This window comes from Eretmochelys imbricata, chromosome 5, assembly GCF_965152235.1.
Source record: "Eretmochelys imbricata isolate rEreImb1 chromosome 5, rEreImb1.hap1, whole genome shotgun sequence".
Lineage (NCBI taxonomy): Eukaryota > Metazoa > Chordata > Testudines > Cheloniidae > Eretmochelys > Eretmochelys imbricata.
The window spans coordinates 80,665,620-80,806,949 of NC_135576.1; the positions used below are offsets into that span (position 1 = coordinate 80,665,620).

At 39.9% G+C, this 141,330-nt stretch overlaps 1 protein-coding gene across 2 annotated transcripts; it reads left to right on the forward strand.

Annotated features, from left to right (window-relative positions):
• Window positions 1–13,924: 13,924 nt before the first annotated feature.
• MEGF10 (multiple EGF like domains 10) lies at window positions 13,925–111,810 on the forward strand. Of its 2 annotated transcripts, XM_077816362.1 has the most exons (24): window positions 13,925–14,052; window positions 19,111–19,212; window positions 20,372–20,472; window positions 30,757–30,849; window positions 51,962–52,208; window positions 53,488–53,608; window positions 54,983–55,119; window positions 63,122–63,334; window positions 69,527–69,701; window positions 70,627–70,747; window positions 73,896–74,059; window positions 78,155–78,257; window positions 90,177–90,323; window positions 94,489–94,623; window positions 95,054–95,182; window positions 98,684–98,812; window positions 100,556–100,684; window positions 103,219–103,347; window positions 103,916–104,152; window positions 105,599–105,726; window positions 105,957–106,080; window positions 106,678–106,722; window positions 109,259–109,465; window positions 111,650–111,810. In XM_077816362.1, the coding sequence occupies exons 1-24, from the start codon at window positions 13,940–13,942 to the stop codon at window positions 111,808–111,810; spliced, it is 3,390 nt and encodes a 1,129-aa protein (XP_077672488.1). In that variant the 5' UTR covers window positions 13,925–13,939. The 2 variants fall into 2 exon arrangements, with proteins under 2 accessions (XP_077672488.1, XP_077672487.1); XM_077816361.1 differs by lacking the exon at window positions 106,678–106,722 and having other exon boundaries at window positions 13,940–14,052.
• The last annotated feature ends 29,520 nt before the right edge of the window (window positions 111,811–141,330 follow it).

Sequence of the window (141,330 nt, forward strand, 5' to 3'; positions counted from 1 at the left end):
GCTGTGAATAGAACATTTTTGTAATGACAGAATGCTTTTGGTGCTGCTGCCCTTTTGCATCCAATAATGGAAAGAGGAGATGCAGATTTAAAGAATGCAACATGTGTCATATAAGGATCACGGTTTTGGGATTTAAGTCCTTCTGCTCATGTTAATAAAGATGCAGTCTCAATTCTTTTAGCTTCAAATTACGCTGCTTGCAGCAGGAATTAGCTTCAGACTTCACTTTTAGAAAGGTTTCAGATAACCTGAAACCAAAGTAAATTAACATATTTTAATAAGAGAAATTATCTAAAAAAATATTAATTACAACCAAAAGGGTCTTTCTTTGATTGTTACAGTTTCTAAGGCAAGTGCCTTCATTAGTTTCCTTTCATGATGAACCAGGCTCTGTTTTTAAAACAGAGTCGGGTTCATCATGAAAGGAAATGGATGTAAAGATTTAATGATTTGGGACATCTTTAAAAAAAATTTTTTTTGTAGTAAGAGAAAAACTGAAAGTGATGTAAATCACAACTGGAAACTTTGATATTAAATCACTCTTAACTATCAAAGCATTTTTATGCATAATATGTAACGTTGTTTACTTTGCCATTGATGGAATGGAAATCTTTTACTACTCCCAATCCCTAATATTAACAATATTATATTTTCCAGAGTTTAAGTTTATTCAGTAACATTTCTCTTTATTCTACAAAAAAGCAATATTTTACTTTAAGGAGGATTAAAAAAAAGCTCTGCGAGGCTCTGGATTTTCTAATGTTCAGCTGATTTTACAGCAAACCAGTTGTTAATGTTATTATTGGCCTGCAGGTGTTAAAGGCTCACAACTAGGAAAATTAGACCAATTTACGTTGCCACCCTATGTTAATGAGGCTTGAATGTGACCTTGCAAATCAAACAAGTTAGTAAGTAAATATGTAAAGGTCTAGGCTGATTTCAGGCAAGGATCATATAGGGATATATAGTTTTCAGTACTGAAGACTCATGCTATAGCTGTGTCTTTTTTCCAAAGAAGAGCACATAGAATAAAATTGAATCTTGCCTGTTACTCCACATGTAAACCAGGAGGGACAAAGATGCATGCAAGAGCAACCATCACATAAACAGAGGTTCATGAATGTGGTGCCTGATGGCAAGAGTGTGTAGACAAACATTGCAGTGAAAGGGGATGGGTATACAGGGAAAATGGGTATAACTAGCTCTGATCTAGGAAGTGCAAATGCTGTTCACTATAGCACTCTTCATTCAGCACAGTTAGCAGCAAGCACATTGCTTTTGCAAAGAGAAGCACTGAAAAGAACCTCAAGTGCTGGTGAGTCAGCCTAGTGTGTAACATCCTGCCTCTTAATCTTGGTCCCATTGAAATCTCTTGGCAAAATTCCCACTGATTTCAATGGGAACAGGATTTGGCCCTTTAATATTTAATGTTTTGTTAAGTAATTTTAAGGAGCAAAAAAGGATCTTTCAGTTTTGCATATTAGTCACTCTGATTCTGAGGCAAAAGAGATTGTTTCCCTTGGGGGGAAAAAGAAGGAATGGTGCCCATTTTAATCTTTGTGAATGAGTGCCTGATTGCACGTCATGCTCATTAATTTCTTCATACCTTTTCTCTTGGCAATGTGGGCAAACACATTTCTGGGTTACCCAGACTTCTATATCAGTGTACTGTGGTATAATGCTGACATGAGGGGGATCTTCTGTAATGAATCATAGATTGCTTTGAACTAGATTCCTAGAGGTATAAAGAAAGGCTTATAACAAATGCATTGAACTGCTCAAAAATTTCATAGATTCTTAGAATGAGATGGCGTTCATAGTTAATTAACATATTTTTTCGTTTTAAGTCACAGCATTTGAATGTTAAATTCTGTAACAAAGTACAGTGATATGCTTGTGGCAGCCATATTCTCAATATATGTAAAGAATGCAGAGTCAAAATAATAACACTCTCTTTTGTGTAGTGTCTTCTTGGATGATTTAACAAGTTAAATGCAGTGAAACAGTACTACAGTTAAATTTTTAAACATATGATAATAGGTAGAGTGAAATTAAGGGGCATAAGCAAATGAGGTGTCCATAGATGAGATTTTGAAAATATGTCACTGAAGGAGGAATGGAGAGTATAGAAGAAAGGCTCTTACAGCTGGTGAGAGCTGCAGAGAAGAAGGATCTTGCCTCAGCAATAATGAGATATGTAAAGGAAAGAGAGGAATCTAGTGATAGATGTGTGGATGAACCTAGAAGAAAGGGGGGAGAGAGAGAAAGTGTCTTAAAGAATGTTGGAGCAAGATAGCAGAGGTATTTTAAAAGTAAGGAGGACAAGTTTGAATTGGATCCTAAAATGAAGAGGGAGCTAGAGGAGTTGTCCGAGCAAAGTGGTTGTACTCTTTTATATATGGTGAGAAGGCTGCCAATGGCATATGCTGAAATCTGGAAAGTTAGGACCTGAGCAGGCCATAGAAAAGGGAGTCAGAATAGTCAAGATCAGAAGAAATGAAGGCACAAATAAGGATTTCGGCACAGCTGGAGTTGAGGAATGAGTGTACATGGTCAACCACAGGATTTTGTTGGGCAACTTTGTCAGCAACCGCAAGGTGTTCATAGTTCTATTCAGAAATTCAATACTCTTATCTCATATTTCTTTTTTGTGATGGTAATCCCAAAGCATCTGAGGTTAGATTTATCCTCAGCAATTATTCTGACAGAGAGTATGCTAAAGATGGGACACGTGGTCCTAGACCAGACTGAATTTTCCTTTATCTTGTTATTCCACGCTGTAACCACTAAATCACAATTCCTCACATACATGAATAACAAACTAAAAGCATGCATTTCTTTAAAAGCATAGATCTGGTCATTCCAGAACAATACCTCCACTCTTCAATCATTCCCAGTCACAGAACATATAACATTAAAATGTCAGTGGAGACAAGCCAGCATTTTGAAGAAAATTGATTACTTTCAGGGAATGGGGGAGAGGAAAAGTTGCATTTCTTTTTCCCTGAAAAATTTCAATCTCTATAGTGTGTGTGTATGCTCTTCCTATTGAGATTTTTCAGGGAAAAGGAAAGGCAACTTTCCCTCTCCTCCATCCCTGCAAGTAATCAGTTTTCTTCAAAATGCTGGCTTGTTTCCACTGTCATTTTAATGTTATATGTATAAACTGTACTTTGATTGTTTGACAAATATCCTTATTGTAATGTGTAGAAAAGAGAGAGGAAAAAATAGCATTCTGAATATTGAACTCTTACAATAAGATTTTTGCTAACATAACAAATGTACCTCAGAGAAGTTCCCTGTCAGTGTAATGGTTTAATTTTCTTTTTTATTGATCCTGGATCTCCATCTTTGTGTCAGACAAAGTAATCTGATGCTCCATTTTCTTAGGAAACAATGACATTTCCAGTCCTGCAACTGCATCTGTGCAGGAAAACCCCTGTACTATTGTGGAGTATCACTGAAGTCTGTGGAGATCTGCCTGTGTGGATGTTGCAGTAATATGGGCCCTAGTTCTCTCTGAAAATTATTTTGATCTCTGTGTTTACACAGAGACATCAACATTAGTTTTACTTGAAAACAGTTTTCTCTTCTCTTGTCCACCCTACATCATATCACACATTGCTTCTTTCTTCCTGACTATGCTCTTCTTTTAACATTTAGTTTGGTAAGATGGAAAGTTAAGAGTTTTGGAGGATTTTCCTGTTTTTGAAGTAATGAATGACATACCAGTAATACATAAATCAGAAACATACAATAGATACACAACATTTAATAAGTATATAGTTTTGTTTGACTCATGTAATGTTCTTGATATTAAAGAAGAGCTTTCAGGATTTCTATTCTAGTTGGTATTTAATCTTCTGAAAATTGTGATTTTTCAGATAATTTAGTTTGGATTCTAGAAAGTTTAGCAGTCTTTATTTGGTGCCTTTCATAAGGATAGAAACAAACTGAACAACACACTTGGACGAAAGGGGATTTGTGTCAGTTGTTTGAAAAATGTGTGTAAGAGCCCCATCCTGCAAACTTTCCTATGTGAGCAGTCCTTACACAAATATTTCCACTGACTTCAACTCCTCATGTGACTAAGGGTTTGCAGGATCAAGCCCTACATTTGCAACCTGCCTGAAAAACTAAGGCCTCTTTTCTCCATTATGTCTGAGCTGTGCTCAGATGTGGTGGATATTGGGCACGACTGGGAACAGATTCCGGTTCTCTGATCTTTGGCCACCTGACCCTGGTGGAAGGTAGAGGTCCACTCTAATTTCTGCTACTGATGCAAAGGATGCAGTGGAGTTTGGTACCACCCAGGGATGCTGGAACAATTTGTATAGTGCTGAGAGCCATTGAACCAAACTGTAAACCCTGTATATGATGGAAACCACTTCAACCTATGGTTCCACCACATTCCTTCTGCCCCTGATATAAACCTAACCTGCTCTTTCCTCCTTCTCTTTATACAAGCACATTGGTGCTAGGGGGAGCTGGTGAAGGAGGCAGCTCTGCCAGCTTTATGCCTGTGAAGACTCCCCCTACAGAGGGGTATTACTTGGCACAAAGTGAACTTGGAAGACTATAGAGTCGTACTTGAAATAAAAACATGAGATCTTGGGCTGTGCTTTCATCTGATTTTCTACAGGAAGCAGAATTAGTTCTGAACAAAATATGGATACGTGACTTTCAAGGCACTTCAGGGGAATGTGTTGGTGATTAAATAGTATTTTTCTTTGAGTCAGTAATCAACAGTAATACTGTGGCATGGTGCTAGGCGTCACTGTGCTACTCAAGCCACCTAGGTCATGCTGCAGCGCCGGATGACACACAGGGCAGTTTTTGAGAGGTTGGACATGTTAGCGTCCGAATTCCAGCCTGAGTAATTACATTTCATTCTGGCCATCTAAATTCCACCCCGCAAAAGAAGTTATTTTTTACTTCCTCTCTTAAAAAATTGTTCTGTAGTGTTGCTGGTGCATACTGGCTAACCACATTCCACCCCGGAAGTATCTGCAGCTAAGCAGGGGGTGAAGTGACTCCTTTGCATATTTTTTGCAGGGTGCTTTGGATTCTTTTGTTTGAAAATTTTCTATATAAATAAACTACGTTTCTACAAGAAACAGCACAAAATGTGGACTGTGAAATTAATTATTTACCCAGGTCATTCAGATGCCATACCTGTCACAGGAAAATAAAAACGATCTAAGATATTAAAGCTGGAAAAGAGATATTAGTTCATTATTTAATTTTTTCATCACCAAAATTAAGCATGGCACTTAAAAAAAACAAATTGTATCTGCCCAGTAATGGAGGTCTATTACAGTATAATCGTCTATTTGTCTGGTCTATTTTTAAGACATACACCACAGCTATTTTATTAATTTCCTGAATCAGCCCAAATTTTCCTGTGTTCTGTTTCAGGCTGATATCCCTTCTTATACGACCTAAGACCACTTTAAACATTTCCTTTCTCTTTTTGGGCTCAAAATATACCTTGGAGGTACTAATCCAAGTTGGTGCAATGTAAGGCCATACCTCCTTGGAGCAATTCTGGAAGAGATTGTGCCCATGCTTTCATGGGGAAGCTGCAGTCTGCACGCCTCTCCATGTTTGGCAAGAAGGGGAGACAGGAAAATGGACTTACTCCTTTTGGGATTACATGCTTCTGGGAAACCTAGGAAGGCACAGTCTCTGTGCTTGAGGGTTCTCAGTGACTGTGATCATGTCTGACTGCTGCATTGGGGCAATAGAGGGGAAGATTCTTGTAACTCTCTCTTCCCTCCTTATGCAACTGCCCAAGGCCCAGTCACATGCTGATCCTTTGCGTTTACACTCCTTAAATACTGGTAGATGCATATCACACCCTTTCTCCCCTCATCGTTTAACTAATTATGCTATTTAGTTCTCATAATCTTCACTCATGAATCCATCATTCGAGTCCTTGGATAATATTTTTGCTTCTTGAACTTCCTCCAGTTTGCCATCTTTCTGAAATGGAAGCTGCCCAAATTGTGCTCAGTATGGCAAGTACGCTGTCCCTAGAGCCATATACAGAGGGACTATTCTTTTCCTGTTTTGTGATATGATAGTTTGCCCATGCAGCCCAAAATCTCATTAGCTTTTTGGCTGCTGTAACACATCGCAAGTTCCTATCTAATTTGCAATCCAATATCACCCTAGGTCTTTTTCAGCATTATTGCCTTTCAAGTATTCTTATCCTATTGAACATCTCTGTTTTGGATTATCCCCCCCAGATATATATGTGTGCATTTTTCTAATATGACTCTCATTTTGTAATTTTTTGCCTGAATTTTTGACTTCTCTATTATTTGTCTGTCCTCACAGATGTTTGTAATATCTTTCAATTTAGTAGCATCTGTGAATTTAATTAATATGCCATTTACCTTTCCCCTCCAGATCATTAATAAAGATGTTAAATAAAACTGACCCTAACATTGATCCTAGTGGTGCCTCCCTAGAAACCTCTCTTAATAACAAGCTGCCATTTATTTATATTTGCCTTCGTTTACAGTTCTTCAGCCAGTTTACAGTCCATGTGACCATGATCATATGCAAATAAATTCATATTTGTTTTACAAGCAAGATTTTCTGAGTCACTGCATTAAACTCGCTTTTAAACTCCACATATAAAACATGTACTGCATTACATTCTCTTCATCCATTAATTTTGTAATGTAATCAATAAAAACAATTGGGTTTTTCATAGTCACAAGTTAGCATGAGACTAATCATTGCTGACAAGATGAGGTCAAATTCAAGTTTTGATAAGTTGTTTTGGTTTTATTGTTGTTTTAATTAAGGTTTGTGTCCCTGGCAAGGAAAGACTCTTTTTTAAAAAAGATGCCCTATGTCATGATGCTGCCTTACATTTATTTTGTGCCTTATCCCAAAGAGCTTTACAAACAAGTGGGGTATATAGCAGAAGAACTAACACCTCTAGGGTGAAATGATTTAACGTTACACTTAAACACTACACAATGAGTTAGGAAAGGAAGAAAAAAATACCTTACCCTAGTGGAATTGAAGTGGGTATTTAAGGACATAGATTACAGCTACCAACAGAATTTGGTGTTAACCTTGCTATTCTGGCAAAAAGTACCATGAGCTCTTTAGATGACACTCAAGTTCTGTCTCTCATCTGGGGACATTTACAGGAGCATGGTCTTGTATCACCTAATGGTATTCTGAGGCATTGGCTTAGTCCTAAACAATAGGGATTGAGAGAGAAGAGGGCCACCTCCTAAATCACCAACACCATACTCAATTTGATTGCACAATTTATAAACACAATGTGAAAATGAAAGTATGTTGAACAAGGGCTTATTTCTTTTTAAAATAACATCATCTGCTATCATATGAGCAGGATGGCTGTGTACAAATGTAATACAAGGGAATGCAATGTGTCACATTGTCTGCAGTGGCTCACAACTGTGAGTGCCAATTTCAGGTCTGACACCCCCAAACCGGTGGTATGTTCTATAATTAGATTTCACCAACCCAGTAACAAATGTGAACTCCTGAATCACTATATGAGTCTTACCGTAGAGTCACAGACAGTCCCCTTGGGAACTGCAGTCTATCTGGCAACCCAGGCAAGCTGGATTTAGTGATAAATGGTCACTTACACCAAAGATCACAAAATATTTAAGTTGCTTCCAGTCCCTAGAGACCAGGCACTTACCCCAGATGAATTTGTACCTTAGAACTCACACCAAGACAGCTCTTGTACACAGTCCTATGGTAAACTAACTAAGGAAAAAGATTAGGAAAAAGGAATTAGGGAGTTATTTACAGGTTAAAGCACGCAACATATACACACCAATGAGTTACAGTCTATGGTTCCGAAAGGTGACAGAGTTGTAGTAATCTCTCAGCACTGAATATCTTTTGAAGGCTAAACCAGGTTGACCTTAGTGATCTCTGCTTCTGTTTCCTAGCTTCAGCCCAGTGAGAGTCCAAACAGCAAAGACATGAAGAATTTTCACGTCAGCTATCTTTATTTTCTTCTTCCAGAATTCAAGTTGATGGGACAGGCTTCCTTGCACATAGCTGCTTTACAGGTGTGAGAAGGCAATTAGCCCAGGCTTCGTATTGTGATGCTTCACAATGACGCACTTAGTTTTGATAAAAACAACGAGGAGTCCTTGTGGCACCTTAAAGACTAACAAATTTATTTGGGCATGAGCTTTCATGGGCTATAACTCACTTCATCAGATGCCTGCGGTGAAAAGTACAGTAGGCAGGTATAAATATATAGCACATGAAAAGATGGGAGTTGCCTTACCAAAGGGGGTCAGTGCTAACGAGGCCAATTCAATCAGGGTGGATGTGGCCCATTCCCAAAAGTTGACAAGAAGGTGGGCCGGGGAACCACTCCTTCTCCTGGGTTTACAAGTTCAGAGCAGGCATTTTTACAGTTATAAAGCAAAACTTACATATTACCTTACAGCATGGGCTATAGATATTACAAGTAAGGTTAATGCATGCAGCAACTTACAAGCATTTTATAGAGTCTAAACATCCTTACAAGTCTAACACCTATCTTGAACAGGAGAGCTGGTCTGATTTCCAGCTATGGATTTGTCAGTGCTCAGTTTTGGCAAGAGCTGGCACCTAGTTTACCAGTTTCACAGAGTGCACAATAGATGGTTAGAAAGTTTCCAAAACAAATATACAATATCTGTACAAAAGGACAGAAATGAACAAAAAATATCTGACTGATTATAACAAAGCAGATATTCCTTTTCTGGAAGTTCCTTTCCCAATTCAATTATATGTTTCTGCTGCATGTTTTATGTTGCAGAGATAAAAGTACTTTTGCAACAGTAGTGGGAAAACTATATCAGCATTTTCCTTTCTCTTCAGTCCAGTGTGTCATGTTAGCAGTTGTATCATACTATAGCTCTGTTGCTTTGCAGTTCTAATACCGCTTAATTCACCAACAGCATTTGATTCTGCTGAACATAAAATACTTCTCCACTGCCTTGAGCAGCTTCTGCTGCTTTCATGTTTTTCATTATTTTAGCTTTTGTCCCCCACCTCTCCCAACATTTACATTTTGTTATGCAGCAGAGTATTTAGAGCAGAGAACCGTGAGTAGGGCCTCCATTTACCAATCTGTAAATGAGGAATGTTTGCTTTCCTTTCCTTTTTTCTACTTCTGATCCTGAATTTAATTTAAAAAAAGTTAACTGCTTGCCAGGTATAGTAATATTACCTACTACTGGGGTATTATGCGGTTTTCTTAATGAGGCCCAGATTATCAAAAGTGGGTGCAGTGGGCACATCTACAAACCCCAGATTTGTGTGCACAAATCAGGTATAGTAACAGTTAACTATCCCTATATAAAGTGCAATTACAGGACCTGCTCACCCGGTTACTAGACAGACTTTTTTAATTGCTTGGTAACTCATGTGAATACAAGTTTATAGGTTATTTATACCCCCATCTTAAGCTTTGCCCATTAATATTTATACAACTCTTTGGGATTATCAGATGAAAGTTTTCATAGAAGAATTATTAATTATTTTTGTTTGATTTAGCAAACACATACATCCAGATATATATTCCGTGATATCCTTGTTTAGGTGACGTAAGTGACAGAGGGAACAACCTATGGCAGTTTCAGGCATCAGCATCATATTCCTGTTATGGGTCTAGACCCTGGGCCTTATCCAAAGTCCACTGAAGTCCATGGGAATCTTTACACTGACATTAGTGAACTTTGGATCAGGGACCAGATTGCCAAGGAATTCCATCAGGTATCCTGCAAAATGAAAACAATGGTGCTTGTTTGCAAATCTGGGTTTTGCCTCCAGTACTAGTAACAGAAAATGAGGTGGGGCAATCAAATTTTAACACCTTCTGTTGTAAATTATTGGGTGGTCATTGTTCATCCTACCTATTCTTTTGAGGAAAAAATGTGGTTAGAAATACTTATTACTGTTGCTAGGTTGAATTTATTTTGGTTTCAGTCATGCCTTGATGAAGGATGGGAGGGTACTTCATTTATGCTGAAAGAGTTGCATTGATTGGTTACCAGTCAAATAAATTGCTTTTAAAGTTTACTCTGCAAACTTACACATGGCCTTGGTGGAGCCTTCACATCTTACTTCCTAGATTGTTTGTTAGTTTTGCAGTTTTAAATATGCAAACATATTGCTGGCAACAAGGGAGCATTCTGGAGGCTCTTCTTCACCTCTTTGGAACACTTTACCATGGATTTAAATGGAATTACTTATAGCTCTAGGCCTGGTAGCAGCTTTTTACAACATCAGTGTAATAAATTATACAAAAATCTGTATGAGGTCAGAAGATCTTTCTCTTCTTACATGAGTTGTTTACTTACACATACTTTTGCTAATCAGTAACATGTAGACAGAGAACATATTCCAACATGAATGTTTTCAGCTGTTAGATCATTTGTACTGTATATGGTAGACACTGCATATTGGGGGCACTGGAAAAATACTGAGAATATTACCTGTTGAGACTTTTGTTGCACTATATAGTAGCAAACAGGGATCTCTGAGCAGGACACATCAGTGCATAGTGTAGGCAGCAAGAGTTAAATGACTCATCTATGGGGTTTTTTTTAATTGCTAATGTAAACACTTTAGCAATGCTAATCAGTTGTACTGATTTTCTGTTTTGATTTTCCTTAATAATTAAGCAAAAGATCTGAATGCAATCAGGTTTTACACTAGGGGGCTCATGCAAATGATTTTTTTTAAATATATTTTAAAATTTGTTAAATGTATCCAAAAGCAAAGTTATTGAAGTTAAAAAAAAAGAAAAGAAAAGAAAAAAGAGAAATACAATATACAGTCTGCATATAAATAAAAGTGTCTATTTTAATGGAGGAAATCACCACTTTGTTGGTATTATTAACTTGAAAATGCAGCTGCTTTTATTTGTTTTTAAACTGAACTCCATACTAAATACCAGTTCCAGAGCATGAAATGTCTTCAGTCAGGCCTGGGTTTTGAAGGAAGGTTTTGCAAAACTGGGCAATCTCTGTGATCTCTACTTCACAATTTTTCCAAAAAAGCATGTTTCCTAGATTTTTTTTTTAAACATTATCTTAAACTGCTTGTATATTTATTTTGTATTCGTAAGGAGATACCATTAAGTATACCTCTGTCTATTTCATGTTGCTTCTGCCCTGCTCCAGTGCATTTTTTCCTCTTTTAAAATAATATGTCAGTAGGTTTTGTAGTGAAACACTCCATAGTGAAACAACTCAGAAACTTTTTGTTTCAGATACATTTATTTTACCAAAAATATTTTCATTACTTAAAAATTAACTCTTTGGTGGGAAAGCTACTTTATTCCTACATCATAAGTTAGCTTTAACAATCTTAGAATTGTTTTTTGCCCAGATTTCGGAAGCCATATGAGGATACAGGGCCAGATCCTCAGCTAAAGTAAAATGGTATAGCTCTATTGCTTACAACGGAAACATGCCAATTTAAACCAAATGAGGATCTGGCCCAGTATAGCAGATCTATAATAGGTCTTCCTTAAAGCATCTATAAAATCATTGTTTAGTCTAATTTCTACTTTTACACAAAAAAGCAAATTCCAATTTGTAAATGGATGATTTTTTGTTTGAATTGGTGACTCTGTATATCGTTTCTAATTTAAGGTAATTGTTTATGAATAAATGGCAAATTGCTGCTTACCAGCCTTCATTCTAGTCTTTTGTGGGAACAGTAAGAAGAGGCTGGGTCTTAAACATTAAAAGCATTTCAGTATGTATTTTAAAATTCAGTAGCTGAAAATTCAGCTACAACATATTCAAATCAATTGGGCAGCATTTCAGTTTATTTTTAAGATGAGTTTTTTGATGTGGGAGGGAATTGTACTAGCCTAGAACGTTATGACTTACAAAAGGGGATTTTATATCAGACATCAGTAAAAATGATTTTTACAGCAATTTGATGGTTAAATTTAGAAGTACACCAAAAATTTGGAACTACCTGTGAGAAAATCTTGAAAAAACTTAAAGCAAATTGGTTGAAAAAAACACCACATTGTCAACTTATGCACTTACATGGCAATTATGGGTCTGATTCTGCAAGGTATTGAGCAATTCCTGGGATGGTGAACATTCTATATTCTCATTGAGGGGTTTGTTCAGCATCTTGCAGGTTTGAATAATATGTGATTCATATATATATATAAAACCAAAAAAAAAAAAAAAGTGTAACGTTTATTTATTGTTACTTGTTTGTTTTTCTGACTTCCATCTTTTCCCTGTGATTTTGTTGTCAGTTTCACCATCCCAGACCGGGTAGACAATAATATTTATTAAAATATGTTAACTGTGATGATATGTGCATGTTAGTAGGATATTCCATGTGTTAAAGATACAGTCCTTTTCCAAATAAGTCTATGTTCATCTTTTGCTATCAGCATATGATCCAGTTCAACTCTCTGTGCACAAGCATCACCCTTGTATGCAGTGGGATATGTCTATTCTCACAGCCAAGATCAGAACATGCACCCTTTTTACAGTGCATTCAACCATCACTGGTCTAAGATCAGTCTTGATTTTGCCCTTATTCACATAATTTCTGTGCCAATCTTATCTGAAATATAGATCTTTCTCATTTGCCTAGCTCTCCTCTGCTGGTGTGCACACACCACTGTGTATCATGCTGACCAATATAATCTAATTGTTTTCTTGTACTCCCCATTCTTTCTGTATCCATTTCTTATCTCTTGTCTTATAGTTAGCTTGTGAACTACTTAGAGCAAGGACTGTCTTTTGTTTTGTGTTTGTACAGCTCCTTGCAAAGTGGGGTCCTAGTCCATAGTTAGGTCTGCTAGGTTCTACAGTAATACAAATAATAAACAATAAGAATATTGAATTCTGTCAATAGGAGGAAGTATGGTCTAGTGAAAAGGGCATTGGACTTGGACTCTGGAGACCTGGGCTCCATTCCTGATATAGACTTCCTGTGTGACCTTGTTTAATCTCTTATTCTAATCTGTGCCTTAGTTCCCCATCTGTAAAATGGGGGTGATATTTCACTACCTCAAAGGGATATTGTGAGGCTAAAATCCTCATTAATCATTAATGATTGTGTAGCACTCAGACATAGTAAGGGGAGCCATTAGAAATAGATAGATGTAGAATTCTGGGATATAGTTTTTATGAGAGATGCTGTGCAAAAGAAAGTTGTTTCACATTATACTCTATTGTGTTTTTTTTAAAGTGAAGTTGGGTCTTATTAAATTGTGGGACTCATCACTCTAAATACTTTGTCCCTAGAGCCGTTCTGTGAACAAGTGCTGTCTGCGCTTTTGGACAATACTCAACTAATTGCATCTTCATTCTGATTGGGAACATCCCTGCTCCTCCAGTCTTCAGTCTTTTCTGAGCTAAAGATGGCAGTTGTTTGAATTTGTGTGTCTGTTCTGTGATATAGACAGATAACCACTAGTATGTAAACTGAGCCCATCTAACACAATTTCACTTGTGACAACACAGGTCTAGGGTGAGCAGATAGCAAGTGTGAAAAATTGGGACAGGATGTGGGGGGTAGTAGGTGCCTATATAAGACAAAGCCTCAAATATCGGGGTTGCCCCTATAAACTCTGGTCACCCTACACAGGTCTCCAGAGGTGAAACTATAGTGCATTTGCTCACTCAGTGCCATCTAACCCATTCACATTTAATTTCTGATTTTGAATTCTATTAAGGAGAGCCTTATATTCCTACTACGAGGCTGTCACCATGTGTCTTGCTGTTAAATGCCTGCTATCCTATATAATCCGGTTTGGGGCCAGATTCTAACTTGGTGAAACCAATGGACTTTCACCAAGGAAGAATTTGTCTTCCTGTGTTTATAGTTTGAATATTACCTTGACCTAATATAAATCTTTTTTTTTACAGGTCATTTATTTGAAAAGATGGTTATTAATTTGAACTGGCTTGTGTGCTTCCCGGTTGTACTGTTACACTGGATGGGGACAACATTATCCTTGAATCTTGAAGATCCAAATGTGTGTAGCCACTGGGAGAGGTAATATTTCTATTAGCATCATAGACCTGATATATCCTTAGTTGCTTCTGATTATATTTATTATTTATTTTATACAGGGCATTTCACGTGCTTTAAAGTGTTTTATAAAATGATCAAAAATAATGAACTGTGGATCGGATCCTGCAGTTACTACAAGGGCAAAAATGCAAAATTGGGCCATGTATATGTAAAAGGTTTGGTAATTAAATATTCATGGTAAATAGGCCCAATGGCCTGTGATGGGATATTAGATGGGGTGGGATCCGAGTTACCCAGGAAAGAATTTTCTGTAGTATCTGGCTGATGAATCTTGCCCATATGCTCAGGGTTTAGCTGATCGCCATGTTTGGGGTCGGGAAGGAATTTTCCTCCAGGGCAGATTGGAAGAGGCCCTGGAGGTTTTTCGCCTTCCTCTGTAGCATGGGGCACGGGTCGCTTGCTGGAGGATTCTCTGCTCCTTGAAGTCTTTAAACTACGATTTGAGGACTTTAGTAGCACAGATATAGGTGTGAGGTTTTTTGCAGGAGTGGTGGGTGAAATTCTGTGGCCTGCATTGTGCAAGAGGTCAGACTAGATGATCGTAATGGTCCCTTCTGACCTAAATATCTATGAATCTATGAAAAAAAAAAAGGACCATCTTGCTTTATATTTAAATGCAGTCATCTCTGGGGTAGGATGCAGCATCCATTATAAGGACACCAAAAACACTACACAACCGTACAGGGACAGAAGTTAATAAGAATACCTTATCCAATTAACTCAGCAGGAGAATTTGCATATTCAGAATATAATTAGCCATACTGGAATTGGGCCAAGTATGATTAGGGTGTTTCTTTACTTTTCAGCTTTCCCTGAATCTAAATTAAGACTTGTTGGCTTAATTTTTTGATGAGATTCAGAAATTTAAAATGTACGGCTATAAATTCATTAATCTAGTTAGTCCGTTGCTTTCATAATTTCATGATAATTGCCAGTAGAATGTTCACATTGGGTAAGACAAGATTAAACAATATGCATTTGTTTTCCCTTCTTTTAAAATATGAAAATTATAATAGTGAAACCATGCCTCATGGTCTCATTATCATTAGGTTATTCTTCCGGCATCAGAAGTAAATTGTATTATATATTTAAGTGTTGAGAGTTTTGGCGAGCATTAGTAGAGACACATGCCTTATGGTGATATTTCTACACTTTATGGACTGTTTATCAAAAATGGCCTCTAAGGGCCTGATCCAACAAATGCTCTGAGATTCATGTGGAACATTTCAACTCTCTGGCCTTAAACTCTCACATGCAAGTTAGAATATGCAAAAACTTGTATTAGCTGATATATATCAAGTAGTTAGCTGAATCAATACCCTGTTTCTGAATGCCAAGCATAAAGCCAGAAGCTTGTCTGATAGTACTTTATGTCCGATATGGTGTGGGAGGAGGGGGTTGGGTGGTGCTGTCTTTAGCTCTAGGGATGATTTTGAAGGAAGCCACAAGAGAAATGTAAACAAAAAGAAAAGAATAATCTACTGCAACATTTCTTTAAGATAAATAATCAAAGACTGCAGAAAACAAAGATGTAACAAATCTGCCTAGTGTTTGTAAATCAACTTTCATTCATCCTTCCATTTTCTGGGGCTTAGAGAGTGGGTAGAATGTATAAAAGCACAAATTGAAAATTGCCATAGCATTTATATTCCCATTCAGAACAGACAGCAGGTACATAAGTATAAAAGAGTAACTACCAGCTACCAGTTTATTACTGCTTGTGTCATTGGCATTCCTATACACTTTAAGTAAGAGGCCCGCCCAATAATAAAATCTTCATTACATGTGAACTGAGATCATAGTAGGAATGAACAGAGCTGGCCCTGTGTAAAATAAGAAGTACAGAGCCCCAGGGAAGTTGAGGTAACCCCCATGACATGTGATTGGACAGGGTATGACAGCTGGATGGATTAGAGTTGTTTGTCTTTAGGAGGATGCAGGAATCAGCAGGGAGTGGGTTCTGGGCACTTGGAAAAGTTAGATTCCCAATGTCCCCTCTCAAGGTAAGTATCACAACAGGAAGGGGAGATTGTAGGTGCTGTCTGGGAATAGATACTGACTGATCAGAGACACCAAATGTATGGGGCCCTATTTGGCCGCACACTGGGCACATGTTTGTGGCCAACCTAGGGAATTAGCACCACAGAAGAAAATGTATCCTTCACTTTCATACATTATAATCCCATTACTCAGTGAAAAGTTGATTTATTGCCAGCACAAACAGTCTGGTTAAGAGTTTTCTAAGATTCAATTATTCTTTTCTCCTCTGAAATGTAGATGGATTCCACTTGCTCCAATGGCTTCTCTGCAGGCTTTGAGTCCCAAACCATGTATACTTTCCCACTGGGCTGTACCTTTAGTTTGGCAGGAAACAAAACTTTAAAACTGTATTTTTTGAAAGCCATTTTAAAAAAAATGTGCTTATCTTTAATGTCCTGTACTTTCTAAGCCTGGTTCAGAATACACTTTATCCCCTAAAACTGTTACATGAATTAATTGTTCTACACCCTGTCAGCAATTATCATCCAACATATTCTTAGGATTCCTGTCATTTTAGTATCTAAGCATACCATAACTATAAGTATTCTCTTTATCATCCCTCTAAGGCTTTCCATTCACAGTATTCAAAGTGGATTTCAGGTACAGTTTTTTCAGACATTTCTCTAAAAGTCCGAGCAGATTTTCTCTCTCTATTTTCTCTGGTTGGCCAAGAAACCGCATTTCATGGCTCCAGACTTGGCTCTCCAGCTGCTCAGTGAGATTGCTTAAAAGCTTATTTCTTTGATATATCCTCAGGAAAATGTATTACAAATTTCAGTCTCCTGCCTTTATTTCTCCAATTTGGTTCTCACTTGAGACAACTGATTTTTCAGATTTACATTACTTTCTTTAAACAATCTATTCTTAGTTCCATTTGGTCAGATATATTACCCAGCAGAGCAGTCACTGCCTGCATGCAGAACAATTTTCTTTTTTTAGTGAGGTCTGTGATTTTTTTTCAGTTCGTGTCTTCACTCTGTTCTTTAAAGATGGTTGGTCCACCTCTTAATCAAGCTTGCACTTCCTCATGAGCTTCAATTTTACATATAGTTGTCATTGTTTAACTTTAATATTCATCAGGAAATGTCTCAGTACAAGTGGATCTGTCCATTACACTACTGTGTCTTGTGCTGTATGTTTTTAATGTGGAAAATGCAACATGGTAGACATTTAGAAACTAAACAGAAATCAATTTTATGTTTGGCTATCTGTTAATATCTGCATAATATAGAATTTATTAGGTTGTTAAGATCCAGTCTATGGCAATTAGCTGTTTTTCATTTCATAAAATGATGGACAATGTTAGGATTGGGATTAAGAACATTAAAATATTATGACTGATGCAGATGTTACTCTTTAGTTAACTGTAAGATCTCTTATTACACTTTTCTCACAATCACCAACAATTCACAGCGTAATAGGGCTCAGTCATTTTGCAGAAACTTCTAAATGATTACATTGTTAGTTATCGTTGCCATCCACTTTGAATTATTAAAGTCTTCAATAAATCAGAGTCTAGCAATCACTTTCTTTGATAGACATAACTAATTTCAGGTACAGTTTTCTTGAAAAGAAATATGACCTCCCAAGTTCTGAAAATTTGGCACAAAATGAAAGGCTGTCTTTAAAAAAACAATGCAAACAACAATAACCCTTAGTGGTCTGTATCTTTAATAAACTTGCATGAAAATATTAAGGAAAAAAATAAATGTAGAGCAAAAGCTAAATTGTATGCACTGATATGCTTCTGTTAGGATGGTGATTATTTTATTTTATTTATGTGGTACCAAATTAAGGCCTTAGGACCCAATCCTCCAAGTTATTGAATGTCCATAATTTCCACTAAAATCAATCAAAATTGAGAGTGCTCAACACCTCTCAGGAGCTGGCCCTTTTTCTGCAGAGTGGGTGAATGGTCTTCTGGGGCACATAAGACTCATAATGCCTCATAAACTACTTGCTGCTATGAGCTGACCTGTTCATGGCCCCATGTGCAAAAGAGAAACCAAAATAAACCCTTCCATTTCACAGTTCTTAGTAGTGTAGCTACTCATGTCTAGCACTGTAAGAGCAAGATGGGCTGGAGATTGGGATAACCATCCATCTCCTCCCTCAGAGCCTGTTCCACAGGCCATGAAAATATCTACAGTATTAGAGTTGTAATTGGTGAATTCCTGCTGTGTTGTTCCCTCCTGGAGAGGAGAAGGCAGTGAGAAAGGAACCTAGATCTGAGGTTCTTTGTACAAAGTAACAAATCTGCAATTTTTGGTTAGGATGGGGACCTTGCCACACTGATAATCACTGCTGAGGGGGGTATTGGCTTGGGGTTGGACGTGTTCCACTTTCCTGGTTTAAGTACTTGAGATGCCTACTCCATAGTTCAGTGTAGTGAGGCAGGGCCCTCATCCTTCTTTTTCCTCCCTGTTCCAAAATACCATCATGATGAGAGAACCTTCCATTCAATGAATCCTGTCCTTTTTTAGCTGTGTTCCATTTTGTAGTTGTTATCCCTGATTATTAGGCACCCAGGGAAGAACTTGCCACTCCGTTTTACACCTACTTCTGGTAGCACAGTAGAGAAAGCATTGAGTGTGCTAAGTGCTTCCTTGATGCCATTTCCTAAATTTTCATACAGAGTAGTTTGAGCTTGACAGTCATAGACTCTACCCTTAGGAAGGAGACAGTCTTAGTTGATAGTGTAATGTGTAGAGCTGTTTCTTAGGGAGGCTCAAGGAACTTCTTTTCTGCAGGTCTGCATCTGTGAAGGCAAACTTGGATGGAAAAGGACAGCCAAGTTCATAGTCATATATTGTTAAATACTGATATAAATATTTCTAAGGATTATTGGCTCTCCCCCAAAGACCTGAGTATAGTTATCAATTCTAGCTACAGCTAATCTACTGGGATTGATCTTTCTTTGTAAAAAGATTAATACTATGAACATATACTTGCTCAGTAATCTGTTTTCTTTCTCTTCAGTTATTCAGTTACAGTTCAAGAATCATATCCACATCCTTTTGATCAAATTTACTACACCAGCTGTACTGACATACTGAACTGGTTTAAATGCACTCGACACAGGTAATTTATAATTATCAATACTTTCAAATTGTTCATTTGTTGTAGTAATGTATGAAAGGTATATATTTAGTGTGTTAAAAATTGACCGTCGTGTACAGTGTACATCAACAATAGTGAATAAACTGTCTAGCAGTTACAGTTCAGCTCATCTGGAAAATGTTTGTCTAAATCAGTCAATAGTGTATGTGTTTATATCATTTGTCCCTGTCAAGATCACAGGGTCTGTCAACCCATCATATATGTGGTGTGTATCTGATAAGTGGTGACCAGGTTAAAAAAGATTTGTGTGATATACCAAAAAAATGATACCCCTCCGCTCCTATAAGGAGTAACTGGAGGGAGGTGTAAAATGAGGCATATGACTTGCTGCCCTCTTTGAAGAAAGGGAACATTGCCTTCAGGGGAAAAAAAGGCTTGTTCAAGGAAATCCCTTTCTTATGCATAGTAAAAAAAATAAGGAAGGAATGAGTGACTCAGAACTGGCCTCAGCAGCTGTAAAGTATTCTTTTTCTTCTGCCCAATATGATACACCCATTAGTTATGGTGGTGTTGGGTAACTACTCCTTGAGCATACTGCATGAGATAGTTTAATATTGACAATACGAAATACAAGTGATACAGAGTTCATGGAGATGTTGTACTGACAACATGTGTCTTCTATGTTGCCATTTAGTTGTGCGCTGTTCATTGTTCAGTGTTCATATTAGATCAGGTGTTGTGAGGGTATGTGTACTGTTTCCTTAAATCTGTAGTCAGAAGCCAGGCAAGAGAGAGCTTGGGAAGGTTCTAGGCTGGAACTCTACAGTGAAGAGACAAAGTGCAGAGAGAAAGGCTTTAGGGATAAAGCTATATTCCTTATTCTAACAAAGTTGCTTGTTTAATGTTAAAAAAAAAAAAGCAACTCTTTCTGTGATTCTTTACCATGCTTAATCTATTTTACTGGCCGCTGAAAAAATAAGGTTTATGATGGTAATATTGGCAGATTTTCAGAATGGAACATTGATATTGTTAAATTTATCAACCAATAAAGCCAAATCTCTGTTTTTGTTTTTCTCTTGTATTATGTATCAACCCGAGATGTTCCTAAATATGCTAAAATAAACATTGTTTTATTTCAAAGCCATTATAATAAATGTAACATCCATTTATTTTTCATTAGAATCAGTTACCGTACTGCCTACAGGCATGGAGAAAAAACAATGTACAGACGGAAATCTCAGTGCTGTCCTGGATTTTATGAAAGCAGGGAAATGTGTGTCCGTAAGTTTAACTTTGTATTGCTTTGAAATTCTGTGTGTTTATCAAAATGCTAGGTTCACTCCCCTTTGGAGGTAGACTTGTGGAACTTGAATTACCAAGGGCTCAATTATCCCATCAGTTGTGCACATGCAACTCTCTTTGAAGTCAATTGATGTTGTGCATATGCAGATGACAAGATAATTGGACCTCAGATGTATAAGTAGATACATTTGACATGATTTTCACTAATGATCAGCTGGCATGTTGCACCTCATACAATACCAGTGTCTGTGTCCTTTCCAACACAATACATACATATTTAATACTAGACCAGTGTTTTTCAAACTGAGGGTTGCGGCCCAGTATTGGGTTGTAGAATGTAAGGCACTGGGTTGCAACGGCTCTGGTCAGCACCGCCAACCAGGCGGTTAAAAGTCCCATGGGTGGTGCTACCCGGCTAAGGCAGGCTAGTCCCTACCTGTTCTGACATCGCGCTGCGCCCTGGAAGTGGCCAGCAGCAGGTCCAGCTCCTTGGTGGGGGGGCCATGGGGTTCCGTGTGCTGCCCTGCCCTGAGCATCGGCTCACTGGCCAACACGTGAGAGCCGCACAGAGCTGCTTGCGCGCCTCCACCTAGAAGCCAGACCTGCTGCTGGCTGCTTCTGGGAGTTTTTCACAATTCTTACAGCATCTTATCTTCCATTGCTGTCCTGCTTTCAGGAGGAGCTTGGCACCTCACTATATATTGCCATAAAGTAGTAACAATTACAACATATGTCATTTCATGGCTGGCTTTTGAAGGATTATAGTTCTGAGTGAAACTTCCTCCCTTGGTAACATTTGGATTCTCAGGAGCATACTCTTTGTCCACTGTTGCCACCAAGAAATGGGATTTTGGAAATGGAAATGAGAGAAAGCATCTGTACTGTGTATGGTTCAGTTTTTCTAGCACAGATTTACTGTGCTGTTTGGTTAGGGATGTACCACATGAACACTCGCTAGTCCCGTAGTTGATTCTTACTTGGCAAATTACTATTGACTTTTACTACTAGGACCTTTTATTATTCAAATATAAAAATAACTTTGTATCTAACAACTATCTATCTGTCCTATATGAGAAATATTTTCCATAGGATTATCAGTCTGAAATCAACAAGATGAAATTCCATAAAGACAAGTGCAAATTACTACACTTAGGAAGGAAAAATCAAATGCACAACTACAAAATGGGGAATAACTGGCTAGGCAGTAGTGCTGCTGAAAAGGCACTGGGGGATATAATGGTTCACAAACTGCATGAGCCAACAATATGAAGCAGTTGTGAAAAAATTCATTCTGGGGTGTATTAACAGGAGTGACAGATGAAAGAAACGGGAGGTATTTGTTCTGCTCTACTCAGCACTGGTGAGGCCTCAGCTGGAGTTCTGTGTTCAGTTTTGGGTGCCACACTTTAAGAAAGATGTGGACAAATTGGAGAACGTCCAGAGGAGAGCAACAAAAATGATAAAAGGTTTAGGAAAACCTGACCTATTAGGAAAGGTTTAAAAAAACTGCGCATGTTTAATCTAGGGAAAGAGGCTGAGGGAGAACCTGATAACAGTCTTTAAATATGTTAAGGACTGTTATAAAGAGTATGGTGACGAAATGTTCTCCATGTCCACTGAAGGTAGGTCAAGAAGTAATCCAGGGGGGCATGGATCAGCATTCACGTCACACTCCCCTTTAGTACCTAGCCTGAGCAAGCTAATGATCCAACCAGATGACCAAATTTGGTGATAAATCCTGGTCATGTGTCACCTGAGGCACTTTGCACATATACTAACAAGAAGTAATCAACTTAATCTGCAGCAATGGAGATTTAGGTTGGATATTAGGGAAAATTCCTAACTGTAAGATAGTTAACCACTGAAATACGTTAATGTTGTAGGGTGTGGCTTCCCTGTAGCACCCCCAGCTTGCAAAGTGTGGCACTGCCTCAGTTTTCCTCCCTGAGGTGGATCTCCTCAGCTCTCTACATATAGGTCAGTGCTGGAGATGTGGCTTAGGTCCCTTTCAGCCCTACATTCTTCTGATTCTATGACCTGCTTTGAACACCATGTTCCATAAAATGACATGCTTCTTAAAATTAGATTCCAAACCCATTGCCATGGATGTATTTAGAAAAATCTGCCCAGCAAATATCTGTAGAGATTCTGCCTGTCAAATTGACATGCTTATTGTGCTTATGAAGGAAAACTTGCTAAATTCTTAAATTATTCTGTAACGCCATTGTCATCTCAATGAAATCGTGCCAACTTTTTGTTTCGGAATGTCTGGATAATGCCCTTACAAGTGAGAAACCTGATCATCAAAACTTAGGTGATCTAGCATAAACAACTGTTTACTCAATATGTTGTTTTTTTTTTTGGCTACAACAGCCAAAACATATTTCAATTTTTTAGAGGGAGACCAGAATCCATTGCTGTGGAGTGCAGATTCATCCCTGGAAACATACCAGTAAAGCACTGTGGAAAAGCCTTTGTTAGCATTGTTTGCTAGTGGTGGTTTTAGTTACCCGCAAATTAGATACTTGTGCTTTCAGAAATAAAAGCAGTTTTTACTTTAGACAGAGAATGAGAGAAGACCCCACTCATGACAGATGCCAATCATATTTCTTGATGCATAATTAGATGGCACTCACTGTGTTCTTTAAGATCAAATCACTCATTATCACTGCAGCAGTAGGACTAACTCAAAGTTATACATTCTGTCAAGCAGGTTGGGAGTGTAGATTATCTGAGTAAAGACATATTTTTGTCCTAGTTTAAAGGAGAAGTGAAATCTAAGTAACTCCCCCGCAAAAATTAGGGGGGAAAGAAAGAATCAATCCATTCATTTCAATGAGACCACTTGCAGAATAAGTAAGGATGGCAGAACTAGACTTTTAATTGTACTCAGGCTAAAGTACCAGTGGGCTAAATAGCAGAGGCCACTCACCTCCATTACTTCTGTGGAGATGAGCTTCATTTTGAATGTCCAATACCACAGGTAACAAGAAAATATAAAATCATCACTGATAAAGTTTGCAGATGACAAAAGAATGGGGGGAATGGTAAATAATGAAGAGGACAGGTCACTGATTGCTGGGACAGGTCACTAGATTGCTTGGTAAACTGGTCACAAGCAAACAATGTGCATTTTAATACAACTGAATGCAAATGTATACATCTAGGAACAAAGAATTTAGGCCATACTTATAGGATGGGGGGGGCTATGTCCTGAAAAGCAGTGGCTCTGAAAAAGATTTGGGAATCGAGGTGGATAATCATCTGAACATGAGCTTGTCAAGGTTCCTTCCCCACTCTGAACTCTAGGGTACAGATGTGGGGACCTGCATGAAAGACCCCCTAAGCATATTCTTACCAGCTTAGGTTAAAAACTTCCCCAAGGTACAAACTTTGCCTTGTCCTTGAACCCTATGCTTCACCACCAAGTGTGTTAAACAAAGAACAGGGAAAGAGCCCACTTGGAGATGTCTTCCCCCCAAAATATCCCCCGAAGCCCTACACCCCCTTTCATGGGGAAGGCTTGATAAAAATCCTCACCACTTTGCATAGGTGAACACAGACCCAAACCCTTAGATCTTAAGAACAATGAAAAAGCAATCAGGATCTTAAAAGAAGAATTTTAATTAAAGAAAAAGTAAAAGAATCACCTCTGTAAAATCAGGATGGTAAATACCTTACAGGGTAATCAGATTCAAAACATAGAGAATCCCTCTGGGCAAAACCTTAAGTTACAAAAAGACACAAGAACAGGAATATACATTCCATTCAGCACAGCTTATTTACCAGCCATTTAAACAAAAGGAAATCTAACTCATTTCTAGCTAGATTACTTACTAACAAGTTCTAATACTCCATTCCTGTTCTGTTCCCAGCAAAAGCATCACACAGATAGACAGACCCTTTGTCCCCCCACCCCCTCCAGCTTTGAAAGTATCTTGTCTCCTCATTGGTCATTTTGGTCAGGTGCCTGCGAGGTTATCTTAGCTTCTTAACTCTTTATAGGTGAAAGAGTTTTGCCTCTGGCCAGGAGGGATTTTATAGCACGGTATAGAGAAAGGTAGTTACCCTTCCCTTTATATTTATGACAGAGCTCCTAGTGCGACGCTGTGGCCAAAGGGGCTAATGTGATCCTTGGATGCATAAACGGGAATCTTGAATAGAGAGATTATTTTACCTCTGTAATTGACACTGATGCGACCACTGCTGGAATACTGTGTCCAGTTCTGGTGTCCACAATTCAGGAAGGATGTTGCTAAATTGAAGAGGGTTCAGAGAAGAGCCACAAAAATGATTAAAGGATTAGAAAACATGCCTTATAGTGATAGACAAATAGGTCAATCTATTTAGCTTAACAAAGAGAAGGTTTGGGGTGTTTGAATAGAGTCTATAAATACCTACATGGGGAACAAGTATTTGATAATGAGCTCTTCAGTCCAGCAGAGAAAAATATAACATGATCCAATGTCTGGAAGTTGAAGCTAGATAAATTTAGGCTGGAAATAAGGCATAAATTTTTAAAGAGTGAGAATAATTAATTATCAGAACAATTTACTAAGGGTTGTGGTGGATTCTCCATCACTGGCAATTTTTACATAAAGATTGGATATTTTTGTAAAAGATATGCTCTAGTCTAGGAATTATTTTGTGGACATTCTGTAGCCTATGTTATAAAGGAGGTCAGACTGGATGATCACAGTAGTCCCTTCTGGCCTTCAAACCTGTGAATCTATGAAAAACTGATCGCAGTTGAGCCCCACAGAACTTCAGAAGAGCTTTCCACCGTCTCTCTGCAGATCCCTCCTACTTCCTCTTCTCCTCACAGGGACTTCGGAGTCTTTCCCCTCAGTGACTACAGTAACTTCCAGGGAGCTGTCTGTGCAGATTCTGGGGATCAGAATTCTGTTTGCCTTCACTCCCACCAACACCACATGCTTTTGATAGTGGCTTAGAGAGGTTGTGAAGGATAAGCCCTTTCTCCTCCTCACTTCTTTTGCCTTAGAAGGGTCATTCTCAGTTGCAGTGTCCTTTCTGGGCTGATGGCTCCATTTGGCAGTTATCTGGTACTGTATCGCCTTGCTCCTGTTAGTTGTCAGTCAGCAAGGAGAACCTGTTTCCCCATTTCTCCCCATGCTGGGACATTAGGGAGGCATTGCCTTCCCCCCAACATCATTCCCCAGTGATCACATTGACATACACAGCAATGGAGGCAGGTTTATGAACTCTGCCTGTGAAAGAGGGGATGGGGACCTAGGATTTGTTCTGTGGCCACTACAGAGACACATGCAATATCCACTAACTGCTCTGTAGGCACAGAGTCTGGCCCAGTTGTAAAACTGGGCTATAGCTTGGATCAATGCCCGTAGGGCAGCAGAGTCATGACTTAGCCATTCAACTTCAAATGTATTTTTGCCAAGTACGGTCTTGGGGATTTGGCCCTTTAAAAATATGTTTCTGACTGGAGTTTTGCAAATAACCAATTTTTCAGTTCAGTGGCAGAACCAAAATATTGAAGAAAAGAAGTGGTTGTGGTTGTGGTTGTTTTGGGTTGACCCAAAATGAAAATTTTTTCAAAAATTTCAGCAAACTGTAAAAGTAAAAATAAAAATTCATTTCAGGATGAACAATGCATTTTATTTGACCTGAAATGAAACTTTTTGTTTTCAAGTGCTTTTTTACCTATAATTTTTTAAAAATTGAAGTAACATTCAAAATGAGAAGTCATTTTCAATTGAAAAATCTCAATGTTTCATTTCAAATATGTCAAAAACATACTTTGAGTTTTTCAAAATTTTATTTATTTATTTATTTATTTCCCAGCTGAAATAATTTGGCAGATTCACAATTTGGTCGATCCAAATCTGCAGTTTTCGTTGAAAAAAAATTTAATCTGAAAATTTTCACCCAGCCCTATTCCTGAGTAATATAGGTTTCATTCTTTTCCAAATATTTGACAAAGTTCTTCAAAAAATTGTGCATTCCTTGTATTAAAGATCAAACCCTCTTTCTTATTTCAAGATTTACTGCAGTGAATTCTTCAGCATCTTCTTTTGACATCCGATAACTCTATGCACAGCTGTTTAAACACAGTCCATAATGGCTTATGATTAAGAAATTTCATATCACTTTCTTAGTTACTATGCAGATGCATAAAATGCTTTTCAGAAATTTTGATTCACCTGATTATGTTTCACAGCTGACAGGCCTGGTGCACAAGTAAAGGTGTAAGGTTAATGAGACACATAAGTTCCAACACTCAAGTGTAATATTTTAAGTAGATGGTGGAATTGAAGAGAAGTCTAAATTTGCACCACAGGTGGTGTACTATAGCACATTAATATAAAAGGAGGTTTCTGGATTGCAATCTTCTCTCTAAATGTCATACTGTCTGTCTTTACCCCAGTGATAACAGACAAGTATCAATTAGAGAGCTTGTGGTAGGACTAATGTGGTTAGTGTCTGAAAATGTCAAGTTGATCTGTATTATATGCACTAAACATGATTTAATTCTCTTGGTATGATCTCCCCTCACCTTGGTATGATCCTGTGATATGTCTGAAAATGTGCATGGAGAGTTTGCCACCCACTAGTTGCAGCAGTATAATAGTAAAAATGGCCATGTTCTATGTGGCTAACACTTTTTACGTTTTAATACGCAGTACTGAGCTTACCCAGCAATGTGTTCTCATTTGAAAAATACTGTCATTTTTTTCGTATAAATGGTTGTTTTGGCATTGGTTGATTTGGCAGTGCTGAATGTGCTTTCTGCATGCTGCTTACCACTGTCAATGACTTTTTGGTGCTATTTGAACCAGACAGACTCAATGTTGAGTTACACCAATCCTTGTACATCAACATGTTAGCATCAGGTCTGTAGTAGCCGTAATGCAAACAGGACCTCTTTCCTTGATGTGATGCCTCGTTCAGCTTTTTCACTAGTACAAGTCATATCCCACCCACAGCCAAGTGCAAGTCTTCTTACTTCTTTTTCTGACACAATATAGACCTCCACAGATAATATGCCCCTATTTGCACTTCCTTCCACTGGAGCAGATGCTGTTGCTCTATTTGGTGCCAGCTCTGAATTTAGCTTAGAGTATTAAAATGCCAGAACTTGATGATGTGGTATTTTTTTTGCCTCACACAACATCTGTTAAGGATGCTGGTTTGAGTTCAGATGCTGTCAGTCCAACAGTAACCACAGAAGATATATGGGAAACAACTAATTATTTTTATGACTGTAAACAGTTTTGGATATATTAGTGTCCTGAGTATGTAAAGAAAAATTTCTTGAATTGGATATAATTTTGGATTTAAGAAGCTTAACTAAGAAATTTTTCATGTCCCTCCTTTCCCTTCTTTCTTAGGCACACATAGGATATGATCCTGCCTTTCTTATATTACTTAAATATTCCTCAAATTTAGTATAACCTCTTGAAAATAAAGAATTACATGTGGATCTCCTTTTGTGTAGAATTTTGTAAATATGGTATTTTCATTTGATGTTTTAAATTATCTTTATTAAAATATTTTGGAAGCAGTAATAATCATGTTATATAATATCCTTTATATCAATGGACTTCATCCTGCATTCCTTGTACATAAGGAATGGCCAGAAGAGTCAGCAGGAGTTTTGGATGTGAAAAATTAGTTTAAAGCCTATTTGAATTTCTTTCAAAATGGCAGTTGATCCATAGTCTCTGCTCATAGAGTAGGCAGTATGGTAGTCCTCAGCTGGTGGAGTGGACTAAGGTTGCTTTTATTCTATATTACACCAGGACCAGTGCTGGTTCTAGATTCAAGGAGCCACAACTGGCTCCTTTGTGCCCCTCTGCTGTTCCTATCAGGTATTGGGCACAACTGAGAATCTGGGTCAGAGTCTTTCTCCTCTAGGTCACCTGAATCAGTTCTGGACTTTAGTGACTCAAAGTCTTTGCCATCCAATGGTTAATCAGTAATCTATGTGAAATGAGGCAGTGGTTTTAATTCAGTTCCTGATGGGCATGTGTCCATTTACACCATCAAAGAGGGCTCTTAATGGCATCCTTGTTAACAGCTTTAGTGGATTGGCCAAAGAACTAATGGAGAGGGAAACTGAGCTATCCTCACTGTTAGGGGAGGTACTTTGAGATCAAGGACACATTGGTAGCTGTGTGGTGAAGCCTGAACTACATGATCGATAAAGGACTTCAATCTGCAGGATTGGCAACCTGGCATATTTCACCAGCACTAAATTCACTTTATTTTTAAAATAACAGTTACTTTTCATGGGGGCTGTAAATCTCAAGCTTTATAAGTTTAAAACAGTCTAGTAAGTAGACTTCTCTGCAGTTACTTATAAAGGTATTACGGAGGTATTAAGTTATAAAGATATTATATAGGTATTATTATTTAGGCTTGTGTTAACAAATACAAACTTTTGTATGTGTTATTTCTATGTATTTCACAGTGTGCATAATGGGATATAATGAAAGTGGGGCCAATGCAGAGCTATGTAGCCCCATTGCATAGAAATTTGGGTTTAGTATGTGAGTACTCACCTCTTTATCCACACATGCACATTTTCCACTCATTCAACAAAAGTCCAATTCATATTTAGCCTCCTTAAACCTCTTCCAAACACCAGCTGAGCCATTTATCTTTTTTCCTCCCCCAAAGATTCACTTCTCATTGGTATAAATGATCAGATTTCTGTTGTGGATGTTTCTTTCAAATGGCAGACTTTGGAGATGTTACAGAGAGAATCATCATCCCATGTGTATCTTTTGGAAATTACTGTTGTTTGAATTGCAAAATTCCCACAATATGTGTGTGTGTGTGTGTGTGTGTACATATATATACACAAAAATTAACTGACCTTCCTGGGGATGTACCTTCAGTGTATGTAGTTTTCCTTATTTGTTTTTCTTTGCTAGAGTGATTTCAAGCTCTGGGAGGTGTGGTCAGTCATCATTGTCTTAAATATTTACCACCCCTAACTCCTGTACCCCTACCTATGATGGGCAATTCTATGAGGCTTCTTTAGTTTCCTGGCCTAAGAATTAGACAACGTCACTGTTAGTTGGGAGGGCAGGATTAATTTACCTGTCTGCCATTGTGACTGACATAAGCCCTTCCCCTCAGTCAGTATGGTGATGTCTTTGTCTTGTTTGCAGTTTGGTCTTTTTGTCCAACAAAGATCTGCCTTCACCTCAATCCCTACTCTGGACATGTCTTCACAACAGCCCTGATTCCCTCCCTATTCCAGTCTTCTCTGTGCTGCTCCCTCTCTGCTCTGGGTTCCCATAGCTTCCTTCTTGCTCTAGGTTTCCCTCCCAGTATCCCATGCTAATGGTATGTAGCTTTTCATGCCCTTCTGGTGGCTAGACCACTGTTTCTGATTCTTCATCAATAGTAATTTACACTGTGCTTTGCATCTTCAAAGAGCTTTGTGAACATTAACATTAATTCACGTTCACCACATGATGTAGGTAAGCAAGTAACATGTATATCAAATTTATAGGTGAAGAAATTGAAGCAAAAAGATTGTGATTTGCCCAAGGTGACCTAGTGTAAGTCTTATGCCCAGGATTAGTACACTCTGGTTCCCACTTCTGTGCTCCAAACACTAGAGTACATCTCGCACAAAAGACTCAACATTAGGGCTGGTCAAAATGAAAAGTTTTCCCACAAATTTCCAATTTCAAAAAAGGCCCTCAATTGTTTAAAAAAAGTTTCAAATGAAAAATTTAATCCAGCTCTACTCAGCGCTGGCAATGATAATTGCAGGAGGAGTCAGCAAGTTTACATTTTGTATTTGTCTAGTGATCATGTTTGTTTCATCGTGCTGCTTCTGAGTCATACAGTCATTCATAAAGATAAATATTAAAGTACTGATGTGTTGTGATGTATTCTGTGTGGTGTAGAGAAAATCATGTTTTACTCACTGCTGCAGCAAAAACTGGCATGAGTTTTTCTCCAAAAGTTTTCTTCTCATAGCTTAGCATGAAATAGTATTTGAGCAGCCTTAATGGAATTTATTTTGAGATTTTGAACTTAGAGAATAAGTTGTATGGTTATAAAATACACGTTAAGTCTGAAAAATGACTCACAGGTGAGGCTACCAAACATGAATTTAAAAACAATTTTTCATGTTTTTAAAGGATATTTGAGACAAAAAATAAAACAGCTGGATTGGGGAAAAAGCTATTGTGTGGTGTTTTATTGTTTGTTTTTATTTTTGTGCAAGATGTTCTTATTTTTATTGATTTCTCTTTCTGACAGCTCACTGTGCTGATAAATGTGTCCATGGTCGTTGTATTGCTCCAAACACCTGTCAGTGTGAGCCTGGCTGGGGGGGTCCCAATTGCTCTAGTGGTAAGTTTACACCTGCTGCTGCCTGTCTTGTGTTGTTTTTACTGTATTGTCCTTCTTTGGGAAATTATCATAGATCCTATGCTTGATCTCCTGGTCTCTGTTGGAGGAGCTTGCTCTGATTTATCAGAATGTGTCAGAACTCTGTGTGTGGTCTGATTTCTCTCATTTATTCCAAAGGAGTAGCGGCAAGTGCCAATATTAAAAAAATGCTAATTTTGGCCCCATTGACAAGCGAGATTGGATAGGGCTCCATTGCTGGAGAAGGTAAATATATTTGCCCTGATCAAGGTTCCCTCTAACTTTTCTTGTCTGAGCGCAAAAAGAACGACTGCCTAAGCTCGAGTTTAAACCTGACTAGTCTCTTCCTCTGCCTATTCCCTACCCCTTTTACTCTATTCCCTCCCTCGTCCCATTTACCCCTTCATTCACTCATTCCCATTCCTTCCTCCTCCATTGACTCAGTATCCTTTTTTGTTCATTCCATATCCTACATTCATTATCACCGTCTCTTCACTTGGTTGATCTCTTTTCATTTCACTCTCCCTCACTGTTTTTCACTTACCAGCCACGTCTCTCCAACTTTCCTCTCCCTTTTGCTGTGTGTGTGAATAAGAAAGAGAGAGAGAGAGAGAGAGATTGAAGGTGCAGGCAGCACTGAAGTGCCCTTCCCCACCCAGCTCTTAAAGCTGCCATGGGAATTTGGAGACCTAGAGAACTTCCCTGCACTTCTCCAAGAGTTCTCCCTCCCTACCTGGGTGGTACCAGAGCAGGGGTGGCCAACCTGAGCCTGAGAAGGAGCCAGAATTTACCAATGAACATTGCAAAAGAGCCACAGTAATATGTCAGTAGCCCCACATCCGCTCCCCCCCTCCAGCCCCAAGCGCCTCCCGCCCATCGGCAGCCTCACCAATCAGCCCCTTCCCCACGCCTCCCGCCAGCTGCAATCAGCTGTTTTGCAGTGCGCAGGAGGCTCTGTGGGGGAGGAGCGAGGAGTGAGGGCATGGCAGGCTCAGGGGAAGGGGGAGGAGTCTTGGGGGAAGGGGTTGGAGTGGTGGCAGGACCTGGGGCAGAGCAGGGTGTTGAGCAGTGAGCACCCCACAGCGTATTGGAAAGTTAGCATCTGTAGCTCCAGCCTCAGAGTCATCGCCTATGCAAGGAGCCACATATTAATCCCTGAAGAGCCTCATGCAGCTCCGGAGCCACAGGTTGGCCACCCCTGTACCAGAGAGTTGAAACCCTGCCGGGAAGGTTCCCTGCGGTGCCCGGTGCCTGCCAGCACTGGGTGCAGCTCTACTATGACCACATGGCTTTGGTGGTAGGGGAACCCAGGGATTGACCTGTATGTCTTTTTTTTTTTAAATAGAAGTGTAGTGGAGTAATGAAATCAGGTTTTCCCAAGATTTATTATGGGCAAACTCACATTAAAGGTGTTCCTCCATATCTCCTTTTAAGGTTTATAGCTTTATTGAATAACAGCTTTTTTTCTGGGCTCACTAGAATCTGATTGTTGTATGTAAAAGCACACTCTGTATGTGATGATAGAATGAAGTTACTCTGCAAAAAACAGAAGTGGAGGTTCATTGCTGTATCATAAAAATTTTAATTAGTGCATTGAAGGTACTGAAACAACTTGGGACTTCAGTTGTTCTTCATTATAACTAGTTTCACTATATCTGGCCCGCCCCAGATATTCATGAACAACTATTGTTGAGCCTTATTCATTTTTGCTGGCATGGGGAATTGCTAATTACTCTTGCCTGGCCCCTTGCACGAAAGGAGGGATTCACCCTAGACAGGGTGGATTCCAGAAGAGCTCTGCCAGCCACTGCTGCTAATTGGATGCACTGTGTTTAGGGCATCTCAGCACCTTAGCCATGCCCCCTCCTCAACAAGCTACACCCACATTTTGGACAGCACTGCCAGACTATAGGCCTCCAGCTGATGCATGGTTGCAATTGCTTTCTCCTTTCACTGCTCTTTTCTCTTCTTGGGAGTCTTTCCTGTGGCCCTGTGACAATTGTTATGCAAATAATATTAACAATCCCCCAAAACCATGAATCAGACTCCAAAAAATCATGATATTGACTTAAAAATCATTAGATCTTAAAAATATTTTCGGGATTCCTTTTCTTTGCATTTTGGTTTCTGAGCCCTCAGGGTGCACTTGGGTCATGTTCTTCTCCACAACCACAACACCAAATATCAAGAGAATTGTGATAAAACTGTGCCAATGTTATCCTGATCTTTATCTAGCATGCTTAATTTAAAGTTGCACATGTGTAGTTCGCAAAAGAAAAGGAGTACTTGTGGTACCTTAGAGACTAACCAATTTATTTGAGCATAAGCTTTCGTGAGCTACAGCTCACTCCTTTTCTTTTTGCAAATACAGACTAACACGGCTGTTACTCTGAAACATGTGTAGTTGAATCCTTATGAAGTGTGTTCTGTATGAAGTGTGTACATCTACTTATATATATTAGATATAATTTATTTATCTCCATGGATAGCCAATGGGAATTAAATTAACACCTTGAGGATTCTGTTGATTTGTGATTGGAATAAATCCTCCCCATCAGCAGACTCTCCAGGATTACTTTCCCTTGACCCAAGCCTCTTCAGTTATAGTTTATTTTGAATGTATTTGTATCAAATCAACTCTCTTCTGCTGCTGCTGCTGCCTCTGCACATTGCCTCTGACCGCTGGTCATAGTAGCTTCAGCAGTGAAAATACTTTGTGCTGTCTGTATACAAAAGACCTAGTGTGAAAGAGCCTTTATTGTACCTTGAATAGAGTGATCTAATGGGATATTTGTGATGCTCTGTAAAAGTTTTTGCATACCAATACAGCTAAATTTAACTGCTAAAAATTTGTTTCAGATTGCTATTGTTCTTCAAGGGAGGATTAAAGAGGAAGAGGGTATTTTGTTCACATGCTGTTGAAGCAATGTTTGGGACATGGGGTTTGGCATATATCCAGCTTTTTTTATGAGCTGTTGCTTTCATTGGATTGTCCTGCTGAAGATTCAGTTGTTCATAGGCATTATAGGAACAAATAACATTATTATTGGCCAGCATAGTGGGGAGGGTAAGTGTTTAATTTGAGCAGTGCAGTTTGTTACAAGGTATAGTATGATAGAATTGTGCGGTCTCCTCATCTATGTTGACAGACAGTGCCTCTTAAAACAGACCCATAGTGGAAATCAGACCAAATAAATAATAGAGTGTAACACTATTACACTGGGAATACAATACAGCTACTGAACCTGATTTTCATCAGCGTTTGCGTAACATTAAAAAAACCCTCTTCACCCAATTTACTTTCAGCTATTATTATCCATGGAGTCCCAAGACTTGCATTTTCTTTAATATGAACAAAGGCACAATAAAATAATATAAAGAGATAGCAGATTATTTATTTTTTATAAACTTTTTGGGTTGTTATAAAATAACAAGATTATACTGTGGTGATGGGGGCCGCATATATGCCTAGATATCGAACTCAGTCAGACGAGCCAGAGATTCTCCATGAAGTCCAAATTTATTTTGCATGGCTGAAGCTCTGATTCAGAGGAGATGGGTGGCAGGATAAAATCCTAAAATAGAGAGGGAGACATTTTCCTAGGATTCTGAAATTTGTTGTAAATTATTGTTTGGTAAACTCTGATTTGGTGTTTAATTTATTTGCATGGTCATTCTACTCAAGAATAAAACCTGTTATGTAAGTGGTGCAGAAATGAACCTACTCTCCAAAAAATACAATTCTTTATTAAGGAGAAACAAACACTGCCCTTATATGGGAGCTGCACATATTTGTGTCTGAGGATAGAATTGGACCCATAATGGATCTCTCCACCTGTTCTTCCTCTTCAAACCCTACTTGCATTTTGACTGTTATTTACCAATTGTGTAACTGTCTTCTGTTAACAGAACTTTTATTTCAAAACGTCTTGGGCTGCTGTATTACTGTGACTGTTTGGCTTGCTGGGTGGTAATTGTAGACAAGGACTTCCTGAGTGTTATAATGTTCTCTCTAAAAATGACAAAGTGATTGCACTGACTGGATTCGGGTATCATGCAGGTAACAGCTGTGCAAGCAGCCTCCTCCCATACCCATTACTGACAATTCACCTCAGTGTGATATGAGCTCATGTCCGTTTGGGACTAGCATGGGACTCCAATTCACTTTTGATCTTTTGATGCAGATTTGAATCCACTCTCTCTAGAGATGCAGGGGGAAACCCACCGAAGGAAATTCGTCTGTTCTCCCAACCATATCCTGTGCACTTCTGAGCAGCTGGTTCCTCTCCATCCTTCCTGCAGAGTGGGGATCTTGGTTCTTCTTCGTTCCCTGCAAGAGGGAGGACAGGTTCATCAGCTTTCCCCCTCCCTGATTTATTGCAGAGATTGCAGGCAAAGGGTTCTCCCTCCCTAAGCAGGAGATTCTTTTCAGTCTCCCTTGTTCTTGACTTTTGGTCCCTACATGCTGCTGTGACAGACTCATGTGAGAGGCCAGGAACGGAGACGATTCAACTTCATTGAAACACCAATTCCTTAGATTGCTAGTTGGGCAACTGCAAACTTTTTATAATTAGGTCTGTTCTTGCTGCACATTGTAGTAGGAGTGAGTGAATTGGCTCTGTGTGTGTGTGTGCGTGCGTGTGCGCGTGTTTGTGTGTTAAACCTCCCTACATTACTTTAGGTGTCTTGCCAAGGAATTACTCTACTGTGACTATCAACTCTTGTACTGAGAGAGCTCTTTACTGCATGCCAGTATTTAGTCTATTTTCATAGGCAAAATCCTGACGTCCTTAATCAGGTAGAAATATCAGTGTTTTTTACCAGTCCCTGAGTAAAATATGAGCAGAGACTTCAGGCTTGCTATGTCTAAGATCTCCTTGATGAATTTGTCATATGTATAGGTGGGTTTTTTTCTTCAGACCTTAGACCTTATCTTTTTGGCAAACATATTATGATGCATTGGGTAATGTATTGCCTGCGGTATAGTTCAGTGAAGAGAGATGAATGAGATGATAATAATATAAATCTGAAAAGAAATACCACATTGATTAAAAGGGTGCACATTTACAAAACATTTTCATTCCAGTGCAAGAGCTGACATTCATGTGAAGTAAATTATTCTAATAAAGATTTATTGACTGGACACAATAGACAGATCAATGTCTTTTGAGTGGACAGAAGACATATTGAGCCTATCCCTTGGAGCTAGGAGCTAGTGAATCAGCACATCCATTTCACTGTCAGGATCACTTTGAAAAATTGTTCATGAAGCTGCAAGAGTATGAACTGATCAGTTTGCTTTGGTCAGAGTGAGGGCAGAATTTACGAGAGGAGAAGGGTTGATCACGATAGGAAGGGGTGAATTAAACAAGAAAATATTTTAATAGATTTGACAAAAAGAGCCTCTGATTTTCTTTTAATTAGCTTGATTTTTGTCAACAGTTGTAGTGAAGACTTGAATTACAGTAGTGTAAGTTTTAGTGGTTACAATATTAGAGGAAAATAAAAATAAGAGCCCATACATATGCAGTTTTTTTTCTTGTAAGAGTAGTTCTGCCACTAGCAGAGGTTTTACTTACGGGCGTGGGAACAAACTATATATCATCAGGTAGTGTGAGTTCTGATTCCTGTGGGTTAGTGTGCACTGCAAACACTAATTTTATTTCTGACAAGTAAAACAAATTCCTCATTTGCGAATTCCTCAATAGCAGAAGATAGAAACCACCAAGTGAAGATGTGTTGTGTTCATTTCTATACATCTAGACAAACAATTCTCTTAACTGGTAGTCAGTTTTATGTAAGACAGTATATTATATAAAACTGACAATCAGTTAAGAGAATTGTCTGTCTAGATGTAGAGAAATGAACACAACACATCTGCACTTGGTGGTTTCTACCTTTTGCTATTTTACCTTTTTTCATGATTGGGGGACACAGAGTGATATCCAGATGAAATAATACATAGCGTTATAGATCACACAAGTCTCACTGTGGGATATGTATGTGACTGAGGTATGCATATGGTGTAATAGTGATTCCTGATACGCAATTAGGAAATTCCTTTTCTTCACATTTTCTCAGACTGAATAGTTCTTAGTCCACAAATTGTTCCACTGAAATCAATAGGACAATTCATAAGGAAGCTTTTCCTCAATAAGAATAAGGATGACAGAATCCAGAGGATGATTCATTCATAGAGCTGAATTTGGGGTCATTTTAAAATTTATTTTAAGTGTGAGTGACAACTTTTAAATTATATATGTGTGTGATGTCAGCTAGTCAAGGAAGGATTTGGTCCTAGGCTTTGGTCTGCATTGAGAATGCTCAGTGAATCCCTCCACATCATTCCCATAACCTCATATGCAATATATGCCTTGGAGTGCCAGGGTCCAGGACTCTAGGGCAGTCTGATTGGCGGATTTGCCCTACAGCTGCAGACCAGGGTCCCCTGCAGCCTAACAGGAATCCAGGCAGGGTTCTGTGGGAACCCTGCTTGGTTTTGCTGAAAGTTTTTCAAATCCAGATATTTCCAGTGAAATGTTTTGGGCTTGACAAATCAGCATTTTCCAAAACTTTGTTTCATTGGAAAATTTCTGACCAGCTCTACTTATGGGATTCACCAAAACTTGTAATTTACTTGTAATGTCTAAAATTCCCCTAATTTAAATCCAACTTTGTCTGATTAATGTCTAACTTTTCCCTCTAGAAACAATGAGAATCTTCAGCTTAAGATGTAGGGTTTCTTTCCCCAACTAGTTAGATGGAGTGCTGGGGGTCAAAAATGGAAACTATCAACACCTTAACAGTGGACAGAGTCATTACTCTGGCTTCAGTAATAGGTAACTTAGCTGCAGAGCCAAAGTTTCTGATGCTACGTGGCTTTGGTACGTATCCAGGTCAGTCCTGGGTCCGGTTTTGTTCAATATCTTCATGAATGATCTGGAGGATGGCATGGATTGCACCCTCAGCAAGTTTGCAGATGACACTAAACTGGGAGGAGTGATAGATACGCTGGAGGGTTGGGATAGGATACAGAGGTACCTAGACAAATTAGGGGATTTGGCCAAAAGAAATCTGATGAGGATCAACAAGGACAAGTGCTGAGTCCTGCGCTTGGGACGGAAGAATCACATGCATCTCTACAGACTAGGGACCGAATGGCTAGGCAGCAGTTTTGCATAAAAGGACTGAGGGGTTACAGTGGACAAGAAGCTGGATATGAGTCAACAGTGTGCCCTTGTTGCCAAGAAGGCTAATGGCATTTGGGGCTGTATAAGTAGGTGCATTGCAGCAGATCAAGGACGTGATCGTTCCCCTCTATTCGACACTAGTGAGGCCTCATCTGGAGTACTGTGTCCAGTTTTGGGCCCCACACTGCAAGAAGGATGTGGAAAAATTGGAAAGTGTCCAGCGGAGGGCAACAAAAATGATTAGGGGACTGGAACACATGATTTATGAGGAGACGCTGAGGGAACTGGGATTGTTTAGTCTGCAGAAGAGAAGAATGAGGGGGGATTTGATAGCTGCTTTCAACTACCTGAAAGGGGGTTCCAAAAAGGATGGATCTAGACTATTCTCAGTGGTAACAGATGACAGAACAAGGAGTAATGGTCTCAAGTTGCAGTGGGGGAGGTTTAGGTTGGATATTAGGAAAAACTTTTTCACTAGGAGGGTAGTGAAGCACTGGAATGGGTTACCTAGGGAGGTGGTGGAATCTCCTTCCTTTGAGGTTTTTAAGGTCAGGCTTGACAAAGCCCTGGCTGGGATGATTTAGTTGCGCATTGGTCCTGCTTTGAGCAGGGCGTTGGACTAGATGATCTCCTGAGGTCCCTTCCAACCCTGATATTCTATGATTCTATCTGTTCCAGAGCAAGAAACAGAAAAACACATAAAAATGTGCAATGTGTAAAACCTTTGTATGTTCAGAACACATCACTTGTTTGCTCCCTTTCATTGAAGTAGTAGGCCATTGACTGCCACTTTCCTGTGTTTGTGCCTTTGATTTTGTTGCTGTTGCTATCTATTTTCATTGTCTAAACATAGCGTCAGTTAGAGCCTGACATTTGTATAGTTTGTAGCTTTTTTTTAAAAAAAATGTGTTTGATCATGGGGTCAGTTAGACCCCAACACAAGTACTATGTAGTGTGCTTCTGAATCTAGGAAAGTTTTAACTTGTTCATAGTTTTATAGTTCACTGATTCCAATAAAGTTAGTTTTAAATGCATGCCATGTGTTTTTTCCCCAATTTTGACATACTAGGAGTCTCCAAGACCCAAATATAGAAATCACTGGGTGAGTTTTGGTTCTATACAAGGTTTAAGCAGGTGCTTACATCCAGTGGGACTAAGTATATGGTTAAGCACCTTCCTGAATAATTATGCTTCCTGAATCAGGGCCATAATTTCTACTTTAATTTGCTTTAAAATATATTATATATTAACATTGTCTATTAAATATAATAAATGAACAATGAATCATTGGAAGTAATTTATTCCTGTTTTTAATTAGAGTTCATTTAGGTGTAAGTGATAGTCTCAATCAATCTTTCTTCTAAACATTTAACAGTAATTTAACAATTTCAATAACACACTTTATTTCACTTAGCAATACTAGCCTTAAAGATAAGCCTCTGGTTGTTGAAGGCATTGGGTTTTACCTTGTACTTTACATTTCCCTTGAAGCATATAATTTTTTTTAATATAACTACTTTTCTTATCAGCTGTTATGGTGTAGTTAATTACTAGAAATGCTAGTTTCTGTATTAAAATCAGTTAAAACAACTAATTGACTTATGACATACCTGGGTTAAAATATGTGGTTTTGTTTATTATGGTCACGAAAAGGCTTTCTTATGAGATCTATCCTTTTATTCATACCTCTTTTAATATACAAATGTTTCTTTGAGCCATGGTAGGACTGTATCTTTCTAGTCAACAGTTACCAAATTATCTTTAAAGCATATGTTTAGTGTGTCTGGAGGGATCTAGTGGTGTCTGGTAAGTAGGTGTTGGGAAGAGAAAAAATATGTTTAACTTTTAGGTTGCCATAAAAACAGTGTTTATCACTGTTATAATTTTACTTATAGAATGTTGTTGATATTAATACGGTCAGTGGTGAAGCTCTGCACATATTCAAGGGGCCACATTAAAACTTAACTTCTGGAAATGCTAAAGATTTTAAATAAAGATTAAAAATTGTTTTAAAAGGTCACTTAAAATAGCAAAAAAGGAATTTTAAAATATCAGAGAACGTAAGATTGGATTCATGGCCTACTTGCTAAAATTAATACAAAATTGGGTTCAATCCTGCAAACTCTTGCTCACAAGAATAAGTTGTGAGCAGATGACACTAAGCTGAGGGGAGAGGTAGATACCCTGGAAGGTAGGGACAGGGTCCAGAGTGACGTAGGCAAATTGGAGGATTGGTCCAAAAGAAATCTGATAAGGTTCAACAAGGACAAGTGCTGAGTCCTGCACTTAGGACGGAAGAATCCCATGTACCGCTACAGGCTGGGGACTGACTGGCTAAGCAGCAGTTCTGCAGAAAAGGACCTAGGGATTACAGTAGACAAGAAGCTGGATCTGAGTCAGCAGTGTGTCCTCATTGCCAAGAAGGCTAACGGCATTTTGGGCTGTATAAGTAGGGGCATTGCCAGGAGATTGAGGGACATGATCATTCCCCTCTGTTCAACATTGGTGAGGCCTCATCTGGAGTATTGCATCCAGTTTTGGGCCCCCCACTACAGAAAGGATGTGGACAAATTGGAGAGAGTCCAGCAGAGGGCAATGAAAATGATCAGGGGGCTGGGGCACATGACTTACGAGGAGAGGCTGAGGGAACTGGGCTTGTTTAGTCTGCAGAAGAGAAGAGTGAGGGGGGATTTGATAGCAGCCTTCAACTCCCTGAAGGGGGTTCCAAAGAGGGTGGAACTCGGCTGTTCTCAGTGATGACAGATGACAGAACAAGGAGCAATGGTCTCAAGTTGCAGTGGGGGAGGTCTAGGTTGGATATTAGGGAACACTGTTTCACTAGGAGGGAAGTGAAGCACTGGAATGGGTTACCTAGGGCGATGGTGGAACCTCCATCCTTAGAGGTTTTTAAGGCCCGGCTTGACAAAGTGCTGGCTGGGATGATTTAGTTGATGTTGGTCCTGCTTTGAGCAGGGGGTTGGACTAGATGACCTCCTGAGGTCTCTTTCAACCCTAATCTTCCATGATTCTATGAAATAGTCCCATTGACACCAAAATAAATGTATTGTCTTTAATCTAATTGACTTGAGTTGAACTACTCACATGAGTAAGGGTTCTTTGTGTGAGTAAGGGTTGTAGAATTGGGTGCTAAATATGAGTGAATCTCTTTGTATTCAATTTGGAGCAAAAACAGTTAGTTGTTCCAAAAGGAAAGTACCATTTCCATACCGGGGGGAATTGCTAGAACTGGTTAAATAATTCACTGCAAATACTGGCCACAATTTAAGACAGTACTGAATTATGTGCTTAAGTCCCATTGGAGTCTTAGTCATGCATAAGTGCTTTCCCGAATCAGGTCTATATTCATTGCAAATTTTGGCAATTTTTATCCAATAACTTTTGTTTGTTTAGGAATTTGATCAGTTCAATAGATGGTGAACAATTTGTGGTGAATTTTGGTGAACCATTATTTGCAAAAGCAATTTTTTCATTATTTGATTAGTTCTATTACAAGTGGACTGATACTGTCTTATTTACTCCTACAAAGCTTCCAATGGCTTCACTGGGAAGGACTACAGGATTAGTTACTGTATTAAAAATTAAGAACTTCAAAATACAGTGCAGAAAAAAATTAAGTCCCGGTCCTGCAATGAGGTGCATACAAGATCTGATTACATACTATACTCAAATTCATATGATTTTTTTAACCTTCTCTACAATAATGATTACTGTTAGTAGGGTTCATCTCAGTAGGACAGTAAAATTAACATAAAAGACTGTCTGTTTTTTTCCTTAACAGCTATCCACCATTGCGTTCTGAGGTCCAAAATATTTTAAAGAGTCTTGTGAAATGTATGGCATGTGAAAGGCATACGGTTCCAGTCCTCTACAGAGTCTAAAAAACACATTTTCATTGTTCTTCCACTTCACAGACCAAAAAGCTTTTACAAAGTTAAAAAAAAGTCTTGAATAAAAATCCTATCTTTTATACAGAAGAATAAGGAAGAATGAAAAATATGCCTCAGGGTAGAAAGTCTTCAATGTAACAAATGAAATCAGATAGAAACAAAAGATTCTAAAGGAAATCCAGATTTAATAGGAAGTGTTGTGTTCTACAAAATGCACTAAGTACTTCTGTGTCTGGGATGTAGGAAAAATAAGTCTTTTACTAAAAGGCATTAATACTTCATAATTATTAAGAATGTATTTGTCAAAAGAATGTAGTTCTTGCCGACTGAGGTAACCATACAGATCACAATAGCAAAAATGATACGGAGAATAAACTCTTGGTTTTATTAATTGAAGCCTTTTAAAAGATTCTCTGAGTGGAATATTCAGCATAGCTGGCCTTGATTTATAGCCCTTTAAATTGATTTCTGAGATTTCTGCTTCCAAATTTTACCATCTTGAAACCCTAGTAGCATGCAGGTTTGATGCCACTTGTAGGGATGGACTTACACTTTTTATCAAATTTTGAACCCACTTGAATGTTGTTGATTTGAAATTTAGGGTGAACTTGAATGTTATTTGGTTCAAGTTTAACTTAGGAGAGTAATTTTCACTCTCCTATCCTCAGAGGGTAGCCTAAAGGAAAGGAGTGACATTATTTTCAATATCCAACGAACCAAACCCTGGTATCAGAGTTGAGTAGTCACAAGATTGCACTCTGAGTTATGTAATAAGAATGGATTGGATAAGGTTGGTCATAGTGTCATTCTTGTCCTAGGTTTTGCCATGTAAATGCATGGATATTATTCCATTTACTGTTCTTGACACAATCTAGGTCATATAATAACATTTCAGAATCTGTGTCCAAAATACTGCATCAATGAGAATAGTTTGTACTCTATTGTACCTTTTTGGTACTTTGCATTTTACCTGACTGAGCATTCCCCATAGGCTAAAGACACTGTAATCAGAGAAATGTAGGATATAAAGCCATTCAAAATGCATTTTACAAGGTTTAAGTTGCATGATATATTACCATAGTATATGTTACTTAAAGGATATTAATATTCCTCTGCTACCTCCGTATGGACAAAGGAGAGGAAAAACCCAAAAGAATACCGATCCAGTTGTATGACAAAGCTTGTGATTTACCTAAAGCTTAGAAAATGTTGCAGACATAACTCACAGCCTGTCCAAGGCTTCATACTGTAATCTTAGAGTACCCTTTGGACAGTACATTGAATATATTTTAATATATGCAACATATAAGAGGATTTACATCTTGATTTTTAATTCACATGCAAATGATATGGTTCCTCACAAGGGTTCTGCTCCTTTGTGTTTGAGCTGGGCCTGAGTAACAAAGTTCAGACATGGATCTAGATTTAAACTCTAAACTTCAGGGTGTTTGGATTTGGGATTCTCATGCATACCTGCCACTAGTCAGCACCACTTGGATTTCAAACACATTAGTTCCAGAAATATAAAAAAGGACTTTTCTCACTGTCTGTGTTAAGGGAAGAGACCTTGGCCCAAATTCTAAGCTATGGCTAAGCTGTACTCAGCACAGCTCAGGAGACTGGAAGCACAGGTTGTTTTAAGTCTTCGTTCTTCGACTGAAGGTTAATAATGCTGGAGAATCTGAACAGCATTTAATTATAAAGCCAAGTAAGCCACATGCTTATAGTTTCGCTGAAAATTGTTGGCTCGCAGTTGCATCAACATCTTGAGACAAGAATTAGCAGAAGTCAGTTTGGTTTCCGCCCAGGAGTAGGCATGAGGGAGGCAGTCTTTGCCGAGGATCTTAAGTGAGCGTGTGAGAAGCACAAAGGGAAATGTATATGTTCTTTGTAAGTTATGAGAAGGTATTTGGTAAAATCAAACACAAGAAGGTGATACAAATTCTTGAAGAATCTAATATTGACTCTCAAGATATATAATTAATAGGAAGCCTGTATTGGGGACAGTCTGCAGCAGTCTGAATGAACTATGAACTATTGATTATTAGGAGTCCGGTGGCACCTTAAAGACTAACAGATTTATTTGAGCATAAGCTTTCGTCGGTGAAAACCCCACTTCTTCAGATGCATGGAGTGAAAATTACAGATGCAGACATAAAAATACTGGCACATACAAAAGCCAGTAGGAGAACACTTCAATCTTCCTGGACATTCTATAACAGATTTGAAAGTAGCTATACTTGAACAAAAAAACTTCAGAAACAGACTTCAAAGAGAAACAGCAGAACTAAAATTCATTTGCAAATTTAACACCATTAATTTGGGCTTGAAGAGGGACTGCGAGTGGCTGGCTCATTACAAAAGCAGCTTTGCCTCTCCTGGAATTGACACCTCATCTATTATTGGGAGTGGACTACATCCACCCTGATCGAATTGGCCCTGTTAACACTGGTTCTCCACTTGTGAGGTAACTTCCTTCTCTTCATGTGCTGGTATATTTATGTCTGCATCTGTAATTTTCACTCCATGCCTCTGAAGAAGTAGGGTTTTTACCCATGAAAGCTAATGCTCAAATAAATCTCTTTGTCTTTAAGGTGCCACCGGACTCCTCCTTGTTTTTGTGGATACAGACTAACACGGCTACCGCCTGATATCTGATTATTGTAACATGAAGAAAGGTGTAAGTCAAGATTGCATTCTATCTCCACAACTATTTGTAGAAAGTACAATGAGGCAAAGTTTAGAAAACACCATCAGGGCATGCAGGTCGATATAAGACATGCTGATGGTCTATTTTGTATCACTTCACCTAGGGAAGAAATTCAGAACTATTTTGTATCACTTCACCTAGGGAAGAAATTCAGAAATTCAGAACTTCACAGAAGCTGTGAACAATATCAGCAAGAAATATGGAATGACAATGTTAGAAAGACAGACTATTATAATGAGTAAATAATGTGATGCACAAGGTAGGCAATGCCTGTAACTTGATGGTCAAGTGCTAGAACAAGTGAATAATGAGTTCCCCTATTTACAGGGTCCAGTAACATCAGACAGAAGATGTGATGAAGAAACCAAGAAAAGTGTAGAGCTTGCAAAAATGTATTTAACCATTTCCACTTCTGTGTTTTCAAAGTAAAAACTGCACATCTGCACTAGATTGCTGAAGTAGTGCTACATATGATCAGCTCTCCTGTATGGATGTGAGAGCTGGACACTTAAAGGAATCCAGAGCATTCAAGTTTTGGTGTTATAGAAAAATGTTAAAACATACCAGGGTAAACAAAACTATGAATGAAGATGTGACAAGAAGGATGAATGTAGAAAGAGCACAATTACTTGAGACCCTAGGTAAAAGAATAACATATTTTTGTGGCCACATAATTCTCCAATTGCAGAGCAACCTTCTTCTAGCACTCACGCTATCAGGCAAGATTGCAGGAAAAACAGGAAGAGGAAGAAAGAGAGACGGTTACACAGGTAATATCATTAGATTGATTGGTAGCCAAAGGAGAGTGGAAATTTTACAACTCTGTCATGATCATAAAGATGGGAGGTCGCGATCGATAATTTTCATATCAGAGATGTCTCTTGAAGAAGAATTACCATAGCACCTAGGAGCCCGGGTAATGGACCAGGGCTCCATTGTGGTAGGTGCTTCTGAACAAAAGACAGACATTGCCCCTAAGAGCTCACAATCTAAGTATAAGACAAGAGACAACAGATAGACATAGACAGACAGATGGGGGAGTACAAGGAAACAGTGAGACAATATTGGTCTGCACATTAGGCAGTAGTCACAGCACACCAGCAGCCTAGTTGTTGTCAAGTTTTTGTAGGCATCACAGCAAAGGAGAGTTTTAAGGAGGGTTTAGAAGAAGGAAAGTGAAGTAGCTTTCTGTATATTTATGAGGAGCTCCTCCTAAGTGTGAGGAACAGCACGGGAAAAAGCACAAAGGTACTTGTTTGAAAATTTAACAAGTTGCCAATGGAGGCTAGCACTCTGGGCCACTTGGAGGCAAGAGCTGACACCTTGATAGTGAATGAGCCTTGAAAGCGAAGATACATAGTTTATGTGTGATGCAACAGAGACATGCAGTGGAGGGAGGCAAAGAGAGAAGTGACGTGGTCAGAGTGACAGCCTAGAGAAATTATATTTGCCGCAGCATTCTGAAGGGATATGTATTATCATGGACCTCACCGATTGCATTTGTCAAGATCAGAGAAAAAAGATGTTGCAGTAACTGAGACAAGAGACGATGAGAGCCTGGACAAAAGTTTTAGCTGTGTGGAATAATAGGAAATAACGTATCTTAGAGATGTTAGGCAGAAGGAATCAGCAAGATTGAGATGTAACCCGAATGTGAGGAGAGAGGTTCAAGTGTGAGTCAAAGATGTTGCCCAGGCTACAGGCTGGTTAAGTCAGTTATTGCACAGCTAGAGCGGTGCAAAGCAACCTTAATGTACCATTGACCTTGCCCTTTTGAACTCAGCTAAAGAAATTATGTTTGGTGGTTTAGAGGGACAGGGGATGAGATTTTGCACTTTTACAGTTGCTATTTATTTAAATTTTTGGCTGCCAAAATTACATTCCCAAATGAGTGAGCAGCTCACTCTGACCCAAAATTTGTGGTTGGAAAAAACACATTTTCATGCATGTGTTTTATGGTTAGACTTGTGCAATCACTTCAGGCATCACAGGAAAGGAGATTAAAATTATATTAGTCTAGTATTCTGATAAAGGTCTCTTCTGTTTTTGGCAGCAGTAAAAAGGGCACTTGTTTCCAGATACATACTATAATGTTTTGCCATACAATACCAGGAACAGTTATGGGCGAGAAGCAAATAGTATGTTATTATCTCAGTACCACCTATCTGATAGGAACAAAGAAAGATGCTAAGAAAAATAAATCTTAATTTTAATTTTAGTGTGATTCTTTACTTTAACATCCATGTTAGCATTAGCAAAAAAAAAAAAAAAAAAAAACCACAAGAAAGTCAGACCTTTAAATAACTTGCCATAAACATGTTGCATCCTGAATATCACATTGTAAAAGTAACTTTATAGCGTACGTGCAAGGTAGTTGTCTTTGTTGAGTTTCTAAGGGGAATTTTCTTCTGAAATGTTCTTTGATTTGATTTGATAGCCATATTTTGCTCTCATCATATGCCATTCTTTAGAGAAGCACAGAATTACATGTGATCAAGGTGGATTTGTCAGGAATAAACTTGGACTCATTCATGTTTCTCTTTTTTTTAACTTCTCAAAAGCAATCAACAGAGAGAGACAGAGATCACGTAATGTTAAAATTGGACTGACACATTGTTTTTGTTTATAAGGAATATAAGAATTATAAAACCAAACAGGTGTACTTCTAATGGTACAAATTCCTATCTTACACTGTAAAATATCAGGACACCTTGCCTCCTAATTTGCAAGCCACTACCAGTTTAGATAAGCCATGTGCATAAAAATGAGATCCGTCGAGCATAATAACAATGTGCATTAAAGTTATTATAATATGAAATACACAACTTTAAATCTTCAAGTATCATACAGAAGTCCCAAGAATAGAACCAATTTGCATCACACATTTTTTTCCTTTGCTTTTTCCTTGAAGAAGGTTCTTTGCAGCTGAAGCTCTGGGACCATTTCTGTTCATAAAGTTGTCATCTCACACTGTGCTTCAGAGAGCATTTATAATTTGTTTTTATGTTGGTAACTTTATATTGTCTTAGGGTTCCATATCATACTGATGCATTTTAAATGAGGGTTTATATAATATAATGCCCTTATTCCCAAAGGCATGCTTTCGCTTTTACGGAGAGCCTTCTGAGAGGAATATTTTCTGTCCTATATTTATAACATTGTGTGATGTACAGAGGATATACTGTAGGGGACTAAAAAGATATTATTCTCAGATGAAGAAACTGTATAAGTGGCACCAAATATTTTTCTGTGCTAAAAAGTCTACTATGCAGTTTCTGGCAAACGTTTCTCTGAGTTTCTTCCCACGATGTGAGATGTAGGATATAAGACCCCTATGACTCCCACAAAAGAGCTGACTTTGAACAGTAACTCTGAAAAACTGTGTTTTATTTAAAATCGAGAAAATTGAGGTTGCATATAGTGTGTGCAGGAATGGTGTTTGGTATTTTGAAGAGGCTGCGCCCATGAAACTGAGATCAGATCAACCAAATATATGCAATATGGATATAGTGGGGCAAATTTTCTGTTGGTGCAGATTGTGATTACTCCATTGAAGTCAATGGAACTATGACAGTGAAGATCTGTTCCAGTATATTTTGAAAAATATTGTTTCATTACTTATAAATCCAGGGATTAACTCCTGGCCCCACTGAAATCAGTGGGAGTTTTGCCATTGATTTCAGTGAAGCTAGGATTTCACCAGCTAAGGAATAAACATTCTCTAGCTACTAGGAATAATGATGAAAATACTTTGCAAATAGAACATCACTATTGTCAAAATCAGCAACTGATTGGTGAGGTCCATGATAATATATTAATATAATCACATTAAAGAAACGAGTTTTTACCATTAACATTACACATCTCACAACTTAGTTCTTGAGGCTAATGAACGTGATGACCCATTGAGACAGCAGCTATTGGTGCATAGATTCTGAGTTGCTTTGATATAGGACTCAAATCAGTTCCTTGAATTGTTAGTGCTGAGTCTTATTATTTTCTGCTGAAACAGTTCTGAATATGGGACTTTTATTTCTTTTTACTGTGTGGTTCTCTTCCCCCTCCCTTATGCCCTACACTGTGACAGATGACTTACTACCCTAATTTGGTTTGGTAGAAGTCTCTAGCTGGCACTTTCTTCTACCCCTGTGTGACCTTGAAGTAGTAAGGACAGTCATTATAGTAGCTATTCTGATTAAACTCTAGCTGACAGTCTGTAACCTGAGGATGCTCATTAATTCAAAGAGTTCTCTTTTTACCAGATTAACAGCTGTGTGACTTCCAGCCTGTCTTAGTTTTTGAGTATGAAGCAGAAGTAGAAATAGGCTGATGTAATATTTGGTAAGTTTAGCCTCCAAAGATGGTTAAAAATAAACAAATCTCTTTACAGGAAGAATTTCTACCCCTTCCCTTTGCCAATATTTGTTTTGTGTATTGTAATCTAAGTATCTGTTTCTGATAAATCATTTTAATTTCCTGTGAGGGACCTTATTGATTAGAGTGATATATAGAAGTAAAGTATGCAATGTATCTATCTTGTGCAAGAATATTATTTAATCCCATGAATCGTTCAACTTTCTCTGAAGTGGTGCCCATAACTCACAGTTAGAGAGTAGACTAGTGACAGACCTAGTGTAACAGACTACCTTACAACAGTAATTGTTCTGGTAAAATACTCTGGCATTATGCTATAGTGAAATAACTAGGTAGTCAATATTTTGTTTCCCACTCTCTCACCCTTCTCTACAGAGGGTGACCATGAGACAGGAAAACTAAACAGCGAGCACCTAGTGTTTTTGATTTTAATAGGCCCCGTGCAAACAGAATGAGAAAATCACACCAGTAAACCAATAAAATTTCATACAATGTGCAGCACATGTCTCTTACAATAAAATAGTCGAGAAAAGTTCAAGTTCAGAGACGCACTATGTTCATCGCTAACTCCAATAGATCTCTAAGGGACAGTAACAACCTAAGAGAACAGTCTGATGATGTAGCTGTTAAAATGTATTATAATGGGAGCAGAAGGCCTGCAGTGCTTCACAAATGATACAGTTTGTGGTACTCCTGCTGTTGTGCATATTGTCTGGTACTGTTACTGTGGCAGGTATACAGTAGCAAAGGCTGTCTGTATGTCTTTGAGACTCATTAAACTCTCTCTCCAAACCTCTGTATGAAAGTTGGCGGATTGCATCAAATATCCCACTTCCAGCCATTGGTAAAATAATACAAGCTGCAAACTGTAAGCTAAAAATAAATTTCCTTTTGCCTAGTGGTGCTTTTTATATATTAAGAGAGGTTGGGCCAAGTTCACCCTGATATAACTCCACCAGGGGGATGCACATGGCTCATTTTATTTTATTTGAAAGAGCTGCTGTGTGATGGTCATTTTAAATCCTTCAGTTCTTCACAAAGGGTTTTTCAGACATTCCAAAACGTTCAAGTTTATTTTTAATTTCGCTATTAGGAATGGCTGAAATTGTCCTTTTCATTTGGAAGCAGGAGCGGGACTGTAATATGAAATCCGTGATGGGGTGTGAAAGAAAATGAATTTGGTGGCCTCCATACAGTCCTGAGAGAACATCTGTCTGTCTCACAAATCCACTGCACATATACATACCTCTCAGAACAGTTGGTTTCCTGAGGCGAAGTTGAGGACTGATTCAGCCTGAGGATTACTTTTCCTCCATCTAGGCATTTTCAAAATATTGTATTGCCAGGACTGGGCTTATCTGTGAGCTATAATGAGGGAAGACATACATCTTGTGTGAAATACATTGTGGTGCATTGTACAGGTAGTCGAGCACATAAGAATGAACGTTTAAATAGATAAATGAGGAAGAGGGGGACAAGAATGAAGAAATGAAAGAGGTGCAGTTATTACACATTTCTTTTACTTCATTTTATATATATAAATTTTTAGCCACAGTATGTGTACATAAACAACAGTTACATTAAGGAATGCATGTTCCAGTGACCTTTTAGGAAAATACTGTTTGAGAGGAAACTGTCACTTCAAAGCATGCCATAGTTCTTAGGAATTAACCAGGACACAAGCCATACAGAAAAAAAACATTCCTTAGAGGACCCTAATCCTTTTTATTTGTGTAATCTGAGTGATCAGTTCCTATAGCAGAGCAATTCTTACCCCAAGGAGATGTCTTGAGTTCTTTTGTCTCGCTCTAAGAAAGTAGGTCTGTTCTCTGCTTGGCTGCTCTGCCCCAGGAGAAGACTGAGTGAACAATGGTGGTCAGTCATTAAGGAGAGAGTATGGGCATCCAGTGATTGCAATTGAGATTTCACCACTGCACTATTGTTATCAGCAGAACATAAAAATTAAAAGCAGATCCTTTGACCTTTATGATTAGCACATTTCTGGTGAACTGTAGATGACCTTTTATCTTCTGTTTTGTTATTGAAAACTTCTATTTCTCATTTTAAACAAATGATTCCTTACTGTTAAAAATTTCTTTTGAAGGTGAGAAAACAAAAGATTCTGAAAAGGGTTTACTATAATTACTACTGATGGAGTAGAATGTAGAAAACAAAAAATACATAGTAGAATGATTATAAAAACAAATTGGGTTAACTCAAAATATTAAACTGTAGCCTTACTGTCTGTGGTATATGTCACCATACTGTTTAACCAAATAACAATTAGTGTCTGTTGTTTGATGGAATGTTTATTACCTTGCGTACAGCACTGTCAATCAACAGTATTGTAAAACATGAAAGGAAATAGCTGTAAGTAAGTAAACTAGTTGGAAGTTTCACATTTAAAAAATTGGCATGCACTGTGATCCTCTTACAATGAATTCATCTTTACATAGAATAACTTCATTGTGGGATTCTGATGTATGTTTATGGCTCCAAAGTCAGATTATGGGCTAAATTTTGCTCTCGTTTATACTTCCACTGAAGTAAGTAGCCAGATGGAGAATATGACCCTTTGGCCCTGTAACTAATGATTCACTATCATCATAATTTCCGTTTCACATTGTAATGCATTGAAGGAGTTTGGAACTTACCTTTATTTCACTGTAGATGAAGTTTCAGATTATTTTAAGTGCAGGTTAAGGCATATAATTGTAAACAGGAAATTAAGTCCTATCTGGCTATCAAAACACTTAAAGACCCAGAAGAGCCGAGGGTGTCTCGACAAGGATACCACTACCATTTTTGTGTCAGAAAAAAAGCCATCTTGATATCTCTGAATCATCATGTCTTCTGCATTGCACGATGCATGCTTATAGAAGTGCTATGACATTTTTTTTCCACTTCCTCAGCATGTGATAGTGACCACTGGGGACCCCATTGCAGTAGTCGCTGCCAGTGCAAAAATGGAGCCTTATGTAACCCCATCACTGGAGCCTGCCACTGTGCTTCTGGTTTCAAGGGCTGGCGCTGTGAGGAACGCTGTGACCAGGGGACATATGGAAATGATTGCCACCAAAAATGTCAGTGTCAAAATGGAGCCACCTGTGATCATGTGACTGGAGAATGCAGATGCCCTCCCGGATATACTGGTGCTTTGTAAGCAGAGGGCATATTATTTATTGTGGGGAAGGTGGGTTTGGCATGGCACTAACCCCAGGGTAAACTATTTAGTATTTAGTAACCTGTGTGAACATTATGCTGAAAGTGCCTCTTTTAAAACTTACCAATACTTATATCTCATTATAAGTCCCTCTGTATACTTATAAATGAATGTTATTAAAATGCTACAGCAAAAGCTCTTGGTAAGGTACAGTTATTGCACTGTTAGCACCAGCAACTTTGTACAAAAGCATTCCTGAGGTTATGAATCTGCACTGATGAGTAGTATGGTTTACATTTAGGTTTTAGTTTAAGTTTGAGAATTGACTTCAGCTTTTAGATTTGTGTTTAAATTAACCACTTCATCTGCAGCCTACTTCTTGCAGTGGAACATCAGGACAGAGCTGATGCATCCAGAATTTGAGTGTTAATGCCCTGGCTGCTTTAGGTAGCAGTCAACAGTTTAAGATTTGGGGGTTGAATTTTAAGGATTAAGCCCAAATTTTCAAACCATTCTGTAGATATGCTCACATTTTGGGGGGCATATGAATGGGTATTTAAACACACGCAATAGATAGTTGGATGGACAGCACTCTGTTTGCATGCACAAACTTCTGGTAGAAAACTAGCTGGCACAGTCTATAAGGGAACAGGACTAGCCCAAGAGGAAGCAAGGCCATGCAAGACAACAGTGTCCTGATCCAGAGCTTTTCCTAAAGAGTCTCTGCTAGTGAAGTTCATGTCAAGTCTTGGCTGCTAAATAGAGCTGCTCTCTATGCCCAGCTTAGAAGGTGAACTCTGCTGCCAAAGCAGCTGCCTCTTGGAAGGCAAAAGGGACAATCCCTGTACCTGCAGGAATGAGTTTGGCTCATAAAACATGGTCCAAATTTTGTCCAAGTTTTATAAAATTCAGCCAACAGAGTTTGGCCCTGTAGTGGAAAATTAAGCACAGAAAAATGCACTCGATTGGGTTAATCCTTCTAGCAGAGAGTTTTAATCTTTGTCCATACTTATGAATCCAAGACCAAACTTGGTTTTTCTAGAAAGAAATATCTTTAAGGAAAGATACATACACTTACAATTTTTTAATTGCTAATTTTATTTCCATATGTCCATGCGATTGATCCTGTAAAGGTTATTTCCCTTTATTTCTGAGTGCTTGCCTTTTCATATTTATAAACTGAAGAATTATGTTTAAAAAAAAGTAAAAGAGAGGAGGAGAGACTGAACTTTGCATATAAATAACAATTATATTCATTATGCACCAATTGTTTAGCTGTGAGGATCTTTGTCCCCCCGGCAAGCATGGTCCACAGTGTGAAGAAAGATGTCCATGCCAGAATGGAGGAGTGTGTCACCATGTGACTGGGGAATGTGCCTGCCCACCTGGATGGATGGTAAAACTGCTTTCTAAAATAAATATAAACTGGGTAAATGTCCATGTTTGTGGATATCAGGCAACTTCAGGAGAAAGTTTAATTGGAAAAACAAAGACAGTCTGACTGAAGCCAGGAACAAAAGGAAATGTATTTTAGCACATGGTATCACCACAAGGGATCAAAATCAAATATAAATTCTGGACTGTCTTGTTAACCTTTTCAAAGAGTGGGAAAAGGAAAATGTGCTTTCTGCAGCATGCAAATAGCATCTTTTGGAACTTGATCAGAAGTCGTGTCTTTGTGGATATAATTTGATATAACTGTTACATTTTGAACCATTAAATACTCCTATGGTGGCCTTCATGTGTGTTTCCAAATATATGATGCTACCCTCTTAAAAGAAAAGTAGGTAATGGGCATGTTCTGGTGGCACCTTCATAGCCCAGGAATACAGTGACATCAGAACATCCGCTTCATAACTGATCAATGGACTTTCTATCCCTTTGCACCTCACACCAGCAAGGACCCATTCCTACCAAGTGGGCAAACATGAGGGGCTCTACTGGTTTCCCAGCCCCACATGAGGAAGAGAATTCTGTAGAAGGATGGGGGCCATTGTTTCAACAGTTTATATCCAACAACCAACAAATTTAATCATGCTAGATACCACGGTGGTTAGAGATTGTCTATATATAGTAAAGGGGCAAACAAACAAAACAAATAAATAATACGTACAATAATAGGCAGTGAGCCCTGGGTGACCATTTCTGGCAGGCAGTGGAAAGGGAGTTAAAATGATGTGACAAGGAATTTTTAAATAATTAAAAGGGAAACATTTAAAGTTTAGATTCCAAGCCATCCAACTGTACACATGTGCCTTGTGATCTTATTGCTGTTACCCTCAATCTTCTTTCCCTACTGATGTCTATTGCTCTTGCTGTGTTTTGTTTTTAGTTAAAGTTACTCAGAAAATGCTAATATATTTTCTGCGAAAAACTTCACACAAAATTAAAATTTTTGGCTTTCTTTGGAATATTTAATAGAATTTTACAATAATATGAAAATTGAAACTTTTTTTAGTTTTTGTCCCCTCCTCCACTTTTCTCCTCCCTGCTTTTCTACTTGAAAAGAGTGTATCTGATGGAAACCCAAATGAACTTTTTTTTGGTTCTCATTTTTTGACCAAAACAAAGATGTTGCATTACTTTTTTCATTTTGGCAAAACATACTCTGTGTTTAAGGCTAAAAACGAATCTGGCTTTTTCTAGAAAAGCATAAGCACCATGATACAAGATCCCATTAATCTCACTTCTTTCTAATCCCCTTCTCTTCTTTTTCTTCTCCACACAGCTGCAGTCCCAAGCCTAACATTTAGATTCTGTTTGTAAACAGGGCACAGTCTGTGGTCAGCCTTGTCCAGAGGGTCGTTATGGAAAGAACTGCTCCCAGGAGTGTCAATGCCACAATGGAGGGACATGTGACTCAGCAACAGGACAATGTCACTGCAGTCCAGGTTACACAGGGGAACGGTAAGTAAAACTCACTTCTACCAAATTGTACCAAGGATTTTACAGCAAAAGGAAAAACTAGGAAGCAGGTAAAAGCATATTATCAGTGATATAATGCAAAGTGTTTTATAGATTTGTCAGTTATGTCACCAAATGATAATGAATCAAAAGTAAAGGTGGCAGTTCAATTCTTGAAAGATGTTTTAGTCCCTGTGAGAAATGGTTTAGTTTAAGGACTCTCGTACTGTGGCCTGTGTACCCCCAGTAATGTACAGGCCCCTTACTGAGGGGTCTGCAGAATGAGATAGTTTGAGAACCAAGAATGGGGTGAGATGGATCAATGGTGGCTATAGGATGAGGTAGCTGAAGAAGCATTGATCCATTTGGTCTCTGAACTGGGCTACCAGCTGTCTTTTTTTCAAAGCAGTTTTATTCAAAAGAAGAAATTAATCTTTTTCTTTGCCTAGCTGCTGTTAAAATGTCCCTCAAATGTGTTTCATAGCAAAAGTGAACATAATAACATTCTTCCCTTATAGAGGGGTAGAAAGTGCTGAAAGAAGCACCTTCCTGCGTACCTTTTAAACAGTACACAACCCAGTTGCTGAAGTCCACAGTAACTTAATCACTGGGGTTAGTCCATAGCATTTCTGCCAACAATGATACGTACAATCACCACATTCCACATGCAATTCCAGTGCAGGCATCCACAGGATGTGGGGATAACTCAACCAACCATAAAAAACATAAACAACCCCAAAGAAGAAAAACAGCCAATCCAGAGCTATTAGTGTTGCCAAAATTAAATGTTTGCCTCTGTGAAAGAACACTGGAGATTGTGTTACATGCATTTAAACAGACACAGGCAAATCAGAATGAAAGCACAAACCGCCTTCATGAGAGACAGGATGATATACACGAGAATCTCCATGCTGCACACGTGTTTCTAAAGACAGCTGTGGCTTCTGTTTTTCTCAGTTGAGATTCAAATTTTGCTGTAATATTAAATACATTACAAATCAGAAGCAATTATAGGCCACACTGTGTCTATTCCTTGCAGAAGTTTGAGGTGCAAAGAGCCTTCCATCTTTTGCCCTCCTGCATAGGGTCCAGGCACAGCTGTAATCCCTGTGCTTACCAACATGCTGGGACTATTCCCTGCTAGGGTGCTACTTATCTCACCATGGTATGGATGAGTCAGAAGGCCATGGTCCCATTGGCTACTCCACAGCAGTTGACCAGCTATGGAGGGACTTGCTGTGTCCCCCCCCGGCCCCAAAGGGTGTGTGTGTGTGTGTGTAATGGCTGTGTTCCTACTCACAGGATGGTGTGAACAGGTGTTAGACTACTCCCTATTTCAATTTATAACTTCAAGAACCTTCTTCTGATTCTTTAGTGTGGTAGTTGCACTAACTTAGACTCCCTCACACTCACTTATACACCAGCAAATGTATGTTAGTATGTCTAATAGAGTCTAAGTGAGTGTAATGAGATCTAATTAAATTCAAGGAAGTCCAGTTTATGCCACCTTACCTGTCATTTATGAACACAGCCCACTGGGTATTCATTGATACCAGTCTTCATTAGAGGACAGAAGAGGTTTTTTCCTAAACAAATATCTTGATGAGAATGCAATTTTTAAAAATTGCAGTGTGAAATTTGGTCTAATATTGTTGGATTTCTTTATCACCATTTTGCAAAATTTCTCCTTTAACTTTTTTTGCACAACCCCAGTGAGTAAACATGTAGGTGGGATTTTCTCCCAGTATTGGCCTAATGACTCTTCTATTAATGTCAACAGAAGCATTAGATCAGCACTAAGCATTTTTGAAAATCCCACCATCAGTGCTCATGAAACTGAGGGACTAACAGCACTGGCTTGAGCCAGGCACAGGGTGGGCAGGAGCTGAACATGTTTCCCCCACTTAGCTCTGTTAAGAATCTCTCTTCTGCTCTGAAGTGCACCATTAGTAAGCGGAGTCTGCCAATCATAGAAAGATTGTGAGGTACACAAGAGGACCAGAATGAGACCTCCAAGAAGACTATTTTTTCATGTACTGGGGAAGAGAATTGGTTCCTTCTTCAATAGGCAGAAAAACAGTATTAACTCTTGGCCAAATCTTCAAGTTCTCAAGCTAAATCTCTCATTTAGCCAAATCCTGGAAGGTGCTGTGCATCTGGAACTCCCATGGGTACATAACACTTCTCATAACTTGAGTGTCAGTGTGGCCTGAGTAAGGATTTCAGGATTTGGCCCTATTTATCTATCTGTCTTTCTGTTTCTCTGTGTACATTTGTACGGACCAGTCAGTACATCGTGTAATTTGTATAGGGCCTGTATCAATAAATATTCTCTGATCTTCTCTGGAGTGTAAAGCTGTGAAACACTCCATATCCTGGCTCTGTGCATGGTAACCTGTTCAGTGGGAAGGTCAATCTGCTGTGAAATGCATCATAAAATCTTTAGGGCTTTTAATAAGGTGGTGGTGTCATTTTGCTTTTTAACAGTTCAGTCATAAAACACAGAGAAGCACAAACTGAAAACATGAAGCTGAGATCATATATTTTTTCTAAAAAACCCCAAGTGAAATGTCTATTAAAAAGTACATCAGGAAAATGGGTTATATGTTTTAGAATGATCAAACAGGAAACTGGCTTTTCAGTATTTGTGCTAGACAGCGAGATGTACAGACACATCTTCAAAACAAAGAAAGTCTTTTTACAAAACGTGTCAAAAATTCAACAGATTTTTACTCTTGGAAAAAGCTGTTAATTTTTCCTCAAGAGCTACATGAAAGAAAGTCTGATGGAGGCTTTAGAAAAGTAATCTCTTGATCAGAAATTGATTTTCTGTCTTTATCATGCTGCTACATAAATGAAGCAAAGGAAAAAAAGGCTCATAATTTTTTACTATCTTCTGTGGGATAATTTCAAACCTCCTCTGACATGTATGTGTGAAAAGGAGTAGGCAAGTGGGTTGTTGTTTTGTGCCCACTCCCAACTACCACTGAATCTGTGGATGTTCTCTGTACCACAGTTTTCTCTCTCTCCATTTGTCTGATCTGTTTAGACTGTAATCTCTTCAGGACAGGATCTGCCTCCCACTATAGGTCTGTACAGTCCCTTAGCAAAATGGGTCTTCTAGGCACTACTATAAAATGAATAACTGGAGCCATGAAAAAGGTTTGCATGTCAGAGTGGTTTCTGTGTTTTAGCACAAACCCCTTTGGTCCCTTCTGTAGTTTCCCTGCTGGGATTAATCCTAATTTTGATTTCATTTCGGAAGTCCATTCAGGGATACTTTTAACATTAGGGTTAATTAAAGACCAGTTTAATTATTTTCCCTCAGATGGAAAGTCAGGTTTGTCTTAATGACATAAAAAATGAATTGACCCAAACTGCTCTTTCTGAATTGGAATTGGAAGGAGTTTTGGTATTTACAGATTCCTTACTTTGGGGTCAGGGCTGTCTTTAAGGCACAGTCGTGAAGATGGAAATTATTCCTGGTGCAATTCCAAGAGGCATTGTGTTTGAAGCAGAGAACGTCCAGATTCAAGGCTACTGTGCCCAGGGGGCTCTCTCTTGTTCCAAACTGGGAAAGGCAAAGGACGTAGTTTTGGGGAGGCCAGAAGAGAAGTCTGAGGCTGTGGATCTAGTGACTGGAAACCTCTACATGTGGGCGCTACTGTTGCTATTCCAGCCCTCGGGCTGTAAAAATGGCCCAGGAGAGGATGCATTGCAATTTGAAACCCAACCTCCAATTTCGGGGGTACATGATGCCATGGCCTGACACGGAGAACACTTGAGGTGGGGGCTACTCTATCGCACAATACTTGTAGTTTTCTATTTCAAACTGAATTGAAATCATACCAAGTGCCATATTTTGTGCTGCTTGAATCCTTGAAAGGTAGGATTTTATTCACCCACCTTGTCTTTCATCTCGTAGAAGATTCCGAGCAATCAGCATTAGGTGCTGTATACCTGGAAGCCAGAAGGCAAAGAATAACGAAAGGCAAAGGATATATATGGGCAGACTCCACTCTACTACAACCTGTCAATATTCTTTGCCTACTCTCTTGCTTCCTGGCACAATTGTGATTGTCTGAAATCATCTGCAGGAAGGGAGGAGATGAGGGAGTCTGACAAACAGAATTACTGGTGATGAGTAATTTCCCCTGGTTTTAATGTGGGTTCAGTGTTGTACGTATCGGAAACCTAGAAAAGTTAATGTGACTGAATTACAGGGAACTGTTAGTGGTCTCCGTATATATATTTTATCATATGTTGGTAGAGCACTAGTGTTGTGTGGAAAACATCTGTAGCAGCTGGTCCTAACTCAGATTTTTTTCCCTAACCTTCAATTATCTCCTTACAACCAGCTTATGTTCTAAAGAGCAAACGCTGTTGGGCATAAACTTTTTGCTTTATTCTTATGTCAGCTGTCGCAGGAAAAATAACAACCTGTATGCAAGCCTTATTGACCTTTCAGGGCCTGATCCCGCAAGGGGTGCTGAATGCCTCTCATTCTCACTGAAGTCACTGCACAAGTTCAGCCCCTTTGTGTTCTTGTGGGAGTAAGTTGTTAAATCATGTCCAATTGCACTTCACAAATCCCAGTGGCTACAGAATTTATAAGAGAGCCTTTAGAAATCTGCCCTGTTTTGTTTTTAAAGAGTAAATTGCTTCATATTAAATGAAACACAACAGCAACGGGGGAACTAAGGGAGGGTCACAATGAATGCTGTGAAAGTGTGACTAAACCTTTTTCTATCCTCATATTTGCATAATGGATCATTTCAACTCCCAAACTGAGATGGCTCTGTTTGCTCACATCTTCAGAATCATAAAAAAACATGTAACACATCCAGTGCAAACCCATGTTAAAAAGAAGTTAACAGGTGTTTGGGTGACAAGTCCTACAGTGGTGGGACAACTCCATACAGATGGGTTTTTACAGCTTAATTGTTGATCTAAATAGAAACTGCAGCCTTCACCAATCTCTTTGCATTTATCCTAATCTATTATTAAACATTCTTTTGCATAGATTTACAGACCTTGTTGGGTTTTTTCTCTTGAATGTTTATTTTTAATACAATTGAATTTTTTATCTTTTTCCGCTAGGCTGACAATTTCCTTAAAATGAAACACTGACCCAGATCCCTAGCACTGTATTTTTTAATGACTTGACAGCATGAAAAATGCCTGCTACACTGACTTCCCATTTACATTACTTCACTTGAGTCCCTAGAGGAATGTTTCTGTCTCTCCAAATATTGCATACCATGCTCCAGGAAACTACATCTCTCTCCTCAGTATCTAGCTAAACCTTTCAGGAAGAAACTTAACCTGAGAGATTAGTTAGTATAAGTTCCTTCTTGGGAGAAATGATTAATTCTTCTCCTTCTCAGCCTTTCTCCACTGGAGAAAATAACATTTTTTGCAATTGCTTGCCATTTGGCAATCTCTTTCCTGCTAGGGGACAGTATCATCCCCTTCATCAACATCTTGAATTTGTGTAAAGCAGAATTAGGATTTCCAGTGACTGGCAACAGTTTCCACAGCTAAAACCCAAGGAGAAATACTATCTATTTAATAAAAGTTCACCGTGCTTTAGAAGCAATAAGTCTTAAGGCTTCTTTAGAGCTAGGAAGTCAAGCCTACTTCTAAAGACAGAGCCATACTCCCACATTTTGACACTATTGAATCATATTCACAATCACACCTATACAATTAATTCCAAATTGCTTTACTACTGTGTGTTTATTATTCATATTTAATACAAAAAACTATATTAAAAGTAGGTAGGAAAGTCAAGTGCTCAAAAATTCTGAAATTTTGTGAAACTTTAGTTTTACCCATTTGTACATTAATATAGTCTTGCCCGTCATCACATAGGAAACCTGGGACAGAGCAAAGGAGGGAATCCAGATCTCCAAAATCCCAGTCCAGAAGCATTAAACACAAGAGACCAGGCTTTCTCTTCTTGCAACTTACTGATTCATTCCTTGTCCATCCTGTGCACTGAATGAGGCAGGGGTTCTATAGAACAAATACTGTGTGACTGCGTAACTAAAGTCAGGTTTCAGAGTAGCAGCCGTGTTAGTCTGTATCCGTAAAAAGAAAAGGAGTACTTGTGGCACCTTAGAGACTAACCAATTTATTTGAGCATAAGCTTTTGTGAGCTACAGCTCACTTCATCAGATACATACAGTGGAAAATATAGTGGGGAGATTTTATATACACAGAGAACATGAAACAATGGGTGTTACTATACAGACTGTAACAAGAGTGATCAGGAAAGGTGAGCTATTACCAGCAGGAGAGTGTAGGGGGGGGAACCTTTTGTATATGCCATCATGTGCCAGCAATGCCCCTCTGCCATGTACATTGGCCAGACTGGACAGTTTCTACGTAAAAGAATAAATGGACACAAATCAGACATCAAGAATTCTAACATTCAAAAACCAGTCGGAGAACAATTCCATCTCTTTGGTCACTCGATTACAGACCTAAAAGTGGCAATTCTTCAACAAAAAAAACTTCAAAAACAGACTCCAATGAGAGACTGCTGAATTGGAATTAATTTGCAAACAATTAATTTAGGCTTGAATAAAGACTGGGAGTGGATGTGTCATTACACAAAGTAAAACTATTTCCCCTTGTTTATTTCCCCTCCTACTGTTCTTGTCAGCTGCTGGAAATGGCCCACCTTGATTATCACTACTAAAGGTCCCCCCAACGCCCCCCCGGGCGCTCTCCTGCTGGTAATAGCTCACCTTTCCTGATAACTCTTGTTACAGTCTGAATGGTAACACCCATTGTTTCATGTTCTCTGGGTATATAAAATCTCCCCACTATATTTTCCACTGTATGTGTCCAATGAAGTGAGCTGTAGCTCATGAAAGCTTATGCTCTAATAAATTTGTTAGTCTCTAAGGTGCCACAAGTACTCCTTTTCTTTTTAACTAAAGTCAGTATCATAATGCATATTCACACTGGGGATGAATTGACTTTTGCTTTACGTTTCTTAACTTTTGAGTGTTTGACATTGCAACCATAATGGGTGAGATCCTTGCTCTGGCCTCTTTATTCTGCAGAAAAGGGCCAGAGTGGCATAAAGGGGCCCCCAAAGACCCATATTCAGCTGGCTGTGGATTTCCCCTGATGCAAGCACTGTGGAAGACAGCTGTGTGGCTGCCTTCCAAGGACCCCTTCACAAGTCCTGGTGTAATGTGTGTGGGCAGAGTGCAGAGATACCAGGCAGCGCTGCAGTCCTTAGGGAAACCCAAGGATCATGTTGTAATTTAGACAGGCCTGCTGGGGGTCTCGCTACCCACTGGAGCAGCCCAGGATCCGTGGACACACAAAGGTGGCTTAAAGCTACCCTTTTCTCAGGCTGCTTGTTAGAGCACAGAATCCCACTCAATCTTCTTCTAACATACGTTTTTGAATGTCATTTCTAGGATTTTTAAAAAACAAACTGAAAAACCATGTGGAACTATATTTACATTCCTGGTCTGCAGCCCTCATGGGTCATCAGCTAGGTACAAAATCAGGAGCTTTAGATCACAGCACAGACAACTACTTGAGCTACAGAAGTAACTGGTAGTGTCAGTACGTTGTCACCCCCTGTGTGAACCAGCCATTAATGGAGGTGGGGTGTGTGTGTGTGTTTGTGTATGTGAGAGAGACATATTTAACATTGTAAAAACTATTTTCCCTAACTTTTGTACTCAGAAACAAACAACATGTTTTTGCTGAAACTTCCCAAAAAACATTTAGTCTGAGGCAGATGAGCATGTAAAAGTTAAAATTTGGCAAAGTTATAAGCCATTGAAAACAGGAGCTTATAGTGCAAAGTATTAGGCAACCTTAAATAGAGGCAAAATTACTAGCTCCACCTATAATGATTTTAAGAATTCTATCTAGAGAAAACTCTTCAGAAGCTAAGATACATTTTTATATTGATTCTCCAAAAATGTTTTAAATTTAAGGCAAGTAAACCTAATATTTCTGACTTTCACAGATGCCAGGATGAATGTCCAGTGGGGACTTATGGAGTGCAATGTGCAAAGACCTGTCAGTGCATGAATGGAGGGAAATGCTATCATATTAGTGGCGCGTGTCTCTGTGATCCAGGGTATACAGGAGAACACTGTGAAACAAGGCTTTGCTCTGAGGGAGTCTATGGTCTCAAGTGTGACAAAAAGTGCCCCTGTCACTTGCAGAACACGCACAGGTATGTTGTTATATCTTTTAGCACATTTTCTCCATGTGGAACATTTAACCAAGAAAGTAAATTATAAGGAAATAAGTTCCTTAGGTTTCCAGGAAAAGTGAATCAGCTAAGAGTCACAAAGCTCAGAGAGAGAGAGATTGTTTAATGTTTTTATAATCCTAGCAAGAAACACAATAACAAGCAGAGCAAGAACTGCAGATTTTTTTTGTTTTGTTTTGGCTTACAGCTTTATTTGATTTCTTTAAATAGCAATCGATAATCAGATTTTAAGATGAATATCAAGATTATTAACACAAGAGATAAATATTGACCTGGTCTTGGCCTTTGTCTATATTTACCACATATAAAAATAAATCTTTATATTTTTCACCATATGAGGTCAATAGATTTGCTTCTTCTTTCACTTACACTAGGGTACTATTTATTAAAAGTATCACCAATCAAGTAAATGGAAATACACCATCCCGTACACATAAAACTGATGGGAGCAGAGAATCAGGCCAAATATATATATATATATTGCGGGGAGAAAGCATGCTGATTGTTTTAATGAGATATATCTGGAATTCTCATCATTGTGACTGATTTACATTTCTCCATACCTGTGTGGCATTGGGTCAGAGGAGCTAAACAATAGAAACACACTAACTCATTGCGTGACTCTTTTCAGGCAATCATGAGCCAAATATTTTTGCATTGTATGTGTATTTACAGGACCCACAAAGCCTTAACATGTTGTAATAAAAATCTATAAACCAGAAATTCTGAGATAATCCCTGGGGATACTAGGAGAGGGATGGGAGTTAAAACAAGATAACATACAATCAAAATATAATTCTCATGACAAGGCTTTTCTTCTTATAAAGCACACCTGGCTTTATGAAATACTCCAATAATTCTGCATTCAGTCACTCATAATGCCATTAATAATACACAATATGTCAGATAAGTTTTCTGTACATATGCCAAATGTTTTTCTGTCACAGATTGCTGTGTTAAAACTATTTGCAGAAATGATGCACTCTTACACAGAGCAATGTTGTGTTTTGTATCTGAGATGCACATTTTTTATACATAAAAATAAAGCCTTTGTTCAGAATTTAGAAGTGACATTAAAGTGCACTTGGGCATTAATGAAAAAATCTCCTTTTGAATATCTCTGTTTGTGTAACCCTGTGAGAGGGCGGTGTGAGAAATAAATTCTTGGATTGCTTAAATTGTTCAGCATAACTTCTGTTGACAAGCCATGTAAGAGAGGGCTGCATTTCTCTCATATTTCACTTACGTATTTGAATGTTGGTGTACTTGTACTTCTGTTTATCCCATCTACTTGAAATGTGATTTGAAATAATACTGTTTGGACAGGATGTGAAATCCAGTAAATTATGGGTTGGGGAGAGAATTTAGGAGTAAGAAAAACCATAATCCCTCCCCATTTCCCTGCACCTTGTCTGGCACTCAAAACAGCAGTATTTGGCCCTAATAGCACTATGTGTATAAATTATGGTTAGCCAGTTTTCTGCAATTTTAACTGAAGACGACTGCAGAAGTTTAGCTTGACAGGAAAGTATTGCATTGTATAGCATTTCTGATATTTCAAGGATTACTTCTGATTTGTGTTCAACACAGCTGTTCCTTCATTTATACCTCTGGAAGACAGCTTGTGGTCAAATCAAATCACAAATGTTCAAACGTAAACAGCAGCATATGGCTGATCTTTTTTTGAGCATTTTCCCCTCTGTATGACAAATCAAATGGAACTTAGCACTGTTGTGGGTGTGGGAGCATGTGTGTCTGTAAGTGCATGTTACAGTTGAGTAGAGAAAAGTGAGGGGAGGGAAGCAAAAATTCACAGGCTTCACAAGACATTTTTATATATTTTTTCTTCCTTCGTGCCGGAGGGTGATTAAGACCACCAACTAGTAGCAATCAGATAACTTATGAATAATAATTGGAAAAACACAGGCTCCACTAAGGATACTTTCTTTCCACTTTTGATGATACAGTTGTTTCTGGCTATCTTCTGTGACTAAATGCCAGCCTGGTGGGAAAGAACTTACTCTCACATAAACACATCAGGGAATATCTATGTAGAACTGATTGGGACTTTTTCCATTAAATGTTTTTTGTCAAAACGGAAGCTTTTCATGGAAATGTGTCCAGTTCAGAGGGAAGATCTCTGAGGTCCAGGAGGGAATTTTGGAGAAAGAGAGAATAATTAATGCATCCCAGTATAACTAATAGTCCAGTGGTTAGGGCACTGAGCTGGGAAGTAGGAGACCTAGGTTCAAGTCTCTGCTTGGCTCTAACAATCATGCTACAGAGTCAGTCTCTTTCTCTGGCTCATAGGCTGGGGGAGGCTGTGCAGGGAGGCGGTTTGGTCCTGCCCATGCTCTGCCCGCAGAGTCCCCCCGCACTTTGTCCTGGCTCGAGGTGGCTGGCGCTGGGGTTGCACTGCCTGCCCTGGCACTTGGACCGTGCCACCCGGTGCTCGGGGTGGCTGCCCAGAACTGGGGCTGTTGGCCATGGTGAGGGTGCTCTGGGCTTGAGTGGTAGTGGAAGGCGAGGGGTGGGGCCTTGGGCAGAAGGGGTGGGGCCGGGGGCTAGCCTCCCCCAAAAACTGGGTCAGCAGCCGCCCATGCTCTGGCCCAATGAATATTTAACTATACAAAGTGGGACAGCTTAAACAGGAGAGAAAGAGTGACTGACTCTATTGCCCAGGGGTTACGGTGCTTGCTGTTGATGAACAAAGATCAAGCGTCCATGCTGATTCTTTTAGATACATCAGCTGCCTTGAATGCTACTTACCACATGATATTGTTGACATGCCTACTGACCCTGGTGGGGATGAAGTTGTATTTGAGTTACTTTGTTCTCTTCTGTCCTAGATGGCTCCAAGGGTAGTACTGGGAGACTGCCCGTCTACTCCAAGGGCTCTCTCATGGAATGTTTTATTCTACTCCCTCTCAATATGTCTGTGAAGTAGTTTGGGCCGCAGTGTCAGCCATATGCAGATGGTGTGCAGCACGTCTCTCTGGTCTTAGACCAAATGATGCTACTGATCAGTTTTCCAGTAACTAGGCATGAATGAGAGCTAGCTGGCTGAGGCTAAACTCAGATAAGACAGAAATAAAACTAGAAGGTTACGGGAACAAGCTGAAGAATTGGTGAATGTAATATCTAGCCCTTTTAATGAGGGGGTTTGCCTGCCCTTGCTACTCAGGTTCACGAACTATGGGTCTTTTAGATCTTCAGTTGCTTCTGGAGGTTCAAATGGCAGGAGTCAGCAAATAGTGACTTTCCATCTGCCTTTGGCAAGACAGAACTGCCTTTGGCAAGTTCTTTTGGATATGGACCTGCGCTGTGTCACTTTGAGGAAGGATTACAGCAGTCCCTCTACTTGGGTGGCATCTGATGATCATTTGGAAACTTTAGAAGGTACAGAATGGAGCTCCTCACTTACCTAGTAGTAATTCTTACAGGGAGAAAGCTACACCTACTCTCCAGAGAGTGCCCTGTTTTCCGGTTCATTTCTGAATGCAGTTCAAGTTGTATTATTTTTTATGTGATAAGCTTGTCAGGGCTTTCTGTTTCATCATTGTTTCATCCTGGCAGTTGAGATCAGCTGCGACACTCAACCTGGCATGCCAAGGTCATTCTTAATAGTGGGACCTTGACTCAGGACTTATTCATTATCCTAGGTTTAATACAGCCCCAGTATGTTGCTCTTCAGGGCATATCTATTTTCTCATGCTTTTTCTGAGGCAAGAGTGGATGAGATGATGAGGGGTGGATTCAGTTTATGTGTGCTGACAGTGTTTTTAATGTTGACATTAGGTCATTTTGTATTTCTGGATGGGTTTTTTAGGGTGGAATTGTACATATAAATTGCCTAGGGAGGTTATGGAATCTCCATCATTGGAGATTTTTAAGAGCAGGTTAGACAAACACCTGTCAGGGATGGTCTAGATAATACTTAGTCCTGCCGTGAGTGCAGGGGGCCAGACTAGATAACCTCTCGAGGTCCCTTCTAGTCCTATGATTCTATGATATACATAGATTTTTCATCAGACCATTTTATAAATTGAAATAAATATATGGCATAAAGTGTGCCAGAAAACTGCAGGCTTAAATTACTTTATATTATTACCAAATATACTAAAATTGATTTTAGTGCTTATATAGGAAATATACATATATGTCCATAAATTGTGAACAAAAATGAACAGGAAAAAAAGCAGAAATACTTGCAGCATCTCTCAACGTCTATTCTACCTCCCTATCTTAACACACAAATCTTATTGCCAATTAAGCTAACTGCATGAGAACCATCAAAAAACTTCAAAAGTGCTCCAGCTTCCTACATCTAATTACAAATTACAGAATACTAATTTTGGTGTCAATCAATATATGTGCGAGTATGCCTTACTAATACTCACTGGGGGGCACAGAATATCAATGCCTCTGTCTGCCTCATATGCTACACTCTTTAAAAAAGAAAAAAAGGCAGCTCAGAGGATTTATTTCCTGAAATCACTGCACCACTAATTTTCATTTTTTATATATTTATCTTATTTCTTCATGCTATGCTGCCTATTGTTGGGTGGGTTGAGAATGCTTTCCATATCGCTGAATACCTCCTGTAGTGATAAGAAATATGGGGATTATATCCAAAATGCCTCTGGAGGCATACAGAAAAGCAATTAGGTATAGGGAACTTGTTTCTCAGGGAACACATTTCTGCTTCTCTTTCTACATCATGTGTTTCCTGAGGTTAACATGTATTTCATTTGAGAATATTTCCATTCCAGCCCCAATTACCTGCAGGTGTTCTAATATTTTAATATACAGACTATTCTCAGCAAACACCACATAGCCTGTTGGTGTGGCTTGATCTGTTTCCATACACACTAAATAGACCACTCTAAACTTCTCAGTTACTATTCAGTTGAAAAGATCAGGGGCCAGATTTTCCTCTCATTTACAGCAGTTTTACACAAACTAGTCATGCCTTGTTAAAAAGAGACGTATACGTTTATTGCCACATTCCCTATTTTCACTTGCGACTATTTTAAGGATGATGATTATTAATTTTTCAACACCCAAAAGTGTCACACACACACACACACACACACACACAGCAAATGAAGGAAGTCTCGAGGCATGTAAAACTTCCTTGATGTCATGGGTCATTTAATGTGTCTGGACTTAGACACATTTTTTCCAGCACACTTCAGGGGACTTTACTTCAATCAGTGCCAGAAGACTATCTTTAAACAGCCTTCCTATTGTAAATATATTTGATTTGGACATTGAGACTTTCCTTTGGTGAGAATTAAGCAAGTGCTTTGTCTGCCAGAGTGCCACAGAGTACTCCATTGTGTCCACTTTTCCAGCACATATATCTTAGCACAGCTGATGATGTCCATTTGTTATGAGGCAACAGCTGTCCAACTAGCCATTCAATAGAACTGCTGTTTCAGGTAGAGACAGCTGGTCTATCACCAGGTATGTACAGTGTAGACTAGACACTTTCTAAAAGGTCACTGAGTTTGACAGTGCCTCTGACTTCTCCCTGTGAAAGTGATTTGGTATCATTTCTTGGAAAGAAGCCAGTTGTACACTTCTCAACCACAGCTTTAAAGAGAGGAGCATTCATATTACTCCTTGAATGTTGCTTTATTAAAGAAACTCATCATCTTTCTCAGACAAAAGGATTATATTTCTAAATGGGCTTTGTAAGAAAATAAGATGCTGATTTTAACCATTATTCGAAAAATAATGATGTTTTAGTTACAGCTGAATTACCAAGAAGCATAGATGGAAGCTTGAATTTTTCACCATTTAAATATTTTTAATGTCGTGAAATTTATGGTCATGAAGGCTAACTGTAGTGTACTTAGGTTTTTTTTTGACACAGAAATAGAAAAGATAGATCTTTTATTTTCAAACTAAATAAACACATAGATTTGTAAGTATGTGTCTTTATGTTGTATTATGTTACATTATACTAATTGTGTGTGTGTTGTGTATGTTTAGTTTGGGGAAAATATATATCTTTATACACAGTATATGAGATCCTTTAAACAACATATCTGTAACAGCATGTCGTTCTCTGAAAAAAAAATACATTGGGATCTTGGTGTCATATTTAGTCCCAAATTATTTATTCCTTTCATCTTCTTCTGCCAGCTGCCACCCTATGTCTGGAGAATGCTCCTGCAAGCCAGGCTGGTCTGGCCTCTACTGTAATGAGACATGTTCTCCTGGATTCTATGGTGAATCTTGTCAACAGATCTGCAGCTGCCAAAATGGTGCTGACTGTGATAGTGTGACTGGAAAATGCATCTGTGCCCCTGGATTTAAGGTAAATAATTCTGAAGTTCACAGTTTATTTTTTTCTTTTCCTGCCTTCAGTTAGGGCCCGATTCAGTGAAATGCTGAGTGTACTCCTTCCTGTGAGGTTAATGGGAGGTCAAGACATTCAGCTTGTCACTTGTTGGGAGTCGCTTAGCTCCTTGTGGGACAGGCTCGTAAAGGAAAAAATTTGCATTTGGATCTCTTAAAAATAATGTAGTAATGAGAATGGAAAAGTGCTAATAAGGTATACATAGCTACTACAACAGAAAGGAATTGGGGGAACTGTGACTGTTGCAGCACTAATCTGTTGATTTAAGTAACTATTTTATAGTAAAAATCTACAGTAAATACAGTTATTTCTACAAATCATGATACCTGATTTCAGTGGTTCTCACAGATGTTTGTTCTTATACAGAAATTTGATGATACTAAAAATGTAACCTTGAAGACGTATTATGGTACTTCTTTTCTTCTATCAGTAATACTGTGTATAGTAGAAAAAGCACTTTAATCAAATATTTTTTGGAATATTGTATATGTCCAAATTGTTTTCTATTACATTACCATTTTACATTACACTTTGCTTTTGTAAATTGCTTCTTTGTACAGTAGTACTGAATATTGGGTTACCCAAGTGCTGGCAGGTATGTGACATGCTCTCCCACATCAACTAATGTAAAACAAATACTTATTGTAGATTTAAAGAGTATTAAGAGCCTTGCTTAATGCTTTCCTGTAAACCCAGGCTGACCTGATGACAGCCTAGAATGTGACACGGTCTGCACATTTTCTTGTACAACAGTCAGTCTCACAGAAAGGGGTTGACAGTCAGTTAAATCTAGGATTAGAGAAAGTGCTGGTGATATTTTATTGTTTGAACTGTCATTGATGTTTTGTCAAATAATTTTTTAATATATTTGTGTATGTTTTAGGATTCTGATTGTGCTACTCCTTGTCCTCCGGGAACCTATGGAGTAAACTGTTCTGCTGTGTGCAACTGCAAAAATCAAGCCGTCTGTTCTCCGGTGGATGGTTCTTGTACCTGCAAAGCAGGTCAGAGTGCCTAACAAATTAGTCTCCCATCTCTGTAATCAATCATCAGTATACGTTATTTATACACATCAAAATGAGCTTCTGAAATAGAGAAGAAGAAATAAACACAAACTTAAACTAAAAAAGAGCCAGGCACTAACTCCATAACAATGCTGGCTCCCTCCACTGCTCAGAAAGGTGACAAATGGAAAAATTATCTTCTCAGAGACAATTGTGGGCAGCTTGCCTTTGCCACCACTATTCTGCTTTGTATCCACATACCCTTCACATTGCTCTCTGTGCAGGTCACACTGGAGTTGTGGATGGGGGGGGGGGGCGGGAATCACTAGTACCCACCCCAAGATAGGATGCTGCTCTCTTCTCTGGAGCTGCTGAACATAAGTTGCTGCAGGTTTCCTTGTGAGTGTGTTACTTGTCAGCAACCCTACTTGACTGTATACTTGACAAGTGTGTTACTTGACAAGTGTGTTACTTGTCAAGCAACCCTACTTGACTGTCAACCCTACTTGACTTGACTTGACTCTACTTCCACTCCAAATCAGCATGAATCTGAACAAGCTCCAGGTCACTGCAGCCTCCATCCCACCATGGACACCTGATATTCTTCCTGCCCGTTCAACACCACTATCTATACCCCCAAAATCATCACTTCCCCTTTGGCTCCCCCACACCTTTCCAGCTCAATCCTGTGTTCTCCAATCATTCTCTGACCCAGTCCCAACACTTACCCTACTCCCCTTCTCAGCGTCACCATCATTAGTGCGAGGTACTGCTCCTTCATTCCTCGGCACCCCCACTTTATCCCCACTCAGCTGGCTCTGCCTCCATCAGTATCACCCATCCCACTTCCTTTCATAACCCTCTACTTTGCTTGGCACTTTCTCCCTGTCAAATCTTCCATGTACCACCTGCGCCCCAGCTCACCTTCTCCCACAGCAGATGTTGGAGTGAACTTGCCTATATACGGCAGGGATTCAGACTGTTTGCAAATTCTCCAGCCATGTGTTCTGCAGATAGAAAGGAGCATGATAAGAACTTCATTTCCCATCTCCCATACAAGGTTCTGCAGCCCTGCCTCATGTCTCCATGTAGTTCCTGTCCAAAGGAATATTCAAGGTGAAGGCACATGTAAGGATATTTTCTTACACACAGAGAGCCTGAGGTTGTCCCCCATCATCTGCAGGTGGGGAAAACCTTAAAAGCAGGATAACCATCTTGGCTGTGCTCCTGGATTGGTCAGGGGAAATAGACAGGCCACAGAATGCTGAGCAGGGGGATCCTGCGCCTTGTATGTGCCATGGAGCTCTCCTCTAAAGTGCTTCTCTTCTTAGAAGCACAGGAAAGGGTCTTGGAGGTGTGGCAGAATCAGCAGGGAAGTGACTAGTTGATTTGCCGCTCCAGGGATTCGTAGCCCTAAATCCTCCATGTAGCAGGTGTGCTGGCATCCAAGCTACTATTGTAATCTATGTGCTATAATAGTGGCAGTGGGCAGATTTGGACTTGCAGCTGCTCTTTGCCAAATGGCTGGATTGGGAGAAGTATTGCTTTCCTCAGATCCCTGCCCGAAGGTCATTTGCTTGGGCCTTGTGAGAATTGAACAGAAGGTAGAATTTTACCCAACATAATTAATACTAAGATGAAAAAATAACTGATTTAATTGTTTTACTAAGTATTAAACAGATACTTGTCACAGCAAAAATAGTGTTTGACACAACTGCTAAATAAAGTGAGGATCATATCTACCCCTCTTGCAATGTGTTAGCCCTTTATGGTATTTCTGAAGAGCTCTGGGTGAAATCCCATTGATTTCAGTGGGACCAGGATTTTACCCTCCATTTTCAAATATTCCATGTAATTACACATATTATTTCCCCCAAATTCCTCTACATTTTTTCATTAACAACCATGTTCTTGCCCAGCCCTGGTGATGGAGCAGGGAGCAAGACAGTGAGTCTGAGAAGGGGGGAGTGGGACAGATTTGTGGAGGGTGGGTCAGAGAGAGTTTGGGGAATATGACGTACTAGAAACATTCCAAATTTTATATGATTCTTCATGGAATTGTTTACTTTAATGATTCTTGCATTATAGGAGGCAATGTAGGGAGTGAAGGGATAGAACACAAATCCTGAGAAGAGTATTGTGGGAAAATGTGTTTCCATATTTTAATTATTACAATGCAATATTTGCAACAAATATTTTTTCCTGAATGAAGCCCTTAGTTCTGCAGTAAGAAATCCAGAGCACAAGGGAGATTCATGACAACACGTGTTGTGAATAGCTTATTGATTAAATTCAGTACAGTTATTTTTACCCTCACTTACTGTAAACAGAGTATAGAAATAGAAATGTAACTTGTGTCACTGTCGATGATAGCATATGACTACTTGGCTGCTATATCCAATAGATGTACAGTAGCATGTTTTTAAAAGCTTTCTGCTTTTCTGCTTACTTCAGTGTTTACTTCCTGAGTCATTTTTCTGACTTAATCACGTAATGAAGCGTCATTTTATAGGCATCTTCTAATTTATACTGGGGTTATTTTTAAATATTCAGAAGGAAGTGGGGAATCTCCTGAAGCATCTCATATCTGTCTTTGGAAAAACCCACCTTACATAATGACTCTTTCACTGATCTATTTTTTTTAACCTTTGTTTTTTTTCTGCCAAGGCCACTGTTATGCCTGCACCATAGCTCTGTCTGCACTGAATGTAGTCTGCAAAGAGCCCATCAGAAAGACTACTAAAGAAGTAGCTATATGAGTAACTTTGTTTTTAAGAAGAACTGACCCTATTTTCTAAGGGACCCTATTTTCTTTTTTTATGCTGTCCCTTGCAAAATTCAAAATAGTTTAGTGCATTTCAGTGAGCATTCTCAAGGTGTCCTATTTTCCCTTCAGATGTACTATTAATTGCTTTCATATGTTGACACCCATCTATAATGTGTGCTGTGCACAGCTGTTACAGGTGCACAAGGACACCTCTGTTTGAACTTGAGCAAGGCCTCAGCTGGGAGGACTAATACTCTCTCATAGGCTACATGGTCATCCTTGCTGCTGTGCATCACTGAGAGATTCCAGAAGAGGAACCTCCCAGCAACGGAAGAGAAACATGTTCTTGTTTAATATGACACTTCATTTTTGTTGTGGCAGGTTGGCATGGTGTGGATTGTTCAATAAACTGTCCCAGTGGCACATGGGGTCTTGGCTGTAATTTAACTTGCCAGTGCCTTAACGGAGGGGCTTGCAATGCTCTGGATGGAACCTGTACCTGTGCTCCAGGTTGGAGAGGGGAAAAATGTGAACTCACTTGCCAGGTAATTAAAATTCACTCAATGATGAGCTATAGGGGTTCTGTTATAAGTGGTCTAATCCTGCAAAACTTCCAACTGAGAGTATTTCTACTGAGTACTGTGGGGCTCCTCAGCTGCATATATGAATGTACAATACTTTTTTGTGCCTTCATATTGAAAATTTTACTCCAGATGTTTCACTGACTGTTTCAGAACTTGTTTAAAAGCTTAGTTAGAGACAAATTCTGCTCTTAGTTACAATAAATCAGGAGTCACCCAAACTATTTCAATGACGATATTTCAAAATGAGCATGTAAACAAAAAATATAACCTCTAATTAACAAAAATTACTCTGAATATAAGAATGTGTTTATCTAGGTTAGTTTGTCTTCCAGCATGAAAATAAAACCAAAATGAAAATCTTTCTCTCTCCTTCTTCAACCAGATGTACATAATCTTTTGTTGTAGTAACTTGTCTTCCTCTGCTTCAGGGCTTTGTCTGCTACTTCCAATATTTAAGCAATCTCTCAGGGAACCACAAAAAAATCCGGGTTTTAACTTTAAAACTTTATAATTAAGATAGAACAAAGTTTTACTCAAGATCTTTGGGGGTACTGTGAGTCAGACACTTCAGACAGGAGAATGCCTAGTAAAGGTGGTGGTCTCTTCATTAAGCTTTACTGCATCTAATTTCTTCCAGCCTGTTGACCCACACCCTTATGCTTCCCCAATTCTATCTCCATCTCTTCTTTATTTGCTTCCAGAGACCTGCAAATCTGTTTGTCTCTTCTCTCTTTTTCTTCTACAGACTCTCCCTCTGGTACAATTGTTTTTCTAGAGTGGGCTAGAAAACTGAGATTTTCCCCAGGAACATTTTAGTAGGAAAATCCCCTTTTGAAATTTTCCCATTGGGAAATTTCAGTTTTCTCGCAGGCAATGTATAAAATGTGGGAAAGTAGTTCCCTATTGACCTTTCTCACTGTTCCCCAGTTTTTTCAGCTGGGAAAGAGCAAAAAAATGGGAGCTAAATAAATTATGTTTCACTTTTAGAAGTAACACTTTCAATTTTAAGGGTTAAGAGTTAAAAATGCAAGTGTTACTTTGTCTTTGAAAGTGTTAATTTCAGAGGGAAAGTAACACTTTCACATTTGACATTAAGTGCTAAGATGTTACTACTGGCAAATGGGAAACCATCAGATATTGACGTGGTGGGGGAAATTCACAATTTCAGAATGAAAACATTGGAATCTTTTTTAAAGAATTGTTTTTTCTCTGCTTTTTTTTTTGTTTCAAATACATTTCAGAATGAAAAAAATTCATCCAAAAGTTGTTTCCAATGAAATCTTGTCTTCCAATGAAAATAAAATGTTTTGTGAAGACGACTCTCTTCTGGAGTTATGGATAAAGAGAAGCTTTGGGTTAATTCAGTTACAGATGAATTATTTGAATTTCACATGACCCCTGTAAATTCCCCACCCCGCCACTTCCACATCTATGTGTTTTGCTTAGTTCCATTATTTTCAATGAGATGGCAGTGTGAGCAGCTGGATTACAACATGTCTGACAGCCGAACCTATGCTACTTCATTGGGTCCGGATTATGCAGCTCTCGGAGCAATCAGGAGTTAAATATTGGGGAGACTGTTTTGCTTTTAATTAATTTTCTCCACAAAGTAACAATATAATATAACTTATACTAAAATGAAAACACATTCTGTACAAACAGAAAACTGATAGGGTACTAACAATATAAGCACATACAATGCTTCCAACAAAAATATGAATTAAGCTCCTAGAAAACAGGTTCAGATTTCTTTAAAACAACCTTGTCTATTTGATTTTGCAAGATGCTGAATGCCCTCAACTTGCATTGGCTTGCATTAGCACCTTCCAATATTGTCTCCTTAAGAGAAAGCTGCTCTTTCGAGGCTGCTAATCCACAGCAGTCCACTATTTTCAGCAAAATGACACCTACAAATACTAACCTTTATCAAATGCTTTTTCCATCTCAAAATTCCATAACATGAGAATAAAAAAAAAAAAACTAATTTGAATGTAAGTCTCTACATATGTCCTATCTCTAAGCATAGAGAGATAAAGTGTGTGAGGTAATATCTTTTATTGGACTTCTGTTGAAGAGAGAGACAAGGTTTTGCACTTACACTTAGATCATCTTCTCTAAGCCTTCTGTTTAAATTATAAAATCTTCAAAACAGGGACTGTGTTGAGTACAACGTTGAAAATTAACAAACTAATATTATGAAATACACATCATTTATCCATTAGAGTTTCCATCCATAAATATTTCCCCTCTACTTTTATTATGTGAGAGATGTTTTTGCCAACAAGAAAGTAAATTAGTTATTTGGATCCACTTTAATGTACACATTCATTATTAAATTGATCCTCCTGACTAATACTTTCTCCCAAAAACCACAGATCAGAGGAAGTGCATATGACATAATGTTGTTTTTTTGCCCATATCTCCAACAGTTATTAAACTTGAATCTAGACCCCATTAGTTTTCCTGTGTCCAGTGTGATCTGGGGAAAAAAATATTTTATTATTTCAGCCACCATTTCAGGCTGTATACTTAGGCTGGTCATTCCAGTGAGCATAGGACACATCTTTTTACTAAAATTACAGCTCATATTAGTACTCAAAAGTAAGTGAGTTTGCAGTCTTATTTCTGCTATGTCTTATTACAAATTACCCCCTTTCCAGAATATATTTGAGGATTTTCTTTCTTCACAAATCTGATTATATGCAAAGGAAGTACTTTCCTTAATCTCTTCTTCTCCCTTACATTAAAATGGATTATTGAGATAAGTAAGACACTGCTTATTCTTGAGTCGTGTGCAGGGCAGTGTTGTTCTGTTTTGGAATTGAAAGACTGGTAGTTAAATGGCCAAATCCTGTGGAACTCTTTTCAAATGTAGGCATGAGTATCAGGAAACAGCAGATGAAACTTGATTTAGGCTACATTTCAAGTTCTAATGTTATTATGACAATATGTTTAGCCTTGGTATTTAAATTATCCCACTGTACTAGCTTTTTAAATGGTGCTGTGTGTATTTCTTTTCTTGTTTTCTTTCATGCAGGTGGTGCCAGGCACATAAGTGTGATTATACTACCTATTCTGCCTTATATTTCATTTTGGTTCCAACCCCTTTTTCTGTAGTTGCATATTACTGCTAAACTTTTCTTTCTTCTGGGAGGTTGAACCTAGTGGTTTTCCTTGGTGCAGTTTCTTGAGTTGGCTTGATGGGGAATTGTCTCTAAAATCAGTTTACCTTCTCCTACTTAACAGAAACTAAATGCAGTTAGAATTGGGATTCCAAAATCCAATGGAAGTCATCTGAATTGCATTGGGGAAACTTAGAGGAGAATTTGACCCCTTATGTCAAATCCATCATATACCAGCTTTCCATCAGTCCACAGAAATGCTACCACACTAAAAAATAATATTACATAATTGTCCCATTTCCTTTTGTGAACAGTAAGCATCCTTCTCCTTGTCAGGTTGCATTTACTGTAATGCAAAAGAAGGGAATTTTAATAAAAAGAAAGTGAGGCTGTTTGTGCTTGTTTATAAAACATGTATATGTAAAATTCAGTCCTAGTGTCACAGCACGCTAAAAGTTGTACTTCCATACTTCTACTTTCTACTGAGTTCATTATAAAACTGCCACTAAGTGGCATCCTTCTTGGCAATCTTAATAGAGAGGTCAAAGACTGAGTCAGGATGGAAACTGAATTACTCCCTCCTTCAAGGTCTCTCCAGGTTTCAGGTCAGGTTTGAGGGCCATTAGAGGGACATTGCAAGGAAGCTGCAGTGCCGCTGTTAACCTTGCAATAACTGTTTTGCAAAAAGAGTTGTCTGTCTGGGATCTGTCAAAAGCATTTAATTAACTTTTTTTTTCTTACCCCTGGCAATAAAAGAATAAAACCACAGACTTTGATTTATTGAAAGCCAGAAAGGTGTTTTACCTTAATTAAGCTGATTAAAGTATAAAAAGGGAAGATTGTTGCTGCTTGAGAGAGAACTGATCAGAACTTGTTCTCCTCTAGCTCTCTTTTTTAGCTCTCATGGTTTCAGCTATGTTTTTTGTTCTGACAGGATGGCACATATGGAATGGACTGTGCTGAACGCTGTGACTGCAGCCATGCAGATGGCTGTCATCCAACCACTGGTTACTGTCGCTGTCTCCCTGGATGGTCAGGTAAAGTAAAGATTAGTATGAGGGTTAAAAAAATTATGACAACCTAAATAAGGTGGGACCCAATCATTCCTTTTGCTCTGGTGGGCAGAGAAGATCCAGACTGGTAGTTTCTAGGATGGGAAGTACAGGAAGATGGGAATGCCACCTCCATGGCATGTGTTCCCTTTCATGTGATCCTTGGAATGTGGAGCTCCCTGGGATCTGGGCTCTGCATACATTTGAGAGTGGAAGGGGGAAGTCACAAAATGCAGCCAACCTCCACACCATGGTCCCTTCAAGAGATGGTCAGTAATTGTGTGGATATCTAAGATAATACTGACAGAAAAAGCCTTGATTTCAGACCCACACCTGCACCATCCCCAAGGAGACTTTCTAACATGCAAGCACCAGGCAGCCAGCCAGTGGGATCATGGCTTCTGCAGAAGCTGTGTTGTCAGTAGAACTGGCTGAAATTTTTTGCACGCAAAGTTTTTCTGATGAAAAATAAGCTTTAAAAAAGCTGAAATTTTGGTAACATTTCTGCAACATTTGTACTGATTTTTTATTTAATTTTTTTGTCAAAATTGTATTTTAAATTGTTACTGAACACTTATTTGCAGAAAAATATTTTCAGTAAATGAAAATGTTCATTATTTTTAACATGATTTTGATTTTAAAAAATTGATGATAAAAATGTTATGGAAACTTGCAAAAAACAAACAACTGGGTCCATTTCAAACACTGTGAAACAGAAGAGGTTTAGAAATTTATTATGAGACTCTTGTTCCATTTTTTCTACCAGCTGTGCAGTAACGCCTCACTTAATGTCATCCTGGTTAATGTTGTTTCGTTGTTACGGCCCTGATCTATTAGAGAACATACTCATTTATAGTTGTGCAATGTTTCCTTATAATGTTGTTTGGCCATGCAGGCTTGGAACCAGGGTTGGGCTGGCAACCCCCATCAGCTCCCCTCCACCACCATCCCCAGTGCCTCCCGCCCCCCGGCGGCCTTGTGGAACAGCAACTCCCCGCTTCCTCCCGCGCCTCTTGCCCGTAGCAACCATCTGTTTTGCGGGTGTTCGGGAGGCTCTGGGGGGAGTGGGGAGCAGTGAGGATGCAGCACTTGACAAGATATATCATATTTTCCTGCTCACAGAAAGTTTGCAAAAAGACTGATTTCCTCAAACATAAGCACTATTTGAATTTACTTGGTTTATTTTGTAAGTTTGTTTTTTAGCTCTGTAGATAGATCACAGACATTTCAATGTAGGTATTTGATACTCAATATTTGCAATTCATGTTTTGGTTAGCTGTTGAAATTGGTTATAACTTGCATTATATCGTTTCTGTTCTCTGATCGGTTACATTTAGTTCTTACAGTCAGGAGAGGCACTGACAAAACCAGTGAGGCTTTGATTCTTGTAGAGAGAGAGAAGGGAACGAGCAAGGATTCATAGACCTTGCCTGAACGATCATTCCAATGTGTGTGATAGTGCCGGGGCGGGGGGGAAGGGGACAAAAAATAGGATACTGTACGATTTATTGACTGGCTGAAGAGCTTAAATTAATTTTCACTTGTCACGTTCATACAAAATAACTTTTTGCACAAAAATTCTCATATTGTGTGTGCGGTTCCTGATTGTGAGCATGAGTGTTCAGGGTTGGTGCATGTAATCGGATGTCTTCACAAATTGTGCAGGCATAAGTAGGAAGACCAACTGAAAATTTGTCCATTAGTCTCTTAATCTGGAGGCAAATAGTCATAAAGGCCAACATCATTTTATAAAACTTAAAAGGAAACTTAAAAAATATAACACATTTGTTGTAATGACTTTAGTAGAATCATGACAAGCTTTTTTGTAACGGGTCTTCCCATAAAAATATATTAGAGACTTGAGAATTATAAACAGATTATTCTAAACTAGGTTGTGGCCAAAACTCTTAAACATAGCACAAGTCTCCAGTCCTATTTGAAGCCAGTTACTGAAAAGAGGGCAGTGACTATGCATTTTTGCTTCTTTCAGAGTTAATTTGCTTTTTATACTTAAGGATGAGAAACGTTTACCCAAAAAAAAAAAAAGCCTCACACGTGATTATGAGTGAAATTGAGTCTCCCTGACAATGTCATCTTGGCAGTGTGTGTAAGAGAGACTAGTTTCAACATGTCAAGGTGTCTAGACATACAGTATCTTATAAACAAGATAGTTTTCTTATACTGTCTGAAAAAATCCTCCACCCACACACCATGGGTCAGACTGACAGCCATGAGGCAGCCACACTTATTTATGAATGTACTTATATTTAGAATGGGAAAAAAAAGAATACTTTAGAAAGGGGTTCTAAAATAGCTGTGCCATAGATTCACATTTTAGTGATGACATTTTGACTGTTGGGAGTAAACAGACTAATAGTGGTGAAGATAGCTTTTGTTATAACAGCAATTTAAACAGATTGGTCGTGTATGAAAAATTAATGGAGATACTGAAACTCAACAACATAAGAAGATTAGATTTTTAAAATGTGTCCCAAATGTATTTGGAGATCATTGAGCTGGTATATGCTAGAATTAAAAACTCCAAATTCTGTAGTTTACAGAGATATCAGACCTGATCCTTCTTCCATTGAGGTCAAGGAGAAATGTACAAGTGGAAGGGACCCCAAGAGGTCATCAAGTCCAGCTGCTTGAAGTGAGGCAGGACCTAGTAACCTAGACCATCCCTGGCAGATGTTTGTCCAAGCTGTTCTTAAAAACCTTCAATGATGGAGATTCCACAACCTCCCTTAGAAGCCTGTTACAGAGCTTAATTACCCTTAGAGTTAAAAAGGTTTTCTGAATATCTAACCCAGAGATCCCCAATCAGTGGGGCATGCCCCCGGTAGGGTGGCGCAGAGGACATTTGGAGGGGCACGGGGGGCAAGAAGGGGGTGCCATCCAGCTCCACTCCTGGCCCCAGCCCCTACCCTGGCTGCCGGCCCCATGCCTGGGGTCTTGGGTGCCAGCCCTGCTTCTGGGGCTCCGCTCCTGGCCATGGCTGCCAGCCCCGTGCCCAGGGATTTGGCTGCCGGCCCCATCACCAGGGTTGGTTTGGCATGATTTGTTCTTGATAAATCTATGCTAGCTATTTCTTATAACCCTATTATCCTCTAGGTGCTTACAAATTGATTAATAATTTGTTCCAGTATCTTGCCCGGTATTGAAGTTAGGCTGACTGGTCTGTAATTCACTGGGCCCTCTTAGGGTACGTCTACACTGCAATTAAACATCTGTGCCTGGCCCATGTCAGCCAACTCAGGCTCATGGAGCTCAGGCTACAGAACTGTAAAATAGCAGTGTCGATGTCAGGGCTTGGCCTGGGACCCGGGCTCTGGGACCCTTCCCTCTTGCAGGGTTCCAGAGCATGGGCTCCAGCCCAAGCCGAGACATCTATGCTGCGGTTTTATAGCCCAGCAGTCTGAGCCCTGTGAGCCTGAGTGAGGCTACTACGGGTGTTTAATGGAAGTGTAGACATGCCCCTAGTTCCCCTTTTTAAAGACAGGTATTATGTTTTCTCTTCTCCAGTCCTCTGGGACCTCACCCACACTCCATGAGATCTCAAAGATCATTGCTAACAGTTCCTAGATTGATTCAGATAGTTCCTTAAGTACCCTAGGATGAATTTCTTCAGGTCTTACTGTCTTGAATACATCTAACTTATCTAAATATTCTTTAACCTGTTCTTTCCCAATTTTGGCTTGTGTTCTTTTCCCCTTGTTGTTAATATTAAAAAAGAATATTGCTATCAACTTTATTGCCAATATGATCAGTTCTTTGAAAATACTGTGTCTGTGTCTTCCCTTTTAAAAGAAAAGCAGATATTAGGCATTTTCATATGGCAGTTTTGTACATCAGGGGAATATTATGCAATGGATTGATTTTGAGGCATAAAGTATGATCTTAAGAGGGTGCTAAGCAATTGTTAAAGTCAGGAGCAGTTGTAGTATTTATGGGGGAACAGGTACACAGCAAATACATGTAACATTTGGTAGTTAGCATTTTTCCTCAGTTTTCATTATTCCTCCTAAGGGTCATTTGTGTGCCTCGCATCATGGGTAGCATGGTGGGGAAGTAGGGCTACTATGTGTCCTCTTCAGACAGGTGGTTCGGAGAGGGCAGAACAGGGCAGGGTTGGGTGGGGTACTTGGCTTCACCTCCTCCCAAAACACACTGGGCTGGGGAGCTGCACTAGCATGCTGGGGAATGGTCACTGCACCAGACATCGACCAGGTACAAGTTACTTGTTCTCAGGAGCAGTGAGGAAACTGGCTTCTCCTGAGGCAGTGCAACAATACATTGTCATATACTCTGGTCTTATGGCAAAGTCACAGTTGAGCAGAATGTCAACAAATTAAGATAGTATTTAATTTATTTTTATAAATAAGTTTGCCTTTAATATGAACAATGCCCCCAAAATATTGTTTTGCTTCTAGAAGTCTTTATACTTTTAAGAACAAAATTGTAAACTCACTATTGGATATAACATTGTCATGAGCTACCACAAAGCTCAAGGAGTAATCAGAATAATTTTTTAAAAATCTATTTTATTCCTACAGTATCTTCTGCAGTTACACACTGAGAGGTTTATGTTAAGAATGTTCATCCTAAAGGAAACCCCACCCTATTTAGAGAATTCAACTAAGAATGCTCACCCTATAAGAACCCAGCCCTGTTTAGAACTTAAACTAAGAATGTTCACCATATAGAAGCCCCTCCCTGCTTAGAACAGCTAGAATTAATGGAGTGGCTTATTTTCGGGTTCTCACTATTCTGATGCATTCCAGGAGCCGGTTGAATTATTATGGTATAAAAGGGAAGCACCCACACACATTTCAGATGACCTCTGTGCACAGACCCACCCTCTGTACCTTGCCATCTTTCACTCTGATGTTTTTTTTAATGCCTTCATTTGGATGGAGAAGAAGAAATAGGACAATGGAAAAGAGTAATGTGCTTTAAAATAAGAGAGCCTTAAAACGGAGAGACTTACACACACACACAAACACCTTATTGTTAAATAGTGACTATTAAATTTGGTACAATGTGTCCATGCACATTAATTTACATATGTATATATTTTTGGCATTTCTAGTTCCCACCTTAAGCACTGGGTACTCTATATCTAATTAAAATAAACAATAAACTACCATTTTAAACCTAATGTACTTAGGACTATGCGCTGTTCCTCTCAGTAATCATTATCCAGCAACTTCAGTAACATAACAAAGCTATTATCCTTATCCCCTAATTTCACCTCTTCCACAAACAGCCGTAAAAAAAGTGGAGTTTGGAGCAGGCCCGTAAAATTAGCAAATTCAGGCAGTAGCAGGCCAAGTCGATCCATTGAAACAGTGTAAAAAGCACAAGGTTTTATTTCAGACAAGTTAAAATATGCCTTATTTCTTAGTGATAACACATTATTCTTTTGCTGTGTTGCACACTATTTTGTTAGATGTTTGGAGATCCTGAAGTAATACCATGTCACACTGATACTGCACATGCAATTTTAAAAATCAATTTAAGGCTTATATGGCACTGGGGATTATGAAATATGCTATGTATATCAAAACAATAGCACTGGCTTATGGAAAAGACAGATGCAATAATTCCTGTCTATGTTATGCCAGCAACATGTACAGTATTCAACCATATGTTATGCCAGACAGGATGTTGGTGGCTTTTCCCTAACATGGACACCTGCTGATACTAGTCAGATTGTCCGTCACCATATGTGTCTGCTGTAATGAGGAAGTGTTGTGTTTTTACCATGTGATCCTGACATAACTTTGGAAGCCACACTTGTTACTGAATAGAAAAGTGAATTGCCATAATTATCAAAACCTGCCTCACGGATGTAAATAAGCAGGTCCTCTGGGACGCCTGAACTAGAACACACACACTCTCTCTCTCTCTCTCTCTTTTAGTCAGTTTGCTTTTTTGCATACCGTGGGCTTGTCTCCACTTACCGGTGGGTCGACCCTGTGGCGATTGATCCACCAGGAGTCGATTTAGTGGGTTTACTGAAGACCCACTAAATCGACTGCAGCTCACTCTCCCGTCGACTCCGGTACTCCACCAGAACGACAAGTGTAAGGGGAGTCAACAGGAGAGCATCTCCCATCGACACAGCGTAGCGTGGACCCCATGGGAAGTAGATCTAAGCTATGTTGCTTGAGTTATGCTACTAACGTAACTCAAATTGTATAGCTTAGATCAATTTTCCACCCGTAGTGTGTGCTATCTTTTGTGTCTTTTTTTCTGTGACTTTCCCTCCCCACATTAACAGCAAAAAATGATCCACTTCAGCGTAGATGAAAAGAGGATCACTGACTCTTTAAAAAGATTACTTGTAAGAAATGGTGTGTATAGCACTAGTACCCTGATGGAATCATAATGCTCAGCTGTGTCTCATAGGCACTATACTGCTGACAGCTGAAGGAGAGTCTTGTTTTGCTCAATTGACTGGTGTCTGTAATTTTGGAGCATAAGGACCTGAGTCCTATCCCCGTAATCTCAGTGAGTGCTATAGCATACTGACAGCCATCACCATAATCGTATATTGCCACACATTTGTGATAATTCTGTACTATGATAAAGAGCACATTTACTTTCCAAAACACATGGTTTGATAAACTCTTTGTTAATAAATAACACTTTGTTTTGGCCCATAATGTTTTACAGTGGGTTCATTGTGTCCCCAGACCTGTTGGGGTTGTGCACTCTGACTCCTTCTATATACAGAGGCAATAGTGCTTTCTTTTTAAGAACAAACTTTCAATAGATTAACATAAGAAAAGGAGACAAGTTATTTTATTTCTTTTTCCTGTGGCTGTTCAGAATGTGGTAACTGAAAAGTAAAGTACCATTGGACACGGTGGCAGTGTGTGGAAACAATAGAGCCTTGAAAAGAAAAGATCACCCACTAAAAAACTGGGAAATCTTAGACGTGACTGGGCTCTTCCTTTAATAAAATAAACAAGATGTGTGCTACCAGCTTCTGTTTCAGCAGGAATTTTGTAGAGAGGTTGTTGGTGGCTTGCTCCCTACAAAAGTGGCTGGAGACTTATTCCTTCCCCATATACAACATGTCATTAAATCAGTATATGTACCTGTGTGCTTATATGTGCCCCTTCTCCTCCCCAAACCCCAATAGAGTGGAACTGCCTCGCTTATACTGAACTTAGATATAATGAAATTCCATTTATAATAAACTTGATGGAAAGTTCAGAATTCTTTCAATGCATTACGTTGTGCAAATCGAAATTCCAAATGGTCTGAACTGATATGAAAAATTCTGTGATCCTGTATTTTCTCCAGTGGGATACACTGAAGTTCTAGCTATTCCCCCAACTTCCCCTAAATGAAGACCAAGAGCTCCCCCTCTTCTCAGCTGGAGACAATGAAGGCATCCCCAACAACAATATCCCCCTTTGAGACTGTCCACCTCTGCACCCTGTGCTCTTCCCATCAAGCACTCACCCCAACCTGATTCCCTTCTCAGTGTTCACTCACTCATCTAGTAAAGAATTAGGGAAGCTTTCCTTGGTTTTCTCTATTATAGGCTGCACCTGCTTTCCCTCTCACAAGTCTGAGCTTTCTTTTGAACTGAAGTATTGTAAGTTTAAGGAAAAGTATTTCTCATGTGAATAAGAACAAGGCGTGAAATCCTGCTCCCCATTGAAATCAATGGAAGGCCAAGATTTTATGGAACAGTTTGATGGCCTGATCCTGCTCTCAGATGCAGTGTTCTGTGACAGAATTAACTCCAGTGTATAGGAGTGATAGTTGGTTAAAAACAGGTCTTGATTCTGTTCCTTAAGGATATAATGGGAGACTCCATATGCCACACAGGGTATAAATACACTGGCATAGTAGTGTGGTATTTATCTTATTTTGTGTTGGACTATTTTCCTCAGTCAAATGGAGGATGAGTAAGCTAGAGAGCATGCTCAGTGTCTGGGAACAATAGTTTTGCCTCTGTCACTTCAGATCAGAAATAATTATTTATGGAATTTTCCTCTTAAAGGACAAAAATAAATAAGCCATGAGCTTTCAATGTGGGTTGATTTGGATGAATCACTTACTCTGAAAATATTAAAAGTACAGTGTATGGAGTATGTAAACATTCTGCTAGTATGGCTGAAAACACTGATACCCCTGAAGAATTATTTACTTCAGTCATGCAATTCGGATGCTGAGGGAATGCTGATTTAGATGTGAGGCCCTTGGCATAAAGCACTGGGCATTAAATGCATGAGCATTTCTTCAGAGCTGCTTAGCTGAAGTTTATCATCACCATTCAGCTATTGCCTAGCAACTTGTGGAAGCTATCAAAGAGCTCTTTGTCCGCAGCCCTGGCAAAAACATTTCTTCACAGATCTCCTTATCAGGATCAAAAGCAACACACAAACTTATCAAAAATACTTTTATTGCATAAGAAAGAAAATTCACATTTTTAAATCAAATTGTTCATCATCAGGTGTATTATTGGCACCCCTGTTAAGGTTATGTCAAAACATCTCTTGCAAACCCCACTAAAATCTTGTTTTCCTCAGTTCATAGCTTTGCTATAAAGCTTAGCTCTCTTTTCTGAAATGTAGTATACAAAATCAGAGCTTGGAGAATTCTTTATCTTTTTTGTTTAATCTTTTTGAAATTTCTACCCTTCTCTCAAAAATAAATTAGTTTTTAATTTAAACAGATGTAAAAATTAAAACTATATTTTCCTGTGAATTTCTTTTTTGTGTTCCTCTAAATAACAACTAATAGATGAGATATTTTAAAATATGTAGATAGAGATACAATATGTCATTAAATCAGTATATGTACCTCTATGCTTATACATGCCTTTACCTCTCAGTACAGTGGAACCTGCCTTCCTTATACTGAACTTAGATATAATGAAATTCCATTTATAATGAAGTGGAAGGAAAGTTCAGAATTGTTTCAATGCATTATATTGTGCAAATTGCAATTCCAAATACATCAGTCACCATTAAAAATGCAACATTTGCCCACAGTTATGGCACAGTAGTATCTGAGATGCCATGTTTTTTCCTTTGCTAAGTAGCCTGAAATAATTCTCCACCTGATCACCTTCACCCATCAGAAAACACATGGGAAGAGGATAAAGAAAAGGAAATCTTTGAGGTTTTCTGCACAGAAGTTTCTCCATGACCACTATAGGGGGACAGGGCTTGTCTTTTTTTCTTTCAGAGTAGCAGCCATGTTAGTCTGTATTCACAAAAAGAAAAGGAGTACTTGTGGCACCTTAAAGACTAGCAAATTTATTTGAGCATAATAAAGCATAATTATTTGAGCTGGCCGCTTCCAGGGTGCAGCACAGTATTGGAGCAGGTAGGCACTAGCCTGCCTTAGCTGGGCAGCACCGCCATCGGGACTTTTAATGTCCCGATCAGCAATGCTGACCAGAGCCGCTGGGTCACCTAGGTGACCCAGTGCCTTACATGCCATGACCCAGAACTGGGTCACAACCTGAACTTTGAAAAACGCTGTCATAGAGGTTTCTCTGTGGGCAGATCACAGGAGCCGTGTTGTAATAACTCATAACTCATGGACTACATAAGCTCAGAAACACTCTGTGGTAGCTGTTGGTAAATGATGACTTGCCGCTAGTGACCACTGTATACTGAAACTCAACTTGCCCTCATTGAAACTCTGAAAAAATGTGTTCGCTATGACTGTGTGAAGCAGTGTATGATATGAAGGATAATGCACAAACAAAATGAGTTAAGGCGGACAATGTACAATTTAATTCTGAAATTGGTTGTATTTGACAGGTGGTGTTACAAACTCATAAACCCAAGCCAGAGTTTTAAAATTTGGGTACCTAAATAACTCCATATTTAAGCACCTAACTAAGTGGTCTGGTTTTCAGACATGCTAAAATCCCACAGTTCCCATTGATTTCAAATGGGGGTCCTTAACATGTCTCAATATCAGGCCACTTAGGTGCCTAACTATGGGCTTATTTTTCTAATGTTAATTTCTAATGTTAATTTCTAAATTTGAAAATATTGGCCCAAGTTATTGAGAAGCTGGTTGTTTTGGGTCTTAACTGTAGATAAAAGCAGGACAATCAAGATCCCTATGGAGGCAAAAAATCAAATGTGATGGTGGTATTGTTAAGATACAGTAACTCTTTCACCTCATGACAATAAAAATTCTTTTCAGGTCAATATTAATGGAAGGGTTGTTATTATCTTATGGCTGTTAGGTGACCTGTATCTGGATTCTAATAGACAGAAGTTTTCTCTACTGTTGGCACTATTTTGGCCCCTTTTTTGACAGTCTTAACAGAGAGGCCAAAGATTTAAGAATCTGGAGATTCACCTTTCCTCTAACCAGAGCGGTGCTCATTCCTTAATTAGATTCAGGCAGTTTGCAGGGCACTTGTTGCAGGGCTGGGAGGGGGTGGGGATGGGGGGGTTTACACTGTGCCTGTATGGATGAATAGGGTAATTTATTTTCAAGGATTTTCAGCATTTCACTAACACTAGATATTCACTTTTCAGTGTTTTTAGAAGATTTTTCTCAAATATCACATGTGAAACTATTTTTCCTTTTTTGAAAAGTGTGACAGTAAGTGACCAGAACCATATTTTGCTGGAAATACTTCTAAAGCAAGTCGTACTTGTGACTGGATTTAGTCCATTTTTTCTTTAGCCAAATGATTCATTCAATAGAGGCACTACAATAATCGTCAGTTGCTAATGCAAAGTTCTGTAGACACAATAAGGTCTGAGTACCACAGTGGTTGCTTACTGGCATTTAACATGCGGGGGAACTTTTCAGAAATGGGTAGAAAAGAAAGAAAATCAGGAAAGTTAGATTTAGTGTTGCTGGTTTGCAAAGAAAAAAATGTCTATGATTCTAATTACTAGTTCATATTATGATTTGTGCCTGTTTCTGTATTGGGGTTCAAGTCATGGCAATTTCATATTCAGTTTTGTGCCAAAAAGAGACAAAACACTGAATGACGGATGTCCTTAGTACTGTGTTGCAGCTAAGCATTTTGGAATGCTCACATGGTGTGTTTTGAAACCTTTTGTGTGCTCTACATTTTTGCATTTGGTATGAGGCTTAGTGGTAATCAGCTCACCACTAATTAGAAGTCATTCCCTGTCCCGATCACTATTGTTACATGAAATTACCTCAGGCCTTAAGAATTTTTACATTCAGAAGAGGAGTTTCTGAAGTAGCTTGCTTTGTCTTGTATATTTTTCTCACAAAGCAGTGACAATGATCTTCTGCTATCTCGAATGATCATTACAGCGGAACCAAAAGCCATTTATGCCGCATTTGAATTATTTTGCACTTTTCCATTTCATTTCTCTTTGCAGCTGGTACACAGAACATACCCATGGTGAAAATGAGGAGTGCACAAGGCCTGGTTTTATAAAGGTCATGGGAGACACCAAAAACTTTTGTAATACTGGAGGCTTGGCTAATTGGGGGCTTCAGCCCTGTAGAAGTCTTAAGCTTTGCTAAGCTGAAGCTAAGCACCTGAAGAGTTCCTAAATCATTGTGGCTTAACTTCAGTTTTACTGATCTTAAAAGCTCAGAAGGAATGAAGCTTGAAGGTAGGATCTTCTGTTGCTCATATGTTCTGTGGAAGCAGAACTGCAGAGATGCTTTCCTGCTGTAGAGCTTAGGATCAAGTCCTGCACACAAATAATCAAAGTGGGAATATAAAGGGATCCAGTGTTGTGGAGTCCAGGAAAGGCAGAGGGGATGAAAGCCCTGACCCTATTAAAGTCTATGGAAGTTTTGCCCTTGACTTCCATGGGGCCAGGATTTCACCCCCTTGTTTGTTATCTGTGGTCTATAGAATCTGACTACTGGTGTTGCTGGTGACATCTCTGTGTATTTAATGGCTTGCAGGTATACACTGTGACAGTGTGTGCACTGAGGGCCAATGGGGTCCAAACTGTTCATTGTCCTGTTACTGCAAAAATGGAGCTTCGTGCTCTCCAGATGATGGAATCTGTGAATGTGCACCAGGATACAGAGGCACCACTTGTCAAAGAAGTAAGGACAATACTTTAAAATTTTCATCCCTTCTTCCTTTTTAAAATATGTGTATCATATAACACTATGTGGTTTTGGTAATGTTTGATGTAACAGGCCCACATTCTGCATTTTAACTGTGCTAATGTACAGGTGTACCGAAACGTGCTTTATGTACAGTTATCAAATAGTTCCCAACAGTAATCATCTTCTTTTTGTTACTATCGTTTTATGTTTTTATTTATTATTTATATACTGCTATTGTAAAGGGTCTTACAATCAAAGTCCAAAATTTTCAAATCCAAGTTCCTAATATCAGGGTCCTAAATCCATATTTAGGCAACTAAATAAAAGAAGCCTGATTTTCAGAAGCGCTGAACATCTGCATTTCCCACTGCGTTCAATGGCAGTTGCTAGTCTAATTATTGCTATTATTTAACTATTATGTTGCAGGAGCAACTAGATACCGGCCAGATCAGGGTCTCATTGTGCGAGGCACTAACACAGTATACAGCATACAAATGGACTATATGTACAGACATATAAATATGAAAGGTTTTGCAATCTAAAAGACTGCATAACAGAGGAGACAAACAAATGGGCTGAGGTGGGGTGGCAAAAAACAGGATCACAAAAATAATAGGGTGTGCACAATTCTTAACCATCCAAGAGTACTAATCACTATTCACCACCTTCATGGCTTTTTCAGACTTTATTTTTCTGTTTGTACCATAGAAGAGGTGAGGGAGAGAGATCCAGAATAGAGGTAGATTTGTGAGTCATAAGCATAGAGATGGTAGTCTTTTTTCTGAAGGAGATCATACACTGGTAGGGTTTTGAGTGAGAAGAGTAAGGGACAAGGATGGAGACCTGAGAAATCCCCATTGAAAGAGGAAAGGAGAAAGGCCCATCCAATGACAATCAAAAGATAAGAGCATAACCAGGAGTAGATGGAGTCACAAAGCCCAGGAATGACAGGATTTCAAGAAGAAAAAGATGATGAATATGGTTGACCCTAATATTAAATGCCTGACATTACTGTGGCATTAGTATTCTCTAAGCATTTCTAGTTAAGTGGTGTAATTGTTCTTTACTATCACTTGCATGGCTCTCAAACGACTTTTTCAATAAATCAGAAAAGGGGTACTTGTGGCACCTTAGAGACTAACCAATTTATCTGATGAAGTGAGCTGTAGCTCACGAAAGCTCATGCTCAAATAAATTGGTTAGTCTCTAAGGTGCCACAAGTACTCCTTTTCTTTTTGCGAATACAGACTAACACGGCTGTTACTCTGAAACCTGTCAATAAATCAGTTAACCCAAAAGAAGACTAAGAACCTAGGAACACAAGAAAGGCCATACTGAGTCAGATCAATAGTCCACTGAGCCCACAATCCTGTCTTCTGATAGTGGCCAATTCCAAGTGCTTCAGAGGGAATGAACAGAACAGACAGTCTTTGAATGATCCATCCCGTGTTGTCCACACCCAGCTTCTGGCAGTCTGAGGCCAGGGATACCCACAGCATGGGGTTGCACCCCAACCATCTTGGCTACTAGATATTGATGGGCCTATCCTCCATTAACTTATCTAATTCTTTTTAAACCTTGTTGTAGTTTGGCTTTCACAACATCCCTGGAAATGAGTTTCACAGGTTGACTGTGAGTTGTGTGAAGAAATAGTTCCTTCTGTTTGTTTTAAACCTGCTGCTTATTAATTTCACTGGGTTCTTGTGTTATGTGAAGGAGTAAATAACACTTCCTTATTCACTTTCTCTACTTCATTTATGATTTTATAAACCTCTATCATATCCCCCCTTAATCGTCTCTTTTCCAAGCTGAAAAGTCCCAGTCTTTTTAATCTCTCCTCATATGGAAGCTGTTTCATACCCCTAATCATTTTTGTTGCCCTTTTCTGTACGTGTTTGAATTCTAATACACTGGACCCTCGCTAGAAGGCGCATCTATATTGCGCGAATTCGCATATAACACGGTCGCAGCCATAGATCCCAAATTTAATTACTCTAATTGCAATTCATTTTAACGCGGTCCCCATGTTAACACGGTGCCATGCATGGATCCCAAATCCTGCATTCTAGTGAGGGTCTGGTGTATATTTTTTTTTGAGATGGGGTGACCAAATCTGCATGCAGTATTCAAGATGTGGGCATACCCTGGATTTATATAGTGGCATTATGAAATTTACTGTCTTATTATCTATCCCTTTCCTAATGGTCCCTAACATTCTGTTAGCTTTTTTTTTTTTTTGACTGCTGCTGCACATTGAGTGGATGTTTTCAGAGAACTATCCACAATGACTCCAAGATCTCTCTCTTGTGGTAACAGCTATATCATTTTATATATATAGTTGGGATTATGTTTTCCAATGTGTATTACTTTGCATTTATCAATATTGAATTGCATCTGCCATTTTGTTGCCTAGTCAACTGGTTTTGTGAGATCCCTTTGTAGCTATTCACAGTCTGCTTTGGGCTTACCTATTTTGAGTAGTTTTGTATTCTCTGCAAATTTTGCCACCTCACTATTTACCCCTTTTTCCAGATCAATGAAGAACAGCACTGCTCCCAGTACAAATCCTTGCGGGACACCACTGTTACTTCTCTCCATCCTCAAAACTGACCATTTAATCCTACCCTTTTTCTCCTGTCTTTTTACCAGTTACTGATCCATGAGAGGACTTTCTCTCTTATCCCATTAAATAAATGTAAACCTTCCTAGTGACTTGGAACTATGGGTATAACAAAGTGTAGTGGCTTCCACAGTTTAGCACTCAAATGGCTCTCAGAACCAATAGCTCCTGCACAGTCTAGAGACCAAGGAGACAAAAGGTCATACAAATACAGGGCCTAATGATCAAATGCTTTTTTCTGTAAAAAGTCAAATCTTATGACTGACACAGTGCTTTACTTGAAAATGGTGAAGCACTCCAGAGGGATTTGACCAAGTCAACTGTCTCGAGTGTACATTTAAGAGACTGAATTTTGAACTAAATTAAAATAATGAAAATATACCAGGTTACTCTGGTAAATAGTAATTGCTGCTGTACAACAGACACTAAACTTGAAGCATTACCTAATATATGCTAATTTATCAGGAAATAAGGGATTAGAGAAACAAAGAAAGAAATTCCATGCAACAGGCCTTTTTTCTTTCAGTCTCTTTATGTGGTTAGTGATACAGCTCTGCTGAAGAAGGGACTAGTACCATTGGCCTCAAAATGAACTGGAGGCCTCAGTGTTTCTGGTCTGAGGTGGTGTGTAGCTCTCTGCACTGTTAGTGAATGGCTAATCTAAAGAATCGATGGAAAACACGCTGCACCTGGGCCTTTCTGCCAATACACCAGTGGGCTGAAGTAATTTAGATTTGTCCAACAAGTGAGAAAAAAAATGAGACGTCAATAATAGCAAAGCCTTATTGAAAGTCTTTCCTTTTAAGGATACAACTCTCTTACTCCATTGTCCTGTGTATTGTGTTTTAATGTTTTTTCCAACTACTTATCCTTTAATTTTCAAATCTACATATTTTTCATACATAATTCATGAAAGTTATTCCTCTCATCCTCTGCTTTAAGGGAAATAGGTTTGATCTGAGTCATATTCTTGTTTGTATTTGTTTGGCTGGTGCGAAATATAGCCTGACTACATGGCTAGGCCAAATTCTGCCACTGAATTACAACTTGTGCAACCCCACTGACATGAATGGGATTGCTCGGGGTGTGAGTCAGGCCAGAATTTGAGTCACTGTCATTATAGGCTTTAACACATTCAGTGCTGTTCTTCAGTGCCACTACAGTATGGTAGTCCATTGTGCCAACATCCTTTCAAGTGCCTGAATGTCACCAGTTACTAACCAGACTGTAGTAAGCTCCTCAGGGTAGGGACTTTTATCTTCTTAGATATCTTCAAGGATTAAGCACTAATTGGAACTAGATAAAAAACAATAACCACTAGTTCAACAAGTATGCACCTAGTAAATGGAGGTTTCAGAGTAACAGCCGTGTTAGTCTGTATTTGCAAAAAGAAAAGGAGTAAATGGAGCAGTACTGGAAGTGACAGGAAGGCAGCTCTGAACTGGTTAACTGTTAACCCATTTAGTGGTTGAAGAGGAATAGAACATGGTGGGGTAGAAAATGCAAGAGGAAATGACAGTATATTCTTTCTGATTTCAGTTTGCTCTCCTGGGTTTTATGGACATCGTTGTAGTCAGGCATGCCCCCAGTGTGTGCACAGCAGTGGTCCCTGCCATCATGTAACTGGACTTTGCGACTGCTTACCTGGTTTCACAGGAGCCCTCTGTAATGAAGGTAAATGCTGTAATAAAAACCCTTGCAATGGATACAGTGACCAAGTGTGGCAATTTTTTTCATTCCATGCGTTCTAGACTTATCAGATCACATTATTCCAAAGTGGTTTCTGGTTTTGTACGTGCAATTTGTAAATGTAGAAACTGAAGGCAGGTTGAAGTTGGTTGAAAAGATAGCCCCTAACATATGAAAAATACCTTTCTTCTAATTATGGAGATATCATGCTCATTATCAAAAGGACCCTCTAGGTAAAGGAAATAGCTGTACAATAAATAATATAAATGTGCTTGACTGAATTTATAGCAGCATTTATTTTGGCATCATCATAAATAGGAATTTTCTTGATCCAAGACATCAGATTTCAGTTACAAGTATTAGGGAAACAATACAAATATAAATTATGGAAAAATTCACTAAAATGTTTTAACAGTGTGTCCTAGTGGGAGATTTGGCAAGAATTGTGCTGGAATTTGCACATGCACCAACAATGGAACATGCAATCCTATTGACAGATCTTGTCAATGTTACCCTGGGTGGATTGGCAGTGACTGCTCTCAGCGTAAGTACCAGTTTTTTTCTTTCTTGAGATATCTTGTTAAAACGAGTAGACTAAGTTCAGTTCCTTTTAATTTTCTTCTTGTTGTTGAGGAAATGCTTTGTAACTGACTGATAAATGACGAGGACTTGTATTGGCACCTAGAATTTGTTTGGTTTGTTATAAGAAAAAGAGATGGACAAGATTAAATAAATAAAATAAATATATACAGACTCCTATGTAATATGGTTAAGAGATATTTACCTACTTTACATTTTAAATCCCATATAAAAAATCCATTTGAACATTTTCATAGTAGTTTCATTATCATAACATTCAAACTTCATGATTAAACAGTCATGCACCTTCCTTCTCTGTCTAGCTACGTCCATTGCCCCCATCACTCTAGTATTGTGAACACCCCAAAAACATTAACAAATGTATCCTCAGGACACACTTTTAAATTATGGGAGTATTATTGTCATTATTATCATCCCTATTTTACAGCTGGGGAACTGAGACATATAAATGGTAGGTGATTTTCTCATGATCACACAGGAAGACTGTGGCAGGGCTGAAAACACAACTCAGATCTCCTGTGTTCAGTGCCTTTACCCGCAAGACCATCCTTCCTCTTCTTAAACATTCTGAATTTTCAAAGCATTTTCTTGGTTTGATTTTTGCAGTCTGGCTTCTTATTTAGCATCATTTTTACAGATTTCTCTCTGTTCCTTATTGATGTAGCTTTCATTGATGCATATTTTTTCCAATGGCAGTCTATTCCTTGTTGTTCAGTCTGTAGATTAGTCTGATCATGCACCAATGAAGTCAATGAGAAATGTTATCAACATTTTACTTTTCTTATGATTTGTACAATCTGTTATTATATTAAATATGGGCTTCCTACTGACACCGATGCTGGGTCTATCTGAATCAGTAATCACCGGCATTAGATTTCTGACACATGCATTTTCATAGGTAGCAAGGCCTAGTACAAAAGCAACTTGATGGCCCAATCCTGTAGCCTGTACATACATAGCTTCACCGGGACAGTCTCAGACACAGAGATGTCAGAATTCAGAAATGTTTGCTGCAGGTGTGGGAAAGCTGTTCAGTTTCCAAGGAGATGCATCTCCTAATAACCTCAATTTACATTACGTACGGCTTGACTAGCACAGGTTAACTGGCTGTGTCCCAGTGCAATGCAAAGTCTCATCGATTTGGGAAAAAAAACATTAATTGGCTAAATTCTCAGAGGCACTGAACACCCACAACTCCCACTGCTGTTATTACTGGTCAAAATAAAACTTAGGACCTAATGAAGTCAATGGCAAAATTCTTCATTGGATGCAGACTCTCTTATTCTGTTCTTTTCAACTCCTTACCTCCTTTTTGGGGTATGAGTGTTTGAGAGGAGGCTGTACTTACAGAAGCAATGCAAGAAAATGATGCCAACAGCATGAATGGGGGCATCTATTAAGGCTGTGCTTGTGACCACAAGAGAGGAAGTTTATTTGATTTGTGCAAAGGCCATCAGTTCTCATGGAAAATAATGGTTCCATTAATTTCTATCTGAACTGGTGGCTTTTATGAAGCCCCTTAGCCTTTTTCTACACGTGACCTGCCATTCCTTTTTGGCTGATCACTAACTTCATGCAGAAATTTTAAAAAATCATCATTATTGTTCACAGCTAAAATGGAAACCTCAGAAAAAGAATGGATTGAGATTTAAGGAAGAAGATACTTCTTGCAAATGTTTTTTTATTTCCTTAATAAAATGAAATTTGGATTGTGGCAATACTTCCCAAAAATACAGGTTATACATATATAAAGCATTTTGCAAATGCAAACATCTAGTAAAATATACAACTACTGACTTGCCTTGAAGAAGCTAATTAGGTCTCTGGACAGCCAAATCAGTATATGATCATGGGGAAAACACTATCTTACCCTTAACATAGTCAAAATCAGGGGTCAAGCCCCACTGCCTAATTTGTTTCTTCTCTCCTGTAAAATATTAATTTTTGTTTCCACAAGACTGTATTTAAATTCAGAAATGTAACTTAAAGCTAATGATTTCACAGTGAAAAATGACAAAAGTCTTTACTTACGCTAAAAATAGAAATTTGGAAGAGTAATTAATCAAAAAATAAGAGGTAATTTTTATAGCACTCACTACTCTCAATGGGATCTGATTTATTCATATATACTTTTAACTTTTCTTTTGCTATAGTGCTGTTTACATATCATATTTAGCATTTGGGGAGACATTTTACCATTCTTTCTATTATTACCATTCAGTACCAAATTCATTCAATGTACTATTTTCAAAGCAGTCTCTAAACCTGCACCAATAATATTTGCAACTGTGGTTGTGTGTGCAAAAACCTTCACTTTATTGTTTATAATTAGGGCCCTACGAATTCATGGTCATGAAAAATGCGTCATGGACTGTAAAACCTGGTCTCCCCCCGTGAAATCTGGTGTTTTGTGTACTTTTACCCTATATTAAACAGATTCCACGGGGGGAGACCAGCATTTCTAAAACTTGGGGTCCTGACCCAAAAGGGAGTTGAAGGGGGGTTGCAAGGTTATTTTAGGGGGATTGTGGTATTTCCACCCTTACTTCTGTGCTGCCTTCAGAGCTGGGCGGCTGGAGAGCGGCGGCTGCTGCCCAGGCACCCAGCTCTGAAGACAGCACCACCGCCAGCAGCAACGCAGAAGTAAGGGCAGCAGTACCACGACGCCCCCATACAATAGCCTTGCGACCTTTGGAGGTCAGGACCCCTACAATTACAATACCAGGAAATTTCAGATTTAAGTTGCTGAAATCATGACATTTATGATTTTTAAAATCCTGTGACCACGAAATTGACCAAAATGGACCGTGAATTTGGTAGGGCCCTATTTATAATGATTTGTTTGTTGGAAGGATTATATTGATTCATGGTCTGATGGGGACCAGTGAGTAACTCAGAGGCCTCAAATCAAGAAACTAAAGCTAAGCCATGGAATCTCTGATTCATCCCGCTTCAGCCATAAAATTACATTTTGGGAGAGGAATGCAGGGATTTAATTGATAACTGGGCCAGGGTGCAAATATTGTTCCTCTCTCCCTGTTTATTCTCCTCCTGTGCTAGGATTAGAATGCACAACCTCTCCATCTAGTTCAGTGGAATTCAGGAGGGGTGAAAATGTTCAGTCACTGGAAAACAGTGAAGAATCAATCAAAAAACCTGATTTATATGACTCCCTCTTTTGAACTATGAGAAACCAGTGATACTGGCCACATAGTACTGTACTGAGATCAGGATCTCACACATTGATTCCTGTTTCCTGTTTGTGTTTTTCATTTGTTCTTTTCTAGGGTAAAACACTAGTTAGTTTCAAGAAAAAACTAGGAAAAGATTTGGTTGAAATTGGTCAGACTGAAGACGGTAGAAAAGAACAATTTAAACATTTGTATGTAGTGCTGCTTTGTGTCTTTACCAGATGAAATTAATTAATTGATTTGGGATATTTTAGCTTGCCCACCTGCCCATTGGGGTCCAAACTGTATTCACACCTGCAATTGCCATAATGGAGCTTACTGCAGTGCCTATGATGGGGAGTGCAAATGTACTCCAGGATGGACTGGCCTCTATTGTACCCAGAGTAAGTGACTCTTATGATCTACTTACCTTGTTGTGTGACTACCAATTAATAACAATATTTTCCTCCATTTCTTTTAATACTCCCTCTTTGTTCACTTATTTTCCAACACTGTTATGCCATTCTAATCCAGAGGGTTCTAATCCAGAGGGTTCTAATCCAGTCACCTCTGCTGGTACAAGTGATGAAAATAGTAGCCACCTATATTAGTCGGGACTGCTGCTGCATCTGAGGGGGAATTCACCCTTGGAGGAGGATAGGCTATCTTCACACCACTGCCTTCCCTTTGGGTTTCCTCCAGAGGAAGGCAATATTCAGTTACAACCAGGAGTCCACAGGAGTCTCAGCAGCAGAAGCTGGCATGTGCCTGTGCTGAATGAATGAATGCTTTCCCAGGTGCCCAGACATGGTCTCCCAACCTGGCCAGAGCTATACACTTCTGGGCAGCACTTGCTAGGTGTGCGTCCCTGACAAAAAGACAGTTTGCAGTTACCTTGTACCCCTTCCCCACTCAGAACCTCCTCTGGGAAGAATACTGCCACTGGGCACTCTGCACCCAAGATTACATCAGCATTACCCAGGGCTGAATCAAATCCTATGAAGTGAATAGCTTCAAGTTTGCTAATGGCAATGATTCATAGAGACACATTCGTCTCCTCAGCAGCATTGTAAAGTGATTTTAATACAGGTCTCCTATCTCTCTGGTCATTAGATTACAGGGAACGAGCTTTACCAACACATAATTTAGGTACTTGCATGACTATTTATATTATCTGGAACCAGAACCAGAACTTCATCAGGTCACTATTCTATACTCCACTCTGGAATTGTTTTTGAGTGACTAATACATTTAATACCTGAGATCTCTCTCCAAGAACTTGACATTAATGAATTAGATATTGGAAGTGTTGTGACTGGAAATCTGCATATGAGTTCTGAGCAATAGTTCACACAAAGTCTGAGATAATTTTTTTGTTGATTGAAGGAATGTTGTCTCATTTTCCTCATTACAGGTATCATATGATTACATTTATAGCTATTATTTGGCTTATGCTCAAGTCAGGTGTACTCATCATATTCGATCTCAGAAAAGTACCACTGAAATCTGCTTTGCATGCAGTGCTTTTTAAAGTCACAACACTCCTTTTTCAATAGCACAATGTCAGAGCGGCAGGAGATAACACATATTATGGGGCCATATGGATAATGCTGTGGAAGACATTCACTGAATTGGTTCAGCTGTCAGCTATCATGGTTCTTTTGCTTACTGCTGGTGAATAATGATCTGTTTGCAGTGATATGTCTTCTTCATAGTGACATGGCACCTTTGTGAGGAGCTGAGATACAATATTTTTACTCGTTAATGTTTCAACATCAACTGTGCAGCAAATATGTCCAAAGATTCATTCATCATTCAACAGTTTTCCTGGGCTCTTGCATGAAGTCCCCCCTCCCTCCTCCTTCAAATGTCTCCTTAAAACGTCTTCCAGCAATCTTTCCTGCCTACCTTCTTCTCATCATCAGCAATCCCCGCATCCTCCCTTACTTGTTACTTTGTCTTGTCTGTTTGTCTCATTTAGACAGTAAACTTTTCAGAGCAGAGAAGCTCTTCATCTATTATGTTTATAAAGTCCTGTATAAATTAATGGCACTATAGAAATGATTTTTAATAAGTAATAATAATACTTTTATATTCCTCATTGAAGATTCTCTTCTCTTCCCCCCCTCCTCCCCTTTGCACTGCAGGGTGTCCCTTGGGATTTTATGGGAAAGACTGTGCATTAATATGCCAGTGTCAGAATGGAGCTGATTGTGACCACATATTGGGGCAGTGTACCTGCCGCACAGGATTCATGGGAAAACACTGTGAACAGAGTGAGTAGGAAGCAGAAATTATTCATGCATGGTAGGAACAAATGCAAAACTCCCTAAACCGAATACTGTGATTGTGAGTCCTTACTCAGACAAAACAATACTGACTTCAAACGGAGTTTTGCCTGAGTAATGACCACAGGATTTGGACCTAACTCTATCCTGTGTGATGTTAAGGTTGTTTCTCCATCTTTTGAAAGCCTGAGAGATTAGTAAGTAAGACTTATAGTCTTTCTTTAAATCTTTTTGATTGTTTATTTACATTTATATCTATGTTTAAAAAGCTGCTGTCCTGGGCTACCTATAGTTAACTGCCTTTGACATAATATTAGAAAAATGTACATAACAGTACAAAAATAACAAATTAATCCAAATAACTATTACCATCATAACACCCTGATGAAAACTAATAGCTGGAAGACTGAGAGCCAAATTCATCCCTGGAATAGCTCTATGTAAGTCAAAAGAGTTACCAAAGGGAAGCATATAAGGCACATTATATTTGCTATACATAGGGCCTGATTCTCCTTTCACACATATTAGTTCTATCCTGGTTTAACTTCATTGGTTTCAGTGAAGTTACATGAGAGAGAAGGACGAGGCCCAAAGGCTCACAATTGTGCTGGCCTAGTTTTTGTCAGGAGAGTGGTGCTTCTATGCCTAATACATCATACTACCCCAGAAATTGGCTCCTGTTCAGAAGATCAACACAAGGCCTTGTTCTAAGTGTTTAATTAGGACTTGAGTGGTACATAAGCCTTTGGTAGGCCCTCTGCACAGGGCTCAATTTCATCTGTGTAGGCTTTCCATTAGGTATAACAGATGTTGGTTTTGTAAAATTAACTAACATTTTTTGTAGAGCTAGTCAAAAAATGTTTGACAGAACAGTTTTCTCTCAGAAAATGCAGTTTTATCGAAATCTTAATGTTTTGCAGGAATGTTTTGATTTTGATGGAATTTTCAACAGCAAAATCTCAAACCAAACCATTCTGACTTTCTTGTTTCATTTTGACCATGTCAAACATTTCATTTTGATAAGCTGAAAATGTTTTGTTTTGACTTTAGCATATTGATTCATTTTGTTTTGAGTTTTATATTAAATTAAAACATTGATTTTTAATATAGCTTATTTGTACAAATTATATTTAATATTTTATATTATAAAATGTTGACATTATTGAAACAAAATGTTTTGATGTTAATGCATAGAATTGTTTCCGAATATCAGTCCTATGGAAAATTTCAAAATTTTGGCTTTTTGTTTTGATTTGGAACAAAACCAAGTATTTAAATGTTGGAATTTTCCATGTCATAGATATTCCCTTTTCTGATCAGCTCTAATTTGGGGGGAAATAAAACATGGACTTAAATTGCAATAAATAAATAAATAAAAATTAAGAAAGCAAACTAGTTTTCCACCTTCCCCTTCCCAAAAAGTCTGAGAACTTCACAAAATTTAAGCTCCACTGTGTCCACAAGTAAGTCTGCAGTGCTTTGGCACTATGTGGGCACATTAATGGGATACCACATACCCTTCGGAAAATATTTATTTCACCACTTGAAAATTAAGTTGCAACAATGGCCAGTTCCTTTTTATTATTTAGCCTACAGCCAAGAAGCTGTAACTGGTCTTTTCATATATCCACCTTTGCAACTGTTGTGCATGTCTTTGCCACCCACATCAGGATTGTGCAACTGTAATGTTCTCCACATTGGTGGGCAGTGATCAATCCAGCAGGGGGCAATTTATCGTGTCTAGTATAGACACGATAAATTGACCACTGAGCGCTCTCCCATCGACTCCGATACTCCACCAGAACAAGGAGCGCAAGCGGAGTCGACGGGAGAGTGTCAGCTGTTGACTTACCGCAGTGAAGACACCACGGTGAGTAGGTCTAAGCACGCTATTCACGTAGCTGACGTTGTGTATCTTAGATTGACCCCGCGTGGTAGTGTAGACAAGCTCTCAGATTCCCAAGCAGAGAGAGGCCGCTCCCTGCAGCCTAGACATGTGTCAATCTCTGAGAAAGGGGTGGGACTTATTACCCACCCCTTGGTTTAGCATTTCCCAGGCTTTGTGAATCACAGTAATTTTCTAAGTCCCTAAAAGTTAGGCATAGCAATGCTTAGGATCACCATGCCTAAGTTCCTTTGTATATCTAGCCCACAGTGCCTTATTCTCTACTGCCTTTTAAACCTGTGCCATTATGATTAGGAGACAATTTACATTCATTTCGCATAGATGTAAACAAGGAGCTGGGCAGTGGAGAATCAGGCCCGGGTATTCACGTGTGAACATAATATTTTGCTTGTTTTCCCAGTTAGGGAAGCTATTTTTTTCCTCCTAGAGCTCCAGCATCAATAACACATTGCCACCTGCTGGTCACTTATAAAAATGTACCTGCTTTACAATGGCAAATCTTTAGGGTGCTTAATACTGTGTATCTGTACATTCAGTAGCATTTACTACACACAGAGTTCATATTCATAGGTTCAAATATAAAGATGTGCATTTGATTTTTTATTATTTTGCACAGAGTGTCCCCCAGGTACATACGGTTATGGCTGCCGGCAAATATGTGACTGTCTGAACAACTCAACTTGTGACCACATCACAGGAACTTGTTATTGCAGCCCTGGCTGGAAAGGAGCAAGGTGTGATCAAGGTAGTGACATAGAATAAAATGATTGTGAAAGTACTGTAAAATATTGATGGATTAAATTCTCTTAGATATCATATGTACATAAGTAATGAATTCCCTCTGGGATGTGTATTTAAATGACTTGCTTGTTTATTAATAATATTTATACTTATTAGTCTTAATCATCAGATGACTTATTGATAGTTTACTGGAGGAAGGAAGGACCGTGAGCTAGGACAGTATCCTTGGTTTTAACACAGCACTTGATGATATCTTTTGAAGAGTTGTACAGAGATAATGCCATACAAAGCTGCCGTTGGGTCAAGTACTTTGTACACTGTGTATTTCTTGGCCAGAGGGCAGAGTGCTATTTTTTCAGCCACATGAAATAGACATATAAAAGTAGAGTATTGGCCAGGTAAGGCTTGGGCTGTCACTCCTAAGGCTTTCGGCATAACTCTAGCTATATTTAAAATATTTAGACATGAACACAGTAAGAGAGTTTTAACAATAGAAGTCAGATCTCTACTCTTCATTTTAGAATTCTTGTATGAATTTATGCCATGTGTTTTCATTTCTGTTTGTTTTCCAGCTGGTGTGATCATAGTAGGAAACTTGAACAGTTTAAGCCGTACCAGTACTGCTATCCCTGCTGATTCCTACCAGATTGGGGCTATCGCAGGAATCATTATTCTTGTCCTGGTTGTCCTCTTCTTGCTAGCACTATTCATTATTTATAGACACAAGAAGAAGGAGAAAGAAACACATATGCCAGCAGTTACCTATACACCCGCTATGAGGGTCATCAATGCGGATTACACCATTTCAGGTAGGAGTAGAGCGGTGTGAGGCACATGACTAAGTAAATCCCAGTTGGAGAAACAAAATTGCAAGTTTTGTTCCTCACTTAACTTTCACAACTATTCGTCCTCTCTTAATCAAGCTCATATACTGGCTACATAAATCTCCCCACAGGCTTGAGGAGGTGCAGATGGCACCTTTCTGCATCAGTAACTGCTACTATGAGCAGGGAAGTTTATGCTTTCAGGGAGGGTAATTTGGGTTTCTAGTGCCACCCTTCCTTGGGCATTCCACCAGAGGGAGCAGTTTTAATCTCCCTGGGGATGAAGCTTCAAAGATGCCCCATATCAAAGAGGGAGATTCTCAAGGATCCACTGAATTTGTATATCCCCAGTTGCTGTAGGCTGTCCCTCCTGTCTAGTCAGCAGCTCAGCTTTTCAGGACACACTGGACAGCAACAGCCCCCCCCTCACCGGCAGCCCCTTTCAGCTGTCAGGAGCACATAGTCATAGTTCTGAGTGAATCTTTCCAAGTGTCTATAGCTGTGAACTGTTGCGTGTGGTGCAATATAGCCTTTTTAATCTACGCATTTAATATATAAAGCCCATCTATGCTAGTAGAAATGTGTATTGTTGAACAAAGGAAAATGCTGACCACATACCATGCAGTACAACTTTATTCTCTAGCATCTTTCATGCAAATTGTATCTCAAAACATGTTTCAGAGTTAAGTAATCCAGTGCCGGGGTTAATTTTTCGGTTCCTCTGCTAACTACACCGGACCCTCGCTAGAACGCAGGTTCGGGATCCATGCACAGTGTTGCGTTAACGTGGGGACTGTATTGCCATGGATCCCAATTTATATATTTAAATTTGGGATCCATCGCCGCGACCACGCTATATGCCAACCCGCGCTACAGCAACACGTGCTCTAGCGAGGGTCCGCTGTATATTTAAGGGGTTTAAGAAGGGGTGAAAGGATATGGTTTCCACTGAGATTTGAGGTGAAATAGAGTAGTGTGAGACAAGTAAAGGGAGCGGGGAGAAGAGAGGAGGCAGGAGTCATGGGTTAGGCTGGAGCAAGGCCATGAAGGGTTTTAAAACAAGGAGGGCAGTTTTTAGTTAGACCCTGAAATCAACATGGAGTTGTTTTAGAGTTGGGTTGATATTGTCACATTTTTTTGTATTCGCAAAACTTCAGGAGTTAGAGAAGCTGGGGCTTTGGGAGGCAGGAGTTGCAGTAGTTAGAGCAGATGAAGGTATGTTTGAAAAATGCAGCCAAGGGGCAGTCACAGTAGTAACAACACACACAACGTTGTGGAGCTGGTGGCTGGCAATTTTGCAAACTGGTTAATGCCAAGGTTGCAGACAATGGAGGGAAAAAAGAGTGAAGGGACTGAGTATCAGGGAAGTATCTTCAAAAGGCGACAGCACGTTCCTTTAAATTGTTCATTTTCTTCTCCCTTTCTTTTCAGAAACCATTCCTCATACTAATGGTGGGAATGCTAACAGCCACTACTTCTCCAACCCTAGCTATCACACCCTAACACAGTGTGCAACCCCACCTCATGTCAACAACATGGACAGGATGACCCTTGCTAAGGTAAAACAAGAAAACGGTGGTGACCATTATGCAGATCAACAAACAGTATTAGCTCAATGTTTTCTTTTACATGGTACATCTCTCAACAAGTCATTTTCATAAAGGATTTGATTTCTTAAACTGCCTTATTGGACTTAGTTTTGTTTTCCCCGATTATTATCTTGTGCAAACATTAGTGATCTATAATCAGCTGCAGTCTACATTATCTTTTGTTTGTCTGTTTGAAATAGTCAAAAAACAATCAGCTATTTGTGAATCTTAAGAATGTGGATCCTGGAAAACGGGGTGCAGTTCTGGACTATACGGGAACACTGCCTGCAGACTGGAAACATGGAGGCTACCTCAATGAGCTCGGTAAAAATATAAAGAGAAAGGGTGCTGTATGTTACCCTGTGTGGATCGAAGGGATGGCAGAGCAGACATTTCCTATGTGAGGTATAGGCACAGTCTGGTTCTTCTGTGAAGCTAGCTAACGTTGCCACTGGTGTTAGCCTTGCCAAATTGAGAGTAGAGGGGTCAAGGCCATGTGGACCGGTGGAGCACTACCCATAGAGAGAGGAATATAATTAAAGACAATCTAGTTGGTTTTATGGAAAATAGGTCTGGTTGATAAAGGAAATTGTGTAAATGTAATATACTTAGACTTTTATTTAACTTAGGCCTGGTCTACACTAGGTGACATTTAATGACCTATGATATACAGAAGATCAGATTAAACGATTAATGGTTCCTTCTGGCCCTAAACTCTATGAATCTAGGCATTGTTAGTCAGTATATAGGTGCACAATCACGCTGCTTCTGCAGTGAATCTGTGCTCTCATTGTAGGGGTATTTCTCCTGTGAGGCACAAATTAGCCATGAAACAATTCTGTAGAGATTTTGAATGGTTTCCCAGAGAATTGCAATTGGATTTACAAAATGTTCTGTTTTTGTTACTCTCCTTTTTCATAGGTGCGTTTGGGCTTGACAGAGGATATATGGGAAAATCCCTGAAAGGTGAATTTTTATTTTCTGACACATTTTAATAAAAATACACAGCTATTTCATGTCCTATTTAAAATTATTCTTGGTTTCTGTGGAAAGAGAATATATGAAGTGCAGTGACTCTTTGTAAGCTGATAGGTTATCTCATGAGCCCAGGAAGAAACCAGTGCAATACCCAAATCTTTTGGACCTTTGCCTCCTGGCACAATTTATTGTTAAACAGAAAACTCATGAGTAACACCAAAATAAAGCAACTCCCCTGCTAATGCGGGCTGCAGTCCCCAGAGACTTTTTCTTTGCCTCTCTTCCTTTCTGGAAGGAGGATACATCATTCCCTTAAATCCCCTGCTGGATCCTGTGACAAGCAGGTAGCCCATTACCCTTTCTTAGCTGTTTCCCCATATCATACTCCAGTTACCACTGCGAGGATAATATAGTTTTGCATGAGGCTGTGCCTTTCGGGCACAACTGAGCTCGCATGAGTGAACTGAAGACTTTTGTCAGACCTGTGTTCTGCTTTGGTAGTAATAAGACAAAGAAAATAACTCCTTTATATGTCAGTAAGCTGTTAAAAGGTCAAGAAGACAGCAACATGTTAATACTGCAATGAAAATTAAATGTTATAATGCTGCAGTGTTTCAGATTACAGAGCATCTGTGGTTCCCACTGTGTCCACAAGTGAGCCTGCAGTGCTTGGCATTACGTGGGCACATTAACGGGATACCACATACCCTTCAGAAAATATTTATTCCACCACTTGAAGATTAAGTTGCAGCAATGGCCATGCCCTTTTTATTATTTAATCTACAGCCAAGAAGCTGTAAATGGTCTTTTCAGATGTCCACCTTTGCAACTATCGTGCATGTCTTTGCCACCAACATCAAGATTACGCAACTGTAATGTTTTCTACATAGGGCTGTATCTTAGATCCATCTGGATAATAAAGATGGTGAAGAATGTGATGGCCCACCTGGTAAATTTAACCTGTGTTCCATGCTCTGCCCTGGCTGGCTGTGAGCTTCCAGATGAAATCTAAGGTTCTGGTTTTGACCTTTAAAGCTGTAAATGGCTTAGTACCTGAAAGACCATCTCTCTCCCCATGCTATACCACCACAGCTGAGATTAGCAGAGGTAGAGTCCCATTGGTATAAATGAGAGGGGTAGCTGGCAGGGTATAGTCTGTCAGGGCACTACAGCAATGGAATTTGCTCCCCACCTTGGTCTGAAATAGCCCAATTCTGATCACCCTTCAAGTCTCACTGGAAGGCTCATTTTTTCCCAGGCGTCTGAAAATGGGAGAGTTAAGTATATAGACGAGAGCAGCTATTTTGTAGAGCATTTCTATAATACAATATAATTTAATTGAAGGAATCAATTATAATGTTTCAATATGTGATATTGTCTGGCAGTGAAGGATTCTCTTGATGTTCTTGAAAGATTTTGGGGTGCTTCATTTGAGACTCCTTAAAAGGGCCTGGTTGTTGAAAAGCTCTGACCATCCACTCTCTGAAAGTCAGATACCTATAAGGCGTCTCAAGTTGCATACCCAAAATCAAGGTGTATCTACACTATGGAGCCCATACCAATACAGCTAGGTGCCGTAGCTATGCCAGAATAATCCCATAGTGTAAACGCGGCCTACACCAATGGAGGAAGTTTTCCATCAGTGTCGGAATACACCCAAATGACAGTAGCTAGGTCAAAAGAAACATTCTTCCATTGACATAGCTGCATCCACACTGGGGGTTAGGTTGACATAGCTACGGTGCTCAGGGATGTGGTTTTGTCAACTTAACTTTTAAATGTAGACCAGGCCTCAGTAGTAAGCTCTGAAAGTCTTAGATGCAAATCTGCAAAGACAGAAGAAACTCTCACAATGTCTTCCCAGCCCAAGAAAACACATGTCTCCCTTAGCCACAGCCCAAACTGACTAACCAACTGACCCCTGCTCATTCTTTCCTCCTCCATCCCTACCATTAGGGAAATCGAGGAAAAACAGCTGAATCTTTTAGCATGTCTTGATGGTTGTCAGTGAAGGCACTGGCAGAACAAAATGGCCCCTCACTAAAAGCACCCTGCCTTCAGTTCTCTCAGAATTATTACAGGAATCATCTGTTAGCTCATCCCCTTCAGTAATTGTAATGTTATTTATGTGTCATGAGTTCAGCACCTGCAAAGGCAAATGTGTTCTAAAATTGTCAGGTGCAGCCTGATCCTGAAAATTACCTTTAATTAGTGCCGGACCCAACTTTAATGAGAGTTGAACTGTGCAGCAGGAACGCCCCAGGCAAAATCAGGCCCATAAAAAGCAGAGCAGTTGAGGTAACTCTATTAATCACTGTGTAAAACAAATCTGAGGAAGTATTATGACAAGTTTCTATATAGTTATTGATTTATGAGAAACTGTGCAGAACTCAAAGAAGCCAATCTATTTGGTGGCAAACGTTTTCTGGAACAGAAGTTTTTGCTTTACTTAGTCACAATATTTATGCTTACACATTACGCAGCACATTCAAAAGATTTACAGTGCTATTTTTTCTATTGTCAGATTTAATGAAGAACTCAGAATACAATTTAAGCAACTGCTCTTTAAGTAGCTCTGAAAATCCATATGCTACTATTAAAGACCCACCAGCACTTGTGCCAAAAAACTCAGAATGTGGATATGTTGAAATGAAGTCACCGGCACGCAGGGACTCCCCATATGCAGAGATCAGCAGCTCTGCTTCAGCCAACAAGAATGTTTATGAAGTTGGTAAGTACAAACTTCATTGTTAGGAATCAAGCTGTGGTGGGGCAGATGAGCCCCCACCAGCCAGACAAGGGTTAAGGAACTGCTGTGGTCCCAATCAACGGCAGTTTGCCGCATGTGCTTGTCAGGCCTGGAGGTGGGCCCTTAAAAGGGAGGAACTCCGAGCAGTAGGGGTGGCACTCCGAACAGGCAGAGACAGGGCTTAGTGTTCCCAGACTGGGGGCCCTGTGCCACTAACTGACTGATCGCTTGCAAACACCTGCTCAACCCTTTGAGAAAGAAGATGAGCTGGGCTGATCCTTTGTTGAAATACCCCAAGGATTAAGCCCTGATTTTTGCTCACATTGAGAGGTGGGAACTGAGACTACCTGCAGGGCTTGAGAGACTGCTTCCCTCTCTCTTACACAATAAAGGGAGTCAGGGAAGTATATTCCTTTTATTCGGACTGCTTTATATCCCCTGAAAGAGGGAGGACTCACTGAAGGGCCCAGACAGAGGGCTGTACCTGGTAAACTCGGAACCAGACCACAGGGTTGTGACTCCCCAGAGAATGACGTAAGAGCTAACCGCTCTCACCCCAAAAAGGTGACCTGAAGACATCTTCCACACAGGCTCAACCAAAACAAACAAACAAAATCACTGAAAAAATACTGATACTCTTTCAGGTTCTATGCAGCTCCATGTTCATGTAAGAGCAATCCCATTCTTTTCAAACTCGTGAAGCAATTCACAAAGAAGATGGTTTCAAATACCTTAGTTTCAGTTGTGCAAATAAAAGTCACCCACCTAAATATCTCTGCGAAAGAGCCATATTCTTGCCCTCCTTAAAGCAGCAGCGGGAGACATAAGTAGCCTCTTACTGCCACATAACTTAGCCCTGTACCAGGTTGTCCAGTCCTGAATATGGTTATCCCTAGTGGACAACAGGGGGAGAAGAGCTCTGTGGCTTCTGTGCTCAGACAATGTGCATCCTGTCCCCCGACCCCAGCTCTCCTATCAGTAACTCTGCAGATCCTGGTTCCTTTCCCATGGCAGGTCCTGATGAGTTATTACAGTCCTAAGAAAACTGTGACATACTGGTAGAATATTTATATAACTTACCTAAAGTCACAGACCAGATCACCTGACTGCCCATCCAATGCCTTAACCACAAGACCATCCTTCCTTCCCTAATTCATACAGAATAGGCAACAAGATCATTAACCCCTTACTAGCTGGAGTGAAATACTTTAAGATTTTAGATGTTCTGTTTTCTTCCTAATATACAAGGTCAATGCTTTTAAAAAGTCAGAAGCATTACTGTGAGAAAAATAGAAGAAAAATAGCAGATCTCTGAATGGTTAGTTGTACATTACTTAATTATTCTAAAGTACATTAGCAACATGGGTTAAAAAACTAGTCCTAACCCTTAAAGGGGATCTGTACTATACGTTTTGGATTTCTCCTAGTAAGTTGAAAAATGTCCACGTTGACAGTTACCGTTGATGAAAGATGGTCTAAAAAAGTTGTTTAAAGTAGAATCAGAATTTAAAGAACATGTAGCTGCTGTATACATCAAAGGACCTAACTCTCCCTTTCTGTACCTATGTGGAGATTTCTTAGAATTCCATGAGGGTGTCCACTGTCTTGCTAAGGACTGACTATTCCATGGTGACTCTCTCTGGGGCATCCCGGAGAAGAGTGGGATCTGTGGGATGAAGAAGACTGGGACATGACTAATGAGTCTGTGTGAGAGAGAAAGCCAAGCAGCTGCATGGTATTCTACAACCTGTCTGTGAGGATTAGTATGCAAATTTCCACTGGGTGCTTTGCACAATATCCTTTTACTGCTGATGCTTTGCTCAGAAGTCCAAACTTTGGCCCAATGTGTGATTAAGCAGGAGCCTGGATTCCTGCAGCTTGCCCAAAAAGAAAAGAGGACATGCAGTTCTGCTTAATTGTGTTATCATCTTACAAACTCATGAATGCACACACAATTGAGTTTGTTGCATAACTGAGGAGTTTTAATGCCAGGCCAGCAAATTTTTAAGCAACATGCCCTTTACTTCAGAATTTAAAGCTGAGTGAACAAGTTCTTTCTTTTAAGCAACAGTAACTATTTAGCAAGACTTGTTCATTTTTATGAAGATATTTTCCTCCCATTTGCTATTACCAGTGCCCAAATATGTGTGTTTTCTTTTATCACAGAACCTACCGTGAGTGTTGTCCAGGGCGCATTCAGTAACAGTGGACCTTTCAGCCAAGATCCTTATGATCTTCCAAAAAACAGTCACATTCCATGCCATTATGACTTGCTACCAGTACGAGATAGTCCATCATCCTCTGAGAAAGAGGTCAGGAGTGAATGACATCTCAAGCTCACTGTACGGCACAGTGGAACTCTTAAGGAGAACAGTGGCTTGGTTATGCTCCTTCCTGTACTTTGCCACCATATTTGGCTCCTAATCCATTCTGTAGACAATTGCTGTATGTTAAACAGGAAGCTCAAGCTGAGGTGTGTATATATACATACAGCATGTGGATAGATGCCAAACTGAAGAGACCCTGATCAGATTTTCCATTACAGTTATTTTTACAAAGACACCAATGCCACACATTTACACTGTAGTATACTTGTTTAAACATATTAGTTTGCAGAATAGTTCTGATAACAGTTCCATTTCTGCTACTTTGAAATTGGATTTCATGTTTGTTTTTCACTGGCTCATGTTTCATAGTAGAGATGCCCCTAAGGACTGTACAACCTGCCAAATATCCACTTCTTTCAGTCTGTAGTCTGATTCATTTGTTACCTAGAAGAAAAACTGTCTGATATTGCCAGATTTCTTTCACATCACATCATATTGTGGTGGATTATATTGTTTTTAGTCAAGATGTGTAAAAAGACTTGATCTGATGGGATGTAACCAAATGCAATGCTGCAGTGATTTGAAAAACTCAACACAGGTTTTTCATGTCTACTACTGGTTAAGGAAATACATTGCCTGTGTAGTTTTGAAGGTGATGAAAGCATTGCACGCATTAATATTATTGCAACACCTGAAGAACAATGGATACCCCATACTAGTAGGCTTTGGCACCCATCCTTGCCAAATCATTTGGTGCATTACTGCTCCATATACTACAGTTCTGACCATCATTCCTGTCATACACAAGTAATAATCCATAACATATCAGTAATTATTGCATAAATATGTAAATGAAATCAGTTTATTTTTGTCAGAATGGACTGAATGAGAGTGTAAGGACTGAACAAAAATGATGAATGCTGTAAATTTGAAGTGCAAGAAAAGGTTTAAATTTTATAAACAAGTAGTGATATGGACTGTACTATAGAATAAGAATTGTAGTGTTTTGATTAATTTTTTCCCTAGAAATGACTGAACAATCTCTGTGCATACTTGCTAAAAAGGCACCTTTTTTTATAGTTGATGTAGGGAAAATATGCTTAAGCTGGTCTTTTGCATTGCTAATAACTTGACTCATATACCCCATGTTCCATTAACTTGTATCTCCATTTTTAAATTTTGTATCTATGTTTCTAGTGCTCTAGCTTATAACTGCAAAATATTTTATTGTACGTCCACTGTTTATTGCATTTTTGACAGCTGGCCTTTATTTTGTCTGGTTAAGAAATACTGACATTTTTTCTTTGGAAGGGATGGTGGGGTGAGTATAAAAGTGATAATTGATATAATATTATTGTCCACCAGAGATGGGCTAAGCAGGTTAGGTAGTAGTGTAAACTGGTGGATTGAATCAGCAGGGGAAAAAAAAAACAATTACAAGGTGATTTGCTTGAGGGATAATGTTTATAACAAGAAAGCAGGGGGGAAAAAACAGGACCCCTACCTTGGCGTTCAGCTCACTCCTGACCCTGCATATGGAGGCCAGCCTTCCCAAAGGCATTCTCTCCTCTGTCTCCCAAGTAGCCAACTTATAGTCAGGGCCCCATGTCTTCTGCAATTCAGTGGAAGTAGAATTGTTCATGGAATCCACCCCTTGAAACAGAATTGTGTTCCAGAGTCCAAGCTTTTATTTATTTGTAATTGTTAAAACTGTTGCAAGGACATCTCCCTGAATCTTCAAACAGTCTGAAACAGTAGCTCTAGGGTGTCTGGACTGCTTGTTTCATCTCATTGGGATGTTAGATTCAAAACCTAAAGATGAAAGGTTATATATCGGTACTGTTGAAGATACCACTGCTGATCATGTTAGTGAAGCATCCTGCTGATGGCCCATAATCTCAAACAGCCTTTTTCACCTTCCCAAACTAGCGACTCTGCACCCAGTCACAAGTAGTTTTACCTTTAAACGCATCCGAACTGTATGATGTGATATAAAGGACAGTGGTTGGTCAAGCATTTTGGTACTCTTATGCTCTCTGCCTCAGTACAGTAGGTGCCATTATGGCTCTGTATCTGAAAGTTTGGATTATGTTAGAGTCAAAGACAAAGAATTGTTGACATTGTGATGGTATTGGCTCTGAAGAGAATGATATCCCATTGCCTTTGGCTGGAGGAACAGTAGCTACAATACAGAACCTCAATGAGAAAAATGGAAAAACATTTCTGGATACAAAAGACCTCCTTGGGCTGAAGTGGAAATACTGTCTGTCTGATGTTTGCTGCCATTAAAGTGGTGACAGATCAGAGCTGTACACCTGAAGACCTCACCATAGCTGGGCTCAGGCCTCTGCAGCACATGTGGATGCATGGGGATGCCCATTTACACCCCATGTTTGTGTCATACATAAATATTGGCTGATTTGCGGACAAACTGGAACTTCCTGGGCAATTGCACATCCTTGTAAAAGTTGTATGACCAGCTCAGGACATCATAGATGTAAAAATAAATGCTGATGTTTAAGAAATCAAGCAGCACTTTACACCCCACTTAAGGTAAACGATTGATTTGGGGGGGGGGTGCCAAGTACATGTAGTGATATCGAAATACATGTGTTTGTACCGTGTGATCAAAACTTAAAAATAAAATCTCCTTTCTGAAACTGTAAATAGAAAATGCAATACACTATAACTGTGAGTTCACAAAGTCCTCTCCTCTTACCTCATGTATAATTTGAATTTGATGGCCAATAGAATAATTATTCTTTGTAACATAAAAAAAAATCCCTGTCATTCATACTATACAATGGTGAAGAATAGCTCAAATTGTTTTTAACTTGTGTAGGAATTCAAAAAGTGGTGCCCATCTTCAAATTATGTATTCAAGCGAACACTCATGACAATAAATCCTGCTCAGACACTTTGGGGTATAGTGTATGCTCTAACTATACTCATACATACAGGTCCAAATTCATCCCTGCTGTATGTGGTGACATTTCTGCTGTGGCCAAGGGAAGTTGCACCTGCTTATATTTGGCCCACATAAGTATACATTTGTCACATAAAAGACTTGTGAATATGCATCAGTGTGTGAGTGGGTGTACATGCTCACACACACAGTTGTCTGGACAACTAACATGTTCTATTTAAACAATCTCTGCATGTCATTAACTTGAGTGAATAAAGCACACTGGAAAATGTAGAAATTTATCTATAATCTTTGATTTAAAAACCCTAAACCAATCAATGTTTACTGGTATTAATAAAGGCTAAATACCTGCTTGGTGCAACAAGGGGAAGCAGAAATTTTCCCAGAGCACCTGCTTTAGCAATCATGCCATCCGGAACAGGTTTCCTCATGTGCCTCAAGAAGACATGCTTTGGAATGCACTTTGCTGCTCTGTTAAGCACAACCAGAGCTCACATCTCACAGCTGCCAAAGAGCCCTAGCTGCCGATCACAGAGTGTTCATGAACTCAGAAGGGAAATTTAGACTCTTCCCAACCTCCATACCAGGCCACCTTAGGAATATGATGTATATGCTGGTGCATTATCTGGTTATCTTTCTAGATTTCTTCTTGAGAACTATGGGGAGAGATCCTGCCTTGCCACTTGCACAAATGGAAAAAGGCGCCTGTGTCTTTTATATGTTCAGAACCCCATAAAGAGGAAAGCAATATGAAACGCTAGGATAAATGTCCATACAAGCTTGTTTGCTAGTGCAATAAAGTGAAGAATTTAACCCAAAGTTAATATCTGGTTTTAAAATGTGGTATTTGGTATAATCCCTGAAATTTTAAATGAGTTAGGCAAACTATCTCTTAGCCATTTAGAAAAACACTGAACCTCAGAAAGACTTTTTGTATCAGAGACTTTTACTCCCTACATACTGCTGCACTTAAACTTTGCCCTCATCTTCATTTACACAGAGAACGCCCATTAATTTTAATTGGAGCTGTACATACAGATTGAGGGGTGAACAGATTTCATTGTGACTATCCTTTCTATCACAATCTGCAAAATCAAACTAATGAAATAAAGGTTAATAAAAGCATAAATATTGCTGAGAACACTATTAAAAATGTATTTGATTTTCAAAATATTATGACTGAAACTGGACTGTTGAGTAGGGTTATGTTTCCAAGTAATGACCCTTACACTGAGCCACGTGAATAGGACAATGCATCTTTAAGATCCATACTGAAGAATACAGAGCTAAAGTTGAGAAAAATGCTTTATATTAAAGACTGTGTATATAGCAGTTTAAATGACTTAAAACTGATGGGTGCTTGTTTAACCATTGGACAGAAAACCTTGCCCTTTTTGGTACAATTAACACTAGTGCCATAGCACTGGGCCTAACTATTATATTTTCAATGTTTTACCCCAGCCACTCTCCACTTTGATATGATTGAATTATAATATATATTTTTAAAGAAAACCTACAAACAGTGTCTGGCTTGTATCTCGATTGTAACAAAAAAAAAAAAACTGTTGCAATGTTGAAATGTTTTCTATTTTCCAAAGATGACTGATGCTCATCGTATTACCCTTCACTACCATTTATATCACCGAACATGCTTGTAGGTTAATGTAATAAACTTTCTAATAAAAGACTTGAAATGTTGTGTTTGATTTTTCCATCCTGTTTGTCCTCTCTCTAGGGGCACCATGAAGTACCACAAGAGATACACATAGTGGTCTGTGTGTGGAAGGCTTTATGTGTACGTGGTCAGTTCAATAACAGTCATACAGTGAAATCCAGGCTGCATTGAAGTCAATGGGAGTTTTGTCATTGACTTCAGTGGGGCCAGGATTTAAACCACGGAGTATTACATCAGAGCTCAGCCATTTTTACTGTATTTGGGTCTGTTCCTTGCCCCCACTAAGGCTGCTTTGCACTGCTCCAATAGCACTAAGCAGAGATAAAGTTGGCTTAATTGGCTCCCTGTGCATTGCACTTGTGTAGGGAAATCTCTAGGTGGAATAGAGCCAACTCTACAGCACCCCTCTTTTGAGCCTTTCGTGGCATGGCTGGAGACAAGGGCCATAGCTGGAGTCCTGTTGTACTCTGTTGATGCCTAGCTGTCAGAGTGGTCCCTTTGGAGCTGTGGCAGCCAGTCTAATTTTGAGCAGCATTGAGACCATCAAGGAAAGATTTAAATAATGTCAAGGCATTTCTCTTGACTCCACACATCTATTTGGCAGGATAACAACATCCTCTTATCAACCATGTAAAATACCAGTATGAAGCCTAAAACTACATGTACGTAGAAATGAAGAGATCATCCAGCAGCACCTGCATTCTCGTTTCTGTTCCATATCCTGGCATGAAGCCTCTAAGCTGGCTGAAGAACACTGGCTGTGGACAAATGTTCTTGGAGATGGCTTTTTACTGTCCCCTCAGTTAGATTGCACAGGAATGTGAGATCTGGTTCTGAGTGTTAATTGGAAAGTTCTGTTTCATCTCACAAAGTTTTTTTCAGGATTGGTTGGGCTACAGTGTGCTTTAAGGAGGGATATAGTAGCTAGTTAGTCTAACATCCAACCTGGAGATCAGGCTATAGCTGTGTGACTCATTATGTGGCTGTCACTAGAGGTTACTTTTAAGAGTTCAAGTTCAATTATATAGAGAGAGAAAATAAAGTTTTTTGGTGTTTGCATCTGACTCCCTGGAATTAACTGAGATTCTTTAAGATAGTTCACTCAAGTTTCTTCTTTAACAGGTTAAACAAACAATACCAAATATAGAGCCAAATCCTGAAGTCACTCCTCATGTATAATTTTTTTTTAAATTGTAATCCATAGTCTGAGATTCAAAGAACAGAAGAAAAGGAAATGCCTCAAACATAAAAACATATACTTCCCAAAAATGTCATGATCTTTGTAATATTTGAGTGAGTTAAATTTCCTCCTTAGCATCTTTGTGTGATCAGCATTTATGCTGCAGATCAACCAAAGCATATCTGACCTCAGCAGCATTTCAAGGATAATTTTTTAAACAGATCAACTGCACTTTAACAACTGTCCTATTAAAGAGCCTCTGGCTCTTTTCTTCCCATCTACAATAATTATCAGAAACTTCAAGGAAAATTCTACTTTCCATTCATGTTACAGTTCCTGTATACCTCCATAGCTAACATGATTATGATAATGGTGTGCAGGATCTTGCTCTACATCCATGTCCTTTTGACATGGAAAAAGAGAGAGATTTTCTTTAAAGACTCTAGTGCAATGAAGCAGCTGATCGTGTTTATAACTTTTCTAGAAGTAATTCTATTTTTGTGGTTACAGAGATATTGATTGATTATACTCATCATGACATAATGCATGAGGGAGAGAACAAGCTAAAATAGGGAAAGAACAAGCTAAAAAATTACTTAGACAAGTTAGATGTCTTCCAGTCACCAGGGCCTTATTAAATATATTCTAGAATACTTAAGGAGCTGACTGAGGAGATATCTGAGCCATTAGCAATTATCTTCGTGAAGTCATGGAAGATGGGTGAGATGCCAAAGGACTGGAAAAGGGCAAATATAGTGCCAATCTATAAAAAGGGAAATAAGGACAAGCCAGGGAAGTACAGACCAGTCAGCTTAACTTCTGTACCCAGAAAGATAATGGAGCAAATAATTAAGCAATCAATTTGCAGACACCTAGAAGATAATGAGGTGCTAAATAACAGTCAGCATGGATTTGTCAAGAACATATTATGTCAAACCAACCTAATAGTTCTTTGACAGGGTAACAAGCCTTGAGGGGCGAAGCCATAGATGTGGTATAGCTTAACTTTAGTAAGCCTTTTGATGCTGTCTTGCATGACCTCATAAACAAACTAGGGAATACAACCTAGATGGAGCTACTATAAGGTGGGAGCAAAACTGGTTGGATAACTACTGTTGTTCCCAAAAAGCAGTTATCAGTGGTTCACAGTCAAGATGGAAGGGCATATCAAGTGGGTTCCTGCAGGGATCAGTTCTGAATCTGGTTCTTTTCAATATCTTCATCAATGATTTAGATAATGATATAGAGAGTACACTTATCAAGTTTGCGGATGATACCAAGCTGCGGGGGTGGGAGGGGGAGATTGAAAGTGCTTTGGAGGATAGGATTAAAAATCAAAATTATCTGGACAAATTGGAGAAATGATCTGAAGTAAACAAGTTGAAATGCAATAAAGAACAAATGCAAAGTACTCCACTTAGGAAGGAACGATCAGTTGCACACGTACAAAATGGGAAATGATTGCCTAGAAAGGAGTACTGCAGAAAGGTATCTGGGGATCATAATGGCTCATAAGCTAAATATGAGTCAATAGTGTAACACTGTTGCAAAAAAAGCAAACATCATTCTGGGATGTATTAGCTGGAGTGTTGTAAGCAAGACATGAGAAGTAATTCTTCTGCTCTACTCCATGCTGATTAGGCCTCAGCAGCAGTATTGTGTCCAGTTCTGGGCACCACATTTCAGGAAAGATGTGGACAAATTGGAGAAAGTCCAGAGAAGAGCAGCAAAAATGATTAAAGGTCTAGAAAACATGCCTTATGAGGGAAGACTGAAAAAAATGGATTTGTTTAGTCTGGAGAAGAGAAGACAGAGAGGGAAAATGATAATCATTTTCAAGTAAATAAAAGGTTGTTACAAGGAGGAGGGAGAAAAATTGTTTTCCTTAACCTCTGACGATAGGACAAGAAGCAATGGGCTTAAGTTGCAGCAAGGACGATTTAGGTTGGCCATTAGGAAAAACTTCCTGCCAGGGTGGTTAAGCACTGGAATAAATTGCCTAGGGATGCTGCAGAATCATTGGAAAATTTTAAGAGCAGGTTGGACAAACATGTGTCAGGGATGGTCTAGATAATATTTAGTCCTGCCTTGAGTGCAGGGGACTGGACTAGAAGACTGTTCGAGGGCCCTTCCAGTCCTACAGTTCTATGATCCTATGTGAAGATCAAGAATGTTCCATCTCTCAGAGGCACTGACACAAGTAACAAAAACCATCAGCCTCAATGGATGGCATTGATGAAGCTTTACCACCTTTTTTTGAATAACAACAAAAATTCATGTGCACTACACACTGGTGAAGACTGCCTCTTTCATAGGATTATTCAAAATGGAAGCAACATTTAGCTCAGTCATCAGTCTTTGCACAGGGCCTGGATTGTGGCAAGATTTATATAATTATTCTTTTCCATTTTGTCAAGTGTAAGACAAGAGTTAGAATTCCATGAATGTTGGCTCTACAGGGCTAACAGGACTTAACAGATTTTTATCACAGAAGGAATTTGCTATTCCTTTAAATACACACAGGGAGCAGAATTATTGCATAAAAAGTTATCAGTTTTACTTAGTTACCGCTCTGACTGTAACCTTGTTAAGTATGTCAAAGTACATGCACAAATAATATCTGTAGCTGCTTTGTAAATATTCATGTTTAAAGACTAGCAGAACTCACAGACACAGGATGTTATTTAGACTAATAAGTTAGTAATTTTTAAAATGGGTTATAAGAATAAAAATACCACTTGTGTAGTTACATTATACAATATAAAGCCATGCTTCAGTGTGCAAGCTGATCACCCCCTGGGGTCAGGAAGAAATTCTTTCCAGGTCATTAAGGAGAGTGCATTAAGGATGTATTACATCTCCTTCTTAAGTACTCATTGTTGGCCACTCTCACAGACCAGATACCAGGGTAAATGGATGATTGTTGTGTCCTTCTATAATTATTCTTGTATTACTCCAAAAAGTCTGTGTCAAAAAAATAAAAGTTCTATGCACAATATTTAAATAAAATTTGCAGAATTTTAGTCAATAAATATGGAGGCTCCAGTATGGCAGTGGGGAGCACAGGTCACTGGCTACACAGAGGTGGGAGATCACCCTGCAGGCCTCCCCCGAGACGTGGACTTGGCAATGAGGCTGCACCCAATTCTAACACAGCAACAGGGCCGGGCCTCCCCAGAAACACCCTGCGGCCCTGCCCCTCCATGCCAGGCATAGGTTCTGGAACTAGGGGTGCTGGGGGGTTCTGTTGCACCCCCTGGCTTGAAGTGGTTTCCATCATATACATGGTTTAGAGTTTGGTTCAGTGGCTCTCAGCACCACTCCCTCTCCTCCCCTTCACCCCCCCCTCCCCCCGCTCCATACAAATTGTTCCAGCCAGGCCCACTAAAATAGCAAGCAAGAGGGACAGAGTTTCTCACCCACACCCAGCCCTGGCCCCCAATCCAGGAGTAGGCCGGCAGGCTCCAAGTGTGGAGAGGCTGTGTGGGGTTCTACGTGGGGCAATCTGGGTCCAGGCAGCTCAGTGGGGGTTCTGGGTGAGTGGTGGAATCTAGATGCACAGGGCTTGTTGAGGAGTTCCAAATGCAGGGGTAATGGGACTCTGCAGGGGGGTCCAGTGAAGGTGGTTGGGCCTCAGCATGGGGAGGTCTGGGTGTGTGGAGCTCATCGGGGGATCCGGGCGCTGGGGAAGTGGGGCTTGGTGGGGTTGCGGTCTGGGTGCAGCTGGTTGGGGGCTCAATGGGGTGGGGGGGTCTAGGTACGGGGGGCTTATCAGGATGGTTCAGGTGCAGGGAGGACCCCATGGTGATTTTCCTCTCTGCTGGCTGCTCTAGGTGCCCAAAAGGACACATCTGCACTGGTGGGGAGAAGTGTGTGAACACTTTTGCAACTTCCCTTTGCTTCCCTGTCAGAAGTCACTTTTCTGCTGGAAGCAAAGAAATCTGTGGGAAACATGAATGCTGTGCATGCGCAGTATTCCCCCAGGAGTATTGTATTTGAGGAAGTTAGGTAAATTTCTGCATAAATTCCCAGGATAGACTTTAAGGCCAGAAGGGATCATCATGATCATCTAGTCTGACCTCCTGTCCATTGTAGAGCACAGAACCTCACGCATCCACTCCTGTAATAGACCCCTAACCTCTGACTGAGTTAATGAAGACCTCAAATCAAAGATTTAAAGACTTCAAGTTACAGAGAATCCACCATTTTTTAAACCAGCAAGTGACCTGTGCTTCATGCTGCAAAGGAACGAGAAACCCCCCCAGGGTCTTTGCCAATGTGACCTGGGGAAAATTCATTCCTGACCCCAAATATGGTGATCAGTTAGACGCTGAGCATGTTGGCAAGACCCACCAGCCAGACATTTGGGAAATAATTTACTGTAGTGATGCAGAGCCTTCCCCATCTAGTGTCCCGTCTCCGGCCATTGGGAATATTTGCTACTACTAGTCATAGATCAGCTACATGTCATTGTAGGCAGTCTCATCATACCACCTCATAGACATTAAGGTTAGAAGTGACCATAGTGATAATCTGTTCTGACCTCCTGCATATTGAAGTCCACAGGACCTCACTCGCCCACTCCTGAAATAGATCCTTAATCTCTGGCTGAGTTACTGAAGTCCTCAAATTATGGTTTAAAAACTTCAAGTTACTGAGAATTCACCATTTACACTAGTTTAAACCTGCAAGTGACCTGTGCCCCATGCTGCAGAGAAAGGCGAGAAACCTCTAGGGTTTCTGCCAGTCTGACCTGGGGGAAAATTTCTTCCCAACCCCAAATATGGCAATCAATTAGACCTTGAGTATATCTCCCCTCAGCCTTCTTTTGGTTAGGCTAAATAAGGCAAGCTCTTTGAGTCCCCTCTCATAAGGTAGGTTTTCCTTTCCTCAGATCATTCTAATAGCCCTTCTCTGCACCTGTTCCAGTTTGAATTAATCTTTCTTAAACATGGGATACCAGAATTGCACATAGTATTCCAGATGAGTTCTCACAACTGCCTTGCGTAATGGTACTAACACTTCCCTGTCTCTATTGGAAATACCTTGCCTGATGCATTCTAGGACTGCATTAGCCTATTTCATGGCTGCAACATATTAACGGCTCGTAGTCATCCTGTGATCACTCAATACACCCAGGTCTTTCTCCTCCTCTGTCACATCCAACTGATAAGTCTCCAGTTTATAGCAAAAATTCTTGTTCTTAGTCCCTAAATACATGACCTTGCACTTTGCACTATTAAATTTCATCCAATTTCTATTACTCCCATTTACAAGGTCATCCAGATCTTCTTGTATGATATTTCAGTCCTCCTCCTCTGTATTGGCATAAACTTGCTCCATAAAATTGCCAAGCTCAGTCTTGAAACCAGTTATGATTTGTCTCCACTGCTCCCCTTGGGAGGCTGTTCCAGAACTTCACTCCTCTGATAGTTGGAAACCTTCATCTAATTTCAAGCCTAAGCTTGTTGATAGCCAGTTTATACCCATTTGTTCTTGTGGCAACATTGGCACTTAATGTAAATAACTCATCTCCCGCCCTGGTATTTATCCCGCTGAAGTATTTATAGAAAGCAATCACATCTCCCCTCAGCATTGTTTTGTTAGGCTAAGCAAGCTAACTCCTTAACTCTCCTCTCGTAAGGTAGGTTCTCCATTCTTCTGATCATCCTAGTAGTCCTTCTTTGCACCTGTTCCAGTTTGAATGCATCTTTCTTAAACATGGGAGACCAGAATTGCATGTAAGTCTTACCAGTGCCTTATATAATGGTAATAACACTTCCCTATCTCTACTGGAAATACCTTGCCTGATGCATCCTGGGATTGTATTACCCTTTTTCACAGCTGCATCACATTGGTGGCCCATGGTCATCCTGTGATCCACCAGTACACCCAAGTTTCTCTCCTCCTCTGATAGGTCCTCAGTTATAACAGAAATTTTTGTTGTTAGTCATTAAGTGCATGAACTTGTACTTTGCACTGTTAAATTTCATCCCATTTCTATTACTCCAGTTTTCAGGGTCTTGTATGATAAGAATGCAGACCTTTCCTAAATAGGGCCAACTTGCACAGTTATCTATTTGGAAAATTTTCTTGTCTATTTTTATGAATCAACATCTTGTTAGCAGCCTCCTTGTTTCTTTTAGCTCCACCCTTTTGGCTGTCCACAATGTCCTTTGAATGTGTGAGGAAATTGCTATCTTGGGGTCAGATTCTCTCCTGTGCTCAGCAAAGGCGAATGGGGGGAGATCATCAGGGAACTGGTTATGACTCCTTGATTCTGTGGGCCAATCTGCATGTTGACTATGGATCCCAAAGGTCAAGGGACCATCTACCAGCTGAGAACTAGCAGAGCACAGCTGTGCTCCATCTGTGACATGCTGCCTCCTTTCCCAATACACCCCTGTCATAAATATAAATGGAAGGGTAAACACCTTTAAAATCCCTCCTGGCCAGAGGAAAAACCCTTTCACTTATAAAGGGTTAAGCAGCTAGGATAATTTCGCTAGTACCTGACCAAAATGACTAGTGAGGAGACAAGATACTTTCAAAAGCTGGAGGGAGGGAGAAACAAAGTCTCTCTCTATCTGTGTGATGCTTTTGTTGGGGACAGAACAGGAATGGAGTCTTAGAACTTAGTAAGTAATCTAACTAGATATGCGTTAGATTCTGACGCCTTTAAATGGCTGAGAAAATAAGCTGTGCTGAATGGAATGTAGATTCCTGTTTTTATGTCTTTTTGTAACGTAAGGTTTTGCCTAGAGGGATTCTCTATGTTTCGAATCTGATTACCCTGTAAGGTATTTACCATCCTGATTTTACAGAGGTGATTCTTTTTACTTTTTCTTCTATTAAAATTCTTCTTTTAAGAATCTGAATGCTTTTTCTTTGTTCTTAAGATCCAAGGGTTTGGGTCTGTGTTCACCTATGCAAATTGGTGAGGATTTTTATCAAGCCTTCCCCAGGAAGGGGGGTGTAAGGTTTGGGAGGATTTTGGGGGGGAAAGATGTTTCCAAGCAGGCTCTTTCCCAGTTATATACTTGTTAGACATTTGGTGGTGGCAGCGATAAAGTCCAAGGGCAAAAGGTAAAATAGTTTGTACCTTGGGGAAGTTTTAACCTAAGCTGGTAAAAGTAAGCTTAGGAGGTTTTCATGCAGGTCCCCACATCTGTACCCTAGAGTTCAGAGTGGGGAAGGAACCTTGACAACCCCCTACAACAGGGTAGGGGTTAGGCCGGTGTAGCAGTGGTAAAAAGGGAGGAGAGGATCTGGTTTCTGTGTAACTGGTCCATAAAGCTGCATCTGGAGTAACTGATTAAAAGGATTGGAAATCAGGAGCAGAATAAATTCTGGAGTGCAAGGTATTACCAGCTGTGATTGTCTAGAATAGTGGTTTCTTTTTTTCTTCAAAGTCACTTTAATATAAGCTCTCTAAAGCTTTATTTCACTTTCTAGGGGCCTCCTCCTGATTTTTTTCCCCCCCATTTGTCTCTGATGTTGATGATTTTATGACTGTGTTGTTTTAGGTGGGAGTTGAGAGTTACAGTCCCTCAGGTGATGAAACTTAGCAATATCACACTTTGCCTGCTTGGGGGGGAAAGAGTTTAGAAGATTGCAAACCTTTGTACTTTACTCTGTAAGGGTACATTTAAACACTTTTGTTTCCCCCAAGTGATCATCCCAGTAAGCTTTTAGAAAACTGTAAAGACAGACACTACTTACAGCTGCAAAGTAACAGCTCCATTTTAAACAGTCTACTTATCCCCACAGCAGTGTGCAATTTTTCCCTCACAGGCACATGCATAATTTAGAGACCTCCTCTTCATGTAGGAAAATGGAAAGAAATACTGTACCTATATCTATTTCCTAGCCACAATGTGAGAAAAACAAATTGCTCTAAAATGAAATGCCTTGCATATTAATAAAACACAAATCATTTCTACTGATTAATTGATGATTTGCCATTTGACCACTGATTTCCCTTTGGTAGTGGGGAATAATTACTTAAAATACACAGAATCTGACATATAACTGTAACACCACTAAAATTTTTACCAAGTCATTCCATTGACTTCAGTAGTGTTGCTATGGATTTACCCAAATGTAACTCGGAGCAGGATTTGGCCAGAGTTCTTAAGCAAATGAATTTACTCAAGTCTCATCCTTATTACATTAAATTAATTTTAATTTAATTTAAAGCTCTATCATAATAAATTTGGCACACCTTATATCAGGGGATTTGAGAAAAAATCAGGAGGATAGGCATAGGTTCTAGAGACCAGGAGAGTAAGTGGAGTTATTTTGGATATACACTGTTGTAACTTGGAACAGGAGTTGACACCTTACATGTAAAAGGAATTAGTGTATTTTCCCTAAAACCTCTGCCCCGACTATTGTTTCTGCTAATTGGATAACACGTTGTACATTCAACGCCTGACGTTTTCCTTAACCAGATGAGATGAGGAAACAAATCTACTGACGTTCCCTATAATAGTAAAATGAAGCAATTTGAATCCATTTCTCATCAGCCCCTCTGGTCTGCTGAGACCTCATTAATCACCTCACTGTACTGTTTTATGCACTTGTGTACTGAGTGATCAATATTTTTTTCCTTGCTCTTCCTTTCGACTGTGCCTCTTATGACCTGTTTTAAAGCCACTGTCAGCTGACACACTTACAAAAGAGATGTTTCCTACTTTTAAAAGCTTTCCTTCTTCCCTCTATCACTTACTGATCTACTTTCAAAGATACCTTTTGGCTTTTAGCTTGTCAACTATATGTGACGTTTTCAAAGGGGGAATACAAGCGTGTGTGTGTGTGTGTGTGTGTGTGTGTGTGTGTGTATATACATACACACACACACACACATACTGTGGTGTCATGGCAGCCTGGGAGCTGTGGGTGGCCATGCCTGTGGACAGTCAGTGTAAACAAACTGTCTCGTGGCCCACCAGCGGATTACCCTGATGAGCTGCAGGTTGCCTACCGCTGGGTTAGACCATCCCTGACAAGTGTTAGTATAAGTATACTTAATCCTGCCTTGCTGCAGGGAGATGGACTAGATGACCTTTTGAGGTCCCTTCTAGCCCTATGTTTTTATGATTCAACCACCATGAGACTGTCCTTTCTCTTCCTGCAGTTCCCGGTCTCATTCACTACAGACCTTCCAATCCTGGTCACCTCATCAGTGGCCCCAAAAAGTTGTGAGATCTCCTAGTCAACTTCCTCCTGGCACTGGCCAAGATGACCAGCCATCACTCCAGCAGAAGGAAGTTGGATTGGGGTGGGGTACTCTGAGACTGCAGGGCCTATTTCTGTTGCCTTGTTCAGTCATGCCTCCAAGCACAGTTCTTTGGGGCAGTGTCCACTGACTTCTTAGAAACCTTTGAGGAGCTGTGGGCACTGTCTGGGGCTCTCTGCTTTGTGTCCCCTTCCAGCTACCTGATTTTCACCCTATAACCATCATTCCCATCCCTGTTTTTTCATTTGTTGACCCTAGTATTCAGTTGTGGCCCAGGTTCGGTGCACCTCCATGTCAGCTAAGAGGGAGGGACTTTAGTTATGGGTGGCTTAGGCCCACTGTATTCTCATTACCCACAATAAGTTCAGAGCTTCCAAGTTTCTCAACAAATGACACAAAGGTCACAAAGACAACAGTCTCCTTCTCTACATAACCCTGATTCATTCCCAGAGCCTGGTCTGTCCTGTGCATTGAATGAGACAGGATCTTGTGGGAAAATAGTATATGCTGCACAGGCAACGTTAATTCTGGTATTTCTTATCTTTTGAATGCTTGACTATGCAACTTTAGCATTCATTTAAGAGGGTGTGGGTTGTTTATGTATTTTATTAATCTCTTAAATTTTTAAATAAGCCAACAGGAGGGGGTGGGGAACAAATTCCATCATGTGGCATCATATTGATACCCACATGGTTCCTCAACAGGGTTGGAACCATTGAAGCCATCATCCCTCTGCCTACCTTCAGGAGAGAGTTCATGGCTGTGAATGCAAAGGAGAGATAGATGAGGTCTGGTCTACACCAGTGCTTCTCAAGTTGTCTGATGTGGGGGACCGGCAATTTTTTTTTTCCAATGTGCACGCAGACCGGCAGCCGATGGCTCGCAGACTGGCACCGGTCCGTGGACCACCACTTTGAGTAGCACTGGTCTATGCCACCCACCTAAATCGGTATGATTCTTCATACTCCTGAGTGACGCAGTTATACCAATCTAACCCAGTGTAGACAGTGCTATATCAGTGGGAGAGCTTCTCTGTTGACCTAGCTACACCTCTTAGGGAGGCTGGATTAACTATGTCAACGGGAGAGCTCTCTCCCGTGGTGTAGAGTGTGTTCATTAAAGCGATACAGCAGTGCAGCTGCACTGTAGCAGTGTCTTAAGTATAGACTTGCCCTGAATGACTCCTAACTCCCTTTGAAGGGAAGGGATTAGGCCACACCCCTATTTTCAGCATTTCCCACAGACTAGTTTAGGAAGCTCACCACTCAACATGCTGGCTTCTGTGAATCCCATTCTTGGGCACCTAATTCACAGGCATTGCATAGGGAGCCTGGGTGCCTCACTAGGGGCTGCAGATTCCACTAGGCTGCAGGGCACTTATATGTTAGGCATTGCGACACTGAGCCTAAATCCCCTTTGTTGAGCTAGGCTTAATATTTTCTTTGAAATGAAAGCTCTGCTCTGTCCATGCACCCTGGCTAGTTAAGCATCCCCCCCGCCCCGATTTCCTCCAATGTGGTAATGCTCTACACCTTGGAAAGATGTCACTAATTAAATCCAGTGGGAGAGTTTTCAGTGTCTCTGCTGGGCTTGAAAATGTAGGGAGATTCAGAATGCTGAAAAAACATTCTGACAGTGATGATGTCCCTGAACTACTGAAAGTATCTCTGATTGATTTTAAAAGCTCACACAGAGATAGGAATAAAGCCTTGAGCTCCCTCTACAGTGCAAAAAGATAAATGAACATGAAAATGTTAGAAAAGTAGCTAATGTATTTGAATGCACTTAAAAAGTGTTAAAGTAATGAGACTAAAATATTCTCTTGGGTACTTAATTATGAAGTGTTTAAGGTTCCCATAATCAGAGAAGGATGAAGAGTTAAAGATTCTATGATGTCCACTAGGACTCTCTCTATTGCAATCCAATTAACTGGGGAGGCATTCAAATACAGCAATGATAGGAAACACCATATAGCCCTAAAGTAGTGGTTGTCAACCAGGGCTACACAGAGGTCTTCCAGGGGGTACATCAAGTCATCTAGATATGTCTAGTTTTACAACAGGCTGCACAGAAAGCACTAGTGAGGTCAGCACAAACTAAAATTTCATACAGATAATGATTCATTTGATACTGCTCTGTATACTGAAATGTAAGTACAATATTTATATTCCAATTGATTTATTTTATAATTATAGTAAAAATGAGAAAGTAAGCAATTCTTCCATAATAGTGTGCTGTGACACTTTTGTATTTTGTAAGCAAGTAGTTTTTAAGTGGGGGTGAAATTTGGGGGTATACAAGACCAATCAGACTCCTGAAAGGGGCACAGTAGCCTGAAAAGCCTACTTCCCTAAGGGCTTGATTGTGCAATTATAATTTTCTCTGTAGAAGTGGCAGAGGAACAGCACAGAGAGAAAATCATTCCTTAGACATGCTCACTTCCTTCTGAGCTTCCCCCTTGCCTCAGACAGGTGGTAAGCTGCGTGTCCTGCCTAATGTATGCCATGTTGTAGCCGTGTTGGTCCAAAAAAGATATTACCTCACCCCCTGTGGCTCTCTGTCTTGCCTAACTGCATATTGCTACCTCACCCTGTGCCAGCTTTAGATGTACTTGTTGGTGCATTGTGGGGGGTGTCAGGGCAGAATACCTGAAACAAGAAAGTTAAAGAACTTACTAGCACTAGAGTGAATCAAAGAATAAATGTGCTACTGAGGGGAGTGGAAATTAAGTGCTTCCTGAACTACTTAGGGTATGTCTATGCTATGAAATTAGGTCAAATGTATAGAAGTCGTTTTTTTAGAAATTGTTTTTATATAGTTGATTGTGTGTGTCCCCACACAAAATGCTCTAAGTGCATTAACTCGGCGGAGTGCTTCCACAGTACCGAGGCTTGTGTCGACTTCTGGAGTGTTGCACTGTGGGTAGCTATCCCACAGTTCCTGCAGTCTCCGCTGCCCATTGGAATTCTGGGTTGAGATCCCAATGCCTGATGGGGCAAAACACGTTGTCGCGGGTGGTTCTGGGTACATGTCATCAGGCCCGCCTGCCCGCCCACCCTCCCTCGTGAAAGCAACGGCAGACAATCGTTTCGCACCTTTTTTCCTGAGTTGCCTGTGCAGATGCCATACCACAGCAAGCATGGAGCCCGCTCAGCTCACTGTCACCGTATGTCTCCTGGGTGTTGGCAGACGCAGTACTGCATTGCTATACAGCAGCAGCAACCCATTGCCTTGTGGCAGCAGATCGTACAATAGGCCTGAAAACCATCCTCATCGTGTCCAATGTGCTCCTGGCCTCCTCGGTAAGGTCAGTCAGGAGTGCCTGGGCAGACATGGGCGCAGGGACTAAATTAGGAGTGACTCGACCAGGTCATTCTCTTTAGTCTCGCAGGCAGTCCTATTGCACCATCTTCTGCCAAGCAGCCAGGAGATGTGGATGGCTTGCAGTCCTACTGCACTGTCTGCTGCCAGCCAAAGATGTAAAAGATAGATGGAGTGGATAAAAACAAGAAATAGACCAGATTTGTTTTGTATTCATTTGCTCCCCCCTCCCTCCCTCTGTGAAATCAATGGCCGACAATCATTTTGGTTAGGTCTGTCAGGGGCACCTTGAAAACTTTAATGGAGATTCAGTCCTGCCTGAAATACCAGAGGGAGGGATAGCTTAGTGGGTTGAGCATTGGCCTGCTAAACCCAGGGTTTTGAGTTCCATCCTTGAGGGGGCCATTCTGTGTGACACTTGTTTTTGTTTCTCCTTGATGTAAAGCCACCCCGTTTGTTGATTTTAATTCCCTGTAAGCCAACCCTGTAAGCCATGTCGTCAGTCGCCCCTCCCTCCATCAGAGCAACAGCAGACAATCATTCTGCACCTTTTTTCTGTGCAGACACCATACTACGGCAAACATGGAGCCCGCTCAGATCACTTTGGCAATTAGGAGCACATTAAACACCACGCGCATTATCCAGCAGTATATGCAGCACCAGAACTTGGCAAAGCGAAACCGGGCAAGTAGGTGACATCAGCGTGGTGACAAGAGTGATGAGGACATGGACACAGACTTCTCTCAAAGCACGGGCCCTGGCAATGCGGGCATCATGGTGCTAATGGGGCAGGTTCATGAAGTGGAACGCCGATTCTGGGCCCAGGAAACAAGCACAGGCTGGTGGGACCGCATAGTGTTGCAGGTCTGGGACGATTCCCAGTGGCTGCGAAACTTTCGCATGCGTAAGGGCACTTTCATGGAACTTTGACCTGCTTTCCCCTGCCCTGAAGCGCATGAATACCAAAGTGAGAGCAGCCCTCACAGTTGAGAAGCGAGTGGCAATAGCCCTGTGGAAGCCTGCAACGCCAGACAGCTACCGGTCAGTTGGGAATCAATTTGGAGTGGACAAATCTACTGTGGGGGCTACTGTGATGCAAGTAGCCAATGCAATCAAAGATCTGCTGATATCAAGGGTAGTGACTCTGGGAAATATGCAGGTCATAGTGGATGGCTTTGCTGCAATGGGATTCCCTAACTGTGGTGGGGCCATAGACGGAACCCATATCCCTATCTTGGCACCGGAGCACCAAGCCAGCGAGTACATAAACTGCAAGGGGTACTTTTCAGTAGTGCTGCAAGCACTGGTGGATCACAAGGGACATTTCACCAACATCAACGTGGGATGGCCAGGAAAGGTACATGACGCTCGCATCTTCAGGAACTCTGGTCTGTTTCAAAAGCTGCAGGAAGGGACTTTATTCCCAGACCAGAAAATAACCATTGGGGATGTTGAAATGCCTATAGTTATTCTTGGGGACCCAGCCTACCCCTTAATGCCATGGCTCATGAAGCCGTACACAGGCAGCCTGGACGGTAGTGAGGAGCTGTTCAACTACAGGCTGAGCAAGTGCAGAATGGTGGTAGAATGTGCATTTGGACATTTAAAAGCTCGCTGGCGCAGTTTACCGACTCAGTTAGACCTCAGAGAAACCAATATTCCCACTGTTATTACTGCTTGCTGTGTGCTCCACAATATCTGTGAGAGTAAGGGGGAGACATTTATGGTAGGGTGGGAGGTTGAGGCAAATCGCCTGGTCGCTGGTTACGTGTAGGCAGACACCAGGGCGGTTAGAAGAGCACAGGAGGGCGCAGTGCGCATCAGAGAAGCTTTGAAAACCAGTTTCATGAGTGGCCAGGCTACGATGTGAAAGTTCTGTTTGTTTCTCCTTGATGAAACCCCCCGCCCCTTGGTTCACTCTACTTCCCTGTCAGCTAACCACCCTCCCCTCCCCCCTTCGATCACCAATTGCAGAGGCAATAAAGTCATTGTTGCTTCACATTCATGCATTCTTTATTCATTCATCACACAAATAGGGGGATAACTGCCAAGGTAGCCTGGGAGGGTTGGTGGAGGAGGGAAGGACGAGGCCACACAGCACTTTAAAAGTTTAAAACTTATTGAATGCCAGCCTTCTGACACTTGAGCAATCCTCTGGGGTGGAGTGGCTGGGTGGCCGGAGGCCCCACCCCACCGCCTTCTTGGGCTTCTGGGTGAGGAGGCTATGGAACTTGCGGAGGAGGGTGGTTGGTTACACAGGGGCTGTAGCAGCGGCCTGTGCTCTAGCTGCCTTTCCTGCAGCTCAGCCATATGCTGGAGCATATGAGTTTGATCCTCCAGCAGCCTCAGCATTGAATCCTTCCTCCTCTCATCACGCTGTTGCCACCTTTCAGCTTCAGCCCTCTCCTCAGCCCACCACCTCTCCTCCTGGTTTTGTGCTTTTCTGCACTCTGACATTGTCTGCCTCCACGCATTCATCTGTGCTTTGTCAGTGTGGGAGGACTGCATGAGCTCAGAACATTTCATTGTGAGTGTGTTTTTTTTTTTCGCCTTCTAATCTTCACTAGCCTCTGGGAAGGAGAAGATCCTGTGATCCTTGAAACACATGCAGCTGGTGGAGGAAAAAAAAAGACAGTGGTATTTAAAAAGACACATTTTATAGAACAATGGATACACTCTTTCACGGTAAACCTTGCTGTTAACATTACATACATAGCACGTGTGCTTTTGTTCCAAGGTCGCATTTTGCCTCTCTCACCATGTGGCTAGCCCCTCTCCCTCCCCCTTCCCCATGGCTAACAGCGGGGAACATTTCTGTTCAGCCACAGGCAAACAGCCCAGCAGGAATGGGCACCTCTGAATGTCCCCTTAAGAAAAGCACCCTATTTCAACCAAGTAACCATGAATGATGAAGTGAGCTGTAGCTCACAAAAGCTTATGCTCAAATAAATTGGTTAGTCTCTAAGGTGCCACAAGTATTCCTTTTCTTTTTGCGAATACAGACTAACATGGCTGTTACTCTGAAACATGAATGATATCACTCTCCTGAGTATAACACAGAGAGATAAAGCACGGATGTTCTTTGAATGCCAGCAAACATACACTGCAATGCTTTGTTCTACAATGATTCCCAAGTACGTGCTACTGGTCTGGAGTGGTAAAGTGTCCAACCATGGTGGACGGAATAAGGCTGCCCTCCCAGAAACCTTTTGCAAAGGCTTTGAGAGTACATCCAGGAGAGCCGCAAATGCCAGGGCAAATTAATCATTAAACATGCTTTCTTTTAAACCATGTACAGTATTTTAAAAGGTACACTCACCAAAGGTCCCTTCTTCACCTGGCAGGTCCAGGAGGGAGCCTTGGGTGGGTTCGGGGGATACTGGCTCCAGGTCCAGGGTAAGAAACAGTTCCTGGCTGTCAGGAAAACCGGTTTCTCCGCTTGCTTGCTATGAGCTATCTACAACTTCTTCATCATCATCTTCCTCATCCCCAAAACCTGCTTCCATATTGCCTCCATCTCCATTGAAGGAATCAAACAACATGGCTGTGGTAGTGGTGGCTGAACCCCCTAAAATGGCATGCAGCTCATCATAGAAGCAGCATGTTTGGGGCTCTGACCCAGAGTGGCCGTTCACCTCTCTGGTTTTCTGGTAGGCTTGCCTCAGCTCCTTAAGTTTCATGCAGCACTGCTTCGGGTCCCTGTTATGGCCTCTGTCCTTCATGCCCTGGGAGATTTTGACAAATGTTTTGGCATTTCGAAAACTGGAATGGAGTTCTGATAGCACAGATTCCTCTCCTCATACAGCGATCAGATCCCGTACCTCCCGTTTGGTCCATGCTGGAGCTCTTTTGCGGTTCTGGGACTCCGTCCTGGTCACCTCTGCTGATGAGCTCTGCACTCACCTGTAGCTTGCCACGCTGGCCAAACAGGAAATTGAAATTCAAAAGTTTGCAGGCCTTTTCCTGTCTACCTGGCCAATACATCTGAGTTGAGAGTTGTCATAAATGTAAAGGGAAATCCCTTAAAATCCCTCCTGGCCAGAGGAAAAACCCTTTCACCTGTAAAGGGTTAAGAAGCTAGGATAACCTTGCTGGCACCTGACCAAAATGATCAATGAGGAGACAAGATACTTTTAAAATCTGGAGGGAGGGAGAAACAAAGTCTCTGTCTGTCTGTATGATGCTTTTACTGGGAACAGAACAGGAATGGAGTCTTAGAACTTAGTAAGTAATCTAGCTAGATATGTGTTAGATTCTGTTTTCTTTAAATGGCTGATAAAATAAGTTGTGCTGAATGGAATGGATATTCTTGTTTTTATGTCTTTTTGTAACGTAAGGTTTTGCCTAGAGGGATTCTCTATGTTTTGAATCTGATTACCCTGTAAGGTATTTACCATCCTGATTTTACAGAGGTGATTCTTTTACCTTTTCTTTAATTAAAATTCTTCTTTTAAGAATCTGAATGCTTTTTCATTATTAAGATCCAAGGGTTTGGGTCTGTGTTTACCTATGCAAAGGGCTGAGGATTTTTAGCAAGCCTTCCCCAGGAAAGGGGGTGTAGGGTTTGGGAGGATTTTGGGGAGGGGGGAGATGTTTCCAAGTGGGCTCTTTATCGCTGCCACCACCAAACATCTAACAGATATTTAACCAGGAAAGTACAAGGGCAAAAGTTAAAATAGTTTGTACCTTGGGGAAGTTTTAACCTAAGCTGTTAAAAATAAGCTTAGGGGGTTTTCATGCAGGTCTCCACATCTGTACCCTAGAGTTCAGAGTGGGGAAGGAACCTTGACAAAAGCGCTGTCCAGAGCGATCACAATGGAGCACTCCGGGACAGCTCCCGGAGGCCAATACCATCTAATTGTGTCCATGGTACCCCAAATTCGACCCGTCAAGGCAGATTTCAGTGCTAATCCCCTTGTTGGGGGTGGAGTAAGGAAATCAATTTTAAAGAGCCCTTTAAGTCAAAACAAAGGGCTTCGTCATGTGGACGGGTGCAGGGTTAAATCGATTTAACACTGCTAAATTCGACCTCAACTCCTAGTGTAGACCAGGGCTCAGTTGATGATAGCTCCAGGACAAACTTTTTGTTATGCATTTTATCGGGTATTTCTCATTGTATTCACCATACCATTTGATAATTGGAATGACCAGGGTTATGAAGACTGATTTAAATGTGTGGAAACAGTTTTGAAAGGTTGCAACTAAGGTATTCAAATGTAGAGTTCTATTTCTATATGCTGCTGGAGGCTTGGGAGCTTATTTTCAAGGACACTGTCTTTCTCTGGGTAGGTGGTTAGCATAGTTAACAAAGCTGTATTTGGAGTGAGTATTACCAGAGCATTTCTCGATGGCTTCCTAAGCGTTAGGCATGCAAGACCTTTACCTACGGGGTGCAGGGCGGGAAATCATTCAGTCAACTCAATAGCGTTATGCTGGAGATTGGATGGGTCCCAGCAAGCATGTCTTTGATCTATGAGCTAACAAATTTATTTGTTAGTCTCTAAGGTGCCACAAGTACTCCTGGTTCTTTCTGCTGATACAGACTAACATGGCTACCACTCTGAAACCTTTGATCTATGGGCAGTCACAAACTTAGTTGAAGTTGATGGATATGTTAACTGCCTTCCATTCAGGCTAATGAGAGAACCATTAAATGCTTGCTTTTGTAGTGATAGCTGAAACAACACAAACCACCACCCAAGGACTGGACTGATTGCAAACCCAGGGGCTGGGATTGATTTGGTTGCAGCTGTCTATTGGTGCGTGTGTAAAAAGGGAAACCGAGAACAGGAGAGAGCCACCTGAAAGTAGGTGACAGCAAGAGAAGCACTAGTCGTGTGGCCCTGAGAGAGTTTTTAGGGCAGTGCTGGATAGAAAGGCAGGCTTGGAAATGTGAACAAATAAACCGACTCGTGCTTTTGTTTGTATTGTGTTCAAGGAAACAACAACATTATGTACATTCTTTGTAAATAAACAGGATTGCACCAAAGAAATACCTGACTCTTATCAATTTCTCCTCCAAACGGCAATAACTTGCAAGGCCCCAGATATTAGCTAACTACTCGGGGTATAGTGTTGCAGAAGCAACACTATGTGGCTGATAGATTCTTCATTCAAAGTCATTTATTTTCAGGTGCTTATAACTTTCTGAAAAAAATATTTGGGGGATCAACATGATCCTGCTTATTCTCAACCCAAACGTTGAGAATTTCTTTGGAACGTTGGTCAAATTTTATTTGGCGATTTGAGATACAAGTTTTGCTTTTATCGGTACTAAGATAATGATAGAAGCATAATTTTAATACTTTGGATTTGGCATATATGTAACCCACTATGAGGAATGCATGTTTTGCCATGTTAAGAAATCAAGTAACAGTATAATGGAGTAAAAATAGCATCTGCCATATGCACAGTGCAGCCTTTCCTTTATTGATTTAAGTGTTCACCAGTTGAAGTTATTCAGTTATCTTCGCTTCTGTGTATATTGAAATAAAAAGTAGCATGCATTTCAGTGATTAAAAATTCAAATATGAAAATGTATATGAATATCTGAACACTAAAATGAATGCTGTTCAAGTATATTTGATTTCTTTGTATATTCTCACATTTACCAATGTGATGTGCTAGTTTTTTTTAAACACAGATGAGACAATAACTAACTTGTTTAAAATGTGATAATTTGGATCATGTCACTTGTGGAAATTAACATGCAGTCCCATGGATACTCCTCTTACACCCAGTTTTATAGTGGTGCATCTGTACTGACTTCAATGGAGTTTCAGGTGATCTTTCTAACCCGAGCTCAGAATCAAGCCCTGTTTTTCTCTGGTTCACTACTGCCTTGCTTACATCTTTTGACAGTCATTTACACCAGCGAATGTGAGTGTAAAATGTTACAAGAGCAGAATGGTAACAGTTTACACTCACTTCACCTAGATGTAAGTAGCAACACAAAGTGCAAGTACAGTAGTGAAGAATCGGTCTGTTTTTACATGTGACGTTGTACTCCATATGCTTTATGGAAATATGCTTATGAATGACATAACTGGAATATGCTTTACACTAAATACCCCTTATGGTGTCATTATGCTGAACACACTTAGTAGATTATAAGATATTTGTTTCATGTATTTCTTTATCTGGAGTTAGGAGAATAAGATATAAACTTGTTTCAGAGTAGCAGCTGTGTTAGTCTGTATCTGCAAAAAGAAAAGGAGTACTTGTGGCACCTTAGAGACTAACAAATTTATCTGAGCATAAGCTTTTGTGAGCTACGCTCACTTCATCAACTTGTATCACTGATGTAAACATATTAAGTGGAGGTCATTAAGGGTGCTCCAGAAACAATCGGCTGTAAATGGCCTTAGTTACTTGAAAGCCTTCCTCTGTACATGTGGGCCAGCTGATGGGGAATGGAGAGTAGGAGTCTTACAGTGACATGTGACCATGTCACCTGATGATGAAATCCATCTTAAATCTGGTACTTTTCCATTTAGAAGGAGGGATGGGAACCCAGAGAGACAAGATTCCCACCTTGTGCCAAAGCTATAAAAGGGGGTGGAGCAGGACAAAGGGGGCTGTCAGTCATGAGAAGACCCCTGCTTACCACCTGAGATGTCTGCTGGAACTAACAAGGACTGTACCGGGGAAAGGATTGGGCACAGACTAGGAAGGAATCTAGTCTAAAAGAAGCTTATTGGAACATCTCTGAGAGTGAGATATTACCTGTAATCAGTTTCTTAATGTATTAAGCTTAGACTTGTGTGTTTTCGCTTGATTTTGCTGGGTGACTGACTTTGTTGTGTCTGTTATTACTTGAAACCACTTAAATCATACTTTTGATACTAAATAAAATCACCTCTGTTTATTAATAAACCCAGAGTAAGTGATTGATATCTGGGGGAGCAAACAGCTGTGCATATCTCTCTACCAGTGATATAGAGGGCGAACAATTTATGAATTTACCCTGTATAAGCTTTATACAGAGTAAAATGGATTTATTTTGGGTTCAGGCTCCCAGAAAGGCTGAGCACTGGGTGCTGGGAAAGTCCCTGTTAATTGAGAAGATCCTGGGCTGAGTAAAGCTCAGTTTCAGTGAACTGCAGAGAGGTGTCATGGCTCAGCCTCTGGGTCTGTGCTGGAGCTAAATGTAATGTCTAACTCAGCAAGACAGGAGTGGAGGGGCGCCGGTTCTGACATCAGGGTTGTGTTCAGTAGTACCCCATCTCATTGACTGACAGTCTCAAGGGGAGTCTCTGTGACCAAACCCGTCACAGTGGCACAGTTGGCAGAATTCGAACCTGCACAAGGAGAGCACCCTTAATGGCCTCCACTTAATATGTTTACATCAGTGATACAAGTTTATATCTTATTCTCCTAACTCCAGATATAGAAATAATACATGCAAACAAACAGGATGAACACACTTAGTAGATTACAAGCTTTCTAATGACACCACACAACAGGTATTTAGCATAAAGCACATTCCAGTTATGTCATATTCATAAGCATATTTCCATAAAGTATATGGAGTGCAATGTCAAAACAGAAAACTAATTACTTTTTTTCTTCAAAAATATCAAGCACCTTTATAGAATCTGAATGTAATTCTAGGGCTGAAAATATACATACATATCAAAGACCTGAAATTACACTATACTCACTGTATACTATAGCTCACTCAAATTGCACATCTCTTTTAGGGCATAGAAGTTTTTAGCATATTGAAGAATAAAAAATACTAAATTATACTGAAAAGGACTACGTTTCAACTGATGTAAGACCCATAACTCTGAATTTCTTAATTTTCTTATCTGTGAATTCTATATTGCATTAAGTGTATTTGCTTTTAATAAAGATAAAAATGCTATGTGGTGGTGACTTTTTTGGTGTTTTGTTTTTTTTTACAATTCCCTACCATAATGGTATTAGTATATATTTATATTTTGTCCAAAATATCAGGTTGTTTTGCAAGTCGAGGCGGGTGAGGTAATGTCTTTTATCAGACCAACTTCTGTTGGTGAAAGAGACAAGCTGGTGAACTTACACTGAGCTCTTCTTCATTATTGTAGATACAGGAATAATCTAATACCGGATGTTCTTTCATATTCATACTGGTTCTGGTTCCAGAACTTCATGTAGGAGGCCAGTGTGAATTTTTTGCTATTGCTATAGGTTACAAAAGAGTTGGATTAGAATCATGGAGTGGTTTATGTGATATTGATAGTAATTGTGATATTGATAAAACAAGGAGGATTATATATTAATGATCTCATAATTGACCAATAACAGCATAATTTTGGGAATCTTCTTAAGTGATGGCTGCTATAGCAAGTAAAGCTTAGCTGCATCTCACAGCTTTGAGAATGTTGTATAACTGGTGGTCAGAGAGAGAAGCCAGTAGGACTACTCACATCCACAAAGTTAAGCATGTGCATGAGTCTTTGGAGGATTGAACCCAAAACTATTTAATAGCAGAGACCCCATCTAGGGGTACTTGTACTTGCTAAAAGCAAGCTGTTGTCACAGCTAAGACTAGACTGCTGCTCTTGTAGATACAGTTGCCAACCCTCCAGGTTTCACCGACAGTCTCCCAGAATGGGGCTCTATCTGCCGGAGGCTACTGAAGCCAAACAGGGACATTTTAAGCACTAAAAGTGTGGTGGTGCAGCAGGGCTAAGGCAGGTTCCCTGCCTGTCCAGGACCCGCACCGCTCCCAGAAGCTACTGGCATGTTGCTGCAGCCCTGGGAACTGTGGCCAATGGGAGATGCGGGGGGCAGTGCCCGCAGGCAGGGACAAGTGTGCGGAGTCCCCTGCCCCACTGCAGGGGCCGCAGGGACATGCTGGCCACTTCCTGGAGCAGAACATGGAGGGGGTAGAGCACCCTGACTACACTTACCTTGGGCAGCTCCTGGTCGGTGGTGCAGCAGGGCTAAGGGAAGCGCCACCCCCGCAGTTCCCGGCCAATGGGAGCTGTGGAGTCGGCACTCGAGGCACAAGCAGCGCATGGAGAGCTCTTCCTCCACCCTCCAGGGGCCACAGGGATATGCCAGCTGTTCCGGGAGTGGCAGGGAGCCTGCCTTCACGCCGCTGTGCCGCCAACTGGGAGCCACCCGAGGTAAGCACCACTAGGCTGGAGCCTGCACCCCTCACCCTCTCCCAGCCCTGAGCCCCTTCTTGCATCCAAACTCCCTCCCAGAGCCAGCACCCCTCACCCCCTCCTGCACCCCAATCCCCTGCCCCAGCCAGGAGGCTGCATCCCACACACCTTCCCACACCACAACCTTCTCCCCCAGCCCTGAGCCCCCTCCAGCACCCAAACTCTCTCCCAGACCTTGCACCCCAACTCCCTGCCCCACTCCAAAACCCCCAGCCCATAGCTTGCACCCCAACCCCAGCCCAGTGAGAGTGAAGGAGGGTGGGGGAGAGCCAGCGATGGGGGAGTGGGGAGGATGGAGTTGGCAGGGCCTTGGGGAAGGGACAGGAGGCAGGGCAAGGGTGTTTGGGTTTATGTGATTAAACAGTTGGCAACCCTAGAGCCTCCTGCTCCTAACCTTCCTTCCCTCACACCAAGCTTCTATCCACTCACCTTCCTGCACCTGTCTCATTCCCTCTCCCTACCCCAGTTCCTTACCCCATTACATTGTTTTAGTTAGACAGCTTCCTAACCTTTCTCCTCCTTACTTGCTGGGTGTCAGATGGAGGAACACTGAGAGCACAAACAGGGAATACTTGTGGCACCTTAGAGACTAACATTTTGGGCATGAACTTTCATGGGCTAAAAGCCACTTCATCAGATGAATGGAGTGGAAAATACAATAGGCAGGTATAAATACACAGTATATGAAAAGATGGGAGTTGCCTTACCAAGTGGTGGGGGTCAGTGCTAACGAGACAGTTCAATTAAAGTAGAAGTGGACTATTCTCAACAGTAGAATACAAAGGGAGGAAAAATCACTTTAGTAGTGGTAATGAGGCCAATGTAATCAGGGTGGTCCATTTCAAACAGTTGACAAAAAGGTGTGAGTAACAGCACGGGGAAATTAGTTTTTGTAGTGACCCATCCACTCCTAGTCTTTATTCAGGCCTAATTTGATGGTGTCCAGTTTGCAAATTAATTCCAGTTCTGCAGTTTCTCATTGGAGTCTGTTTTTAAAGTTTTTTTGTTGAAGAATTG

What these genes read in the sequence shown, in the direction of transcription:
- MEGF10 (XM_077816362.1), top strand. Translation starts at nt 13,940, where the DNA reads ATGGTTATTAATTTGAACTGGCTTGTGTGCTTCCCGGTTGTACTGTTA. An exon ending in GTGTGTAGCCACTGGGAGAG is followed by an intron (nt 14,053 to 19,110) that starts GTAATATTTCTA and finishes CTTTCTCTTCAG; the next exon opens with TTATTCAGTTACAGTTCAAG. An exon ending in AAGCAGGGAAATGTGTGTCC is followed by an intron (nt 20,473 to 30,756) that starts GTAAGTTTAACT and finishes TCTTTCTGACAG; the next exon opens with CTCACTGTGCTGATAAATGT.